Genomic DNA, 144,179 nt, shown 5'->3' on the forward strand with positions numbered 1-144,179 from the left:
TACTTCAACAGTGCTTCGATTAAAATATCCTTTATAAACCTAGAACATTGCAACACTGATGAAAACACAATGTACTCTAAAGGCAGACATTTCTACACCTTCATGGCTTCATGGCAAGAAAACTTAAAGACTGGTTTGACAAGAACAATACTCGTTTCACAGAGCCAATTACCACCCCCTCTCCTGGGAACTTCCTTTTAAAATCCATCCCTCATTCTCAGTATTGTTCCTTTCCTCTTTATTTTCCATTGATAAACCCTTTCTGTGCCTCCAGTTATCTTTCCCTCCCCAATGAAGTACATTTTAGGAGTGCTATATCTCATCTTTAACACTCTCATCTGCTATCATTCTTTGCCATCAGCACTCCCTCTTTGTTCTCCACACACTATAGCAACCTCTACATTCCTCTGACATCCATCTCTGTCACTGTACATTCTCTCTCTCCCCCCTCTCTCTTCACACATCATCTCCTTATTTTTAGATCTATCTACAGGTTTGTTACACTGTTGCTCTTTTTAGTATTATTTTGTTTAATCCCTTACTTTAAATTAAACTAACCAACCCAAATATTCTACCTGTTTTATTTTCAAACTCGCCAGATTCTGCCTCTCACACCTATTCTACAATATCATTCTAAAAATAAATAATCACATCTTCGAAATCACAAAGCTACAAGATAATACATAATCAATTTCTAAAAATGTGAATAAATAAGTGTTACATTGACTAAGTAACCTGAATGCTAAAGTGTGTTAATTTTAAGAATGATAAAGTCAGATTAATATAAAGCTGTTTGTGTTTAGCAATAAACTGTGTTATATAAGGGACTACTTTTTGGTTATTATCTGTGTTAGGGGAAATAGCGTTGGTGGTAGTGGATTGATAAAGTAATAAAAAGTTTAAGAAACACTGGTCTACGACATACTTGATATACAAAGAACAATTGTTGTAGTAGTTTGCTACAAAAACTTGATATATAAACAATAAAATGCACTGCTTACATAATATATTTAAGACAGAAATGACAGCAGGAGTAGCAGTTTTCAAGAGATATTCTATAACCATGATACTACTATATTATTGTTGGTCTTAGGAGTTCACAGACGTACTGTACCAAATATTTATTTTAGATTGTTGTGGAAGTTCTATCTCTACCATCTGGAATAGATGCTGCTTTCATTGAAAGAAAAAAGATGGCCTTCTAAACTGAAGAGAATATCACATTGAATCATTTTGATAATATCTATAGGTGAATAAAAGAATACAATCTTTTCACATGAAGAATATCAGTATTTTGTGTTAGACCCAGAGAGAGAACAGAAAATGAAATGTTTACACTGGATAGGATATACAAAAAATCTTGAGAACAGAAGCATTTGTCACATCTATTTTTCAAATATCAAACATTAGATGCACAACAAATTGCTGAAACAACAATATACTAGCTGCTTTGTAATTACCCTCATTAAGTTTCTAGTCTATTTAGTGTATGCCTCTTATTTTTTTTTTTCCTTCGTTTTTTTCTAGTATCAACAAATGAATTACCATAGTTGATGGCATATAGGATGCAATTTAAAAAAAAAAAACACATCTGAACAAAATCGCATTTGATCCTATGTGGGAAGCTGACCCGCCTTTATACTTTAATACACTAAAAACTTTTTTCCCGAGCGTGCGCTGCTGAAACTGGAATGCATCTGATATGCCCATGTGTTTCATTTACCCATGCATCTTTTATGCTATCAAACAGTATCTTGTTCAACATCACTGGCTTTTAGATGCCTTCAGTGGCACACTCCCCATCGCAAGCATTCAGTCTAGGTCCCCAGACTGAAGATAATTTTCCTCATCCCTCTCTCCTTCCAGTTTCAGAGATACTGAGAAATACCATCAGCACTAGCCTTCCTCGTCTGACCAAATCATATAAAAACAAATTACCCCAACTCCCACAACCAAATGCAAAATATGATAATCTACTTGTTGAACATCACAAAGTAAATTTCCAATGGGTCAAGTCTACAACCTGGGCTTAATTCTTGGGCAGAACCATTTCACTTAACTTATTCAAATAATGGGATTCATTTAAAAAGAAAATTATAAACTTTGTCTCCATAAATTCAACTATGATCAATATAACTTAGAAAGAAAGAGCCTCTACCATATTGCCTTGTTCTTGTGCTACATAACAAAAAATTCCTTCAGTATTATCCCAATAACCTAATAGATTATGGAACATTAGTATAGAGTTCAGTAAACAAATCATTATCTATCAGAAGGAAGATGTTCTTTTTTTAATTATTTATTTATTGTATCTTTTTTGCTAATTTCTAGAGTAGTACTTAATGTGTTGTATGTAAAATATATTTAAATCTTGTCTCTATTTAAAAAGACTGAGAACTAAAAGTTCATCTGTTGACATTAGAAGAGAGCCATACCTATCTTAGTTACTGCAAAGAATCTATTGTTAACTATAAAAATATCTGTTTCAAGTAAGACGAATGAATAATTAAATTATCAGTTGTTAATGATGACAATAACAAATGATACAATGGTATTTTCGTTATAACAATTAGCAAGAAATTAAATATTAAAGATAGCAAGAAAAGTAATATTTTGATCGAGATTGCAATAATTATAATAGTCTAATTAATTATTTATCAATTCTTAGAAAGAAATTACACATTTTCTCTCTTTTTTATTATTATTATTTCTGATTAGGCTGTGTGGTTGAGAAGTTTACTTGTCAACCCCATGCTTTCAGGTTCAGTCCTACTGCATAGCATCTTGAGCAAGTATCTTTAATGATATCTTCAGAGTAACCAAAGCCTTGTGGATTGATTTGGTACATGGAAACTGAATATTCTCTCTCTCTCTCTCTATATATATATGTATATATATATATATATATATATATATATAATATATATATATATATATATATATATATATAGATATATATATATATAGAGAGAGAGACAGAAAGACAGACAGAGACAGATATAAAATTAAATAAACAAGAAGAGAGCTAGAATTATTTTAATCAACTTCCTTAGGTTACAGCTATTTCTGCTATTAGATGCAGTGCACTCAAAGCTGTGTGCTTGTGCATCACATTATACCTTCAAGCACTCAGCTCTTAGTAGACTGTATCTTATAACAGAAACAACTGCAAGCTAATGATGCTGACTACGTAATAACTGTTCCCTTGTTATTTATTTAATTTCAAATTATGCTCTGCACTCAACTAATGCTTTATTCTGAAGCATATGTTTATTGAGTTCTGATAGCTTATCAATATCACTGCATCTAAATGATATCTTGAAATATAGATGTGTTTGTGTGCCTCCTTGACTTGACTTCATATGATATTTGTAAACATATGATATTTGTAAATAAGTGTCACTGTCATACAAGAAGTGCTTTTCATTTATAATTTTCCGTAAATCATGGGTAAAAATTACCTGGCTTGGAAACCAGTGAGTTTTTGCAACAGAAAGAATATCTGGCTGTAGAAATTCTATGAATTCTATCTGACCCATGCAAATTTGGAAAAACAGATGTTAAAACGATGATGATAAAGATGATGATGATGATCTACTGGATACTCGGATTACTGTCATAGATTTTTTTTTCTTGAGCCCTAGAACTCATAAGGTTAGTTATCCAGTTTCCATGTATATAACTGATTGAGATCTCAACATTTCCCCTGAAAGAGATATCAGTCCGTGGCAGGGTTTAAGGCTAGCAATTTTTAAGAGGAGGGGAACAAGTCAATTATATTGACCCCAGTACTTCACTAGTACTTTACTTTATCAACCTTGAATGGATGAACATGTTGCATTGCACTATCTTAACTCCAAATACCTGCAACAAAGGATAGGATTTTGTGTGTGCATGTGTGAGTGAGAGAGGTAGGGAGACAACAGAGCACAATATGCCAATGACTGAGTTAACCATGAGCCTCTGAAGCAAATGCGGGTGGTTTTTGCATGGTGGATCAACCTGTTAAATATTATCAACCAAAAATTAATCCCCACTTCTCAAATACTTCCCCTTGCTTAGTTGAGCAATCTTTTTCTTTTTCTGTCTGGCTAGTTACTTGACAACCTCACTAGTGCAGGTAAAATGAGAAAAACATCCCATAAACTCAAAGTGCTTGATATTAAGAAGGACATCCTGTTATAGAAATCCTGCCAGAGCTGAACTGGGGCTCAGTGCAGTCCCGTGGTTCACTAGACCCTGTCAAATTATCCAATGAATGCCAGCATGGGAAATAGGCATTAAGTGATAATGATGATGATGATGGACAAACTACCCTCTATCAGCATATCTGTCTTTAAAAAGAACACATTCGATAATGTAGTCCTAGGTACACCTGTTGCAAAAAACAAAAAAAAAAAAGCAGGATAGTCATGGTTTGGACAACCTTGACCTTGGCAATTGGTTGTTGGATCACAGCTGAACTGGAGCTAAATATTAGAAACATCATCCTTATGAATCATTGTGTCACCATCCAATGAAGCAGTCAAGTGAACATTAGGATTCTATACAAAATATGTAATCTGAATTGTTTACAAGTTTGATGTAAAGTAAAAAATTTGAATTAAACATTTCTATATTTCTTATATATACAAAGAGGACCTAGATTTACAGAGGCACTATAGTATTCTTGCTTCTCTTTATTGAATATTGTGTTGAGGAAAGATTTTCATTTCTAAGATGACATGAATCTTTTAGTGCCTATAATCCCTTCTTGGAAATATGTGAAAATATCATTCACTAGATCTAAGAGATTATACTGCTTAGAAAAAATATTACTTTTTTTTTTCATATTTAATCAATAATCTGACTGGAAATGGCTATTTTTATTTTTTATTTACTATTTCTTTCTTTTTACCAGATCCAGATTGGATTGGATCAGACTGAGCTCAGAATTGACAAGGTTATTGTATCAATTTGTTGGTTCCTAAAATAGGGCAACCAACCATCTCAACTTTAAAAAGTACTTTTACTGGTGAAAATATAGGGACTAATTTAGATATGAAATCATTAACATCTACATCATTTACAGCTTTGGTTCTCAAATTTCTCCATTCACCAATGACACATTGAGAAAGGAAATGTTTCCTCACGTCTAGTCTCACATTTTAGTTAGAAATTTTTATCACATGATCATAAGTGTGAGTAGTAGCACTAATCATGAAAACATTTTGGATTTCAGGTGTAGGTATGGCCGTATGATTAAGAAGTTTATTTCCCAATCACATGATCTTGGGTTTGTCCCACTGTGTGGCAATTTCAGCAAGTATTTTCTTTTATAGCCCTTGGACCATCAAAGTCTTGTGAGTTGATTGGCTGAGAGAAACTAAAATAAGCCTATAATACATTTATATATATATATATATATATATATATATATATATATCAAGAACAATCTTACTTAGAAAGGGATGCGTGCGTTCCGTCATATAATATATTAATAAATAAAACATATGCATATATATATACATATATGTACGTACATACCTCTACATGTATATATACACGCATATATGAGTACAGGACACCAAAAAAACATCGAACACAATGAGAAACGAAAACATAGACACAAACCCAAGGAACTGGACATTTTTCTTAAACAACAAAAAAATAGAGTACAGGACAAATAACACAAGGAAAAAACCCCTTCTTCAGTCGCCATGGTTTCATCTACTCTATGTTTCGAAGGTGAAGGCGAGACGTATCTTCGATAGAAACTTTCCTTCCTGCGAAAAGCAAATCAAATAAAATTTGAGATCTTTTTGCAGAGGGGTAAAAATGGTAACAAAAACAGGACAGTAACGACAGTACAAAATATAAGCAGTAAAAGACAGGACAAGGAAAATAACAAGACAAGAAGGGCTGTTAAGCCGAACGAAAAAAAGTATTACGAACGCTATTTCTGTGACTAGTCAACAGACTGAAATATTCATCATCTGAAAGTCTCCACTCTTTGCTTTCTTTTGTTTTGCATGTATATATTATCATCACCATTTAACGTCTGTTGTCCATGCTGGCATGGGTTGGATGGTTTGACCAGGGTGGCATGTAGGAAGGCTGCACCAGACTCCAATTTGTTGGCAGGTTTGTTTGAGCTGCGAAAACCACAACAACAACAGTTGAAAGAATGACAACAGCAGATACAACTGCAAGAGCAACAACAACAATCAATATTACAGCAACAAATACTGCAATTACTGAAATCATCAAGAAAGCCAGAAAAATGTTCTTGCCAGACTATATTGCAAATTCAATTACTGAATTCAAATATGAACCTGAAGCATACTACAGAAGATATAAGCAAATCTTTGAGAAAGAATGTAACTTGGGACAACAAGATGAAAACTTGCTCAATCCTGAGAAAATTGGTGCCAACAGAACATGAACGATACAATCATTTTGTACTTCCCAAAATAACTTTTGGACATAAACTTTAATGACACAATTGATATATTGTGTAAAATTTTCCGTGATAAAAAGCTTATTGTTCTACACACACTGGAAGTGTTTGAACATAGAGAAAAACAAGAAAGACTTTATCACATTTGATGGTAGAGTAAACACAGAATTTGAGAAGTTTAAGCTGGATAAATTAAGTCCAGATGTTCAAATGCCTCATTTTTATACAGGGACTAACTGCTGAAATGGACGCTGGAGCAAAAGCAGGATATAACCCTGCAAAAGTGGAATAGTCTGAATAGAGATAATGTGTTTACTGAAAATACAACAAACCCATGTTTTGCATATGGTGGTATGCACCTGAGGAAAAATTGTCCATCTAAAAAAGCAGAGTTTTCGTTGTGGTAATATAGGACATATAAAGACATACTGTAGGATGAAGATGATAAAATGTCAGAAAAAAAGTAAAAAAAATAACGTTCTTCATGAGAAAAAAGGGTAATACAATGAACACAAAATTCATACAGGTGAAAATTTAAAATATTTGTGTAAAAATAATGCAGCCAATAAGGTCCAATTAACATCAGTATCACAACTCATTATATTCATTTATCCTATTTTACTATATTTATCAGAGTCACTGTTGTGATAGTCATGTTTGGTTTCTGAAGTACCATATTGATATATATATATATATATATATATATATATATATATGTAAAATAAAGTCTTTAAAAAATCACCCTGAGTCCTATATGCAAAGTTGCTTTAAATATTACATGCTTTAATGCACTAAAAACTTTTTTTCCTGAGTGCTGCTGAAATTGTGGTATGTCTAATATGCTTGTGCATCTTTTATGCCATCAAATATAGTATGTCAATATCATACATCAACAAGCATTTCATCTAATTTGTGCTTCTTGTTTACCAGTTTCTGGTATTCTGTGCTTCCAAGAGTTTTTTTAGCTGTTATTAGTTCATTTTTCCCCAATATTCCAGCACTGTAACAACATATAAAACTGCTTTATATCAAACTATTTAAATATCAAGGAATAATATTCTTCAGCATTTTGTTTTTGTTTTTGTTTTTTTACTCTGGTGCGTTTCTCCTAAATTTTGGTCAAGCAAGAGATTAACATTTTTCATTTCTACATATTCCAGAGCATGCATGATGAAAGATTAGCAGTGAGAAAATAAAAGCATTCTATAGAAATTGTATTTCAAAACAAATAAAATAAATAATATTCACAATGTCAACAGGGTGGTGGTGGAGTAGTTAGATAAAACAGTTCAAGATATTATATAAAATTAATTGTATTTGTTTTGTTAGAATAGAGGTAGAAAAGTTATTGGTGAAAGATAAACAAAATAATAGACATTCTTTAATAGATAAGTTTTTAGACAAATAAAGAAATAATGTTTACGACTCCAAAAAAAGAAATTTGGCTAGCACATCAACATTTAGAGAATGTGTCCCAATTATTGACGAATTGGTGAGTAACAGACGTTTTACACTAATTTGAAAGAAAACTCGTGCTGAAACTGTCAGATCAGCAGAACATGCATTTCATCATCATTTAACATTCACTTTCCATGCTACCAAGGGTTAGACGGTTTGACTGGAACTGGTAACCCAGAGAGTTGTATCAGGTTCCAGTCTAATTTGGCATGGTTTTCTACAGCTGGATGCCCTTCTTAACACCAATCACTCCAAAAGTGTAATGGGTGCTTTTTACATGCAACTGGCATGGGTGCCATTTGCGTGACACAGGCAATCGCTATGGCTATGATTTCATGGGTGCCATTTACATGACACTGACTAGAGCCATGACTATGATTTTATTTGGTTTGATAAATCTTCTCAAGCACAGCATATTGCCAAAAGTCTCAGTCACTTCTCATCATCTCCATGAAGCCCAATGTACAAAGATCATGCTTCACCACCTCACCCCATGTCTTCCCTTTGAAATGATTAAATATTGTAAGTTTTTTGGATAATTTTCGGTTTTTAAAAGTTGGCATTTTGTTATTGCCGGCGAAGGACTGCGTCTGCGCAGTAGATTTTGAAAAAATTAGGATGTCTAAACAAGAGGCACATAGTTGATCGCCTCGTGTTTATATATTTAATCTAAGGTGTTCCTGTTGAAAACGTTTTCACCTCGCGAGTAAAAGTTATTTACTTGCTAAACTAAAATCAGAAACCAATTGGTCCAGGAAATTAGATTAGTAAAATGTTTTTATTTTTTCATTTTGTTCCTGTCGAATTTTATCCCTAATTTTGTGGTTATAGAACCTAGCTGTTCTTTCTAGCATGTTGAGTCCCATGAGTGGATTCCTTATGTGTTTAAATGTACACTGTATTTTATATATATATATCATCATCATCATATATATATATATATATTTGCTAATGTTCTGCGCCGTGAGGATGAAAGACTTGAGGTATTTCGTGTTGCAAGACAGTGTGTGAGAGAGAATCGTGATGTGGTAGGAGAGAAGTGTGTTCGCATGGATGATGGTTCACTTGCGCTAAATGAGGATGCAAAGAGAGAGGTTTGGAGATGCCACTATGAAAGGTTGCTGAATAAAGAAAATGAATGGGATAAAGAGAGTCTGCCGAATGTTGACCCAACAGAGGGACCAGCTATCCGAGTTGATAGTTCCATGGTAGCTAAGGCAATTAGAAGCATGAAGACAGGGAAAGCCCCAGGCCCATCAGGAATTACTGCAAAGATGCTCAAAATATCTGGCAGTGTCGGCTATAACCTAGTCACCCTTATAGTCAACCAGGTGATACATGAAGGAGTCATACCCAATGACTGGTGTAGCAGCGTACTAGTCAACTGCTACAAAGGTAAAGGTGATGCCCTAGATATAAATAATTACAGAGGTATCAAGCTGTTGGATCAGGTAATGAAGGTTACGGAGAGGGTCATAGCCCAACTAATTAGAGAGAGAGTTAGTTTAGATGAGATGCAGTTTGGGTTTGTGCCAGGGAAAAGCACCACTGATGCTATATTCCTGGTAAGGCAGCTGCAGGAGAAATACCTAGCCAAAGATAAGCCCCTGTACCTGGCTTTCGTTGACATGGAGAAAGCCTTTGATAGGGTCCCCCGATCCCTCATCTGGTGGTCAATGAGGAAACTAGGGATAGATGAATGGCTGGTGAGGGCTGTGCAAGCCATGTACAGAGATGCCGTAAGCAAGGTTAGGGTTCAAAGTAGAGGTTGGGGTCCACCAGGGTTCAGTACTCAGCCCCCTCCTATTTATCATAGTCCTCCAGGCAATAACAGAGGAATTCAAGACAGGTTGCCCCTGGGAGCTCCTCTATGCTGACGACCTCGCTCTAATTGCTGAGTCACTATCAGAACTGGAAGGAGGGTTTAGAATCGAGGGGCCTTAGAGTCAACCTAGCTAAAACCAAAGTACTAATAAGTAGAAGGGTAGGCAATCCACAAATGTCCTCAGGAAGATGGCCCTGCTCGATCTGTAGAAAGGGTGTAGGTAGAAACTCTATAAGATGTACCCAGTGTAAGCTATGGACACATAAGAGGTGCAGCAATGTCAAAGGTAGGCTAACTGGGAAGATAGTTTTTATATGTGGCAGATGCTCGGGAGCATTGACCTCCGAAAATCTGCAGAAAACAACTTCCGTCACTTTCCAGGGGGAAAAATTAGAAGTAGTTGATAGCTTCCGTTATCTAGGTGACCAAGTCAGTAGTGGGGGTGGGTGCGCTGAGAGTGTAACTGCTAGAATAAGAATAGCCTGGGCAAAGTTTAGGGAGCTCTTACCTCTGCTGGTGACTAAAGGCCTCTCGCTCAGAGTAAAGGCAGACTGTATGATGCATGTGTTCGAACTGCCATGCTACATGGCAGTGAAACATGGGCTGTGACTGCTGAGGACATGCGTAAGCTCATGAGGAATGAAGCCAGTATGCTCCGATGGATGTGTAATGTCAGTGTACTTACTCGACAGAGCGTTAGTTCCCTGAGAGAAATGTTGTACCTAAGAAGCATCAGTTGTTGCGTGCAAGAGAGACGATTGCGCTGGTATGGTCATGTGGCGAGAATGGATGAAGATAGGTGTGTGAGAAAGTGCCAATCCCTAGCAGTTGAGGGAACCCATGGAAGAGGTAGACCCAGGAAAACCTGGGACGAGGTGGTGAAGCACGACCTTCGAACGTTAGGTGTCACCATGGAAATGACTAGAGACCGAGACCTATGGAAGTATGCTGTGCGTGAGAAGACCCGGCAAGACTAGTGAAGCCATAACCCGTGGCCCCTACCTGGGACGTAGTCAGTCCACCTGTGCATACCTTCCTGCTTGTGACACTTGTGAAGACCTGTTGAGGCAAATCAAATCAAAGTCAAATCGAATCAAGTCAAACCAAATCAAAATAGATGAACATCAATGGAATTTGTATCCTTGTGGTACCAGTGCCGGTGGCACATAAGAAAACCATCCGAACGGGACCGTAGCCAGTACCGCATCGACTGGCCTCCGTGCCGTGGGCACATAACAAACACCATCCGATCGTAGCCGTTCGCCAGCCTCGTCTGGCACCTGTGTCGGTGGCACATAAGAAAAACACCGAAAACACCATATCCGAGCGTGGCCGTCTGCCAGCCTCGTCTGGCACCTGTGTCGGTGGCACATAAAAAACACCATCCGAGCGTGGCCGTCTGCCAGCCTCGTCTGGCACCTGTGTCGGTGGCACATAAAAAAACACCATCCGTGCGTGGCCGTCTGCCAGCCTCGTCTGGCACCTGTGTCGGTGGCACATAAACTCACCCACTACACTCTCGGAGTGGTTGGTGTTAGGAAGGGCATCCAGCTGTAGAAACACTGCCAGATCTGACTGGCCTGGTGTAGCCTTCGGGCTTGCCAGACCCCAGTTGAACCGTCCAACCCATGCTAGCATGGAAAGCGGACGTTAAACGATGATGATGATGATGATACACACATTAATTGATGAGTCAACATAGTTATCCAGATGCTAGAAGAAAACGAAGGATACATTGTACTATGTACTCCTGTATTATGTAAATTTTTCTCCCAGATACTATGCCTGGAAAAAAATGGAATAGTCACAAGTGATCATGGGTCTACCTGATTGGGACTGATCCAGTACTTAGTAATACCCATACCAACAATATACTGCATATAGTTTTTTAACTTATTTAACTGGAAGAAGACCGAGTACCCATGAACCATCCTTACAGATCTTCTGAGACTGATGAGGTTGGCATTATTCATGTTCTGTTTAAACTGTGGCAGGTCAATACCTGCAAGAAAGACATAAAAACAAGGTGATTTCAAAGGGATGGTGTTTGGGGCAGTAATGAGGTATAAGACTTGCTAGCTCTTGGGAAGAAAGAACACAATATTGTAGCTATAGAAAAATTAGAGAGAGAGTGCGTGTGTGGAGACAGCATATTTGTGGATCAAAGGCTGGACTGTGTCTGTTGGTGGTCGAATGCCAATCAGCTGAATGGCCCTTCTCTAAATGCTATTCGGGATGTCTGTGTGTGTGACAGCACCGAGCCAGATGTGGTTGCAGTACTCCTGTCTGTCCCCTCCTATTATCACTGCCTATCTTTCACTTTCTTTTCATATCCTTCATCTTTACACCTTTACTTTTACTTCTCTTGTAATTGTGTATATGTCTGTTTTCAATTTTCCCTATTAGCAAAATCAGGAGAGCATCGAACAAATTCATCTTCTTTGTTTTAAGCCCATTGTTCATACTGCTATAGTTTGGATGCACCTGCTCACCTAGATGAAGTAGAAGAACCTCATCTAATTCATGTTTCATTTTGACTTAGTTTCTATGATTGGATCCTCTTCTTAACACCACCCAGAGCCAGTTTTAAGCCAATTAGGCAAATTTGTTCAAATCGGGCCCCATGCTAAGAGAGGGCCCTGTGCACTTGCTTGAGCAGAAGATGCTGTGATGAACTTTTAGTAAATCATTGTAGCTAATGATGGATCCTCAAACTCTCAATGTTTTTTGGCTGGGACTGGCATACTACATGAAGCATAAAACATCAATCTTCAGCTTTTGTAGAGAGCCCTACTGACAATTCTCTAATTGGGCTCTGCACTTCCTAGCATCAGCCCTGCACCACTCACTATATAGAGTATAATAAGAGTTCTTTTTTTCTCATGCCACCTACGATAAAAAGGTGTCATGTCCTCAACAAAACTAAAGGGTCCTTACAATCTCACACTTTACAGAATGTAGTGGGTGTATTTCTCATGACAAAAGCACTTGAGAGACAGCCATCTCCTTGTTACAACTAAAGGGACTTCACAACCTCATATCTCTGCTCAGCCATCCATTTCTTTATAGAGTGTGAAGCATGGGTGATAGTTATGAGAGGAATGTGTGGTAGTGGATGAAGTGATTGGTGTATTCAGCATTTTCAGCTATGCACCATTATTCAGGAAAAACATCAGTGAGATGGCAAGGTTGTTACAAAAGTGTACATGAATCACAGGACAGTTATGACAGAAGAATAATAGAAACCTGAGAAAAAATGGAATTAGAGCATGCTGGCAGACAAGGTGGTATGGGATAGTGACAGGCAGTATAGAAAGGGAGGATGGCTCTTTATGATCCGAGTTCAAATCCCACTGAGGTCAACTTTGTTCTTCATCATTCCACACTTGATAAAGTGAAATACCTATTTCTTTATTACCCACAAGGGGCTAAACACAAAGGGGACAGACATAGGTATTAAGTCGATTATATCGACCCCAGTGCATAACTGGTACTTAATTTATCGACCCCGAAAGGATGAAGGACAAAGCCGACCTCGGCAGAATTCGAACTCACAACGTAATGCAGACGAAATACCGCTAAGCATTTCGCCCGGCGTGCTAACGTTTCTGCCAGCTCACCGCCTTATAAAGTGAAATACCAGCCATGGACTAGGATCAATTTACTATTCTGATTGGGCTTCATAGATATAAATGCAATTATAAGAAGAAAAAGGGATACTGAGTTTAAATTTAACAACCGTTCATGAATTTATGGTCATCATCACCACTGTTTTTATGTCTACTTTCCTCAAGCTTGTGTGGATTAAACTGAATTCACTGAGGCAGATTTTCTATGGCTAGGTGCCCTTCCTGTTCCCAACCCCCACCTGTTTCCAAGAAAGGTAATATTTTACCATATCTGGATATATGTTCACTGAATACTGGAAATAAAGACACTGCTTGAATGACAATGACACTCGGTTACAACTATTACATGATGTCAGGACAAGGAGACACACACACACAAACACACATGACAGTTCCCATCTACCAAATCCACTCACAAGGCTTTGGTTAACTCTAGACTATAACAAAATACATTTGCCAAAGTGTTATGCAGTGTAACTGAACCCAAAACAATGTGGTTGGGAAGCAAACTTCATAACCACATTGCCACATCTATGCCTGTAAAGTTGTTAAATTTGAACACAATACCATTTGTTTCCTAAAATATATATCATACCTATGTCTTGTAAATTAAATGAAAGATTACTTGTCAAAGCAATTTAAAACTGCAATCGAGCAAGAAGTAGAAAAGACTATGAAACATAGTTAATTGTGAAATTTAACCAATTGGTATGCAAAGTTTTGATTTAACAAGTATAACAATATTGGTTGGGATGCAAACTATTATTTTTTTAATCTTTTATCTTTTACTTATTTCAGTCATTAGACTGCAACCATTCTATAGTACCACCTTGAAAGGTTCAGTTGAACAAATCAACTCCAGTGCTTATTATATCAGTCTATTTTGCTGAACTGCTAAGTTACAGGGATGTAAACAAACTTATAATCAGTTGTTAAGTGATAGTGTGTGTGTGTGTGTGTGTGTATGGGGTGGGGGAAAATACAGACACAAAAACACAGTAAAAAAAGTAGTTATAATTTACTCTGTCTACCAAACTTCAGCACATTATTTGCATACATTTGTAAAGTCCCATGATAAATAAATATCAAGTTACATAAGAATAGAGTTATATTTTTAATTGCTATTTAATGAATTTGTTAATATAAAGCAAGAGACCAGTCACTGAAAGACACTATTGCATATGGAAATAAAAAAGTTTGACAATGTCTGCTGAAACTGTTGAAATTTGTTTGGGAAATACAGGAAATAATGAATTCCCAGAGTAATGTATTGTAAAATAAAAATGTTATATGTGTTATGTCACTACTTGCCTTTGTTACAGAGCATGGTATTTCCGGTAAAATCCAGAAAGAGGTTAGTTTTCTAATATTTCCATACAATGATAGAATGTAGAAGCAACATAGTTGAAAGGATACCAAGTTTTTTGTGTTTATTCTATATGCCTTAAGCCTGGTTGTCAGTAACTCAGTAACTAACATATTAGCCTCTACCTCATAGACATACCATCTCCTCACTCTAATTCTCTTTCTCTCCCTCTTTCTCTCTCTCCCTCTCTCTCTCACACACACACACACACATCATCGTCATCATAATCATTTTTTAACAACAGTTTTCTATGCTGACATGGGTAAGATGATTTGACACGAGCGGGTGAGCCAGAGGACTGTGCCAAGCACCAATATCTGCTTTAATATGGTTTCTATAGCTGCGTACCCTTCCTAATACCAACCATTTTACAGAGTGTACTGATTGCTTTTTATGTAGCACCAGCACTAATGAAGTCACCAAGTAACTTGCAAGACATGATCCACAATTGATGGGGTATACTATTGATGGAGCTGGCTCATTGCAAGAAACTTGAGTAGCAACAGAGTGAATCGTCAACATTGAACAAGTGTCTGTCTTTCAGACGATTTTGGCAGCACTGACTCAAATAATAAGCAAAGCAAGAAATTAACTTCATGAGTTGAACATATAAAAGAGAGGTGCACTGTTTTCATCTTTGCCATAACTGGACAGTTTAATAAAACAACTGTAAAAGCAACCAATATTTTTCCATAGCAGAAATATCCTCTTGAGAGATTGTAAACAAAGATACTATTTGTATGATGATGACACTCATTTACAACTATTGTGTGATGTTGAGACAAGGAGACACAAACATGAGTGCGCACACACACCTATATATATTTGGGGGGGGTGTATATAATGAGTTTCTTTCATTCTGTTTATGAAATCTGCTCATAGGGCTTTAGTTAGCCAAGGGCTATAGTAAAAGACATTTGGCTAAGGTGCCACATTGTGGGCCTGAACCCAAAGCTACATGGTTGGAAGTTTCTTATTCACAGTCATGCCTGCACCTATTAGTTTTGTGATAATTGTGTTTAAAATTATTTTCCCATGTGAAACTTCACATACATTGTTTATATAAGTTGATTGATAGCACTTACTAGTTCCTGTTTCAAATCGTTGACTTAATAGTAACGTTTTATGCAATTATATAGAAAATATAATATGAATACTGCATAAATTACTAATACTACTAGTTGATATAGTGCCATAGCTATCATTCACAAGTGAATATGACCTGGTAGGATGTACTATGTATTCACTAATTGTTTTAAATGTTTATGTAGTTATGTGCTGATATAGAATTCCTCTCAACTCTCCTGCTTTTTTACCTAAGCATCTAACAACTAAAAGGAGAAAGTTCTCTACCTTCACTCCATTTGTACTCATTTTTAGCTGAGTAGTCTAAAGCAGTGCAAAATCCAAGGGTTTTGCTCTTGAATACAATGTACCATCCAGTCCAGGAATCAAACCTATGATCTCATGATCATGAGAACAAAGCCATAACTACTAGGCCACATGCACAAAACTATTTTTGCTAGCCTGCAAAAATTTGCATAGTAGTGCAGTGTTAATTTGTAACCATTGGCAACTTTCTACCACAGACAGATTTTAGAAATGAAATTTCAGATATTAACAACATTCAATTGTTCCCACTCTACTTTTAAGTACAGTGTCTTTTGTCACTTGACACAAAGCCACCATGCTGATTGTACCAATAAAAGACTGGCATTATCTGTCCATTGCCTTTTATTGTAAGCCAATTTCAGTGTGTCTGTATACTACAGATTTTAATACATACCAATTTGTCTTTTCCTGTTGTTTTTTGTGTGATAAGGCTTCTGGGTGGACAGTATTATATAATTGTGTTCTATTTTAAGATGTTTCATGTATTGTTTTCCTATTAGCTTTACTTGGATAATTGGCAAGACTAATTACTGAGTTTTACTGAGCAGTGTTGATGTAAAAACAATTGCTATGATACCACAAACTGAACATTTTATTTGTTTTTGTTTTTTATGAGATTTTGATGGCATTTTGTCCCCAAAATGACTGTGTAGAAAACTTCATAAAAGTGAGTTTGAGTATATTATATCTTTTTTTCTTCTAATAATGACAACTGGATATATGAGTATCAATGATTTTTTTTTTGTGTGTGTGATATATCAAAGTCAACTTTGCATTTCATCCTTTTGGGGTCGATGTAATCAACTTACATCCTCCCCCCAAATTGCTGGCCTAGTGCCAAAATTTGAACCCAATATTTTGTAACATAATTCTGTTTAAGAAACCTGTTCACTACTGTTATTATCATCACAACCACAACAAAAGAAGTGTATCATGGCTTCATCATATCCAGGATAAATCAATAATTGCTACCTGTAAAGCCAATGTTATTTAAATCCAGTTAATTCATATTATAGTACTACACTTATTAAAAAGTTTATTATAGGGCAAATGAGAAACAGTTCTCTAGGCTGTAGGGTTAAAAAGCTCACCTTGCAATCATGTTTTCAGGTTCAGTCCCACTGTGCAGTACCTGAGGCAAGTGTCCTCTACTATAGCCTCATGCCAACCAAGGCCTTGTGAGAGAATTTGGTAGATGGAAATTGTGTGGAAGCTCCTTGTATATATGTGTGTGTGTATATTTGTAACACCACCACCCCACTGCTTGACAACTGGTATTGGTTTGTTTATATTCTCATAACTTAGTGATTTGGAAAAAGGGAGTGATAGAACAAGTATCAAACTTTAAAGAAAAATATGTAAGTACTGGGGTTGATTTGTTTGACTTAAATCCTTCAAGGTGGTACCACAAGAGATCCACAATCCAATGACTGAAAAGAGGCAAATGATAAAAGATATATAATAAAATTATATACATAGACAAGCATATGTCTGAACATGGCTTTGTTGATCAGTTCACATCTGAGAAAAAAAAAAATAAGGTGGTGAGCTGGCAGAAACATTAGCATGCCAGGCGAAATGTTTAGCGGTATTTCGTCTGCCATTACGTTCTGAGTTCAAATTCCGTCAGGGTCGACTTTGCCTTTCATCCTTTCAGGGTCAATAAATTGAGTACCAGTTATGCACTGGGGTCGATGTAATCAACTTAATCCCTTTGTCTGTCCTTGTTTGTCCCCTCTATGTTTAGCCCCTTGTGGGCAATAAAGAAATAAGATATATGATAAAATATACATAAAGCAATTTGTAGTACATTTACAAATTTAACTATTCAAAAATGTTTAAACATTCATTGCAATAAAATCATTCTAATTATATGGAACTTTAACAAATACCATGCCCTGTTTGCACCTATTTGGGGTTGTCTTTATGAATAATATATATATACAAGCTAAGTCAAATCGCTGTCTTCCCCACATACTGGGTTGTCCTTTCAGGTGCTGGTGCTTTGTTAATGCAACCATGCTGATGGCATGTAAAAGCACCCTGCACACTCTGCTAAATGGTTGGCATTAGGAAGGGCATCCAGTTGTAAAAACCATACCACAACAGACAGTTGGAGTTTCGACAGCTTCCTCCTAGCTAACTCCATGTCTAACCATTCGATCCATGCCAGCATGGAGAGCAGACATTAAGTGATGAGGATGGTGGTGGTGGTGGTGGCGGCGGCGGCAGCGGTGGTGGTGGTGATGGTGGCGGTGGTGGTGATGAGGAGGTGGAGGAAACATCTCAAGCATAAACATATGCTCGATACTCCTAATTATATCATTTTATATATGTTGATACTTCCTAGTGCTTTGAACTTGTTAATTTATTATTATTTTCATTTCAGTTGATGGTGATATCTCACAGAAGCACTCTGATTCATTTGGAGTTGCTCTGCAACATCAGCTCAGCACAGTCCAGATCAACCTGGGAAGGATGCAGTTGATCCCTGTCCTTTGCCAGTGAATTGTATATTCACTATAGTAAAAGGAATTCTAAGGTTTTGTGCAATCTTACACTGGCTAAGTTCATCCTTAGACTGACTTACACTATGTCCTCTTTGAAAATGAGATAACTCTCTTGGCAAGGCTATAAACAATTAAAATGCTGTAGTCTGAAATGAAAAATAATAATACACTAACAAGTTTGAAGCACCAACTTGTGTCAGCACAAATAAAGTGATAGAATGAGGAGTATCTATTTACTTTTGACCTCTCTCTCTATGTATGTATGTGTATATATATATATATATATATATATATATATATATATATATATATATATATATATATTTATATATATATATATATATATATATATACACATATATATATAACATACAAAATGGGACAAGAACGCAAAACATCTGGACAACTAGGTGATACAAAAAGGGGACAACAAAACATCCAGAAAGATGATACAAAGAAATCAAGGACGGGCCATTCAAAGTTTTCTATCTACAGTCAAGAACTAGATTATCCTCGCAATTTCGGCTGATTATTCTTGAGATTGCTCCAATCTGGCCAGCCCCAAGGAAAAACTAAGCTAAGAGCATTAGATTCTTTGGAAGAAAGCAGCGAATGTATACAAAAACAAGGACGGAAAAAAACGGACAATGTTACACAAATATAAATACAATAAAAATAATAACATAACAACAGGCATCTTTCGACTAAGGTCGAATTGAATTAAGCTGGTGCGTGTGGAAATGAAGCCTTATGGCAGAGATACAAAATTTTCATAAACACAGGGAAGAATATCAATGTTGCATGGACCACGGTCAGACCAAAAAGGAAGAGCAGGCTGGCCAATCGGTCACGTGGGAAGAGAAGATATACATATATATATATACAACTAATGTAGGATAAAATTATTTTCGAAAAAAATTTTATCAATGGCCAGCATATCAAAAAATACCTTTAAAGGTTAAATTAATAAATAACTTATAAAATAAGGGCAAAAGAAAAATTCTAATGCCAAATATGCCAAAAAAAACACCAAATTGTCAATATTTTGACAATTATTGACAATTTTGTCTTTTTTTCGGCATATTTGGCATTAGAATTTTTCTTTTGCCCTTATTTTATAATATATATATATATATATATATATATATATATATATAAAGAGAGAGAGGTCAGTTTTAGGCAAAACCTGTTCTTCAGCAGTTGGTAGTAGTGTGACATACACAGATGCAAAGACACATACACACACATAGACATGTATACAGGGTGCGATGGGTAAATTGTCATAATTTTATATTTTATTTCGTGCATACACATCGTTTGTTTTTGATTTTGTTGACTACACAGTATAGTAGGGTCAGTTGAGCACCATCTGTGAGAAAAACAGCACCATGATGCAATTCACTCTGCCAGAAATGTGAAAACAACAGGCTGTACTGCTTGGCATTCACACCGGAAGCTCCAGTATGAACATTTCAGAATGTTTGGGTGTCAATCTGAGAATAGTGCAGAGGATTCAGAAAGAGTTGGATGAATCTAATGGTGATTACAAAAGTATGGCAACTCAGAAAATTCACTCTGATCATTCTGATAAGAAAAGAACTCCTGAATTTGTTGGTGAGATCGAGGCCATGATTGACAATGATCTCTCCAAGTGAATCAGGTCCATTGCCAGGGATATGGGAGTGTCTAAGTTTCTTATCAGTTGTCTTGAAGTTGGGGGTGAACCCAATGGCAATTTTAGCAAATAAATTTACTCTTTAGTATTTCAAGATATTTTAATGTGATTTTAGTAAATATATCTGTTAAAATGAGATGTCAGTGTTATTTTGATTTTTGTGTAATTTAGATGACAATTTATTCACTGCACCTCCCTCTTTCTCTCTCTGTACATATATATATATATATATATATATATATATATATAAATTAGAGAAAAGCCACTATTATGCAATTCAAACAATGATAGACATAAACCAAATCATAAAGAAAAAATAAAATATATCATAAAACATATAACTATATCACAAAAAGTACAAAAAGGAATAAACAATATATAATAAATAAAAAGACTTGTAAAATTTGATTTAATACTAATTGGATTTTTGCCTGTAAGTTTGGAGTTATACTCTCTAATATTATATATATATATACTAGCAGTATCACCCGGTGTTGCTTGGGTTTGTTTCGACCCTTTAGAATTGGAATTTTTGAAAAGTAAAAATTTAGCATTATGTAACTTGTTATTCTCTTCAAGTGAACATTTTTCCAGTTGAAATACACCAAAAAATGGTGACACAGCAGTCAAAAATCGTAAAAAATAAGGATTTTCATAGAAAAAAAGCACCTTTTTGATGTAAATAATTTTTGGTGTTAACATGGTCTGATTTGAATTTTATCTTCTACAGAATGAAGAGCAAGCTTTCTATCATAATCTCAATTTTGGTCAACTTGCCCTGTAGGGTCTCAAAGAAGATAGTGTTAGTTGGAGGCTACCAAACCTTCCACACACAGACAACTTCAGCTTTATATATATAGATTTGCTACACACTACTTTCCATTCTTAATAATGAAACTTGGTAGATCCAAAAGTTAAACACACAGTCACACACACAGATACACACACACAGATACACACACAGTCACACACACAGATACACATACACAGATACACACACAGACACACAAGTTGAGTATATATATAGAGTTCTCAACGGGGATTTCAGGGGAGAGTTTCAGGGAGTTGCTGGCGATGTATCGAGATGATCAAAAATCCGGCCTGCTAAAATTTGGTTAAAGTGATTCAAACTGCAGACTCAATGCAAAATGGTCACATTTAATTCAAAGCGTTAAAAATGTTATGAAAACAATTTACGCATGCTTGCACGTGTGGTGAACACAGTTCACGTCAAACAACTGACTGAGTAAAGTTCACTATTCAATGCATGGGATAAGGCCTAAACAAACAAATTATCGATTTTTGCACTTGCAAGATGAATTTCGGAACAGAAATAGCGCAGTTCAAGTTTCATTTGCCTAAACTTTAAGTGACCCATTTTGGGTGGTTCTACGATTTGTTGGCTAGGAGGAGATGTGCCGGGAAGTTAAACACACAGACACACACACAGATACACAAGTTGAGTTTTATGTATATAGATATATACACATATATATGCCTATGTATGTCACATCACCACCAACTGCTTGACACACACAGACCACATACACATATATATGTGTGTCTTTGTGTCTATGTATGTCATATCCTCATCAACTGTACCAACTGTATCTTTTCAATTTTGATAATGCAAGGGCATCAATAATATAAAAATTTGTGTTCAGTTTTGTTATATTCAATACTGAGTAAGGCTTAAAACCAAGTTTTTTTCCCCCCTCACTTATTATGAACTTCAGCTTGTTGAATGCTTGCATGGGTCAGATGGAATTTGTTGAGGCAGATTTTCGACATCATGATGCCCTTTCTGTTACCAACCCTCACTTCTTTCCAAGCAAAGTAATATTTCCTCATGAGAATATACCGTTTCAATGAAAGATTGGAAATGAATGACTGTTTATGTGATAGTGACACTCATTTACACAAGCGCGCGCACACACACACACACACACACACACACACACACACACACACACACACACACACACACACACACACACACACACACACACACACACACACGCACACACACACACGGTGTATCAACATAAACTACTGTCACATCTGGCAATTGAATTTATAACAGTGACCTGAATAGCTGCTCTGAAATTAAAAAAAAACAACTTTATCATATCCATACTGAACAGTAAACTTAGGGAGTTCCTCCTTCACCATCACAGCCTCCTCTTCATCAGCATCATTGTCATTTTAATGCCCATTTTAACATGCTTGCATGGGTCAGATGGAATTTGTTGAGGCAGATTTTCTACATCATGATGCCCTTTCTGTTACCAACTCTCACTTCTTTCCAAGCATAGTAATATTTCCTCATGAGAAGATACTGTTTCTATGAAAGATTGGAAATGAATGACTCTGTTTGTGTGACGGTGATACTCGTTTGCAATTTTTATGCAAGGTAAAGATGAGGAACAACACACATACTTTCATACATACACACCACACACAAATTCACACACACTCACACACATACACACACACAGTGTATCAACATAAACTTTTGTTTTTGCCATTTGCTTTCAAATGTTCTTGGGTCTGAATGCAGTAATTTCTAGCAAAAACTAGATGCCTGTAACTAAATACATTTATTCTACATTAATGAAGATAAATATATTTTTTTCTACATTACTGATATATTGCACTATGTCAAGATCAAAGTTTGCCAACAACTTTAAAACTTCCTTCAAATTCTTTTAAATTTATGGAATGAAGAATTCTGTGGAGAGCATCGTGTAATTTTTTATTTTTCTGATGCAATGTGTGGTTGAAGCTCTATGTTAATGATTCCATTATTTTTCTAAATGATTTATTTGCTTTCTTTTATTAATACAGCACTGTCGGCTCTCTTTCTTTTACATTTTCATAGGCAGGTCCTTCCCTTGAGGGCTTGTGGGTGCTAGTGTCACATAAAAAGAACTTGTGCCAGAGCCACATAAAAGCAGCCATGCTGGAGCAACACAAAAAGCACCTAGTATACTCTATGAAGTTGTTGGTGATAGAAAGGGCATCCAGCCATAGAAACCATGCCAAAATAAACAATTGGAACATGGGCAGCTCCCCAGCTGGCCAGTTCCTGTCAAACCATCCAACCCAGCATGAAAAATAGACATTAAACGACACTGATGCTAAACTTTTCTGGTGCTTTCTGGCATTTCGTGAAAGTATTAAATAATGGAAGCAAAAATTGCTTTCTTCTCTAAAGAATAAACTAGCAATGAGTGTTTGGTATTTTGATGAAAAGTACGTTGTGTAAAGAAATGTTAATTACTTTAAATCTTGTTACAGATACAAATGGTTTTATATCTCTAAATCTTTTTATATTGCTGCTGTGAAATCATGCTTTGGAAAAAAAAATAGTATAACCTTGAATAATATTGTTGAATGAATTCCTGATGGTGTCCCATTTGTAATACATGCAGCATAAGAAGGAAGTGCCAAATGTTTTATGTATTCACTGTGTGGTGCAGCAGCAACATCTTGTTAGAAAACATTTAAGCACAAGTCTTCATTTATTAAGTGTAATAATTAGGGTTATAAAAATAAGATCAAATCAAATGCCAAAAATGATAGTGTTTCAACAGCTGGGCCAGGACAATAATGGGCAATTCATTAAGTGACTGTTACATACAGAAATTTGTTGACTTTCAAAGGGCGAATACTTGATTCATTTTGTACAATCATGTGAGTGTCGCACTGTCTTAGGAAAGAAAATGAGGTCAATCTCTGTCATTAGTTAAAATAAAATGTGACGCATTTTATTTGGCAAGCATTTTAAAGAAATGTAATCAAGTTAATTTGCAGCTTCACAGATCTAATTTATCCAATGCAAAAATATTAATTTTTGTATTTATGGCAAAACTATATCTTTTCTGTCATAATTTTTATGGATGGGAGAATTTCGTTAGTTTAAAGAACTGCCATCAGGGAAGTTTGAAAGGTTAGTCGTTACATCAGTGATCTTAAAATGGATATGGAAAATGATATAATCATATTTTGAACTCGAAGGTACATTACTGGATTGTGAATTCTTTTATTGTAAATGCTAATCAAGTTGGTGTAACATGTCAAGAAAACTATTATAACAAAAATATGGAAAAGGGGCAGATACAATTTCAGTAGGGATAGCTATTTAAAACTCCTTCAGATAACAAAAAATTAATAAGTTCCTTTACACTATAGATCTTTCCTACAATCTGATCAGGACATAATGCATCAATGGCTGTTGACAAGCATACCACTATGTATTTTGGGAGGAAAACTCTTGAATTTACCCTCCACAACAACAACTTTAAGAAGTCTCCTGGTGAATGTGGTATTATTGTCTGAAATGATCTGTATTGGACAAGCCATATTTCTAAAATCATTAGAAAGGCTGAAGGTGTCTTAGCATTACTCAGTAAGAACTTTGTCAGCTTCTTACCAATTATCTGTATAAAGCTGTATGTGGCTATTGTATGCTTTTGGTTTCAGTTTGCATCACTTATCTGGAGCCCCCATCTTGTTCAGAATGTTGATATACTGGAAGTTGTTCAAAGATATGCAACCAGATGAATACCTCTTGTCTGTTGCTACTGTATCTTGAACATCTTGCTTCTCTGAACATCACCACACTAAAATTTCTATGTCTAATAGTAAACATGGTAGAAGGACACAAGATTATCTACAATCTTTCCAACAACAAATTTAGTCACCTATTGGAATTCAGTATCTCTGCCACCCATAGACATGCTTATAGAATAAAAAAAAAATAAATAACAGCTATTACTTTCAGAAACTTTTGTCAAGCTCAGAATTGTCCAACTATGGAATATACTCTCTGTGACTGTTGTTATCTCTCACAACACTGCATCCTTCAAAAATTCCAAATTTGCCAGCACTTCACCTGACATGCTTATGCACTCTTTCCTCTTTATGACTCTTTTACCATTCGTGTTTTTGTCTTTTTCTCTTTTATCTTGTGTTCTATGCATACACTTTTGGCTATCATGGCTGTTTTTCTTTACTTGACTTATTTCATCTTTCTGTTTCCTCTTTTATTTTTCTTTGACAAATTGCAATGCACCTGAGACTATACAATAAGCTCATTATTATTATTGTTACTCCTGTTAGTGTTGTTGTTCCTGCTGATGCTGTTGCTGTTGTTTTTAAGGTAGCAAACTGGCAGAATTGTTAGCATGCCAGACAAAATGCTTAGTGACATTTCATCTGTCTTTACATTCTGAATTCACATTCTACCAAGGTTGATTTTTGCCTTTCATCCTTTCGAAGTTGATACAAAAAAAAAGGTACCATTTGAACATTGGGGTCAATGTAATAAACTTACTGCCTCCCTTGAAATTGCTGGCTTTGTACCAAAATTTGAAACCAATATTATTATTATTATTATTATTGTTAGCATGTCAGGCAAACTGCTTAGCGGCTTTTTGTTTGTCCTTAAGTTCTCAGTTCAAATTCCACAGAGGTTGACTTAGCCTTTCATCCTTTCAGGGTCGATAAATTAAGTCCCTGTTGTGTACCGGGTTGAGCTAATCAACTGGCCACTTCCCCCAAAATTTCAGGCCTTGTGCCTATAGTAGAAAGGATTATTATTATTATTATTATCGTTAAAGCAGCGAGCTGGCAGAATTGTTAGCATGCCAGGGGAAATGCTTAGCGGCATTTCATCTGCCGCTATGTTCTGAGTTCAAGGTCAACTTTGCTTTTCATCCTTTCAAGGTCAATAAATTAAGTACCAGTGATATAATTGACTAGTCCCCTTCCCACTGAATTTCTGGCCTTGTGTAGAAAGGATTATTATTATGATTATTATTATTATTATTATTATAATTTTTATTATTATTGATGAAGTGGCCAGCTGGCAGAATTGTTAGCATGCCAGGTGAAATGCTAAGCAGTATCTTGTCCATCTTCATGTTCTGAGCTCAAATTCTGCTGAGGTCAACTTTGCCTTTCATCCTTTTGGGGTAGATGAATAAAGTACCAGTGAAATACTGGGGTCGATGTAATCGATTAGTCTCCTTCCCCCCAAATTTCAGGCCTTGTGCCTATAGTAGAAAGGATTATAATGATTGTTAAGGCAACAAGCTGGCAGAATTGTTAGCACACTAGGCAGAATTGTTAGCACACTAGGCAAAATGCTTAGCAGTATTTTGTCTGTTGCTATCTGAGTTCAAATTCTTCCATGGTCGACTTTGCCTTTCATCCTTTTGGAGTCAATAAATTAAGTACCTGTTGAGTACTGGGATCAGTGTAATTGACTATCTCCCTCCCCCAAATTTCAGAGCTTGTGCCTGTAATTGAAAGGATTATTATTATTGTTGTTGTACATTTTACTTCTCAGAGCTCTTGATTTCACTTACTCTGGCTAATTCTGTAAGAGTGGACAGCAACCTGTTGCTAAGGGTTTCACAGGGTCTTTATTATTGTCATTATCACTATCATTTATTTATTTTATTATTATTGCATTATATCCAAAGTATGTGGTTAAGAAAGTACTGCTAACTTTCTCAACCACATATCTTGGTGAATCAAGCTTTAATGCTGTAAATATTATCGATACTAAACAAATAAGGTGTCTGAAAATCACTGAAAGAGGGGACATTTATTTATTTCTTACAAAAATTGAATCCAACATATAAAATTTAGTTTCTCTCATCAGGCACCAAAATTTCATTGGATAAAAAGTAATGTCAATAAATTTAGTAATTTTTGGTTTGAGTCAGATGTGGCTTATAGGCACAGGCATGCTGTATGGTAAGAAGTCTTCTTCCCAATTATATGGTTCCAGGTTCAGTATTACTGTGTAGTAGCTTGGGCAAGTGTCTTCTGTTATAGCTTCAGACCAACTAAAGTCTTGTGAGTGGATTTGGTAGATGGAAACTGAAAGCAGCCATCATCATTATCATTATCATCATTTAATGTCTGTCTTCCATATTGGCATGGATTAGATGGTTTGACAGGAGCTGGGGACTGTGCCAATCTCCACTATATGCTTTTGCATGGTTCTTACAACTGGATGCTGTTCCTAATGCCAACCACTTTAGTGAGTGAACTGAGTGCTTTTTTATAAATAAAATAAAAATAATAATGAGATTATTGTAACAGTGCTCAGGTGCACCACAACTTGTTAGAAAGTGCATATAAAGTACATGCAGTAATGTAGAAATGTCTGGAAAGTGAACAGTGTATGAGTCAGATACATGCTTGTGTGTGTATGGAGGGGAGAAAATCAAGTGTAGTGTTGGCGAATCTCAGGAAGCATGGAAGTTTTGAAGGATGCAGTGCTCCGACAACTAACAACCGATGCCGGCAGTTTGTTCCATGCTTCAGCAACTCTCAGCGTGAAAAAATGTTTCCTGAAGTCATGGGAGCTGTGCTGTTTTCTTACTTTGTAAATGTCCACGGCTGTTAGATGGGTGGAGTTTGAAGAGGTGCTCATAGTTATTGTTTGTGCGATGGTTGATAATTTTATGGGTGTCTGCCAAGTCAGCTGCCAGACGTCGGAGTTTCAATGTGTCCATGCCCAGGGAAGTAAGGCGTTCAGGATATGGCAAATGCCTGATGGAGGGTATTCTTTTGGTTGCACGTCGCTGAATGGCTTCCAGACGATTGATGTCCTGGGTATGTGGTACCAGCACCAACAAAGTCTAAATTGACATGGTTTTATGGCTGTATACCCTTTCTAATACCAATCACTTTACAGAGTGGACTGGATGCTTTTTATGTAGTACCAATTACCAGTGAGGTCACCACATAATTTGCAAGACAAAGATCCCTCAACTGAGAGGAGGTGGCTTTATGCAGGTGGTGAAAGGTTAAACTATGACAGAGGGACAGAAACAAGTGTCTTGCAGTAGATTAGATACATGGTTACTCCAGTCAGAGGAAGAGAGAGAATGAGAGAGAGTGAGAGAGAGATGGTGGTGATATGCCTAGGTACACTCTCTATGTGCAAGGATATGAATATAAATGGAATAGTAGAGGGTTGCTCAGTGTGTGTGAGTAGGGGGTTCACAAAGTTGCAAAAGAGGAGAAAAGTGGAGAATCTAGCGAATGATGAAACAGGGGTATATAAAGGAGCTAGAGGATAGCAATGATACAGTCAACAGAGAGAGAACAGGAAAGAGAGATGACAGAACAGATAGAACTCCAGCAGTGGTGAGGAGAGAAATGCATAGTGCATGAAGAAGAGATGTAGCTTGGTTTATTGCAATAAGGTGTGTGAATTAATGTAACACTTAGGTAGAATACACGGCGCTTCCAGAACTCAGTTTCAGTGAGATGGATGGGCCTTCTCAAGGACCCCATATCTCTGTCTGTTGTCATCTCCTCCATGAGATCGGCCTTCAATACTTCATTCCATGTTTTGCTGGGTCTCTCTCTTCCACAGATGCTATCCACTCTAAGCGATGTGTGTGTATGTGTGAGTGTAAATGTTGTGTGTGAGTGTAAATGTGTGTGTACATGCACATGTGCATGCATGTATGCCTGTTGTTGAGAAAGAAATATGAGAGAGAGAGAATGTGGCTGTTGTTACCTTAGTAACTAACAAGATTTGTTTAAAATGCAGGTATTTTAAGTGAAAGTTTGTCAACACAATGCAACATGGATTTCAAAAAATAACTATTTGTATATATATATATATATATATATATATATATATATAATGCATAAAGTTATTTTTTGGGTTGGTTGAGTATGTATTTCTGTGTATGTATGTGTGTGTTTTTGTATGTCTTTAAACATTCAGACAAAGCAGCACAGACTTGAAAAAAAAGACTTTCACTATAATGACAGGTTGTTGTTGTTGAGAGAGAGAGAGAGAATTAAAATTTGTGTCAAAAAGGGAAAAAATAAAGGTTGCTGTTGTGCTTATCAATGTGATCATTATATTATCCTTCTACTGAAGGATCTATTTTATCTTGACTAGGTTGTTACCTGGCAGCATGGTGACAGGTAACAACTAGTATACATTAATTATGGGTGTCATCATTGCAACCATAATCTGTATTAACAAGAACTGAGTAGCCAGCAGAGATATGTCGCAATGTTTCTTTGAATTATCCACCTCATGCTTGATATATTTGAATTAAATCTTTCTGAGAATGACTTACGAGAAATATTGGGTGTAGAGATACTAACCATATCTTGCAGTTAATAACACTCTGTTTTCGATATTCAGATGCTGTTTGCTGACCAAAAACTAGTCAATTGTTTTTATATTTTTCTTATGCTTTTTATTTTCTGATTTATATTATATCTAAACTTGGTTCCAGCTGACTATTTTTAACAGATTGGTAGAAAAATTTTGCATGAAAAAATTAATATATTTTTTTCTGTATGATTATTTTGTGTGTTAAGTTTTAGGGTGTATTAGTATATTAATTTTAGATCCATTTTCATTTATACAAGTATGAGCATAAGAGAATGAGTATTTATAGATATTAACATTTTTATATAATGCATTTAGTCACGGGCTGTTACATCTAGCTCTTAATGATTTTGTGCATCCATGCGTGTTACTGAGTGAACTCTATAAAGGCACTGTAATGAAGTTAGTCTATTAACTTTGGAAGTGAGCTGAGATATATATGGATCACCTGATTATGGCTTTATACTGAACAGCTGCCAACATCTATATTTCAGATCCAGCCATCAAGTGACTATGTTGTAGAAACAGCTCTGCTGTCTTCTTTTACTCAAGTGTGGTCAGGCATGATTTCTCTGTAAATGTTCTGGCAAATGACTTGATATAAGGGATGCTAAAATCACCATCATCATCATCATCATCATCATCAACCCTTGGACATTACTAATTTGAGTTTTAAGCAGGGCTGGATTAAAACCCGTCATGGCCTTAAAAGATTTTGGTGCTCCCATAAAAGATAATGTAATTCAAAATATAAAAAATAACAAACCATAAAATAAATTTTTATTTTTCAAAACGATATAAAACAATAAGAAGGAAAATAATGTTTATTTTTGTATACTTCCACTTATATTTGAAAAGTTTCCTCCTACTTTTTTGAATTGCAAAGTTTTTGCTCAGATCCTCAAAATTAATTTTAGGTAACACATCAGCATCTATACTTAATAGAGATAAAGGCATCCTGAATATTATTTTAGCAAGTTTAAAGTGATTTCTTTTGTGCTGTAAACTATTCACCATTTCTGTGGTGTCCCCTCCTTCCCTTGATGCCCTAAGCAAGTGCTTATTTTGCTTAATGATTAAACCAGCACTAGTTTTAGGACTCAAAAGGCCAATTACCTGGTTTCCATGGTATATTAGTGACTGAGATCACAACTTTCTCCCTGAACAGGATGCCAGTCCATTGCAAGATTACCCATTTACTGTTAAATGAACTGGAGCAATGTTAAATGAAGCATTAAGCTCAAGAACACAAAACATTACTCGGTCCAAGAATCAAAACCTTGATCTTGCAATTGTGAGTACAACACTCTAACCACCAGGCCATATGCCTTCATCCAAGGTTAGCAAAACTGAAGTAAAGTTTCATTCTCTCCAAACAAGTATTGCTTACTTTGAGGGTTTTTCAAGGTGGAAGACATTGTCGGAAACTGGAAGCCTGCTTATAATAGTGACATGCCCTTTACCATAGTTGGTTGCCATTGGCAGAGTATGTTTGGTGTCAGTTTATTGAAAATAGTTGATTTAAAACAGCTGCTTGGAAAAACAAATGATTGAGATAGCACTCACTTAAATCAACAATTTGATCAAATTATAACAAAACTGTGGCCATGCTGGAGCACCACTGTTGGTCAAACAGATCAACCACAGGATTTATTCTTTATAAGCCTAGTACTTATTCTATCAGTGTCTTTTGCCGACCCACTAAGTTATGGGAATGTAAACACAACAACATCAGTTGTCAAGCAATGATGGGGGTACAAACACAGACACACACACATAAATATACACATATATACGACAGTCTTCTTTTAGTTTCCGTGTATGAAATCTACTCACAAAGCTTATATACGCAATCAGTCGAATTCCTCTGCCCGCATGGTATTGATTTTCATAGATGGATTCGATTGGCCTATAGTTTTAAATTTGAATTACAATGGAAATTTTACGGTTAGTTAGCTAGGAAACATACACATGCGCACGCACAATCCCAAATCGTGCGCACATACATACATAGTTATATGTATACACACACACACACACCCACACACATACACACAGACATACCCACATACACAACCAAATCATAAATAAATAATATAAGAGGTACTATCGCAACTATACACATGCAAAACAGAGGAACTCAACCGATTGCACATACATGCATGCAGACATCCACCCGCCCCGGACGGCACCATGGCCGTGGTGATGTCTGCATGCATGTATGTGCAATCGGTTGAGTTCCTCTGTTTTGCATGTGTATAGTTGCGATAGTACCTCTTATATTTTTTATTTATTTATTTATGATTTGGTTGTGTATGTGGGTATATCTGTGTATGTGTGTGGGTGTGTGTGTGTGTGTATACATATAACTATGTATGTATGTGCGTGTGTGTATGTTTCCTAGCTAACTAACCGTAAAATTTCCATTGTAATTCAAATTTAAAACTATAGGCCAATCGAATCCATCTATGAAAATCAATACCATGCAGGCAGAGGAATTTGACTGGTTGTGTATATATGTGGATGTCCGCTGGCATTAGATAGTACAGTCATGGTGTTATTAATATTAATATTAATTTTATTGACTTTTTGTGTAATGACACATTTTAATATATTGGACTGTTCAATATATATGCCTGCTTTGAGTGTGAGTGTACATGTTGTGGTTCCTTGATGTTGGTTATGGAACTGTGGAGTTCAATATGGAACATTATTGTGTTTGTTGATGTATATTGATCTATATTGTTTATATTGTATTATTGTGTATATATATATATGTAAGAATATAAGTGTGTATGCACACATATTTATATTTATATGTAAATTTTTTTCATACTTGCATTAAATTCTCTGAAGAGGCCATGAGATATTCTTGTTAATGTCTCATTTATACCTGCTTTATATGGCTAATAGGTTAAATGGGACATACCTGTCTTCACGGCCGTAACAGCTGTCAGCTACAATGTAAATGTATTTCTATTTCTATTTCTATGATTGTTATATTTGTACTATATTAATGTATATATCATTGCTATTGTGTAATGGTTTAATAAAGTATTGATTGGGTATTATCAGATGGTTGATGATTGATTTAGATATATTTCTCCATTTTCTAATTTTGTATTATTAATTTACGGTAAAAATAATTTTACCTTTGCCCACATAATACAGTAGATGAATTAATTGCATCGCAATTTTTAACATTTATGTATTAGCTTTGTTGGGTACTTCTCTAGCAGTATATTGGATATATGTTATCCCATGGAGGGTTGAATTTACAACCCCTATCTCATTTTATAGACATATACATACATATATATACATACATATATGTATATACATACATATATATATACATGTATATATATATATATATATATATTATTCTTTTACTCTGTTACTTGTTTCAGTCATTTGAGTGTGGCCATGCTGGAGTTCGGCATTTTAGTTATATATAAATAGATGTGTGTATTTTTCTCTTGATAACAATTAACACGGAAAATAATATCAGTGATATCTTCGAAACATGTGTCGGAAGTAAAAGAATTTGAATTACACCTGCATTCAACTCCATTTATATATATATATACATACACACATATGTGGAAATCTGTAGGTGTGTTTGTTTGTGGATTTGTTATCTAACTCCTCCTACATCGTTTTATCGATTTTGATGAAACTTATTATGTGAGTAAAACTCATGTCTGGATAATTAGTGACATACCTAAATTGTTGAAAAAATCGATAATAGGGCCCCTGGAATGGATTCTTATATCTACTACATATAACTAATAATTTATTTTTAAACATCCAAGGGAAATAACCCATTTACTCCTGAAAGAGATCCTTATATATAGTCAAGGGAAGTAACCCATTCATGTTCTTAAATTATTTTGTATAACTCAAATTGAGTATGCTTGTTTCTTAGTATTTGAACTATTTGAATTATTTTCGCCATTTATCCAGTACAACCTTTAAACAAGTAAATAGTACTTTCCTAAACAATACATTCATTTATTTCGGTTAGTGACTTATTCATGAATATACCAACACTAGCGCCACTGAGGGTAATATTCTCTGTGAACGCACAAAAGCTCTTTTCAGAGTTATTTACTTTGAATTGTTATTATCTCATAACTGATTATTCTGTTATTACAAAACATGCTTCACGATATTAGTATACATAACTTATTAGTATTTCCTCCTAAGTTCTATATATATGGGAACATATTAAAGCCCTTTTCAGGGCTACTTTATTTGAATTCTTACTATCAGTTATATATATATAACTGACTTCACAATTTGGGTATTCATAACTTATTCGGAATTCCTAAAAACAAGATCCTGTGTAAGGCAGTTCGGTATTCTCAATAAATGCACAAAAAACATTTTAAGGGCTACATACTTTGTATTATTCTTACTGGATTAGCAAAACAATTATGAGAACTGAACCAAGGGATAAACCCCGCTTTCCCAGGAATTACTGGGTACGTAAGCTACTTTATATATATATATATATATATATATATATATATATATATGAATATATATGTCTTAACATGTCTTCCATGTCTTAACAGTTTTTATTATTTTATATCATCATCATCATCATCATCATCATCGTTTAACGTCTTTCCATGCTAGCATGGGTTGGACGGTTCAACTGGGGTCTGGGGAGCCCGAAGGCTGCACCAGGCCAGTCAGATCTGGCAGTGTTTCTACAGCTGGATGCCCTTCCTAACGCCAACCACTCCGAGAGTGTAGTGGGTGATTTTATGTGCCACCGACACAGGTGCCAGACGAGGCTGGCGAACGGCCACGCTCGGATGGTGTTTTTTATGTGCCACTGACACAGGTGCCAGACGAGGCTGGCAGACGGCCACGCTCGGATGGTGTTTTTTATGTGCCACCGACACAGGTGCCAGACGAGGCTGGCGAACGGCCACGATCGGATGGTGTTTGTTACGTGCCCACAGCACGGAGGCCAGTCGATGAGGTACTGGCTACGGCCACGTTCGGATGGTTTTCTTGTGTGCCACCGGCACTGGTACTACAAAGATACAAATTCCATTGATGTTCATCTATTTTGATTTGGTTTGATTTTCACTTGCCTCAACAGGTCTTCACAAGTGTCACAAGTAGGAAGGTATGCACAGGTGGACTGACTACGTCCCAGGTAGGGGCCACGGGTTATGGCCTCACTAGTCTTGCCGGGTCTTCTCACGCACAGCATACTTCCATAGGTCTCGGTCTCTAGTCATTTTCTTGGTGTGACCTAAAGTTCGAAGGTCGTGCTATATTTTATATACATATTTTTTGTATATTTTTTCATTTTTGTCGTTTTTCAATTGTGTGATTGTATACGCATGTGAGCATATCTATAAGTATATACTAAATGTGTATGTATGTACATGCGTATATATATGTATACATGTGTATATATTATATGAGTGTATGACTGTATCTGGTGTATAAGGGTGACTGCCATGCACATGTCTCCTTCCTCTATGTGTATATCTATATACATACACTTGTATATCTGCTGTTGTGTGTTGATTGATACGAGGTATATATATATATATATATATATATGTATATATATATATATACATATATATATATGAGTGTGTGTGTGTGTATATATATATGTATATATATATATATGTACAGATGATATATATATGTATATGTATATATATATATATATATATATATATACTTTACCCCTATATATATATATATATGTGTGTGTACCTCTATACATATGTACATATATGTATATTCATTTACGCGGTGAGTACGAACATATGCCTGTGCGAGTGTGTATATGTATATGTTTTTGTTATGTATGAGTATTTTATTTGTATAAATATTTAATATAATATATATATTATATATATATATATATATATATCTAATATATATATATATATATATATATATATATATATATATCTATATATGTAGGCATATATCTATGTGAGGATGAAGTTGCATATTCATACATACGTATGTGTGTGTATGATTATGATCTATATATATATGTGCTTATACATGTATATGCATACGCGTATTTGTGTGTAGAGATGTGTATATGAGCATGTAATAATGTATGGGCATATATATATATATATAATATATATATATATACTCACGCAGTGGCTGGCGTTAGGAAGGGCATCCAGCCGTAGAAACACTGCCAGATCAGACTGGGCCTGATGCAGCCTTCTGGCTTCACAGACCCCAGTTGAACCGTCCAACCCATGCTAGCATGGAAAGCGGACGCTAAATGATGATGATGATGATGATGATACATGCCTGTGTGAGTGTGTAAATATGTAGTTTTTACGAATGCAGAAGGTTTCTATCTATGTAGTTGCGTATATTTTTTAATTTTTTATATCTTTTATATTTTTATGCCAATTAGAGTAACTTCCCTTTTATTAAACGGGTTTTTTTGTTTTTTCTTGTAGCGTCTATTGTGAAAAATAGCTGATGAAAATACTCGAAAGCCTTTAGCTTCGGCATTTGAAACTCTGAGCTCTGTTATGACAACTTTCTGATTGTCCTATACTATATATATATATATATATAAATGTGACCGCGTGTGTACCGTTGGCGATTTTTTCCTCTGTCTTCCCTTCTTTGGATCTTTCCTTCTCCTATGTTTCTGATGAAGAACTCCGCTCGAAACTTTAAACCCTCCTTCTTCCCTTCCTTCCGAGACGTCCAATAATACTATATTTGTTCCACGTCCTCGCGTTGTTGTGTTTTCTCTTTGTGTTTTCATGTTTGGATTAACTTTTTTTTTTACATATATTATATATATAGATATATATATATTATATACATGTATATATACATATATATACATGTATATATATATATATATACATGTATATATATATACATGTATATATATATATACATGTATATATAATATACATGATATATATATTATATATATATATACATGTATATATATATATATATATATATATATATATATATATATACATGTATATATATATATACATGTATATATATATATATATATATATATATACATGTATATATATATCTATATATATATATATATATATAACATTATATATATATATATATATATATATATAGGTAAACAATAAAATTAAATACAGACATGGACAAGAACATGAAACACCACAGAGACGACACAAGAACACAGGACGGGACATTCGAAGCCCTCAGTCATCAGTCAAGAACCAGATCATCTTAGCAATTTCGGCTGATTAATCTTGAGATTGCTCCGATATGGCCAGCCCAAAGCTTCGAATGTATACAACGAAAGGACGGAAAACGATCGAAGTACACAAACAAAAATACAGAATACGTGACACCAATAAGAATACAAAAACGTAAACAACATAACGGTAAAAATAAAAAATAAACAACAAAACAAAACCAGGACGTAGGACAAGGGTCTTTCGACAGGACGATTTGAGTAGGGGCTGGCTTGTGAAGTTGTGCCTAAAGGCCACGGGGAGACGAACAAATCCGTGTTGCTTCTGAGGCTGCTGAAAACGAAAAGAGCGCTCAACAGCGGCTGCTGTCACGTGATACACAGAAGACAGGAGAAGGGGGGGGAGGGTGAAAAAGGGAGAGAGGTGGGGGGGGGGGGAGAAGAAAGAGACGATCGAGGGGGCTGGAGGTGAGAGAGATAGAGAAACGTAGAAAGGGGGGGGGGACGGATGGAGAGGAAAGAACGGAAGTGGAATAAGGGAGGAGGGAGAGAGAGGAAAAAGAGACAGATTAAGAGTCGTATCAAAGCTTGAGAAAAAATATACTTATCGTATAAGGACAATGTGGATACGTAGCCGCCGATTATATAGGTAAACAATAAAATTAAATACAGACATGGACAAGAACATGAAAAACACCACAGAGACGACACAAGAACCACAGGACGGGACATTCGAAGCCCTCAGTCATCAGTCAAGAACCAGATCATCTTAGCAATTTCGGCTGATTAATCTTGAGATTGCTCCGATATGGCCAGCCCAAAGCTTCGAATGTATACAACGAAAGGACGGAAAACGATCGAAGTAAACAAACAAAAATACAGAATACGTGACACCAATAAGAATACAAAAACGTAAAAACAATAACGGTAAAAATAAAAAATAAACAACCAAAACAAAACCAGGACGTAGGACAAGGGTCTTTCGACAGGACGATTTGAGTAGGGGCTGGCTTGTGAAGTTGTGGCCTAAAGGCCACGGGGAGACGAACAAATCCGTGTTGCTTCTGAGGCTGCTGAAAACGAAAAGAGCGCTCAACAGCGGCTAGCTGTCACGTGAGAACAAAGACAGGAGAAAGGGACAGATGAAAAGGGAGAGAAGGTGGACGAGGGAGGAGAAGAAAGAGACAGATCGAGGGGGCTGGAGGTGAGAGAGATAGAGAAACGTAGAAAGGGGGGGGGGACGGATGGAGAGGGAAAGAACGGACGGAAGGAATATAGGAGAGGAGGGAGAGAGAGAGAGAGAAAAAGAGACAGATTAAGAGTCGTATCAAAGCTTGAGAAAAAAATATACTTATACATGTATATATATATATATATATATATATATATATACATGTATATATATATATACATGTATATATATATATATATATGTATATTATATATATATACATATACATGTATATATATATATACATATACATGTATATATACATATATATACATATACATATATATACACATATATATACATACATACATACATATATTTTATATATATGTGTGTGTGTACTGTATATACAGAGCTAATGTTGAGCTACCATAAAGGATATTGAAGTTTCATTGCCTTGGCTAGTACTAAGGAGCTTGTGGGCAATATTGCATGACTAAATTCAAAGAAATAATCAGAGCAGAACAAGATCAGAGTGGCAGGATGCTCTAATAATATCTAGGTATCAATTTCTCACTCTTTTGTGAATTTACACTAATTTTCTTGTATATTGGCCAGTGTATGGTAAAAGTAAGAATGTGCTATGCTGCTAGAAATAAATACATGTAACTAGTTACAGCCATTTTGACCAACAAAAAGGGCTAAGTGAGCAATCTAGAGATTGTAGCGTACACTTGAGTGAAATTCCTCTCCCTTTTATTAGAAATACGTGCATTCAAACGTAGCAGATAACAGCTAATCTTTGGCAACTATTTGGACCCCACTGTGTCCACTACTCTGATTGGTTGGTATTGGTGCAATTTGTCTCTTACTCTGTCATGCCAATATGCAGCATATAACCAATCAGAGACCCTAAATAAAATCACGTGAGACAGCCTGTTCTCAATCCCATTTGAGCCTACTGTTCCTTAAAAAAACTCACCTTCTCCTCATCTCGAGGTCTTTGGTTCCAAACCTTTTAAGGTCTAGCCACTGACCACACAAGACACAACCAGTCCCAGCAACAATGCCAGACAACAATACCCACCCAATAGCAACACATCCAGGTTTCAACACAGTACTGTTCATGAATTACTTCATGGGTCAACAGCAAATATACAACCTGCAAGCCAGATGATAACACCCATTCAGCAGCATTACAGCAATCTCCTTCATCGCCATCATAATCTTCTTAACATTGTCAACATCAGCTCTCTACATATACAGCTCAAGCAACACTGCACAGGTTCTAACATAGCACTGTTTGTGAAGTACTTCACCATGGTTAACAGCAAATATACAACCTGTGAAAATTCCTGTACAAGTGACCCAGGCAGCAGCGTTACAGCCACAACTTCACAAACAACATGTATGGCAACAGGCTCAGCATCATTGCCACAACTTCTTGATACAGTACTTCTATTACTGTGTACAGTTGACTATGAACTGGTATTTCTCATTCTTGTGTCTATGAACATTCGTCTAACTTCTCATTATAGACTCTTTCACTGATCTTTTCATTGTTATTCTTATATGTACTTAACACACATGCATACATCCATGCCTATACACACATACACTTTGTTCTCAAAATATACTGCAAAAGGCCATTTGCAGCAGCTGAGATATGGTTGGCAGCATTCTCATAGCTAAGGGGATGCACTGGACAGCACTTCCCTCTCACTATTCAATGGTGCAGCCTCAAATTTTGAAAATACAATTTTGAAAATATTCTGAAGCCCCCTCCCCCCTACTCCAGAGTCTGACCACAAGTCTGGTTATTAGCATGTGGTTGTGAGCGGGGGGTGGGCAAATTGATGGTTTGGGTGGTCTGCTCTAAGGGTTTTAAGTAAACATGTTAGACTTCTGTGTCAGCGTCTTGGCAGACGACTCCTGCAACTAGCAAAACAAAATAATTCCTAGTTCTCTGAGCTGTGGAGTATTGCTCCTGATGGGGACTTGAACAGCGGAGACATTATTTACAATTTCTGTTCCATAATATTCTAAATACAGAGTTTTAGAATTGTGGCCAAGCTAATAGCAAAGAGGTTGGAACCTTTCATGTGATACCGAACAAACTTATTTACAACTACCTCATGTAATACACATAGAGAGGCTGGGTAACAAACTTGGCTTTAATTGGGATCCAATCAATATGGATCAATCAAAAGCTTTTGAAATGGTTCTCTCTTATTATCTGAATGTTGTCCATATATCATTGGGTTTTGTTCCCGTTTTCAGAGTTTGAATTTCTTTAACATGCAGCTGCCCTTGATCACATATAACCATTTCAAATCACATGCTCGCTGGGCCTGTCTTCTGTATATAGTAATTCTTGATTCCCTGCTGTGGAAACTAAAGGTATTGCGAAGCATCCCATTCACAGTGGGATGTAGGAAAGCTGTGTCTCCATATGCGAACATCATCACAATGATGTCAGACGCTTAATTTTCACCTGACTAGATTGGAGCGACTGCTCTTTCACTTGTGGGTACACTGTGGTAGCTAACACACAGACATATGTTGAAGTTTTAATATCTACAAACATTTCTGGACGTTGAACAGACATTTTTTTTTTCCATAACTCATCTTTTTTGATAGACTTGTAGTGAAACCCAAAACTCGGTGCCTGACAAATGGAATGTTGTCATATATTCAATCTCTTTGATCACTTGAGCAATGGGGTCAGTGAAACTTCTACTTTAGCATTCTGTTGAGGGCTAGTGATAGGAAAGAGTGATGATGTTCCTACCACTTAAGAAAAATCTGATTGTCAAGGAAAATTAGTTTGCTATTCCAGAAGACTTGCATCCCAGAGACTAAGGATAACTTGCAGACATTTCTGGCCTGGCAGTTCTATATCAGTGAGGACATTACTTGTTCGAGATAAATTGTACAAGAAGGGGGCATCATCATTTGAGCCTATTCAAGATGCTCATGGAGCAACGAAACAATTCTGCATGCACTTGTTCAGTGTCTGAGTATTACTGACTTCTGGGATTTTGTTGAATAGCTTTCGACACACATAGGACATTTGCAACAACTGGCCAAATCCATCGTGAAAATCTTCCCACCATTTTTCCTTTCGGTAAGGACAGGCTCTTTCCTCCATCTAGTGGTTATAACGTAATAGGCGATTGAAAGAAGGGGGAAAACTCTTTCTTCTTCCTATACCTTGTTGATCTTTACGAGTTCCACTTGGAGATGAAGATAAGAAAAGAGGGAGAAGCTGCCCTCCAGTAAATTTGTTGAAAGTTAAGTGTGAGTGACATGCATTGTCCCATTGAGTGGATATGATTGTAGGCCAAGGAATAGCATTTGGAAGAAGTCACTTGCCTTTGGAGGATCAGGACAATTTTAGATCTGTGGTTTACTTAATTGGTTTCAAGTGGTGGTCCTCCTTGTGGAACTTCAGCATACATGATTGTGAATAAAATTTTCTTCTTTTTCTTGCTCTCATTAATCTGGTTCCTATATAAATGTCTGCACTTTTTATAGACTGTCCTTGTAATGGTCATTATTTTTTTGTTACCCCTGTAACAATAATGTAAGATTATTATCCTTCTGGGATCTTTTCTGTTTGGTTGCCAAGATTTCAAAAATCAAAGTTTATTGAAAATTTTAAAATTTGGTACATTAAAGTAGCTTTCCAAACTGAATTGCTGGAGTTATTTCACTTTTCCAGAAATGATTTTTTTAAAAAAGTTATAGAGGCTTAAAGTTTGATCATTTTCACCCAGCCAGGAAACAAGATTTTGCACATGACTGCACATTTTATCAACATCCTGAAAATGGCACTTGTGTTTTTATATGAAACCATAAACAAATGAATTACGCACAACATATAACCTCTTATATATAACTTTTTTATGTTTTGGAGTTTTCTGAAAATTTTTGCAAATTTGTACTTTACATGCAGGACTTAGTACGATTATGCAAAAAAAAAAAAAAATTGTAGAGGTGCGTGATTTAAGGCCTATTTAGCTGTTATTTTTTAGCACACCTCACAACCACCTCAATGACAAAAATAAGGTAAACAACACATATTTTATAGTTTTAAGCATTTAATATGCATTTAATGCAATAAACAGCATATTACAAATTAAATATTTCTCAAAATAAGAGACTTATAGCACAAACTTAAAAGATTTATCCAAAAACAAAATAGCACATTACAAGTTAGATATTTTTAAAAAACAAACATCACCAACCTTAAGTGGATACCAGAGCAAGTCTTCTGCATGTACCTCCCTAACATAGCTGTTATAATCAGCAGCTGTGCAATGGCTCATCCCCAGTTCTTCAACATAAGACTAGACTGATGTCAGTTCTTTAACCCACGAAAAAAGGAAAAGTACTACAGTCCTAAGAGGAAGGATGCCACCATCAAACCATGTGTCTTTCCTCACTGACACAAACTCCATGCATCCTTGGCGTGTGCATCACCAATACATATTCCCACCATGTTTTCTTGTACTCATAAAATGCGTCTTCATTTTGCATAATTTTCTTTTGGGTATAATACCCTTTTCTTGCAAGTATGAAACTGCATCCTCCTCTGGTGCATGATCTAAGGCCTATTTGGTTGCTATTTTTAGCACATAGGACAGCCATCTCAATGACTGGAATATATTAGTCAACATGTGCCTTCTTGCAGGCAAAAGTGTTCTCATATTTGGCTTGTTACTGTAGAAACAGGTATGAATGTGTCTATGGCTTACGATTAATAAAAATTGCCCCAAATTTTCAAACTTTAATAGCTAATAACTCTTTATTTATTAAATTACTAGCAGTATCGCCCAGCGTTGCTCGGGTTTGTAAGGGAAATAACTATATAAGTATTTTTAGAGAGTTACTTCCCTTATAGATGCCAATTCGGGCTTTCTTAGCCATTTCTGTTTTGGTGTCTTCAAGCCATGAAGTCGTTGTTCTAAAAGAACGCTGGTCTCCTTGACAACGCTTTACGACGTTGATTTCCTTACACTCCCTTCCCCACAGCTTCACGAGGGAGGGAAGAAGGGGGAGAAGCAACACAGGTGCAGATGTGAGCGTGGACGCCAACTCCGCCGCCATCGACACGCGAAAAATTACGCATTAAAATGGAATAAAAAATTATGTTAAATCATTTTTAAAATCGTAGACTCATCGTAGACGCACACTAATACTCAGACGGGCTCGATATGAATCACGACTATAAGATACCCGAATTTGGTTAAACTGCACCGCAAAATGTGGGAGTAGTTAGGAATCTAAATCGAAGGGGACAGACACTCACACAACTACAGTTTTATATATATAGATGACGAAAATGATTTACATAGCATTGATTAACCTATAAACATATTTCAGTACACTGATTGTGGAATTAATTCGAACAGAAATTGACCTTGGCAACCAAACAGAAAAGGCCCTCGTTCTGTACCATTCCCCAGTTTGTCAACCTTTAGAGTTTAATAAAGTAACTACTACTACTACTACTACTACTGGCAGAATCGCTAGCATGCCGAGTAAAATGTTTAGTGGCATTTTCTCTGTTCTAAGTTCAAATTCCACTAGGGTCGACTTTGTTTTCATACTTTCGGTGTTGATAAAAGAAGTACCAGTTGAACACTGAGGTTAATGTAATTTACTTACCCGACCTGACCTCCGAAGATGCTGGCCTTGTGCCAAAAAAATTACATTAATATTGTAACCAGTATTATTATTCTTTTCTACTCTAGGTACCAGGCCCGAAATTTTTAGGGAGGGGAGCCAGTCGATTAGATCGACCCCAGTACGCAACTGGTACTTAATTTATCGACCACGAAAGGGTGAAAGGCAAAGTCGAATTTGAATTTAGAACATAAAGACAGACGGAATACCAACTTCTGCTCCAATTTTTCACTACGCTACTACCGAAGGGAAATAACCCTGTTCAAGCTTTCAAACTGTTCTATTAATGTTTGTCTGCTACAATCAGATGAACAGAGAGCGAAACAGTTTTCTCAATATTACAATCTTTACATTTCAGCAAATTTTTGTAACGCAAAGCAACATAAGAAAGAATAAGACAGTACAGGTAAAAGATTAGAGAAGAACAAAGAAACAAGACAAAATCGATGTATAAGAAAGGCCTACATGACTTAGCACGAATGTGCAATATACCTCTGGTTTCAAAGAGAAAGTCAACAGATATAACAGGAAATTAAGCGCTCATATCTGAGAGAGAAATACGTTCGTAGATAGATGGGTAGATAAATAGATGAAGAGGTAATTAGCTAGATAGATAGGCATGTATGTATGTAGGTATGTATGTATGTATGTATGCATGCATGTATGTACGTATGTATGCAGGTATGTGTGTATGCAAATACACCTGCAGCAAGACAGAAAGTCAGAAATTCCATTGATAACGAGGAAGCACAGAGAGATGGCAATCATCTGTGAAAATGGAGAAATCACTATGCATGCATGCATATATGTAAGTATGTATGCATGAAGGTATGTACAAACGTTTGTATGTATGTATGTATGCATACATGTATGTATGTATGTATGCATGTATATTTGCTTGCAGATATGCAACAAAACCGAAAAGTCATCTGAGTGGTCATGATTGGAAAGTCAGAAATTTTATTGGCAATTAGAAAAATGGGAATCACCTGTGAAGTTCCGCGATCACTATGTAGTAGGTAGGTGGGTAGGTAGGTGTGTAGTTATGTAGGTGGGTAGTTACGTAGGTAGGTTGCTAGGTTGGCAGGTATGCATGTATTTATGTAGTTAAGTAAATAGGATTAAAATGACATATTCTGGGTTCTGCTGGATATTTATTATATTGATACTACACTACAACTATGCTAGCACTATAAGTTATCTAAATCCTACCGTTTCAATAACATCAATCTGTTGTCTCACTAATTATCATAAAAATATTTACCATAATGAAACAATCCAATTAAGATATGTAAATGCATTAAAAATAAGAAAATCTATAAAATGTGGTCTTTCAATAGGTGCCATTAATTGTTGCTGTTGCTACTCGTGTTTGTTGTGGATGCTTGTGTTTCATAAAGCTCTGACTTAAAGCCAAATTCTCCTGGGATTTATTGATAAGAATTTTTGTTTGTTTTCCATTCTGAATTACTGATAAGAGAGCTTTTCTGAATTATTTAATCTTCATCCAATTTTCCTGAGGTATAAAAACAGTTTATCTTGGCATTCTTTGTTCACTATGTGTATTTTTGTCAGATAGCCCAGTAAATTCTCTCTTTTTTTTTTGTTTTCTCTCTCTCACAATTGTGAAATCAACAACAAAAGCAAATTTGGGGCTTCCTCAACATGATCACTGAAACTTGAAAACATATTTCAAAATGAAATCTTCAAAATGACATGACAATTGAACAAATAGATAGAAGCACAGGCTCAACTTTTATAGTCTAGTTGTAAAAAACACAAAGAATAGGACTAAAACCTCTAACGAAAAAGACATTAACAACAACAGCTACAAAAAAGTTCTTGTTTGCTTGTATTATGAATCATTAGGAGTTCATCAATATGAGTCAGATCTAGGAAAAGGATAAATTATGGGTATAGTATGTCGAGACATTGGCATTTGGGTTGATGAGGTAGGGCACCAGAAAGCCGATGGGGTGCCTCTTCTTCCAACACAGTGATACAGAATTTATGAAGTTATGAGCTGGGATTTCCTTATAAAAATGAGTTCACACTGGGGAGAACCCTAACTTCATGGGTGTCCAAATTAGCAAATAGAACCTGATGAAATGGCTGAATAACCCAAATGAGAATAAGAGAAGAGATGGGTAATAATTTTTAGAACAAAATATATGAGAGGTTGTTGGTAACTGCTCCTACACTGAATGTACTGCTAATGAACCAAATTCTCTTAAGGTTGATATGAATAAATTTAAAAAAAAACAGACATATTCTATAGATAACTAAGCAGACCACATAGTGGTACTGCTATCTGTCCAAAATCAAAACACTTAGCATTCATCAACTAAGTTTACTGTATCAAGACTATTTCGCTGAGGAGATCTAATAAGACTAAACAATTTGGAATTTCCATCATACATATCAATCAAAAATCAGGATCAACCCTCACTTCATATCTCCATTAAATTTTTAATCAATTAAAAATTTCGAACTTCTTTCTTTTCTCTCTCTCTCTCTTGCTTTTTGTTTTTTTTAAACTAAAAATCTTATTAATGCTGATGCTTTACATCCTCATTATTGGTGTAATTTCAATTAATTAAAAACTATTTTGTGTTCAATACATTAAGTATGTTTGCCCACACTTGAATAGAAGCATTTCAAGTAGAAGGCATCCTTTGGAAATGCTCTAATCGTTGGTATGATTGATTCACCACGGGAAAGTAGCAATAGCCCTGTGAAATTGTTTGGTGATTCTTGCCTTACGATGTAGAGCTTAGTTTCTTCAGAAGGTGAATTTACCTATGATTGACCAGCAACCTTTCTAAGGGGGTGTTTGGCCTTCATCTATTTGATACTACAGAAACTGGAAATAAGCTTGTGGAAGGAGACTGTCTTTTAATCACTGTCTAAATTATATATCTATCAACAAAAGACAAGATATGGAAAGTTGATATTTTGTATGTTAGGATCCCTAAAAATATTTCAGATTAAGTTTCTGGTTAGAGTTAATTTCTTATTAATAAACTACTACTAAATCAACACACATAAACAAAGATTACAGGGAAAATTTAAATGAGATAAAAATATAAATTCATGTACGTAAGCATATAAAAGATGTTAAAAGAAATGTAGCATCTAAAAAAAAAAAAAGGAACTACAGAGTATTTTAGAGAAAATTAAAATATACAAATAGTTTTTTAAAAAAGTGGGTTTAAACAAATAAAATTATCTTAAGACCATGTCATTTTTTTTCACATGGTTCTGGGTTCAGCCTTACTGTGTGGCACCTTGCAAACCCTTGTGAGTGGATTTTGGTAGACCTAAAATGAAAGAAGCCTGTCGTATATATATGTGTGTATGTACGTATTTATGTATGTCTTTGTGTCTGTGTTTGTCCACCTACCATTGTTTGACAACCGATGTCAGTGTGTTTACGTCCTAGTAACTTAGCAGTTCGGCAAAAAAGACCGATAGAAAAGTACTAGATTTACAAAGAATAAGTCCTGCTGCCGATTTCTTAGACTAAAATTCCTTAAGGCTCTGCTCCAAAATGGCCAGTTAAATGACTGAAACGTATAAAAGAAAAAAAAAGATTAAAAGAATACTCATTTGTTCTTTCTATAGAAGAGGGACGTAACTCTTACATTCACAAAATATATCGTCAGGCTGCCGTTTTTCTATCTGAGCCCTCTAAACCGCTTTCCTATGCAATTATGTTATCGTCATCGTTTAGTTCGTCTCTAACCAAGTAGAACTATTAACTCTGATTAAAGCCCGTGTCCATCCCATTTCGGGGTCATCCAGAGCTACATTATCTCTTTTACTTTTCCCTCATTTAAAATGACAGAGTATGGTTTTATGAATATTTTACTCATAGTCCTAACAACTCAATCGCATAGAGATATTTATTGTCCCATAAGCATATGAATAAATAAAACTGGTTGTGAATATACAAATAAAGCTTATGAATAAATAGAACAGCTTGTGAGAATTTCGTCAGGTGAATAAACAACAAACATGGGTCTATTGATATCAAAATTAAACAAGAATCTAGAGTTACCTCACTTTATTTTTGCTTTTTGTTAACGTCTTAAGGGATCTTTCCCAAACATCTGATGTAATCATTCATTGCCACATCTTTTTCTGGTTTGCGGACGTCAATTTCAAAATACCAGCCTACATTTACCGGCTTGAAGGTAAGGCTTTATTATTAAAGCAAAATATATGTAGCTAATCAATATGTAATAATGCATTAAATATTTAACGAACATCTGTCCATATGTGGACATGTGATTTCACATTTTGTTACCAAATTGCTTAAAATTGATTTAAATAACTGAAAGAGGATTAAAAAGAATTTACTTTCATTTTAAATCATTATAATTCGTCTGCTCAGCAATACGTAGAAAACCAATTTTGTATATTTTCCTCTTCCCTAAAATACATTTTAAGCCAAAACTAAGGAGGCGACAATGAGAAAGCGAATAAAATTGGCTCGATGAAGACACTTTCTGTTCTAACAGTTTATAAATATTTGCAAAAATAAAAGAAATTAAAATAATGCGTTATTCTCATTATATATTTAAGTAGAGAAAGGTCAGGTGATTCATTTTTTAAATAGGTTGGCTCGAATATCCTACACGTACCTGGTAACTTGTACATAAGCCGGTGATGGTCAAGCGCATGGCACACTAAGAAGCAACTTTCAAGTGCCTTTTTAAAACTTTTTTTTTAAAATTTAGATATTAGGAAACAGAATTAAATTTTATGACCCCGATAATATACCTCAAAATGAGAAATGTAAAGTTATTTTATCTAATATGTACAGTAAGTAATAATAGTAACTATATGCATTTTTAAACTTTTTCATTGAAAAAGAAGAGAGAAAACGTGTTTATTCTGTTGTGTTATTTTCTTTTTGTGCCTTATAATTTAACAAACTCACCGGTAAAATTTCCATTTATTCCCGAGTATGTTAAATTATAAGGCACAAAAAGAAAATGACTCCCAAGACACAACAGAATATGCTTCAACACACGAACTCACATAAAGAAACTTGCAAATCAAATCCAAAAACGAAAAACGTGTTTAGTTAATTTATTATTCTGATCATTTTTGCACATACCTATGTTTGTTGTTTATTCATAATCTCTGATTTGATCTCATTCTGACGTGATTCTTCAGTTAAACGTAATTTTTCTGCTGTGTGCTAAGTACCTTGTTTACCAACCACATGGTTCCGAGTTCAGTCTCACTGCGTGGAACCTTGGGCAAGTGTCTTTTACTATAGCCTTGGGCCGAGCAAAGCCTTGTGAGTGAATTCGGTAGACGGAAACTGAAAGTTCTTGTAAAAAAATCACTTCCTGAATTGTTAGTCGATTGTGTTGAGTTTAATAGATTTAATGGTTTCATTTTCATTTTATTCTGTTTTATTATATCCTTCGCATTTTGTTGATACATAGTGTATAAATATTTCAGTCATTTTGACTGGGGTCATGCTGGGGTACCGCCTTTAACCGAACAAATTGACCCCAAGACAGCATTCCATATATTTATATATGTATTTGAGTGTCTGTGTTTGGACCCCCCCCCCACCAACATCGCTTAACAACCGATGTTTAGATAACTTAGTGGTTCAGCAAAAGGTACCGATGGAATAAGTACTAGGCTTACAAAGAATAAAATCTAAGGCATTCTTAAGATTTAGAAAAATGTTTGTATTTTGTTGGGATTTTGTTACTTTTCTGTAGCAATTTGATACTGACCCTTGTGTGTGTCTACATATACATTACACACTCTTCTCTTTTATACATACATACATATATACATACATATATATATATATATATATATATATAGGAAGGGCATCCAGCCGTAGAAACACTGCCAGATCTGACTGGGCCTGATGAAGCCTTCCAGCTTCACAGACCCCAGTTGAACCGTCCAACCCATGCTAGCATGGAGAACGGACGCTAAATGATGATGATGATATATATATATGCGATGGTATGGTCATGTACTGCGGATGGATGAGGAGAGATGTGTGAAGAAGTGCCACTCCCAAACAGTTGAAGGTATCAGGAGGAGAGGTAGACCCAGGAAGACATGGGATGAGGTAGTCAAGCATGACCTCAGAGTGTTGGGCCTCACTGAGGCAATGGCGAAGGACCGAGATCTCTGGAGATATGCTGTGACTGCAAAGACCCGGGCTGCTTCCTGCCCCAGTTCCGCATAGCCCCTGCCCATTCAAAGTACCCTGGATCCCAGAACGTCCTGCTGTGCTTGAGGAGACCTGTTGAGTCAAGTGCATGAACATGAACATCGAAATAAATATCAATGGAAATAGTAGTTGTGATACCTGTGCCGGTGGCACATAAAAAGCACCATCCGAACGTGGCCGTAGCCAGCGCTGACTCGACTGGCTTCCATGCCGGTGGCACGTTAAAAAAGCACCATCCGAATGTGGCCGATGCCAGTGCCGCCCCGACTGGTTTCTGTGCCGGTGGCACATAAAAGTACCATCCGAACGTGGCCGTTGCCAGCGCCGCCTTGGCTGGCTTCCGTGCCGGTGGCACGTTAAAAGCTCCAACTGATCGTGGCCGATGCCGGACCCCCCCCTGGCACCTGTGCAGGTGGCACGTAAAAAGCACCCACTACACTCGCGGAGTGGTTGGCATTAGGAAGGGCATCCAGCCGTAGAAACTCTGCCAGATCAGACTGGAGCCTGGAGCAGCTCCTGGCTTCCCAGACCCCTGTCGAACCGTCCAACCCGTGCTAGCGCAAAAAATGGACGTTAAACGATGATGATGATGATGTATGTATGTATGTGTATATATATATGCACACACACACACACATTTCGTAGTCTACAACTTCAGAAAAAATGCACACAATATAAATGTTAAAATATTAATTCATATAATACCATATAATGATTCTTTCACCTGCACGATTTTCACTAAGAGAAAAAAGAAAAAAAAACTCCTAATATGCTACAAACTCCTTATTTTTGATCGGAAAGAAAGTGGGGGGGATCGCCCCTCCCTCCATATCCCAGAATACTTGGAAATTTTTTTTTTTCGTTGAATGAATTCTGGTGACCTCTTAATATGCTATAAAACTCATTTTGGGGTCCCGAAAATGGGGTGGGATGAAGTGGAAGTCTCGGAAATTTCACCCCCACCTCATTGATCTTTTCACCTGCATGATTTTCACTAAGAAAAAAAACTCGGATTTTTTGCATGGAATCAAGTACCCTGACCTCATAATATTTTGTTCAGAAAAAAATGGGTGGGTGGGACACTGGGCCACACACCCTTCCCATATCCTGGAATCATTGGAATTCTTTTTTTTTCGTTGACTGAATTCTGGTGACTTCGTAATATGCTATAAAACCCTTTTTGGAGTCCGGAAAATGGGGTGGGTGGACTGGAACTCTAAGAAATTTCACCCCATCCCCATGGCAAGACTTCTGCCCGTCCCTCCCAAAACCACCCTCTTTTAAAAAATTTTGGAAAGACTCCCCCCGCCTATTTTCTCCCAAATTTGTTTATTTTTAAAACATTTTTTGCCAAAAATCCCCATTTTCAGATACAGAGGTTCCAGAAAATTATCAAAAATTATCATTGTGAACTTTTTTACCCCTTCCCCTGCCCCAACTTCTTCAATTTTTACTTTTCTCTGCAACACTAACCCTAAAACCCTAACCCTAACTGTAAGTACAGAAATGTTTTGAAATTTTTGTCTATATTTTTCCGCTTATTTATAAAAAAAAATTTTACAAAAACTTTGGGAAAATTTTTTCAGAATTATAATCTCCGTATTTTTCTGCATATTTTGAAAAAAAATTTCTGAAAAAAGTGAAAAATGAAGGAAATGGGGGTGGGGATGGTAATTTAGAAATGTCGATTTTTGCAAATTTTTTGGCAGATTTGTATTCCCCGTAGCTGAAAAGGGGGGGGGGGTTGTGTCAAAAAAAAGAAAATTTTTTTAAGGGTGGTTTGGGAGGGGGACCCTTCATTGTTTTCGAAATTACTTGAAACAAAAACAGTGTATAGCAAGAAAAATATGGTAACAAAAGGGTTTAAATATTCCATTTCATAACATGTAAAACACTTATTTCTTTATTTGTTGTGTTGCTTAGTTCCTGGTCAACCTTGATTGAGCTGACTTATGATCAGAAGCATTGCAATTATAATAATAATGGAATTATTGTATACAGTGCTCAGGTGCACCACAACTTGTCAGAAAGTGCATATAAAGTACATGCAGTAATGTAGAAATGTCTGGAAAGTGAACATGCTTGTGTGTGTATGGAGGGGAGAAAATCAAGTGTAGTGTTGGCGAATCTCAGGAAGCATGGAAGTTTTGAAGGATGCAGTACTCCGACAACTAACAACCGATGCCGGCAGTTTGTTCCACACTTCAGCAACTCTCAGCGTGAAAAAATGTTTCCTGAAGTCATGGGAGCTGTGCTGTTTTCTTACTTTGTAAATATGTCCACGGGTGTTAGATGGGTGGAGTTTGAAGAGGTGCTCAGAGTTATTGTTTGTGCGATGGTTGATAATTTTATGGGCATCTGCCAAGTCAGCTGCCAGACGTCGGAGTTTCAATGTGTCCATGCCCAGGGAAGTAAGGCGTTCAGAATATGGCAAATGCCTGTAGCCTGTCTTTTTCGACGTAATGTAACTACGACTACAGTGTACAATATATCGATGGGGAATGGGGGTTAATGTGGAGTGAAAGTTTAGTGAGTGTGTTTAGGCTGGCTCCCTTGTTTGCTAGATGAATCTCTTAAGTTATTCTTTTGGTGTAGTCGTCTATATTATAATTTGAAGTTTTGGTAATCGTTCTTATCACTAAAGATGTCAGTTTTAATTGATTAAGTATGCCAACACCCACTTTACTAAATTTTCAAGCATTAGGTATCCCTTGTCCTTAAGTAATATCCCTAACGAACACTCTAATTAAGGGGTTCTTAACTGTGTGTGGGACTCGATCTCTACTACTGTTCTCTACATAAATGTAAAAACAAAAATCCTTATGATTTTCTTTCCTGATTGCTCATAAAACCCAGTTATTGATAGCTTTCGAAGTTATACTGGTGCTCATAGGGATGATAAGGGTTTTGTTAACAGTCTGACAAATGGGCTACGAGAACATTAAAGCAAACTTCTCATGGGCTCAGGATCATAGATTTGTTTCGCTGAGGAGTCTGGAATGACCGAAACTTATCTCGATTGTCTCATTAATTCTAATTTATTAAACTTTCAGGCTTATGTTACCTACCCCACTTTTTTTCTTTTACCAGAATTAGTGTCATTTAGATAATGGACCTTAATGATGATGTAATATTTGTCACTGAAGTTAAAATTTTAATTAAAACCTTTTGCTAGCACCTTTTCTCTGAATGGCTTGTACCAAGGGAGACAACACTACTTTGGTTTAATCTGAATGTAAAAATGGAAAGTAAATAGGAAATCAAGTTCATAGAAGAATTTTTTAAAATTAGTGTTGTGACCTTTCAGTGTGTATTCTCTCTCTCTCTCTGTCTCTCACACAATAATAGCAGCAGTGTGTGATGTCCAATATTATAGAAAATATCAGTAAAAAAATCATAGCTTATGAACTAATCTTCAAAAGTGTATCCCTGTGCAAAATTTGAGGTACCTAAGTGTAAAACACCTAGACTACACCTAAAAACATAGAACTGTATGTATAATGTATGTGTATGTGTGTGTATACATATATATATAACATACACCCATTCAGACTGCCTCTGACTACACCTAAAAACATAGAACTGTATGTATAATGTATGTGTGTGTGTGTATACGTAAATGTTGAACAATAAAACGAGTGCTCAACACTGCATTGGCAGATATATAGGTTCTTTATTTGTGAATTAAGGCTACCATTGGTTTCATGTTAAGAAAAGTAGGAAAATATCTTTGTGTTTTAATTTTTCAAACTGATCACATTGAGAAAGGTATTCACCTCCATTTTGGAAAACAGTCTCACCTCATTCACAGAATTTCTCGTAAATTCACTAGAAATCTTATAAATGAAGCGAGATTGTTTTTCAAAATGAAGGCAAGCACCTTTCTCCATGTGATTAGCTTGAGAAATTAAGACACCAGGATATATTCCTACTTTTCCTGGCATGTAACCAATGGTAGCCTTAAATCACAAATAAAGAAAATATCTTGCTTGCCAATCACATGGTTCCAGGTTCAGTCCCACTGCATGGCACCGTAGGCAAGTGTCTTCTACTATAGCCTCAGGCCGATCAAAGCCTTGTGAGTGGATTTGGTAGACAGAAACTGAAAGAAGCCTGTCATATATATATATATGTGCGTGTGTGTGTATGTTTGTGTGTCTGTGTTTGTCCCCCCAGCATCGCTTGACAACCAATGTTGGCATGTTTATATCCCCGTAACTTAGCGATTCAGCAAAAGAGGACAATAAAATAAGTACTAGGCTTATAAAGAATAAGTCCTGGGGTTGATTTGTTCAACTAAAGACTGGTGCTCCAGCATGACACAGTCAAATGACTGAAACAAATGAAAATATATATATATATATATACTCTTTTACTCTTTACTCTTTTACTTGTTTCAGTCATTTGACTGCGGCCATGCTGGAGCACCACCTTTAATCGAGCAACTCAACCCGGGACTTATTTGTAAGCCCAGTACTTATTCTATCGGTCTCTTTTGCCGAACCGCTAAGTGACGGGGACATAAACACACCAGCATCGGTTGTCAAGCAATACTAGGGGGACAAACACAGACACACAAACACACACGCACATATATATATATATATATATATATATATATATACGACAGGCTTCTTTCAGTTTCCGTCTACCAAATCCACTCACAAGGCTCTGGTCGGCCCGAGGCTATAGTAGAAGACACTTGCCCAAGGTGCCACGCAGTGGGACTGAACCCGGAACCATGTGGTTGGTAAGCAAGCTACTTACCACACAGCCACTCCTGCATATATATATATATATATATATATATATGCATACATTCTCCCCACACACACATCAATTCCCAAAAATTCTGCTTGGTGAATATGCTGGCATGGACCTCAAATAAGCTGTTATTTTAATGTGTTGGTGAGTAAATAGTAGCCACTCTGTCAAACATCATAGCAGCAGCAACAACACTGTCTTGGGCATGGGAACAGTACTCAAAAGGCAAAATCAGCTCTGATCCCAAAACATGACAATTTATTACAAAACCACCATTTTAATATTTCTTTAGCTATATTTTGTCAACAACTCAGATCCTGTAACTTTGCAATTTATTATTTTAATACTTTATTTTTTTTTTTTTTTTACAGAATAATTTAGTGACTAATGGATTCCACAAGTATTCTTAGTCCCAGTGAGAAGTTTACTCTCATCTCAAGAAATCTCCAGGTAGGCATATGCCTTTAACCATTTTCCTTTCTTTTTTCCATCTGCTTATATTCACATAATAGTCATATCTATTTCTTTACTACTCACAAGGGGCTAAACACAGAGAGGACAAACAAGGACAGACAAACAGATTAAGTCGATTATATCGACTCCAGTGCGTAACTGGTACTTATTTAATCGATCCCGAAAGGATGAAAGGCAAAGTCAACCTCGGCGGAATTTGAACTCAGAACGTAACGGCAGACGAAATACCGCAAAGTATTTCACCTGGTGTGCTAACGTTTCTGCCAGCTCACCACCTATGACATAATAGTCATACCATCATCATCATCATCATCATTTAACATCTGTTGTTCATGCTGGCATAGGCTGGACAGTTTGACCAAAGCTGGGGTGCTGTACCAGACTCCAGTCTAATTTGGCATAGCTTCCAAGGCTGGATGCCCTTCCTTACATCAACCACTTTACAAAGTGTGCTGGGTGCTTTTATGTGGCACCACATGGGTGCTTTTATATGATGTCAGGTAACCACTTTTACATGGCGCTGCACGGGTGCTTCTACATGGCACCAGTACAGAACTCTTGCAGGTTAATCCTCACTACCAGGGGGACTGGTCTTAACACTTCTGTTGCAGAGTACAACAAGGTGCCAGGCATGTTTGTGTGCTTGTGTGCATGCATGCAAATATCATCATGAGCGATATCCAGGCTTGAAAAGACAAGCCACTGGATTTGATTAAAAAGAGATAATGAGGAATGGCTAGCAGACTACTGAGTGAAGTCTATTAGCCAGTTGATCCAGCAAGTGGGGTCTCATCTCAGTGATGGGGTTCAGTACACATTAATGCCATCAAGAGGAAGGCCCTAAAACTGCACTCTCTCCTGGTGACCCCATAATCCTGCTGGTGTCTAGTATGCAGAGCTTTCAACTTGTAGCATTTGTATCTGCAGGCTGTTTGCAAATAATCTTTATATATATATATTCATTACTTTTTATTTGGGACCCAAAACTCCACTTGTGAAGACTTGTTGAGGCGAGTGGAAATCAGAAATCAGAACCAAAATCGGAGTTGATCAACATCAATGGAAATTGCAGTTGTGATACCAGTGCCGGTGGCATGTAAGTGAACCATCCGATTGTGGCCGTTGCCAGCGCCGCCCCAACTGGCCTCCGTGCCGGTGGCACGTAAAAAGCACCATCCGTCCGTGGCCGTTTGCCAGCCCCGTCTGGCACCTGTGCCAGTGGCACGTAAAAAGCACCCACTACACTCACGGAGTGGTTGGCGTTAGGAAGGGCATCCAGCCGTAGAAACATTGCCAGATCAGATTGGGCCTGGTGCAGCCTTCTGGTTTCCCAGACCCCAGTTGAATCATCCAACCCATGCTAGCATGGAAAGCGGACGCTAAATGATGATGATGATGATATTGGGGCATGAATTTCATTTAGGCAAATGACAACCAAGTGCATGGCATTGACAAGCCTCAACAAAGGTGAAAAGTGTCTGCCATTTTCATGAGTTACTGCAGTGATGATATTCTTCTCACTCTGATAGATATTGTTTTGACACAACAGGTCTATGAAGAGATTTTATCACAGACAATTCCATAGCTTCATAATTTGTAAGAGTGTGTATACATTTAGTTTGATAAAACAGGTGGTGATTTTAATGTGATACTGTTTTACTTGTACATACCACATTTTTCTACAGGTTAACATGCTCCCATAATACCAGTGTATATTCACTGTTTGCTACATATTGAACCACAAATTTCATTTCAGTAGATGACAATTGAGTACATGGCATTGGGTACATGGCCTCACCAAAAGCAAAACACGTTTGTAGTTCTCATGAACCACTGCAGCAACAAGCCAAAATCATTCATGGATAATAGCTACCTTTAGACTAACTACACTATTTTATTTATTTTTCCCTGTTTCAGGAGATTCTAGGTGAAGACCAACTAAAGCTTATGCTTAAAGAAAGAGATATAAAGTTATACTGGGGTACTGCTACCACAGGAAAGCCCCATATTGCATACTTTGTTCCTATGACCAAAATAGCTGACTTTCTTAAAGCAGGCTGCGAGGTAGGTGTTTCCGCTATATGGTACATGTTTCTTTTTCAATGTTTGTCTTTGGAGAAAAAAATTCACATATCATTGTTGTACAACAGAGATTATTACAAACTAGAGGAAAATTTCTCATCATCATTAGCAACATGACAAAAACAAAAGTGGATATATTCAAATTAAACTTATTTAGCCATATTATTGCGTCACTGCTTTTATTCATGGCTTGACTACACTTACTCACATATATGAAATTAAATATTAAACTCTTTTCTTTACATAATATTATTGTTCATGTAATGTTTATAAATTATCCAAGCTCCAGAAGACCATAAACAGTATGGGAGACTGAACATCACTTCAGCTGGATCTGTTTGCTGTTGTCCAATGGACGGAAGAGAACAATATGCTTCTAAATGAAGATAAGTTTAATTTGATCCACATTAGAAATGAAGATATCCTGAAATTGCCATATGCCCTTCCTTCGGGTGACTCCCTAGTGTCATCCAACAACATTAGAGACCTTGGAGTAATTGTTGATAACAATCTAAGCTGGAGTTCCTATGTAAACAGCAAGATTGATTTGGCCTGCAAGATGTGCTCCTGGATTCTAAGAACTTTCTGGTCTAGAGATGTTCACACCATCATCCTTCTCTACTCTACTCTACTTTTGCCTGACCCCACCTTGAATACTGTTTCCCACTGTGGTCTCCCTATACAAAGCAAAGCATTATGTAAGTGGAAGCACTCCAGATATCAAGAACAAGAAAGATAGATGGCATGACAGGCACTGACTACTGGGGACGACGAAAAAAACTCAGTCTCTACTCTCTTCAATGCACCCTTAAACGCTACATCATTTGTGTCATGTGGAAAATATTCCATGAATATTGCACAAATGATGTTGGCATCAATTTTAAAATCCACCCAAGACTTGGTTCCCGTGCTATCCGTCCACTGCAAAAGTCGAACTCAAGACACATGACAACATTATGACACAATTACATTACCTTAACCGGTCCAGCTCTCTTTAATATTATACCAAAACACATCAAAATGGAAACAGATCTCATAAAATTCAACAGTTCTCTGGACAAATTTCTCAAAAAAATCCCATACCAACCTCCTACCCTTGGATATGTCCCCAACAATAATAACTCAAAACCGTCCAACCCATGCCAGCATGGAAAGTGGATGTTAAATGATGGTGATGTTAATCAGCAGCAGCAGCATTGTTTAATTTATTATTTATTTTCAGGTTACCATATTGTTTGCTGATCTCCATGCTTATCTTGATAACATGAAAGCTCCCTGGGAACTGCTGAAGCAGCGGGTGTTGTATTATGAAAACATTATTAAAGCTATGTTGAAATCATTGGGTGTTTCATTGGAGAAACTGAAATTTATTAGAGGTACAGATTATCAACTTAGCAAGTACGTTCCCCTGTTTTTTCTTTTTTCTTTTCTTAAATGAATGAAGAATTTTACTATCCTTCAAAGTTTTATATGGATATTTTCCTGTTTTAGTATAGTTCAGTTTGTGTTTTGCAAATTTGGATATTTAGAAGTTATTAAAGCATTATTTATTTATTTATTCCTTTACTTTTTTGTTGTTAATCACTCATTTGTGACATACAAACAAATTTGCTTTTAGACAAGCATACTGAGACAAACAAATTATATGTACTGCTTGTTTTGATTCCAAGTGAGCACTACATAAACTAAATAGAATTCCTCCAAGACACATCTTGTCCCCTCTGTTAGTCACACTACCATGTGCATTGTCATCAAGTCTGGAAACTTCTTTGTCTTCAATGAAGATTAGTCTTAACAGTGTACTTTCCTTAAGTCTTTTGCTCCCATATTTCTGTAGAAATACACTACTTTTGTTTTAACTAATTTTAAAAATAACAAAGAATTCAATAAAATAATTTTGTAACTATTAGGCTAGTATTTTGAACGTAAAGGGAGGGTTTTTATTTAAAGCACTTTAAAGCAATAAATTTGTATCATAGAACTGAGTGGAATCTCAGGCAGGTCAGTAACAAAACAGTTAATGCTTAAACAGTGCTCTCAAAAGCTAGCTCCTATCTTTACCAAACTCTTCTGACTTCCTTTCTTTATAGGGATCTATTCTAATTTATGAAACACTACTGTGTATCCTTAAAAAGGGCAATCTCTCTAACAACTCCCAGTTAATGAGCAATGTTTGCTGCACTTGACACAAGCAATATCTGTGACCATGTCTTCATATCTACAAGAACCTCTTTGCTAAGTTGGCCACATTTGGGCTCCTCCCCAACCCTATCTCACACACACGTTTTTAGAACATGTCTTTTACTTGTCTTAGTCATCAGACTGCAGCCATACTGGGGCACCACCTTGAATTATTAGTCAAATGAATTGACCCCAGTACTTCTTTTTTTACAAGCCTGTTGGTCTCTTTTGCCGAACTGCTAAGTTACAAGGATGCAAGCACACCAACACCAGTTGTCATGAGATGGCGGACAAACACAGACACAAAGATACACATATAGATATATATACATATACGACAGGCTTCTTTCAGTTTCTGTCTATCAAATCCACTCAAGGTTTTGGTCACTTGCCCAAGGTGTCACACAGTGAGACTGAACCTGGGACTATGTGGTTGGAAAGCAAGCTTCTTACCACACAACCACGCTATGTTTCCTGCATCTTCTTTCTGCACATTAGCAAACTATTTACTGTCATACCTGCACATTGGCAACCTATTTATTGTCATATGTCACCTTGTTCTTCTCCACCCAAGCATGATATACACAGTTTAGACACTTTGCATTGCTTTGTGAAAAAAAATTTTCATTGTAAACATAACAGCCTAATGCTTTTCAATAACACAAGGACACAATCACTATGCGCATATCATGAACAACACACAATTGTTACGAATATCAAATATTACATCATCTCTTAACAAAGGTATCATATAATTCAAATTTACTACAAATCTAGGCCAAACAACTCAGATGATTTCTCATGGTGATTATATATATATATAATATAGGACAATCAGCTAGTTGTCATAATAATACTCAGAGTATCAGATTTCCAAGCTAAAAGCTACTAGGTATTCTCTTCAGTTATAAAGACAAAACATTACCAATATTGCATTCCCCAAAATAAGCTTTTTCATCATGGTCAGAAGATACTTTAACATTGATCAGTTCCTCACTTTTTACAAATCTCAAATGTGACAAAATTGAGGTGTCACTCATGTAGGATGATAATGCTGTTACACTCTCATGCATCCTAGTCTGGATCTGAAAGAAGACTATGTGGCTGATTAGTAAAGATGTACACACAAACAATGTTGCAAACGTTATTCTCCAGATACCTTGTCCCTTGTACTGATGCTGCAATAGTTTCTGCTACTCTGAACATGCAACCATAAACCAGGTTTGTCTGATGCACCTACTCCTGTCACTTCTTACTGTATCTCACAACCCCACACAAAGCACTTCACCCAATCTTTACTCTTCATTTCTGCAATTCTCTTGAAGTCTTTTTCCATGAACATACTTTTACATTAACCTATGGGTTAGTCAATTTAAACATCAACGATATTTCATCAGTCTGAATCAGCCTACAAAGGCTGTGAGCACTTGTCCTCTTTTGACTAGTAAAAACAACTATAAAAAATATTTTTATTGATATAATTCAGTCTTTAAATAATTCTATTTAGCCCTAGACATGGCTGTGTGGTTATGATGTTTGCTTCCTAACCATGTGGTCATGGGTTAAGTCCTACTGTGCAACACCTTGAACAAATGTCTTCTACTATAGCTTCAAGCCAACCAAAGTCTTGAGAGTGGATTTGGTAGATGAATACTGAAAGAAGCCATATGTGTGTGTGAACCCTTGTCTAGACATCACATAATGGTTGTAAATGAGCATTATCATCATACAAGCATAGTGATTAGTTTCCAGTCTTCTGTAAAAAGAAATGTATGGCCACAGGGAAATATTACATTGCTTAGAAACAGGTGAGGGTTAGTGACAGGAAGGGCGTCTGGCTGTAGAAGGTCTGCTTCAACAAATTCTAGTTTACCTGTGCAAGCCTGGAAAAGTGGATGTTGAATGATGGTGAAATCATATAATTTGTACCTGAGACACTGTTCTGGTTTATTTAGCTGTTTTGTCTTTAAAATGTAGAAGTTTTAAATTGAAGTTCTACTTTTACTAATTTGTTATGTTTCTCTTATTTTCAGAGAATATACATTAGATGTCTACAAATTATCATCTATAGTCACAGATCATGATGCCCGTAAAGCAGGAGCTGAGGTTGTCAAACAGGTTGAGCATCCATTGTTGAGTGGGTTGCTTTATCCTGGTCTTCAGGTAAATTTTTTGTTATTCTTACATATTTTTTTTATTGAAGGAGGGCAAGCTTTTGAAATCTTTTTTTGAAAATAATTTCTTAGTTACATGAACACAACTAAATATTTTGATGTCCTTCCTGTCCCCAACCTTCACTTGTTTCCAAGCAAGTAATAATCCTCTTGTTTGTTAAACAAGAAACAGTCCAGTCATGGTTACACCATGAACTAGAAGCAAACACTGTCTGAACGAGCCTTTTGCTTACAGAGGTCATGTAACATGTCAAAAAGCCCATGCATTCTTTTCACAATTGACTGCAAGCAAAGGACATTGCCTGTATTATTGTTTACAGTTAGCGAACACACATGAAGATGAAGAAAGATATGAACTCAAACAAATATAGATGCACACACAAAAAATATCTAAATTTCAGACTTATTAAGACAATGAAGTTATTAGCATTTATTGTATTTATCTCTTCTTTGAAAGGCTTTAGATGAAGAATACTTGAAAGTCGACGCCCAATTTGGAGGAGTTGATCAGCGAAAGATTTTCACCTTTGCTGAGAAGGTTTGTTAGCAATATTTCATTGATTCATTTTAATTTAATCATTTTCTCCAATCTGTTTTAAAATATATTCGCTTTTCAATGGAATAAAATCTAGTCTGCATTTTATATGGTTTTGTTTACCCCTTGTTCTTTCTCAAACCACTCCATTTGCTTGTTTTATTTTCTTCACCCATCTATCTGTCCATCTATTTATCTACTTTTGATTGTATGTTTTGTTCATTTTACTTTCTTGTTATATTTTGATATTTTTTCATATGCATTTTCCTAGCTAGCTCACATGGGAAGATATTTGAAAGTTGGAACAATTTAACCTTAAACAGCACATTTGACCTTATGTAAGATGGCCATTTTTTCCAGAAAATGTCTCAAAAATCACCCCAGATCCTATATGTATAGTTAGACCTACTTTACAAGCTCTGATGCACTAAAACCTTTCCTGAATATGCCCTGCTGAAATTGGGGTACCTGTGTGTCTTTTATGCCATTAAATACAGTACTTTTCACAGTTTCCTTCTGTTAACAATTCATATGTAAGATAAAAGTGAGACCTGTCAATTTAAAGACTAAATAATGTTCTAAGGAGACAAGATAATAACTAACAAGTTTATACTGAAGTCTTAGCAGCTTTACCATTTGCCTCTTATTTTTCCCTATTCATTATATATATGTCGCCCAGGATATTAATCGTCTGGAAGCCGTTCAGCGACGTGCAACCAAAAGAATACCCTCCATCAGGCATTTGCCATATTCTGAATGCCTTACTTCCCTGGGCATGGACACATTGAAACTCCAACGTCTGGCAGCTGACTTGGCAGACACCCATAAAATTATTAACCATCTTACAAACAATAACTCTGAGCACCTTTTCAAACTCCACCCGTCTAACACCCATGGACATATTTACAAAGTCATAAAACAGCACATCTCCCATAACTTTCGGAAACATTTTTCACGCTGAGAGTTGCTGAAGCATGGAACAAACTGCCAGCATCAGTTGTTAGTTGTTGGAGCACGGCATCCTTCAAAACTTCCATGCTTTCTGAGATTCGCCAACACTACACCTGATTTTCTCCCCTCCATACACACACAAGCATGTATCTGACTCATACATTATACGCTTTCCAGACATTTGTACATTACTGCATACACCTTATATGCACTGTCTGACAAGTTGTGGTGCACTTGAGCACTGTATACAATAATTTCATTATATTATATTATATATTATAATACATATCAGGCACTGAGCAAAGTTAATGAACAATGTCTTTGTTGGCCTATTTTTGAGATATACATACATGCATGCACACACACACGCACTGAGAAAGAGAGAGGATTCAGTGAGTTGCATAGCTGTATCAAGCTCCATTGTCAGCTTTGGCATGGTTTCTATGGTTGGATGCCCTTCCTAACACCAAACACATTACAGTATGTACTGGATGCTTTTTCTTTTCTTGCTACAGGCACTAGTGGGGTTGTCAAGTAACTGGCAAGGTGGGAAAAGAGCAAGAACAGTAAAAAGTTCTCTCAGCTAAGTTGGGGAGAGGATTATGCCAAGTGTCAAAAGGTACAGAGAGACAAGTGCCACTGTCTTGCTGTAGAGAAGATACATCACTACCCTGCATTATGTGATGGTGGGTAGAAATAGCTAAGATGAAAATACAATATTACAAAAAATTTTGTCCCTTTCTTTTATCAATCATTGTAAAAAAAAAACCTGTATAATTACAGCACTCAAAATCATAAAAAATTTAGTAATTAAATTTGAAATACAAACCTATTTATATGCTTGAGATTATTGCTGATTATTGACTGGCTTAATTCTTTGTTGTCTTTGCAGTATCTACCACACTTAGGGTATGCAAAAAGAATACATTTGATGAATCCTATGAGTAAGTATGTTGGAAGAGCAAGATGCTATTGTCACTTGAAATTTCAGTATATTTGGTTTTAAAGTAATTGAGTTCAAGACTTCACTACATTTAGAGGTGTTCATTTTTTTTTTATGGTTGTGTAAAGAAATTTACTTCCCAGTCATATGGTTTGGGGTTCAGCCCCACTGCATAACACCTTGGGCAAGTGTCTTCTACTATTGTCTCAAGCCAACCAAAGCCTTTGGCACATGAAAACTGAAAGAAATCCATCTTATATTGATATATACTGGGTGAGCCAAAAGTCATATACAAAAAAGTTCACTATGCTCTGGAATTATCAGAGACCTGCTTCAATTTTTCTAAAATTGAATAAAATAAATAAAATAATTATGAATGCACACATACTTGTACATGATGACAAAAAAATTGATAATGATGATGATAATAAAATGGCAAATGCTTTGGTGCGTGACTTTTGGCCCATCCTCTGTGTGTGTGTATACACATATGTTTGTGTCTCCTTGTCCAGACATCACATGATAGTTGTAAATGAGTGTCACCATCATACAAGCAGTGTCTTTTTGTTTCTAATCTATGAAAACCTGTTTGGCCATGGAAAAATATTACTTTCCTTGGAAACAGAATATTTTAAGATTTGGGGATTCTACTTCATAATTTCTGTTTGCTAAAATCTCTATTGATTTACATTGCCATTTACTTTTAATCACTTCAGCCAGTGAGCTATGGGTATGCTGAAGCTTGCTAAGGAATACAATTTGAAGAATAATTGTTTAGGGGATTTTTTGTAAACTAATATCATATTGCTGTAGTTTAAATTATCATCATCATTATTTCATGTAATTGGCTATAAAACCTGTACATAGAGGAAGTAGCTGTGGGCTGGACAAGGACACGATGATGGTGGAATGAAAGAAATGGTTGGTGAGAGAAGCAAACAGCGCCCACCGATTGTTGCATTCTCGAAAACATTGTTCGCTTTTTTTTTAAAAACACAAAACAAACTGAGGTATTAAACCTCTTACCTTAGATCAATAATAATTGACGTAATCGTCATTACAAATTGAGGCGCTGAGCCTCTTACCAAAGAATACAAACAATATAGACAATGAAAATTGAGGCACTAAGGCCTCTTATCCTTTCTCTCCAATCAGGCCGTATTCCTCCTGCAGGCAATCCTGTAGTTCCAGGTCAATGCCCCAAAAGGCAAACCTATACTGGTCCTTCGGAAAGAAGTCCATTACCCTGAACATTTCAGCATCTGTTAGGACCTCTGCAGTTACCTGACAAGGCCAATCTGGATCTTCAGTCCAGGGCAGGGTCCTCTCTCTCTGGCCCTCTAACTTTTTTACAAAGCTCTGTATCACTCCCTCCTTTATGAAAGAAGATCACAAAATCATCCGTCATCGCACTAGGAGCGGCCACAGTTTCCTCCATCAGTGGCACAATTCCCACTGACAAAGTTTCAGGACATGCCGGCAGTGTACTACTAACCGCCAGCAATGTCCCATTCTTTGTTTTTTTTTTTCTTTTTTTCCTCCCTTGTACTATGGGGGGATGTGGTACCTCTGCTTTATCCGGAGTATCTTCCTTCTCTGCTGCAGCTTCTTTCTCTTTTTTTCCTTTCTTCGAGGTCTCCACCTCCTCGACTGCCTCCATCTCTCCCTCCAAAGGAGGAGTGGGGGGCGCTACTTTTATTAACTGCTCCGGGTCCCTACTTTGGTCCTGGGGACAGTTCTTCTTAATATGGCCTGGTTCCAGGCACAGGTGACACTTGGGGGGGGGGGCGCATCCCTCAAGTATCACTGGGTACCTGCAACTGACCATTTTCAAAAAATCTGGGAATACCAGATCTTTAGCAGCCGATTGGGTCTGCTTTTGACCCCACCCAGTTGGCTGCTGGCAACAATTTCACATTTAGTAGCTTGGATCCGCTGCCATCCAGGCTCCAGTGAATAGTATCCTCTATCCATTCCGGTTCAATGCCTGGTGGCAACCCACAGACCCAAGCTCTTGTTAATTTCTTCCCACAATATGTGAGAAAAAACAGAATCTTTTGCCCTTCTAAGGGCTGGCTCACAAATTTGTGAGCTACCTCAGGGGTGTCAAATAGCAACCACACCATTGCATACCTAACACCCCTGGAAATAGACTTAATAGTTGGCAGATATTCTGCCAACTCTTTTTCAATTTCAGTCTTGGGAAAGACTGTGATGGTGCCGAGTGACTTAGAATAAGTTCTCAACACCACCATTCTCTCATTGAAGTTTTTTAACCATTGCTTGGGTGGGATAATTTCCCACTCCAACACAGTGTTCACCTCCTTCGCCATGCTTGAAGAAAAAAGTCCAATAAACAGTCCAAAACAAAAAGTCTAAACAAAGTCCAAAAATGTAGTTTGAAGGAAGACAAAGAAGAGCAGAAAGACAGAGCAGAGAAAAAGAAAGAAGGAAGACAGTTCAAATCATGGTAACACACAATTCCGGCCACCCGGTAATCCTGGCCAACAGGTACTCCAAAAAGGTACTCCAGGGTCACAGCAGCAGGAACACAAAAGATCCGTGGTAGAATTTTCCAAAATATTTCACAATTTTTCAGAAGCGAGATACACCCCTCAAAACAACAGTTCTCACAATTAAGTAAGACAGCGCAACTATAGGCAGACAAATGCCTCAGAACTCAGTAGGGATTTCTTGTTTGCAAAAAAAAAATGTACAACAAAAAACAAACACCTACTGAATCCCCAAACAACAAATGTCTTACCTTATAGTTGCGCCTTCAAATTTCTTCACGTTAAGAGTGCTGCGAAAGCAACGTCTTGACAATATCAGTGCATACACAACACTTCATCATCATTGTTCTAACACTCACTTTTCCATGTTTGAATGGGTCAGGTGGAATTCACTGTGGCATATTTTCTATTGCCAGATACCCTTCCTGTTGTGAACACCCATCTGTTTCCAAGCAAGGTTGTATAATCCCATAGGTAGATAATGTTTTTCATTAAAGACTGGAGACAAATGATCACCACTTGTATGACAGCTTTTACAACTAACACATAATGCTAAGACAAGGAAACACACACTTACATTCAGACATGTACACATATACGATGGTCTTCTTTTAGCTTTCATCTACCAAATCCAATGACAGGACTTCGGTCAGCTCGGGGCTATAGTAGAAGACACCTGCTCAAGGTGCCATGTGGTTGGGAAGCAAACTTCTCAACTACACAGCCATAATACAGTTGTACATTTAAGAGATGAGGAATTATGTACATTATTTACATTCGACGGATATTTGTCCTCATCTTGTTTGTTGTTAAAACAATGTTTCAGCTGATATACCCTCCAGCCTTCTTCAGGTGTCTTGGGGAAATTTTGAACCTGGGTTCTCATTCCTAAGGTATTTTTCGATGTTGTTGTTCAGGTCACTGCTTGGAATTGAACTCAGAATCTTGGGGATAGTAGCCTGCGCTCTTAACCACAACGCCATATACCCACGGGCCTATAGCGTAATAACAACAACATCGAAAAATACCTTAGGAATGAGAACCCAGGTTCGAAATTTCCCCAAGACACCTGAAGAAGGCTAGAGGGTATATCAGCCAAAACATTGTGTTAACAACAAACAAGATGAGGACAAATATCTGTCAAATGTAAATAAATGTACACAGCCATATCTGTGCATATCTATAAAATGACATAATAGTATTGTTCTTGATTTAGAATTGTGTTTTATGGTCTTTTTTTGTTTTGTTAGCTTGAATTGAATGGCTTTATAATGAATTCATGAAGATTATTAAAAGTAAGATTCTCAAAACTAGATTGCCTTGATGATAACACATACATATATATATGTAATTACTTGTGTTTAATTCAATAGACTGAAGCATGTAAAGCAGTGAATGTTCTTTAGCCAACAGCATTCTGCTACATTTATATTTATATTTGAAGTGATGACTGGTATCTTAGCTATTTGGTTTTTTAATTAATTTGTGACAATTTAATGTATGCGACAATAGATCCTACTACTTCATGTGGGAGATTTGGAAAAAGTGGTTTTAATTACTTTCTATTAGTGAAATTGTAGTTGTAAGTAGTAATTGAGAAGTGAATATTTTAATTGGATATTATTATAGTTCTAACACACTTATTGCATTGATCCAAGAAATACTAATTAATTAAAATGCCATCTGTAGTTAAGGAGAAATAATCATTAAGATGATTAATTTGGTTCAAGAATGGCAGGGGAAACAGTCCCCAATTTTTTTTTATAAAACTACAATGTGGTTAATATAGAGAGTGAGTCTGATCTTGGCATAATTCAGACATATTTCAGGCTTATTGGACCTCCTCAGTGAAACAGAGTCTGTGAAATAAACATGATTCAAGATGTGTGTGCGTGTGTGTGCAGACATGGCTGTGTGGTTGACAAGTTTGCTTCCCAACCATGTTATGTTGGATTCTTTTCCACTGCATAGCACCTTGGGCAAGTGTCTTTTGCTATAGCCCTAGGCTGCCCAAAGCATTATGAGTGGATTTGTTAAACAGAAACTGGAAGAAGCCCTTTGAATATATATATATATATATATATATATAATTGGGGACATTGCTGTCATTTGCCTTGTTAACAAATCTACCTCTGACTTTGCACCTTTAAAGATATGTGGAAGAGATCCCTTACTGAAAAAGCATATAAGGATTGGCAACAGGAAAGGCATATGTCTGTAAAAGAATGTCTCAGTAATATTCTGGCCTGACCCATGTTAGCATATAAAAGTCAAATTTAGAACTACTGAATAGTTTTGTTAAAAGTTTAAATTGGTTTTATACTTGGTATATTTCACAGTTCCAGGATTGACTGGTAGCAAAATGAGTTCATCAGAAGAAGACTCCAAAATTGATCTCATTGATTCTGCTGCTCAACTCAAGAAGAAGTTAAAACGGGCTTTTTGTGAACCTGGAAATATTAAAGACAATGGACTTTTATCATTTTGTAAACATGTACTGTTCCAGTTGCCTGCTGTAAAAGATGGTAAGTTTATTATTGTAGTTTGATGGGATTTATAACTAAGTGAAAACCACAAAAAGGACATGGGTGAGAAGTGAGAGAGGTAAAGTCATATCTTAAGATGTTGGACCTTACAGAAGAAATTATGCTGCATTAGAAGTAATCAGTGGTTTGCTATACTACAAAACCATCCACCTCATAGCAGTTTAGGAAAAAACGGATCTTAGAATATTGTTAATGATAATGATATTAATTTATTTTGTTATTTTAATCACTCCATTATCAAAGACTATGTTGTGTTACTATGTATTCAATGTAAGTTTGTTTAACAGTGTCCCTTCAACACAGTCATATCCACATTATTATTCTTTCACCTGTTTTTGCTGCAAGTGACTATGCTTGACACACAGAAAAGGAGTAGGCAGGAACTCTATACTGTGTACACAATGTAAACTTTGGGAACAAAAGCATTACAGTGGGATCACAAGTTGGAAGAGGTCTTCATATATAGTTGATGTACAAGAGTAGTCAGTAGTAAGAGTACATGGGAAATAGATTCTTTCAATTGCTGGGAGAGCTCTTTAGAAGTAGTTAATGGCTTCAGTTTTCTGCATGCAGTTGAGATGAGATTTGTTTGAAAGCATAGCAGTCAGGGTAAGAATGGAGGGGAAAAAAGTTAAGAAAGCTATTACATGATTCTTTCAATTGCTGGGAGAGCTCTTTAGAAGTAGTTAATGGCTTCAGTTTTCTGCATGCAGTTGAGATGGGATTTGTTTGAAAGCATAGCAGTCAGGGTAAGAATGGAGGGGAAAAAAGTTAAGAAAGCTATTACATCTGCTGGTAACAAAAGTATTCTCTCTCCAGTTAAAGATGTTTGTATACAAAATGGAAATGTTACATGGGAGTGAAACATGAGCATTGAATGTGAAGATTGTGCAAAGGTGGACAGAAATGATGGTATCATGCTCTGATGAATGTATAATGTTTGTGTACATCAGTGGTGGAACATAAATGAACTGAGCAATGAAGTAAATGTAAGGAAGAATCAGATACAGTATTCAAGAGAAACATCTGAGCTGGTATGGCCATGTGATGCATATGGTGTAGGTGGGTAAAAGATTAAAGATTAAAATTAGAGCAAGAAAGAGACAAGTGGAAGGAACTTACAGAAAAGAAAGATATCAGACATGGTGAATATGATCTCAGGATACTGACATGCTCATTATTTAATAAGTGGCTAAACACTGTATTGGAGAAAACTTGTCCAACATAGTGCAAGCATAAATAAAGAGAGATGTGAAATGGTGTTGGTAATTGCAATCGTTGTAAGTCCAACAGTTAACAGCCAATTTGTACTTGAGACAAAAACTACTCAGTACAGAGAGATAACAGGGTGACCCTGTTGTAGGATGGTGAGAGGGGTGCTATGCTAAGAGAAGTAAAGCTAAGCTAGGAGAAAAGAATGAACAGATAGAAGGCAGTGATACTTGGTGGGGTGAGGGATTTATCAATAGGGGAACCAAAGGCTAAGAGTGAAAGATGGTAGAATTGAGCAGTGAAGAGGAAACTGGAGAATGACAAAATGAAAAATATTAAAATCTTTCTTAAAAATTAGAAAATAAAATTAAAATGAAAAGATGACAAGAAGCTGAGATATTAATATAGATATATTATGTGAACAGTGAGGTCTTTGGAAATCCTTGTTTGAAAAAACCCAGAAAGTTTTTTTTTTCTCGAATTTTCAAAGTTCAAAAGTTTAAAAGGTCTAGTGGTTTTTGAGAGAAAGACAGACAGACAGATCAGAAGTAAAAAGGTTTAGTGGTTTTTGAGAGGTAAATAGATGGATGGATAGATAGAAATATAGTGGTGACCTACTGGTGGTCTGTATGTAGTCTTGTGGCTAGTTCTAGGAGTAGTGGGTTAAGTATGTGCTTTTGGATCTATAATCCTTTATCAGACTTTACACTTTGCATGGTTATTACTACTGGCGTTGGTTAGAGATTCCTGAGGCAGTAAATGAATTTCCAACCATCAAGTTCATTCCGGTGGTTGAGGCTGAGTGCCTTCTTCCTGATGAAATGTGCCTCTTTTATTTGAAGGTGCCCCTGGCCAGTATCCAGGTTGAGAATTCCCCATCGCAGTGTTGGTGGTGTTGGAATACGATGCTGGGTGTTGTGGCCTTGTGAAGATGTCCTTTTACTCTGACATAAAGCTGTCATGTAGCCGATTCAATATATTTATCCCCACAAGTACAGGTCATTTCGTATATTACATTCATTTGAAAACAGCCTGGTCTTGTCTGTTGGTTGTTTGGCTTTGATGGGGCATAGGCTCAGACAGCATGTATTTTGTATGATGATGTTGTGGGAGAGATAGTGTCTGAGTGTGTGATTCTGACTACTCGATCTTTACCAATTTGTGGTCACTGATTACACACATTATATCCATTTTTCAAGGTTAGCTAAAGTTTTTGAGTTAGAGAGTTGTGCTCCTTATCAGTTTTTCTCATTAAAGATATCACTAAACAATTCTTCAATAAAATTAAACTATTTCCTGTGCTTTTATAGGTTTTGTGTAAACTTTTATAGATTTTGGTTACTAATTATAAAAGTATTACTAATTTTCAATACTAATGTTTTAGAGATGAAGGGTTTTGTCCCATTTGAATTTCTTCAAAATTTTAAGAAAGAGTGTTGAACACAACAAATATCATGTGCCAGTGATATATTAAAGGCACCTGTGCCAGTAACATGTTACAGGTACCTAATACACTCAGTGGAGTGGTTGGCATTAGGAAGGGCATCCAGCCATAGCAACCAAGCCAAAACAGACTGCAGCCTGGTGCAGCTTTCTGGCTTACCAGTTCTAGTCAAACCATCTAATCCAAAGCTATGAAACAATGCACAATTAATTCAAACCAATGTAATCTGAATGCTTTCTCAGCTCATATGTGTTCCGTCTTACATGTAGCTTAACATTGCATAGCCAATGGATTATGTTTGATACATTCTCTCCAACTTAAAATCTAAGACATTCGGTGCCAATGTCTCACACTTCCATCACACTTCCTATAAATACTTCATTGCGGCTTGTCTTTTTCATGAAGTGATAAATCTTTTGTGCCAATAAAGATAACAGCTCCTTAAGCACATTTGATGTTTTTACTTTGATAAAGCTTTTATACAGTTAACATTTAAACATTATTTTCTCCAACAGGGTTTGCTGTTTCCAGAAAAGAAGAAAATGGTGGGAATGTTGTATATAAAAATTATGATGAACTGGAATCTGCTTTTGCTAAAGAGGTTTGTAAAAAGAAATAGATTCTAGTCACACACACACACACAAATTTGGGAGAGGAAATGAAACAGGTGTCAGAGTATGATTAAGAGTTTTAGTAATAAATGGAATTGGTAGCATATGGTCTTGAACATATAAGTAGTGTCAAGGTACTTTAGACTAAATAATAATAATGCCAATAACATCATCATCATTATCATTTAACATCTGTTGTTCATGGGTTGGATGGTTTGACTTTCATCATTGGAGTGATTGGTGTTAGGAAGGGCATCCAGCCATAGAAACCATGCCAAATTAGACTGTACCAGGTTCCAATCTGATTTGGCATGGTTTCTATGGCTGGATGCCCTTCCTAATGCCAACCACTCTGAGAGTGTAATGGGTATAATAGCCTGACACTTTTTTTTTATTGTGCTTCCTATATGTTGAGCATTTGTAAGGAGATTCGGTCATTAATGTCATTAATAACTTACCTTTGTTTACATAGGAACTCCACCCTGGTGATTTCAAAATTGCCGTTGAATTCTACCTTAATGAATTGTTAGATCCCATTCGCAAGGAATTTGAAACCCCAGAAATGAAGGCATTAATAAAAGCAGCTTATTCACCTGCTCAAAGTAAGTTTCTTCAAAACATTATTATTTGGAAAACAATATTATTATAAACAAAGTAGCTAGTTGTAAAATCTCAAGAAGATATCAGAGTAGTAACTATACTAATCAGCAAAGTTAATCACCACATCAAAATGGTTGTTCCTTGTTACTACTAGTTTAACCCCAAGCAGATCTTTTGCCAGCTGGTTATTGGTGCAGTTTGTCACCCTGTACATACATTTATATTGCTAGCAGGGGAGTGAAACCCTACCATCCTCTAGCAGACAACTCCATCCACTATCCATTTCTATGCCTACTACTCCTGGGAGAGTTGTATGAGTAGAGTTCTCAGGCATCTCCTCCATTGGGTCCTCTCGGAAGCAACAGTCATTACACTTTCCAGTTGGATTTCCCAGTGTCACCAACTGAGACTATGTATATTATCCAACCATCTTGTTCTTGGTGTATCCCTATAGCTGTCAGTTGGTTCAACTTGAAGGATCTATCTTGCAATTCTTTTCTGTGACATTCTAATCAGAAATATGGTAACGAAAAGGTTAATAACCAGTCAATTTCCTAATTTTCTTGTGTTCCAACTATTTCATTTAAGTGATCATCGTCATCATCATCACCATCACCATCAGTCATCTAAACATATTTAGACATCAATTTCTCTTGAATTTTAAAAACAATATTGAGGTTAAACTCCTTTTATTTATTTGTATATTTTATCATTTTGATGAATATTCTTATTTTATAGAAATTCTTAAAACATTTTTGTTACCATTTGTTAATAGAAGCTCCTGCTAAAGAAGAAGAAGTCACACCATCACGCCTTGATTTCAGAGTGGGGCGAATATTATCTGTGGAAAAGGTAGACTATCTATATAACAGCTGTTTATTACACTGAAGTTTATTATTTCTTGATATACACTTAAAGCAAAATTATAAATTCATATTTTATTATTTTTCTCTTTCCTTTTTTTTTATTGTGGCTATTGCTTATATGAATTATTATACATTCCAATTACTAGTTTCATGTGGGAGACTTTTTGTATTGTATTGTAGACTTGTTTGGGGATCAAATCAGTCACTCACTCTATAAGTTATTGCTTACAGAATGAGTGATCAAAGAGAGAATCTCCAAATCTTTTTCAAGCTACACTGTACAATCATAAAAGATAAATACATTGTGGGAATCAATTTTGTAAAAATATGCTTGAAAGAAAGACAAGATGGCTGCTTTTTCTAATCAATGTCTAGGAAGAGTCATGAAAAGGGCTGTTTTTGTATTGATCTTTAAATTATATCTAAAAAAAATCGTTCTTAAAAAATGTTCTCTAGTTATTCAAGGGAGATCCCTAGGAGGACTTTACCATTGCTTTTTAAGGAATATAGCTTAACACTGCACACTAGTACAATATTCATCTGAGTAACCATAAAGTGAATCTCTGCATTGTAACTATTAACTGCTAGGACAGGACCACTGCAAATGATATCCATTTCTTTACTACCCACAAGGGGCTAAATGCAGAGAGGACAAAGAAGGACAGACAAACGGATTAAGTCGATTACATCGACCCCAGTGCGTAACTGGTACTTAATTTATCGACCCTGAAAGGATGAAAGGCAAAGTCGACCTCGGCGGAATTTGAACTCAGAACGTAACAGCAGACGAAATACGGCTACACATTTCGCCTGGCGTGCTAACGTTTCTGCCAGCTCACTGCCTTATGATATCATTAACATCAACACTAGTAATGAGTTAAACATCAGATTGACTTGACCAGCTGTCTCTTAAGTCTACAGCAACAGGATTAATTATGTCCATTCAAGTATTTCATTTGAATTCATCCATTAACTACTTGATGAATACACTCCATCTTTCAACTGGATTTAGAAAGCTTCTAAAATTGAATTTAAAATGAAATAAAAACGAAAATAAATTTTCTTTTGTTTCTTAAATAAAAATAACTGTTTTATATTTATTTTCTAGCATCCGGATGCTGATAGTCTGTACATTGAGAAAGTTGATTTGGGAGAAGACGCTCCTAGAACTGTGGTCAGTGGTTTGGCTGGTCTTATACCTATGGAAGAGTTAAACAATAAATTAGGAGTATTTTTGTGTAATTTGAAATCCCAAAAGATGCGAGGAATTGAATCTCAAGCTATGCTTATGTGTGCTTCTAAGTAAGTTTGAATACCTTGTCATCATTACTCCTCACTATTGTTGTTTGTTTTATTTCTGTTTTATATTTATATTGTATTGAAACTTCATTGAGAGGATCAAATATCATTTTAACATACACTTTCCATGCTTGTGTAAATCATATGGAATTTACTAAGGCAGATTTTCTATGACCAGATACCCTTCCTGTCATCAACCCTCACCTGTTTCCCAGCCAAGCTATGGCCAGACATGTTGTTGCAGAATATAAGAAATAAATGATACTGCTTGTATGACAGTGATACTCATTTACAACTAACATGCAATATCAAGATAAGGAGACACAAGCATAAACACACCCACAGATATATACATATACACACACATATATAGTCAATAGGCTTCTTTCAGTTTCCATCTACCAAATCCAGTCACAAAATTTTAATTGGCTATAGATTTACTATAGAAGATAGTTGCCCAAGGTACCATGCAGTAGGACTGAACCTGGAGCCATGTAATTTGGAAGCAGACTTCTTAACCACACAACCAATAGTAGATTACAAAATTTATTAAATAAAAACTGCTGTAATTTACTGTTTTATAAACACAGCTAGTTAATTCCTATTTGGTTCTTTAGATTAACCCATTCTTATTTCATTTCTATACATTTGCATCCTAATATAACATTCATGACATTAGAAGGAAGAAAATTTTAAAATATTTGAATATTTTCAAATTGACTTTGAAGTAATTTGGAAAAAAATTCTCATATGCTCATGTTGGTTTTACAGGAATGAGCCACGGCAGGTTGAAATGCTTGACCCACCTGAAGGCTCATCCGAGGGTGAAGTTATTTTTATTGAAGGTCACATGGGAACACCAGATAAAGAATTGAAACCAAAAAAGAAAATTTGGGAGAAATTACAGGTAAGTGAATCACTGCTGTTTTCACTGATATTGCTTCCCCTGCTATAATGTCATTGCTGCTGCCATTCACCCTCTTCCCTAAGATCTCCCTAAAACACAACTCTCCATCTTTAAAGAAAGGATAATGATCATCATCATTGTCTTTTTAATGTCCACTATCCCATGTTCGCATCATCAGTCAGATTGAATGTTTTGGAGGCAGGTTTTGGATCTTTAACTTTTGACCTACAGATTTAAAAAATGATTTTTTGTAACTAAGCTCTTTCAAACTTCGGACACTGGTAGAATGTGTCGTATAAAACATCTTTTACTCTTAGCATTTTTGAGAAAAACTTATGTTTACAAAAACTTATGTTTACAAATTTTTGTCTCATTAAGAAGTTTGTTTTCCAACTACAATGTTTCAGGTTCAACCCTACTGCATGATGCTTTGGAGCAAGCATCTTTTATAGCCTCAAGTCAACTAATGCCTTATTAGTGGATTTGGTCGAGAGAAACTAAAAGATGTCCATCGCATATATGTGTGTATATGTATCTGTGTGCGTGCGTGCATGCATATCTTAACTTCTAGTCTTGACATCATGTGATGGTTGTTAACAAGCATCACTGCCAAACAAGCAGTGTACTTCATTTCCAATCTTCCATGTAAATATGTCTGGCCATGGGAAAATATTACTTTACTTGGAAACAGGTGAAGGTTAGCAACAGACCTACAGATTTAAAAAATAATTTTTTGTAACTAAACAGTTTCAAACTTCGGACACTGGTAGAATGTGTCATGTAAAACATCTTTTACTCTTAGCATTTTTGAGAAAAACTTATATTTATGAAGTTATTTCACATTAAAGTTGTCCTATTTCAGTAATTTCAACCAATCAATGACATGTATTCAACTGAATAAAATTACTGCTGTTGTTTGTGTCCCTGTTATTTATGACAACCCTAATCCTAAAACCCTAACCCTAACACCAGTACAAACGCATGAACGCTGTCATAAATAACAGTGACAAACAAAAATACACTGCCGACAGTTGTTATTGACAAACAACGGCAGTGATTTTATTCAGCTGAATAAAATCACTGCCGTTGTTTGTCAATAACAACTGTCGGCAGTGTATTTTTGTTTGTCACTGTTATTTATGACAGCGTTCGTGCGTTTGTACTGGTGTTAGGGTTAGGGTTTTAGGATTAGGGTTGTCATAAATAACAGGGACACAAACAACAGCAGTAATTTTATTCAGTTGAATACATGTCATTGATTGGTTGAAATTACTGAAATAGGACAACTTTAATGTGAAATAACTTCATAAATATAAGTTTTTCTCAAAAATGCTAAGAGTAAAAGATGTTTTACATGACACATTCTACCAGTGTCCGAAGTTTGAAACTGTTTAGTTACAAAAAATTATTTTTTAAATCTGTAGGTCTGTTGCTAACCTTCACCTGTTTCCAAGTAAAGTAATATTTTCCCATGGCCAGACATATTTACATGGAAGATTGGAAATGAAGTACACTGCTTGTTTGGCAGTGATGCTTGTTAACAACCATCACATGATGTCAAGACTAGAAGTTAAGATATGCATGCACGCACGCACACAGATACATATACACACATATATGCGATGGACATCTTTTAGTTTCTCTCGACCAAATCCACTAATAAGGCATTAGTTGACTTGAGGCTATAAAAGATGCTTGCTCCAAAGCATCATGCAGTAGGGTTGAACCTGAAACATTGTAGTTGGAAAACAAACTTCTTAATGAGACAAAAATTATTACAAATATTAAAAATACATAATCCATGCAGGATTATGTATTTTTAATATTTGTAATAATAAAAACTGTATTTTTACTTTTATTTTTTTAATCAGGAGAGATGGCATGACCTTTTATATGGCCTCCAAGACTAATGGGAATGAGGGTGGGAGCTAGGGAAAGAAGAAGATATCTTCAGCCTATTATCATCATCATCATCATCATCATCAAAAACATCACTGATATGTGAACTGAGAGTAACAACTATTTTTAGTTAGACATAACATTAAAACAAAAAATAAAATAAAAACTTGTCATAAGATTTAATTTAGTGACATTTGGATTAAATATTAAAAACATTAATCTTTCAACATTAATTTCTTTAATAATTTCCTGTATATTTTTTTCCAGCCTGAATTTCTGGTCAATACATCTGGCATTGCTGAATGGAATGGATACCAAATGAGAAGTAAACTTGGATTAGTGAAGAGTTCCTCATTAAGAAATGTTCCTATTAAATAAGCAGTTTATTACAATCTTTGGAAGTTTGATCAAAAGATAATGTCGACCATTAATCCTTCCTAATTAAACTACAATCAAAATTCTTTTAGATGATTCACAAAGTTTATAAATCCATTTTAAATAATATCATAACTTACATTTAATGTTATATTTGTATGACTGAAATTATGTAAAATATGAATAATATTTGTAAGATTACTTACAACAAACCAATAATAATGACGATAATAATTACAGCATAGAGGACACATATTGGCCATTCAAAAACACCAAAATTGTAACTTCACTTAAACATTTATTATTGGATGTCAAAGTCTTTGTTTCATCAACTGTAATTTGGTCACTGATGCGATTCTGCTGCATCTCATTTAAAGCAAGTATGTTGGTTAGTGACCAGGTTGCAGTTAGTGCTACAATAATTTTGACACCAAATAAATGTTTGTGAATTTTAGCTTTTTTTTTTCTTTTTTTTTTTGAATGCCTAGTATATAGCTTTCACACTAATTATTTTAATTTCAACACAGGGTTTTAGATCAAATCACTTGCATGGGAAGTACATCTCTGAAATGATGATAATAATAATAATAAAGATTTCTTTTGATGATGATAAAATCTTTGAGCCACTTAATGTAATGTTATATTGTATTTTCTTCTAGATTAAAGTAATATTGAATTTTAACATTGGCTTAAGATTACATATTTTGTTAGGAACACAAGTTGCTTAATTCTGGTATTTTATTTCATCAACATAAAATTATGAAAGTTAAAGTTGACAAATTAGTATTGCATAATAATACAGTAAATAAGGAATATGAGTTATATCTACTTGACGTTACCATCATGCCTTTTTGCTTTCCAAGAACATTATCTTTGAAATAAAATTAATATTAATATTTAACCATTTGTTTTGGATTTCATTTTATTGCTTTTATTTATTATTTAAAATTTTTTAAAATTTATTTTTACTTTTGACACAGTCAGATAGAGGAAATCCTGAGAAATTGTTAATGATAATGAGCTTATTGTATACAGTACTCAGGTGCACTATAATTTGTTTGAAAAAGTTTAAAAGAAGAGATAGAAAACAGACATACATGTCATGTAATGACACAGCAATTAAGGCTAGAGGTACATGAATAATATACAGAATTAAATACAGAAAAGTAAGCATTAAAAGAGTCATAAAGAGGAAATGGTGCATAAGCACATCAATATTTGAAGTTTTGGTGAGTTTCAGGAAGCATGAATGTTCCTTATTCAAAACCTAAAACGGTCCTCGTGGAGCCAAATTTCTCAGTAAAACTAAGTGTATACAGATATGACACAATCATCATTATCATTTTGTCTGCTTTTCCATGTTAGCATGGGTTGGACAGGTTGTCACTGTCAGTGTTATTTCTTATTTGTAGTGCCCACACAAATGGGTCAAAGACCATGTCTCCCAAATTCCATTTTTGGAATGGTTTCTACAACTGGATCCCCTTTTCTTTTGCCAGCCACTTTAAAGAGTGTACTAGATTCATACTTGCACTACGGAGGGAATATTTCACAAATGTAATTAGTAAGGAAACCCAATTACCGTTGTTAGTAATGAGATTAAATAAAAACATGAACAGTGTGGTATAGGAAAGGAGAATGACAGATTGAAAACAGTGTTAGAAGAGGGAGTATTGGAAGTGAGTGAGAGTGATGGAGATTGACAATGTGAGGCAAGATTCAGTGATGGATAGCATGCAGATGGGTGATGGATATCAATAATGAGTGGTAGGGAATGTATTGTGTGAGAAAGTGATGACTGATAAAGAAGGGTGATAGCAAGAAGCAATTGACAATGAGGAGATCCAGTGTGATGCATCTCTTGTTACATAGGCAGTGTGATGGGAGAAGTGCACTGATAGGAGGGAGACCTAAATGTGAATGTTATACATCCCAATCTTCATAAATTTTTAGGTTCATTTTTCCATGATTGTGAAAGCATGTGACCTTAGAGTGTTGCACACATGATCACAGGAGAATCCAACAGGAAAGGAAGATGGAAGGGAAAAATCGCCAACGTCTCTTGGACCTGGATAGTGTATTGTGGTCTTGAGCAAAATACTTCATTTCATATTGTTCCAGTCCACACAGCTGTAAATAAGTAACCCGTAACAGACTGGCTTCCATTTATAACGTGTCAAAGTGCTGTCATCTGCCTGTTGGTCCTTCTCCTACAACTCAACTTGATTTCGAGCTGGGTCGTCTGCTGCTGGAGAGGACCGACCAGGTAAAGGACCTGGGTATCTTGGTGGATTCTTCCTTTTCGCCAACAAAGCACACGGAGTTCTGTTTTTGATTTGACAGTCATTCGGAATGCTCACAGCAGCCATATTCCTACTGCTCTATGTCACGCTGGTGAGACCCATATTGGTGTATGGGATTCAAGCCTCTTCTTATCTCCTCAAAGACATACAGCATCTCGAAAGAGTCCAGAAGCTGGCTACCCGCATGGTTCTTGGTCTCAAGCATTTGTCTTATGAAGAAAGGCTGAAGACGCTCGACCTTTATTCTCTAGAAAAACGCCGCCGCCGTGGTGATCTCATTCTTGCTCACAACATCATAAGTGGAAAGTGTATCCTCTCGAAAGAGCTGTTCTTCACTCCGAAAAGCTCTATCTGCGACGATTTCATCTCAATCGAAGGAGAGGGGCTTTCTCCGTCCGGGTTGCGGATCCGTGGAATAAGCTGCCAGATGAGATAGTGAAGATGCCGACAACCGCTTGGTTCAAAGTCTCTCTTGACCAGAAATGGCCTGAACTCTTTGCATGAACACCCTCCCTGTACATAACTCCATGTCCCCCTACATGACCTTGCTTTTTGCTTTTTGAGCCAAAAACTTAACTTATAAAGAACGTTCAGAAACAGGAGAATCCAATAGGAAAGGAAGATGGAGGGAAAAAATCTCCAACGATTCACATGTGGTTACATTTTGAAATGACTAGAAGGGAATTGGTGAAAAAAAAATCTCTTTCTAAGACAGGAGAGTGTAAGAGATGGAGGTGTGTTGTGTGTGTGGTGTTTGTGTGGTATTGACTGTTTATATGTGTAAGTGTGAGTGAAGTTTGTATCTTTTAATGTTGTAGGTGGTCCTTTGTGTAGTTGTGTCTTTTCACGTGTGTAGAGGAATGGTCAGTGGAAAGGAGTTTGAAGCATGCATATGTGTGTGCATGTACGTATATGTTGTGTGTGTGTGTGTGTTTTCTGTACTGTGTGTGTGTGTGTGTGCACGTGGGATTGCATGTGTGGAGTTATATGTGCATTCCTGTGTGTGTATACATGTGCATGCGTGTGTTTCTGTGCGTGTGTGTGTGTGCCCATGTATGAGTAATTGTTAATGTATGTATGAGTGTGTGTGAGAGGTATGTGTGTGTTCATGAGCGTGTGTGTGTGTATATATATATATGTGTGTATATATATGTGCGAGTATGTGTATGCGTGTGAGTGTGTGTATGTGCATGTAGTTGTGTGTGCATAGGGTTGTGTGAGTTAGGTATGTGTGCATTCCAGTGCACATGCATGTATGTGTGTATGCATGTGCACATGTATATGTGTGTGCATGAGTATGTGAATGTGCATGGGGGTTGTGTATGTGAAGGTATATGTGCATTCATGTGTACGTGCATGCATGTATGTGTGTGCATGTATGTGTTTTGTGTGTATATATGTATGTGGTGTGTGTGGCAGGTATATGTGCATTCATGTGTGTGCTCGTGAGTGTATTTGTGCATGTGTGTGTATATGTACATGTGTGTATGTATGTGTGCATGCATACAGAAATAAAATAAGAATGATAAAAAAGTTGGAAAAGGAGGGGAAGGGTACAAGATGTAGAAATTAAAAAATGAAAAAAATACAAAAAAATAACTGATACAAGATAAAAAAGTAAAAAATAAATTTAAAAAATTAAATTAAAGGGATAAAATAGAAATTAATACAATTAAAAAGTTAAAAAAATTCGACCGAAAAAAAAAAAACCGATATAAAATAAAAAAAAGGTAACAGTGTAAAAAAATAAGTGGGTATAAGAGAGGATAAAATAAGATAAAATAAAATAATAAGTTGCTTTTTTAGGGAGGGTGTAGAGTCAGTTGTTAAGAGGAGGGGGTTGTGTTGAGTCCGAAGGGAGTTTGTGTTTGTAGAGTGAAAATGTAACGCTGTTCCAAGAGGAGTCAGAAGTGTGTGGTTCCATGGTGCAGGGCGAGTCCAAAAATGGAGATATTATAGGTGAAGTGACTGGCCAAGTGGAAATGACAGGCAACGGGGGTGTTCATGTGTAGCTGAACATCTTGTAGATGTTCGGTGAACCGGTTGGCCAGCCGGCAGCCCATCTGACCAACGTAAGAGTTTATTGCAGAGATTACATCTAATGTAATAGATAAGGCTTGAAGAGGTGCAGGAGAAGGAGCTTCAAATGTGGAGAGTGTGCTGGTTGGATCCAGTGAGGGATGTGGTGTTGGTGATGAAAGGACAGGTGTGACAGCGAGATCTAGAGGAAAGGAAGGATCTGGGTTGGGCTGGGGACCAGTAGACTGCATAGGTTACAGGCGCGTTTAAAGGAGGACAAGGGTGGGTTGGAGAAAATGGGGTGGGTGGTGGGATCTAGATATCGCCAAGCTAACATAGCTAGCTAGAGGCTATGGCCTCTTGGAACTAATCAACAGCAGCATTCGTCCTATTTTTCTGGACTGCCATGTTAGCTTGGCAATAACTATTAATACCCAGTACCGCTGCTGTAGTCCCCCTTAGAGAGACTTAGAAATATTAAAATTTCTATTTTTGAAAATCAGTGGATGTATTCCACTGAATTTAGGTAAATAATCCTTCGAACAGATGGTCCGTAGTGACACCTGCCTGGTTCGGCTGGTTTACATTGATAAGGGGCAAATACCCTGAAACTAGTCTGCAGATGCCAGACCTGAAAAGAGAAACGGCTGACCTCCCCTGTTCGATAGTTATAATGGACACAGGTTTGTGTGTCACATAGCTAGCTAGAGGCGATGGCCTCTTGGAGCTAATCAACAGCAGCATTCATCCTATTTTTCTGGACTGCCATGTTAGCTTGGCGATAACTATTAATATATATCATCATCATCATCAACCCTATTTAACGTCTGCTTTCCACGCTAGCATGGGTTGGATGATTTGACTGAGGACTGGCGAACCAGATGGCTGCACCAGGCTCTAATCTGATCTGGCAGAGTTTCTACAGTTGGATGCCCTTATCTCATAAAGTACCTTAATTCGTCTGCCTTTACGTTCTGAGTTCAAATTCTGCCAAAGTCGACTTTGCCTTTCATTCTTTCAGGGTCGATGAATTAAGTACAAGTTGCGTACTGGGGTTGATCTAATCGACTGGTCCCCTCCCAGAAAATTTCGCCCTTGTGCCTAGAGTAGAAAAGAATATCTCATAAGTAACTTCTTTGAATGCAGCACTGTTTTTTCCTTCTCTTCCAGCATATAACTATTGTTGTTGTTTGGCCGATGCCTAGCTGAACGTGGCCAATGCCAGCGCTGCCTAGACTGGCTTCCGTGCCGGTGGCACGTAAAAAGCACCCGCTACACTCACGGAGTGGTTGGCGTTAGGAAGGGCATCCAGCTACTGTAGAAACACTGCCAGATCAGACTGGAGCCTGGTGCAGCCTTCTGGGTTCCCAGATCCCCGGTCGAACCGTCCAACTCATGATAGCATGGAGAACGGACGTTAAACGATGATGATGATGATTTGTAAAAGACCAACACAGTTCAACACTATGTGCAATAATAAAGTTTTCTGTTTGTTCACGGGTGTTGTCAGTTACTTCACCACGTAGCCCAAGAAAAACATTTTCATTCATCAACTCACCCAGTCATTATCTCCGATCAGCTAACAAAACCCACTCACGACAAGTGTAAATGGTGAACGTCAATCAACAATGAGTCTAGAGTTGGCATCAAAAGGGCATCCAGACGTAAAGCACTGCCTCAGAAAGCCTTCAGCCTGTCAGAGTAGAAAGCAGATATGTGAATATTAACCCACACAAAAAATTAATGACAAATGAAATGCTTGTTATAGCTAAAAACTCAAATTTGTCGATTGCAGAGGAACACACGTCAAATATAAGGAACTCTTTTTAAAGGATAACTTAGGGATCTTTTCGGTTTGAACGGCAGTTTTTAAAAATAATTTCCACGTAACTAAACATTTTAAACTGAGTATACTGGTAGAATGTGGTTATAGAACATCTTTTTCTCTTGACTTTATTGTGAAAATTCTATAGTTTGTAAGATATTTGTTGTTTTTTTTTCTTCAATTTCTGCAATTTCAACCAATCAATGACGTCTATTGAGGTGAAAAAATTCTGTGCCGTATCAAAATGTCCATAGTTTAAGAAACAGATTGGGTTTATTTACATTTCTGAAGAAAAAAAAAGATATCCTTCCCCCACCTCTAACCCTAAAATAGATTGAAATGCAATAGATCGATACTAAGGTCATAATTATGGGTGACAATTTCATATGACACCGCCAGAAAAAACTACCGTTCAAACCGAAAAGATCCTAACTTAGTATACTGAGCGAGGCAGAGTAATCGAATAAGTCGCAGCATACTTCGTTTACCAAAAAGGACTTAAATATGAAAGGGATAAAACAACAAATTCATTTATCAGCGGGCAGTCATTTCAGCCAATCAGATCCCTTGTAATATAACAAACACCATCCAATCAAACGATGCGATAGTATGACTTTTAATAGCATGCTTACTGAAAACGTGTTTTAGTAGTCGGGGATTGTAATGGCTTGTCGTCGACTCCCGTTCTCTATGTGGTGTGATAGCTTCTTGAATATTTTGTCATGAGGCGCGTGTACCAAAATATCGACAAGTACAATGATGGGTAAGTGGCATGTTATATATATATATACAAATATAAAATATATGTCTAGAATTGCTTGATAAGTTTAATATCTATCACCTCTAATGTACACATTATACTTTTAATTTTTATGTCCAAATCCCACTCCTTTTCGGTTTACGAAGATATTTTTTCCTTTTCTTTCATTTTATTTTTCGACTGGTTAGTTTGTTTAGACCAGTGATTTTCAACGGGGGGTCTCTATGGCCCTTGTGGGCCCTGTAAGATTTTTTTTGTAAAATTCATCTGCAATAAATTAGTTTTACTTCGACAATACACGAAATATTTTAACAGTTCAGTTTTTTTGTTATATATATAATATATATAATATATAATATATAATATGTATATATATAATACCTAATAATATTTAATTATAAAAATTTAATATGATTTTTTTAAAACATCGAATGGCTATTAGGGACTGAAGGCCACCCGAATAAATAGGAATGAAAAGGGTCCATATGTAAAAAAAAAAAAAAAAGAAAGAAAGAAAAATAATTGAGAAACACTGGTTTGGACAATCCGTTTGACAAACTTCTCGTTTTTAGAAACCATTAGATCACTCTTCTCTTTCCTGCTGTCTTTTTTTCTTTCTGTCTCTGTCCGCCAATATTGATTGCATCAGCGTGTATAACAACAATCATGATCACTACTATATATATATATATGATCATGATCAAATTACTAAATAAACAGAAACAAAAATATATTCGACAAAATTGTCTATTCATTTAATCTTTGTATAAAATTGTAGAAGCTTTGCACTTAACTGAGATTTTAAAAGTATAATTGAAGGACTCGTCACGTCAGCTGGCATTTTAAATTTCACTAATTGTCAAATGACAGAACATTCAAACAATGAGTTTACCTAATAATTTAACCAAGTAAATTTAGTTATTATATAAATAATGACTAGATTTACTTGTTGATAATTTATAAACTGTTTACTAGAATAACAATTTTCGTTTTTACAAGTCATTGGGAAAATGGAAGTTAGTTCTGCTGGATGACTTAAGACTTCGTTATTAATACCTGCTTATTATTAGTACCATAGAAACGTGATTGTTTATTTATTTTTACTCATTGTTCTGTACTCAATAGTTTGAGTAAAGTGTTTGAAGTATTTTAGAACCGAGAGACCATTGTAGCACCTATCATATTGACAATCAGATGACAGTGTATGAATATCTTGGGTGTAGTCTTTATTTGGGAAAGCAGGGGAAATTGAGAATTCTATCATACAAAAATGAACCCACTTAACTGTATAATAACACACGGTAATATAGAATATATCTGTAGATTTTTAGCCAGTCCTATGAATAGAGAGATGTAAACACCTTACCTTATGTAAAATATCTTCGTTGAAAGAAGATATCGTATATCTATGTATAGTCAGAAACACCTTGTCTTCATAAAGACAAGGTGTTTATAGCTGTCTATATATGCACATAGATATACTCAGTAGGACAGGATTGAAAATAAAACCCCTTTGTTGCTCTAGCATAATTTATTAGTTCTGTAATCTGTTATTAGCAGACGAGAAATGAGTTGAGGAGATAGGCCAAATTTTGGACGAAGTTGTCTTGGCAATATTTTGGCGCTTTTTCGTTTCCGCGGCCCTATTGGAAGTAAAACTATCCCTTGTGGGAAGAGATGATGTCTTTTTTTTTTTTTCTATGTGAATAATTGTTCCAAATTCATCATTAGCGGATCTTCACCAACATACTTTCCCCACAACCAGGATAAAGATGAATGCGACGAAGGCCATTATTTAGAAGAGTTATTGCATCTCCTATATTTACTGTTAATAACTCAAACTCTCTTCCATTAACATTTGATACACTTGGATGGTTAAATCATGCTTTGCTCGCATTAATTACACTAGCCAGAAAAAAAAATTCTGCTGTCTTGAAAGTTCTATTCTTTGGTTTATTTGGGGCGCCGATGACAACTATATCATCGGTTTTGCCGCATCAACTGTAGTTCTCGAAATGACGCATGTCCTTATAAATGCAGATGTATGCACATCTTCGTGAAATTAGGGATCCGAGTTACGTCGTGGTGCCTTAAATGTTAGCCCTATATTTGGGGCGTTGAGTCTAAAAATTGTATCGATTTTGCACTATTGGCCCTAATGAATTAATGATATACTCTTTTGATACAAAACAGGAACAATATTACAATTAGATGCAATTAAGACAAAGATGTGCATTGCATCAGAATCCCAGTCATTGTAGCTCAAAATGTCTATAGGCCTGCTTAACCAGGGTTTTAATCTTGGACTAAACAATAAATTGTTTTAAACTGGTTATAAAGTGTGTAAGTCATTCAAAATCATTTTTTAACGTCCGTCTTCCATGGTGGCATGGGTCTGGTGGTTCATTAGGGCCCTACAAGTCTTTTTTGGCAAGATTTCCATAGCTGAATGCCCTTCTCAATGCCAAGCACATTACAAAGTGCACTGGTTGTTTTTTTTTTTTTTTTGTGGTTCCAGCACTAGTGAGGCTGTCATGTAATTTGTATGACTAAGATCTTCATCTGAGTGGGTCTAGAGTAAAGAGGAAGGTGGCTTTATGCTAGGTGATGAGAGGTTTAAGTAGTAAAGAAGGGTTAGAACAGGTTTCTTGCTGTTGAGAAGATACATGGCTTCATGTATTATACAAGAATGGTTAGGGGTAATTGGGGTGGAGGTAGAAAGAAAAGTAAAGATGGTAATAATGGGGCATCAGGATGAGCCCTCTAAATAGTAGGCCAATAATATTCATTGTCAATTTGAGTGGGTGGAGAGGTTTATCAAATTGAATTGTCTTTCTTCAATATATGATTTCTCTCTCACTAGGTGCATGGTCCTCATTCCTGAAGAGGCAGAAGATATGTGGCATGCCTATAACTTAGTAGCTGTTGGAGATGTTCTCAAATCAACAACTATCCGGTAAGTCTTGTCCTATACACACACTTCGAACATTATTGATCTTTTTAGCACCTCTAAACTCAACATATATCAAGCCGTAACTTTCTCTGCACCTCTTGGATTGTCAGCCCATTACCTTGTCACAATAGCTACCACATAACCATGTGATATTCAACATTGCTCCCCTCATCCCTTATACTCTATGGTATTTCAAGTCAGCCGACTGGTTGAAACTTCACCAATTTTGTGCTAATTATCCCTGGCAACGTGTGCTTCACTTTTGATCCATCAAAAATACATAGCTTTCATAAAACCAGAGCTATTGGAGACCTACTCTCTCTTGTCTTTCACCTGTGTCTCTACCCTTAGCTTTTGAAAATTTTGGTCATTAGAGCTGTGGCCTTCAACATCAAAGTTTTTGACTGTGCCTGGTACATTGATCCAGATAATACCAGCCTTCACTCTTCACTCAACTTCCATACCCATGCATCATGCACATGCTACCAAAATATTCCCAGCATTATTGGATATAAATAATTAGCAAAGACAATTTTCCCAGTCATAGCAACAATGAACAACATTGCTCTTGTTGCTGTTGTAATTGTCTATGTGGTTGCTTGACTTGCTAGTAATAGCAGCTATGGCATGCTCACTTACAGCTGACTTGAGGCTAAATAGCAATAGCATCATCATCATCATTTTACATCTCCTTTCCATGCTGCTATGGGTTGGACGGATTGACATGCCTTGTTTGTATATTTCATTTTTGGTTTGGTTTCTATGGCTGGATGCCCTTCCTATCAGCAACCACTTTACTGATTACAATTTGCTTTGGCACCAGCATGAGAGAGGTCATATTCTCATCAAGTGGCAAAGTCCTCAGAAGCAACTTCTCCACTCTTTCAAACAAAGATTTAATTTTTAATTCTGAAATCAATTATTTTTACTTAAAGGATTATTGATCATTAAATTACCTTATTTGTTACAGTTTATCAACCCTTTTTAATGATGGTAAACATATAATCTATAGCACACCTTGATGTTTCTATTTAGAATATTCATTTTTTAAAGCATTTTATAGGTTTGTGTTATAAGTGATGGGTTTATGTTATAAATATAATTGTGCAGCACTACTAAATACAATCACCCCAGTGTTTTGTAAAACTCCAGTTAAAAAACAACAACACATTACTTTAACTATGAAAGTGACTCTTATTGTTATTTGATAATAGTGAAGAATTTCAATATTATTTGCAGAAAGGTTCAGAATGAATCTGCAACTGGTAGTGTCAGTGCCAGTAAAGTACGTACTGTACTTACCATTCGGGTAGAAGCTATTGACTTTGACACTCAGGCTTGTGTGTTGCGGGTGAAAGGCCGAAATATTGCAGAAAACCAATATGTGAAGGTAAGGATGTGTTTATTTCTTTGTTATATCGTTCTGGTATTACAATTCATCTTAAGGATATGTCATTTCGTTTTTCAAACTTTATTCTTCTCTATTTACATGATTTTGCTTAAGTAAAGCTCTATGTGCACAGCCTAGGTTTCTATTTATGGCCATGAAGGTTCATAAACAGATTCCAATAAATTGCCTTCAGTCTATTTCTGAGCTACCTTGGCTGTTTGATAAGCAATACATTTTGACTGTCAGTTTCATTAAATGGGAATCACTTATATTTGAAACAAGATCCCTTCACTTTTGATATTGATTGTTTTGTCAAAATAACTTTTGCAGTGTTTGAAATCTAATTTAGTGAAACCCATTTACTATATTTTTGGCAGATGGGAGCTTACCACACACTTGATTTGGAGCTCAACCGCAAGTTTACACTTGAAAAACATTGGGATTCAATCACATTAGAACGCATTGGTAAGTAAAATAGAAAAGGAGAGAAAAAAAGATACAGTTCATATTGTTATAGAAGACAAATGGCTACTAGCTAGTTTTTGTTGATGTCAATTTTTAGAAACTTTTTTAAAAGATGTTTTATAATCTGTATTCGTGGTACTCCATTGGTTATGACAACATGGGTTCCAGTTGATCTGATCAATGGAACAGCCTACTCGTGAAATTAATATGCAAGTGGCTAAGCACTCCACAGACACATGTACCCTTAATGTAGTTCTCGGGGAGATTCAGCGTGACACAGAGTGTGATATGGCTGGCCCTTTAAAATACAGATACAATGGAAACAAGAAAAAAGAGTGAGAGAAAGTTGTGGTGAAAGTGTACAGCAGGGTTCGCTACGACCCTCTGCTGGAGCCTCATGGAGATTTAGGTGTTTTCAATCAATAAACATGCACAACGCCTAGTCTGGGAATCGAAACCACAATCCTACATCTGCAAGTGTGCTGCCCTAACCACTAGGCCATTGCGCCTCCACATAATCTATATTAATCTCTTTATTAAGGGTTCTAACCACTTGCCTAAGGTCAATGAAAGCCTTGTGAGTGAATATGGTAGACAGAAACTGAAAGAGGTCCATCATATGTGTGTGTTTTACTGTCCCTTTCCCATGATATTGCATGATAGTTGTAAGCTAGTGTCACAGTCTGTGAAAGTGTGACTACTTATGGTGAAAAATTACCTCACTTGGAAATGGGTGAGGATTGGTGACTGGATGGGTATCCAGCTGTAGAAAATCTGCCTCAACATAAATTTCGTATATATCACCATTATCATTTAACATCTGCTTTTCCATGTATGGATTGGACAGAATTTGTTGGGACAGATTTTTTACTGTTGTATGTCCTTCCTGTCACTTGTTTCTAAGCAATGAAATATTTTCCCATAACTAGATATGTTTTTTTTTTCATGGAAGACTGGAAATGAACAGCCTTGCTTGTATTCTAAGGATACGCTTGCATATACAAATACATGTGAAGGCATATGAGTAGTTGGGCTGCACTCATGATCACAAGATCATTGTTTTGATTCCCAGACCAGTGGTGTGTTGTGTTCTTGAGCAAAATACTTCATTTTCTGCTGCTCTGGTTCACTCTGCTATAAATGGGTAAACCTGTGATAGACTAACATTTTGTTAGAGGAAATGTTGACTTAATACCCAGTCAGCAGTATGACATTTAACTGCTACTACAATGCTAGGAAGTTTTTTCTGATCATTGGTGTATAACAACATTCTGATGGACTGGGCAATGCAGTGGTATGTATACAGGATGTTCAAGCTAAATTTGACTACTTTTTTTATGTCTCCTTTTTCAAGAACAGCTTGATGTATTGGTAGACAATCAACAGTATTGGAGAGCAGAAAGATTTAAGTTGTAGTTTAGAAAAAGTTAGCTGGCATGGAGGGCTGGAAGCCATCTGAATATTGGAAAAGAGTTGTATCACGATGATTTACACCAGGTATCAAAATACCGACTCCATGACTGCTCTTCAAAGCTGTGAACACTGTAAAGACTATAAGACATGACATGGACAGCTGCAACAGAGCTATTCATGTCGTCTGTTGAAACTATAGCCAGTAGGATGGGACACAGCAGGTATTCTGACTGCATTCACATGTCAGAGTTCATTCAGCAACTACAGGTCTTAGGTCCAATTCGCACAACCATTTGAAGCTGCTGAGGCCATGAATGTGACAACAGGATTTGGCTTCTTGCCATACATCTGGAAAGAGTCGGAAGTAGTTGTTGGAGAATTTCTACAACTTCACCAGCCCCAATTTCTGGCCTCTTAATTCTCCTGACTAAAATCCAGTGGATTACAATGAGTTAAGCATGAATGAAAAACACCAACTGTTCTGCCTGCAACACCAAGGCTGAGCTTGAAGTAAAGATTGAGGAGGTGTTCTAAGATCTTCGTAGGGACACAGTGAGGAACACCAGGTTCTGGAGCTGTCTTGATACTGGTGGATTTGAGGGCAGCTACCTTGAGTAAACTGCTATCTCCCAGCTTTAGTCTAGTTGATATATTTTGATTTTTTTTTTTAAATACTTTTATTTTTGGATGGGATATTGTTTTTGTCACTTTTTGTGCCAACTGTAAAATTTAGCCTGGACACTCTGTACACACAAAATTTGGTAGACAGAAACTATGGAAGCCTGTTGTGTATGTGTGTGTGTGTGTGTGTGCTTGCTTCTCCCCCACCACCACTTGACAACTGGTGTTGGTTTCTTGTAAGTCCTCCATAACTTAGTAGTTCAGTAAACGAGATTAATAGAATAAGTACCAGACTTTAATAAATGTAATTACTTGGATTGATTTGTTTCACTAAATCCTTCTAGACAGTGTCCTGGCATGGCTGCAGTCCAGTGACTGAAACCTGTAACAAAAAAAAATAAACTTAATATAATGCTTTTAACTATGTTTACTAGATTTCATATTTAAATACTTCTCTAATATATTTTTCTAATATATTTTACAGACACAGCTTGTGATCCAGCTCAAAATGCTGATTTAGCTGCCATTGTGATGCAAGAAGGTCTTGGTCATCTCTGCCTTGTAACATCCAGTATGACTTTAGTAAAGGCCAAGATCGAAACAAACATTCCACGAAAGAGGAAAGGAATGTGTGCCCAACATGACAAGGTTAGCATTCAATATAATTGGGGAAAAAGGGATAGATAGAGATGTGACCTCCACAAGTCCATGGTAGATATCCTGAGAGAACAGTAACTCTGTATAAAATTGCTGATACAGGATAGAAAGGATGCATTACTCCTGCTGCAGACATAATCTCCAGTGTTGGTGGTACAATAAAATGTGCATGTTCCACACAGGGAAATAATTGGTGATAGGAAGGGCATCAAATCATGACATCCTATTTAATGATAAAGGACCTAGATGCTGTGGGACCTTGTCCAGTTCAGGAGAGTATGAAAAAGCAAGTAAAAAATAATAATGATGAGTATATTCTTGGACTACATTATCTAATGTGTCCGTTTAGATATGATTTGAGTGACATTTGGCTGCTATTTTAGGTGGTTGAGTGATTGTATACAGGCCACTTGATTGGCTCATGATTGGTGTGGACACAATATAATGGTGTGAAATTACCTCAGTATTAGAGTGAGCTATGAGCAGTGGATTGACAGATTACTTAGAGCTTAAGACAAAATGCCTTGCAGTATTTAGATATGGCCCTTCGTGGGTTTGATTGAATGGACTATACTCTTCTCCAAATTTGAGGCTTTGTGTCATCATTATTTAATATCCAGAGTTTCTATAACCAGATACTCTTCCTGTTGCCCACCCTCACCTGTTTCCTAGCAAGGTAATATTTTCCCATGGCCAGACATGTTTTTCATAGAAGGTAGAAATGAATATCACTTGTATGACACTGGTGCTTGTTAACCACATGATGTTAAGACAAGATACAAACATGCATGTGTGTGTATATGTGTACAGTAGGCTTCTTCTAGATTCTGTCTATCAAATACATCCTCAAGGCTTTGACTAGCCTCAAGTTATAGTAGAAGATACTTAAGGTGTCACACAGTGAGATTGAACCTGAGACTAGGTGGTTAGGAAGCAAGTTTCTTTAACCACACAGTCACTTCTGAGCTTATCTTTCAAGGGTTTGATGCTGGGAAATCTGACTGCTTTAGAAGTTTTAGAAACATTCACTCACAGTTTCAAAGATACTTGAGATTAACTTGAAGCCGTTAACAAGTATTCCACTCATCGTTTTAAGTCTGTTTTCCCATACTGGCAAGAGTTGGATGGCTTGACAGAATCTGTTTGGTTGGAGGATTACATCTTGTTCCAGTGTTTCAGTTTTGGTACGGTTTCTATAACTAGCTAGCCTTTCTAATACCAATCACTTTACGATGTGTACAGGATGCATTTTTTCTTCACTGATTAATTTTTAATCATATGTGGCACATCTTTGAATAATTAACATTTGATAATTCATTTCAAGATTTTCTGTCTATCCAATCATCTTTGCCTACTATTTCTGGTAGGGTTGAGTTCTGAAGCACCTCCTCCATAGGGTTCTATCAGAAGAAACCATCATTAGCATTTCTGGCTGGATTCCCAAACATGACCAACTGAGACTATGGATATTATCCAAAGTCTCACCTCATTCTTGGTCTACCCATTGATTTCCTGTGGGTTGGCTTGGCTTGAAGAATCTGTCTTGTGATTCTTGAGACATTCTAATTACATGCCCATAGTACTTGAGCTGTAACCATTCAATGTAAAGAAGTAGCTACTCAACCTAGAGAGACTTCCTGATCTCTGATAATTTGTTTCAAAACTTTTGTATTGTTATTTTTGTTTTCATTAGGGTCTTATGAAATTTTATGACCAAATGATCCAGGCTGTTAGAAGACATGTCAACTTTGAAAGTAAGTATTTTGTGTATTTTAGTTTCATAAAGACAAATTTATTTGGTTGTCATCTATGTCAATCATTTGGCTATTTTGTTAGGTTCCTTGCTGAGGATGGTAGTGGTGGTGGGCAATACATGTCTGTTCTAAAACCAGAGCTTATGACTATTGTGATATATTAATTTTAATTTGTATATTTTTCTTATTTGTCTCATAACATTTAGATTGTAGACTTGCTGTTTCCATAGGAAGAAAGGTTTCATAGTCTTTTGGTAGAGGAAACTAGTTATTGATTGTTGTGAAGAGATTGATAGAAGTGAAGTATATCCTTCCATCCATTTTCTCTGCCCACTATTACTGGGAGGGCTGTGGAGAGTAGAGTCAAGCAACTGTCATTACATGCTCTTGCTAGATTCTCAAGTCTGACCAGCTGAGACTGTATATTATCCATCCATCCATCTTCTTGGTCTAATCCTAGTCTCCTGCTGGTTGGCTTAGCTTGAAGATGCCATCTTATAATCCTTTCCTGCAACATGCGAATCGCATGTCTGTATTGCTGGAATTGTGACCTCTCAATGCAGAGTTGATTCTTCTGTTAAATAAAGATATTTAATTCTTTTCAAATGCTACAAAATATATTTTCCAAACCTCTACTTTCCATAGAGAGAAAAAATTAAATGTCTTTTGGTAAAGATTTCTTCAGAATATATGAGCATCATCATCATGTTTGACATTATGCTTGTAAGAATGTTTGAATTATAAATGAAGCATGCTTGTTAGTGCACAGCAGTAACAGGGTAGCTGGTATGGCAGTTTCATTAGCTAGTGAATGAATCCAATTGTTGTAGGGATGAAAGAAAAAGATACTAGCTGCTGTCAACCTGCAACCAATAGTTGAGTGCTGTACTAGAGAAGATCCGCCCACCACAACAAAATCGAGATCTTAAAACCAAGGTACCATGCAAAAAAATTGATGTGCGTGCTGGTGCTATGTAAAAAGGACCCAGTACAATCTGTAAAGTGGTTGGTGTTAAACCAAGCCAAAACAAACAATGGAACCTGGTGCAGCACCTGGCCTTGCCAGTTCCTGTCAAGCCGTCCAACTCATGCCAGTATGGAAAACGGACATTAAATGTTGATGATGATGATCTCTTTGTTGATGTGTATCTCTATCAAAAACCTTTGGATTATCCCTCATTGTCTGGTTTTATAACTAAAGTTAATAGAATGAGTGATTCTAGTTGAGGGTTGCAAAAGTTTGAGCTGATACATATGATTGAAAAATGGTCCAAAGCTACAAAACAAGACAGATTTTCTTGCTTGTATGTTTAAGAACACATGCTGAAAATGCTGTAATTTACTCTAAGTGAACAAAGAGTTTAAGTTTTTAGCTAGTTTTTTATTATAATCTGATAGTTCTGTTTTGTGAGGTACTTGGTGATCTCACTAATGCCAATGGCATGGAAAAAGCATCTAGTACAAACTGTAAAGTGATTAGCATTAGTGAGGGCATCTAGCAGTAAGAACCATGCCAAAGCTAGAGATTGTTGCAGCTCACTAGATCCTGTCAAACCATCCAACTCATGCTGACATGCAAAACGGATGTTAAATGCTGCTGCTGATGACGATGATAATAGTTTTCAAACTTATTACTTTACTTAATTAGGTGGTCTGTTGGTAGAATCATTAAAGCATCAGAAAAACGCTTTGTGGCAATTGTTCATGTTGCTGAGATCAACTTTGCCTTTCATCCTTTTGAAGTTGATGAAATAAAGAACCTGTCGAGTGCTGAGGTCAGTGGCATGAAGTAAGCCCCTTCCCCAAATTTCAGGCCTTGTGCTTAAATTAGAGACCGTTATTATTATTATTATTAGTGGTGAACTGGCAGAATTGTTACCATGCTAGGCAAAATGCTTAGTAGTGTTCCTTCCAGTTTTTCTGAGTTCATATGCCACTGAGATTGACTAGGTTAATTAATAGTTGTGGAAAATTTGTATTTTAATCAAGTATATTATAGTTAATTATTTAATAATTTTTGTGATGTAGTACATGACTTTAATAGCAATCAGTAAATGTTTAATAACTTTCTCTCTCTTTTCACTTTATCCCTCAGTTGTGAAGTGTTTGCTAATTGCAAGTCCTGGCTTTGTGAAGGTAAGGGCTCACTCAGTTCCTTTCTTTACTATTCCAATTAACAAATTGTTTCAAAATAAAGTAACCACAGCACTTTCAAGCCAATTTTATACAAAGTTAAATATTTGATATTGTCCACTCTGTTGGGTGATTGGTGTTAGGAAGGGCATCCAGCTGTAAAAACTGTGCCAAAACAGGCACAGAAGTCTGGTGCACCTCCTACCTGACCAGCATGGAAGGTGCACGTTAAACGATGATGATGATTGCTTATGTGTTTTTACATCTGTTTTTCCATGCTTGCCCGGGTTAAACAAATGCATAATATTGAAGCTTTGTTTTATGACCAGATGCCCTTTCAGCTGCTAACTTTTACCAGTTTTTCATTCTACTCGTCTTTGAAAGCATGGAGCTACTGGACCATTTGTGGATGAAGAAATACCAGTATAGGACACTGACCATAGCTCATGCAATCACAGAATGTAAACATATAGGGACACACACACACATTTGATGGGCTTTGTCTGGTTTGGGTTCAGTCTCATTGTGTGGCCCTTTAAGCAAGTGTCTGCTACTATTGCCCTGGGCCTTGTGAGTGAAATTGTTAGACAGGGATTGTATAGAAGCCTGTGCTAACATGAAAAATGGACATTAAATGATTAAGATCAGTGTTTGCGTTACCCCCCCCCTTCCTGCTTGATACCTGGTGTTGTTTGTTTACATTCCTGTACAAGTGCTTGATAGAAGCACTGGGGTGAATTTATTGAGCTAAACCTTTCAAGGTTGTATTCTTCAAACAAGTAAAAGATAATACACATACATTCTAGCATGCTGTCGGGTATGATGTTGAGGGTTCTAGTTGATTCAATCAACAGAACTTCCTGCTTTTGAAATTAATGTACAAGTGGCTAAGCACTCCACAGACACACGTACCCCTAATGTAGTTCCCAGGGAGATTCAGCACGACAGTGTTACAATGCTGACCCTTTGAATTAGATGTACAACTCAATTTTGCCAGCTGAGTGGACTGGGGCAACATGAAATAAAGTGTCTTGCTTAAGGACTCAATGCACTGCTGGTAACCAAGTGCATGACCTTACCATCATGAGCTGAATATCGTAACCACTAAGCCATGCACCTTTACACACACACTCTACAGAGGGGCACAGGCATTACAAAAGATCAAATAAATTTTGTTACTTTTGTTATTGTAGGATCAATTTTTCTCCTACATGTTGGATCAGGCTGTGAAAAATGACTGGAAGGATATTCTGGAGAATAAGTCACGATGTGTTTTGGCACATTCTTCGTCTGGTTTTAAACATTCTCTCAAAGGTAACTCTTTTTCTTTTTTTTCCTTCCAAGTTTTCTCCTCCTACATATATCAATTAAAATACTAAAATTGGGAGATGATGTATGACTAGATAGTTCATCATCCATCACTGAATGTCAGTCTTCTGGTTTGTAAGCTGCTGTCAAACCATCCAACCCATGCCTGCAAGGAAAATGGATGTTGAATGGTGATGATGATGACTTCCGTACTGGCATGGGTTGGATAGTTTGAATAGATGTAGCAGTTTTATGTAGGAAGTCACTATTAACAAGACTTCATACTAAAAATTGTCATCTTGATATTGGTTTGAATTAGAGACAGATGCTGTAAATCACTGGTTGCCTTCCAGTGAACTGAATTTCTTGTCTTAAATCCTAGTTATAGCCATTTTGCTTCACTGTATGTCACTGTTTTTGGGAACATCAAATTTCTTCTCTGATGACTTGTCCCAATCCCTTCTGATTTTCTGTTCTCACATTCTCTTCTGTTCAACTTATTTTACCTTGAAGATATGCTCCAACACTTTTTCACCACAATTTTTATCTCTCTTTTCAGCTTCACTCCAATTATTCCTCTCTTCCCTAATGTAATTCAGGGTTGCTATGTATCTCCTCTACCTCAAACGACCTGTTCTTGTCTCTTCTATCATACATCTAACATAAAGCTGCTTTCCTCTTTATGCTCCCATAGAGGCAAGTGGGGCTTTTAAGTCTTGTGAGTAACATGGCAAACTCAGTAGTGCTACACAAAAAGCACCCAGTTTACTCTGTTAAGTGATTGGCATTGGAAAGGCATCTAGCTTAGAAACTATCCTGGAACTGAGACAGTGGAGCAAGACATATTCCTTTGACTCATAGGATGCTGCTGAATTTTCCAACCCATGCCAGAATAGGAAGCAGACACGAAGTGAGAATGGTATAATAATTATTCTTACATCTGCTTTTTCATGTTAGCAAGGATTGGAAAGGTTCTCTCCAATATAGTGCCTCACCATTTGTAGCAATCTTTTAGCAACTTATGAAATTCAACATAGTAGACGAGCTTTTATCACTTCTACCCATGTCTACCTTGGTTGTCTTATTCAATAATTTCCTTCCACTTGGACCTCCTGGCATTTCCCTATCATTATCTTTCATTATCCATATGAACTAAGTTTGTACCAATGCAGTTGTTTTCTTTCTACTCTACCTCTGATTCCTCTTACACTCAGTTTTTCTCTCAGCCCTTCTCTATCACATTGTCCATGATCAATAGCATTACACAACCTCTGCCCATGTCTTGTTAGCACACAGAATCACATTTTGTACAGAAGCAAAAATACAGTCTACTTTTTTGCTTGAAGAAAGAATTTCCTTGTTAATAAGTAGGGGTAATAGCTTCCTGAACCTTTTCCACCTTGTTTTAGTCTGGCTTCTGTACTTTTGGAGCACACTCGGAGCTGATTAGGTTGCCTAGGTAACAGAAGCTATCAACTACTTCTTGCAGACTTCTGAGCATTTAAAAGAATTTATTCTACTAATGCTCTGACTGTTAACCACTCCTGTACATCTGGCACATACCAAGTCTTTTTTTTTCACTCTTAACCTGCTTGTGATCCTAGTACACTTCTTGTGTACCTAATGTTCACACTAGGTATACCATATGGAGTTCTTGCCTATTTCCGTTCTGCATATCTAGCAGTCATTTCCCTGTTAGCAGCAGAATCCGGTCTTCTCCTACTTTAATAAAATTTTAGTTTTTGTCAAGTTTACCTCAAGCCTCTTGATCCTTAAGTTTGGTTTCTATGTTTGGAATTTCTTCTACAAGTCTTCTATGAAGTATGCTATAAGGTCTTAATTCACTGGCATATAGAAGTTCCCACCTACGGCCAGTCTTTAACTCTTATGTTATGGTTTGGGAAAACTATAATAAATAAATGTGAAATGTTAACACTTATGCAAGTGTGTGCACATGCACAGAGAGTGGGAGAGAGAGAGTTTCTGCCACCAAATTCACTGGAAAGGCATTGTTCAACCTAGGACTGTACGTGAAACTATGTGGTTGTTAGATTTGTTGCTTGGCCTAGGGACATAACTATTGATGGTAGAATAATAAGTGGGGAATTATCCTCCTTACTTATAGTGACTAAATGGTCAATTGGAGCAAAAACTATGAAAGCAGGGTAAATGGATTTTTTTTTTGTAACAGAAGTACTGCAAGATCCTTCCATGGCAAACCGGTTGGCAGATACCAAAGCTCTTGGAGAGGTGAAAGCATTGGATGATTTTTACAATATGTTAGTAAACGATCCAGATCGTGCTGTTTATGGGTAAGTAATTTCATGGAAAATCTCATAAACTCATAAAGCGTGTCTCATAAAGAAATGAGACACACTTTATGACTTGGTAATAATTGTAAATGAGTTGGGATGCAGTGCAGATTTGTGCACTTGGCTGTAGTTCTTAACATTCTGAGTTCATATTCAACCAGAGCTGACTTTGCCTGTCATCTTTCTAGGTAAAGGAAATAAGTACATGTCAAAATTGAACCTGTATGTATATAAAGAAATACTTTTTTTCACTCTTTTCTTGGGCCCTGGGTTTCAAAGTCACTGGTTACCTGGTTTCTCCCCCGAATGAAACACTGATCTGTTGCAGAGTTTTTAGGGGAAGGGACTAAGAGACCGAGACCTTTGGAAGCATGCTGTGCATGAGAAGACCCGGCAGGACAAGTGAGGCCATAACCCGTGACCTCTACCTGGAATGTAGCCAGCCCACTTATGCATTCCTTTCCTTCTTGGGACACAAAACTCTACTTGTGAAGACCTGTTGAGGCAAGTGAAAATCAAAATCGTAGTCGATCAACATCAATGGAATTTGTAGCTGTGATACCAGTGCTGGTGGCACGTAAGAGAACCATCCGAACGTGGGCGTAGCCAGCACCGCCCTGACTGGCCTCCGTGCCGGTAGCACGTAAAAAGCACCATCCAATCGTGGCCGTTGCCAGCCTCGTCTGGTATCCGTGCCGGTGGCACGTGAAAAGCACCCACTACACTCACGGAGTGGTTGGCGTTAGGAAGGGCATCCAGCTGTAGAAACACTGCCAGATCAGACTGGGCCTGGTGCAGCCTTCTGCCTTCCCAGACCCCAGTTGAACTGTCCAACCCATGCTAGCATGGAAAGCAGACATTAAACGATGATGATATATATATATATATTCGTATACAGCATCGCCTGGCCCCGTGCCGGTGACACGTAAAAGCACCATCCGTTCGTGGCCGTTTGCCAGCTCTGTCTGGCACCTGTGCAGGTGGCACATAAAAAACACCCACTACACTCGCGGAGTGGTTAGCGTTAGGAAGGGCATCCAGCCGTAGAAACACTGCCAGATCTGACTGGGCCTGACGAAGCCTTCCAGCTTCACAGACCCCAGTTGACCCGTCCAACCCATGCTAGCATGGAAAGCGGACGCTAAATGATGATGATGATACAAGTAACAATTTCCACCCAATAGCGAAATGCGCTGATTTTGAAAGTACTTGGTTAGTTGTGGCCTGGACATTGTATGAACAACTGTGATTACTTTCAAGTACCACTGTTTGGATTTTCCGTTTTCATCATGAAGACTTGTGGTTTAAACAGCATTAATGATTATCACTATGTGCTGAAACATTATTCTGGTTTTATAACCAGCATGAAGATTTCGTTGATTTGCCAGCACTCACAACCCTTGTAAATATATCTGAAAAAAATGTTATTTTGGTTATTATAACATATTCAGAAACTTGACAATGTAGAAGGCTTTAGCAGCTCTTTCAATATAAATACAGAAATGTTATTCCAGTCCTTATAACCAGTTTGAAGATAGTGCTTCTTTAACAGTCCTAGCATCCTTATCATATTCCTGCTATGCAGCTTAAACAGTGTTTGTATTCAACGCCATGCAACTTTTTTGCTGTGTTAGTCAGTATTTATTCTACAGCATATAACCTTACACAGTTAAAATATATAGTAAGAGATGTCAAATTAATTTATGTCTTATTGTATACTTTCTCCTGCAAATGTTTAAAATTAATTAGCACTCACAACAGCAACATATTCCTTTGTACACACTTTGTTCAGCATTCTTTTAAAATTTGTAAAATAATACATTTTCTTTTTGTATGAAAGAATGAATTATGCCTTCTGAACTTTCTTGGGGCTTGACTTTCTTCACTGTGACATTCAATCCTGAATTTTACAACATTTAGTGCATGTTATAAATAAATGTTGAATTTCTGTACTTTGTTACATTGGTGACCCATAGTAATCTTTTGCTAAACATTCATACAATTGTGTGTGTGTGTGTGTATATATATATATATATATACACACACACTTATGCATGCTCACATGCACATGTGGAAACAGATAAAGGTTGGCAACAGGAAGAGCATCTGGCCATAGAAAATCTGCATCAACAAATTCTGCCTGGGAAAGTGGATATTAAAACGATTATTTATGTTTATATTATCATTATTATCATCGTTTAACATTACAGATGAATCAAAGTTACTGCCCCTATTTGCTCTGTTGTAAAGATCTTTATTCCTATCTGCAGAAACAGATGAGGAAACTAGTTCAGTAACATTCATCCTGGGGACACTATAGCATAATGACAAGCTGGGGGAGCTTCTATATAGTCGCTCAGTCTGCTAGCAATAGCAACAAAATTCTTTCTAATCACATCCTGCTGTCTTAAATTAAGAGCACTGAACAATTTTAATTAACCTGTCCGGTAATCTCTCCTACCCCTAAAAAATGGCATGGTCACAATTGGAACACTTGATCATCCGTCTACTCAATCAAAATTGACCTGGAAATTAGATTAGTGAAAGAAAAAGAGTGAAAATTACATAAAATATGCTAATTTTCCACAGCTTCTCGTATTACTCTAATGTTACTCATTGCTCTCTTTACCTCTACATGGGCAACTGCGGTGAAGTCTTTGCTCTAGTGTGATCTGATAGTTAGAGTTGTCTCCCATACTTCCTGAAATAATTCAAGTATTACTGTTAAGCATATTTCTCCTCTCCTTTCTTTACTGGTTTTGGTCATTGGACTGCGGCCATACTGGGGCACAACCTTGAAGAATTTTATGGGTCAAATTTTTGATTTATTGTTAGTGTTGCTTAATATGTTTTGCTAAAATGGCTGTTTCTTTTTGGATATCATCAGAAAAAGGTATCAGACTTTCAAAGAGATCAAATTGTTGGTGCTTGTATGGCAGGCGCTAGCGTAATGAAAATAGCCGAAATGTTTGGTATATCAAGAAGCACTGTCTCGAAAGTAATGACAGCCTTTGAGAAAAAGGGAAAAACCTCCTCGTTGAAACAAAACTCTGGAAGAAGACCAAAGCTTTCAGATAGGGACTGTCGGACTCTTATGTGAATTGTTAGAAAGGATCACAAAAGTACAGCTCCTAAAATTACTGCAGAGCTGAATGACCACCTTAAGAACCTAGTTTCCACGAAAACTGTTTGCCAGGAGCTGCACAAAGCCAGATTTCACAAGAAGTCTGCAATCTGAAAACCACGACTTTCAAAAACAAACATTGCAAAGCGTTTAGAGTGGAGTAAAAACCTACAGAATTGATCTCTAGAGCAGTGGAAGAATGTTATTTTCTCGGATGAGTAATCCTTTACCTTATTTCCGACCACTGGAGACAGCCAAAAGAAGCATTTGACCCAGACTGCTTTCTTCCATCTGTTAAACATGGAGGAGGATCTGTGATGATGGGGAAGGGGGGGGGGCTATATCTTGGAAATCTGCTGGCCCAGTGGTTTCCCTTCATGGAAGAATTAATAGTGAAGACTATTTAAGCATTTTATCTGATCAAATTCACCCTATGGTTGTGGAACTGTTTCTGAATGGAAACTCAATCTTTCAAGATGATAATGCACCAATTCACACTGCTAGATTTGTTACTGAATGACATGAGGAACATTCTAGTGAAGTTGAACATCTTATCTGTCCATCACAGTCCCCAGATCTCAATATTATTGAACATTTATGGTGCATTTTAGAAAAACAAGTGAGGGGTTGATATCCTCCACCATCATCACTACAAGAACTGGAGACTGTTTTAGCTGAAGAATGGACAAAAATTCCTTTGGAAACAAGTCAAACTTTGTACAAGTCCATAGCTCGTAGAATTCAAGCTGTAATTACTGCTAAGGGAGGTCCTACCCCATATTAAAATAAATTTGTTTGAAATTTTAAGGTGTTTCCATTATTTTGTCCAACTCCTGTATATATATATATATATATATACACATACACATACACACATACACACACACACACATATACATATACGCACACATAGATGTGGCAGGGTGGTAAGAAGCTTGTTTCCCAACCATATGGCTCTGGATTCAATCCCACTGCATGGCACCTTGGGCAAGTGTCTTCTACTATATATTTCTTTACTGCCCAGAAGGGGCTAAACATAGAGGGGACAAACAAGGACAGACGAAGGGATTGAGTCGATTATATCGCCTCCAGTGCGAAACTGGTACTTTATTTATCGACCCCGAAAGGATGAAAGGCAAAGTTGACCTCGGCAGAATTTGAACGTAACGACAGACGAAATACCACTAAGCATTTTGCCCGGCGCGCTAATTTGTCTACTATAGCCTCGGGCCAACCAAAGCTTTGTGAGTGGACTTGGTAGATGGAAACTGAAAGAAGCCTGTCATAGATATATATATATATATGTATGTATGTATTTGTGTGTCAGTGTTTGTCCTCCCCTACTGTTGCTTGACAACCAATGTTGGTGTGTTTATGTCCCCACAACTTAGCATTATTGGCATGGGATAAGTACCAAGCTTAAAAAGAGTACTGGGAGTTGATTCATTTGACTAATAATTCTTCAGGGTGGTGCCTCATCCTGGTTGCAGTCTAATGACTGAAACAAGTAAAAGATAAAATATATATATATATATATATATATATATATAAATGTGTGTGTGAATGTGTCAAACTTCCAGAGTTTCCACCAGTCAAATTTGCTCACAAGGCATTGATTGGCCCAGGGCTAGAATGTGTGATCAAAGAGGTTGGTGTTGGCAAGAAATATTAATTAATAAAATTGATAAAAAGAGTACAGTAAACACTTTTATCAATTTTACTAATTAATATAAGACCTGTTGATGTAGACCTACCACAGCCTCTTTGGAGTCTGTTTGGTCATATAGTAGAAGACACTTACTCAAGGTGCCATACAGTGGAATTGAACCTGAAATGACGTGGTTGCAAAGTGAGATTTTTAACCACATGGCCACACTGAAACCTTTACATTAATGTTTATAATTAGTTTCTTTTTTTTTTATACTCTGTATTGCTTAACTATATTTCTTATACTAACTTGACATAAAGTGTATAAGATATAGATATTTCTATCTTTTATCCATCTCCTCTGTACATCATCAATGTAATAGTCATGTTTCTATAGTTATTTCCTCAATGTCATCTGTCTTCCTGGTAGCATTTCATGATTTATTATTTCTACTGTTTGACATGTAGCTGTAATAACTCTATCACATACAGCAACATTATTTTTATCTATTTCTTTTTTCAGTATAAAGCCTGTTGAAAAGGCATCCGATCTCTTAGCCATAGAAACTCTAATGGTTTCAGATGAGTTGTTCAGGTAAGATCATTTTCTATTTTGCTGGTTATAAACCTAATTTTATTTTTGTCTTTTTAGTTACAAAACTGTGCTATTCATATCTAGAAAGCACCTGCTTCTCTCCATTAATCAAACTTTAGCCTCTCATTACTTGGCATAAAATCACCTCTCTGAATACTGCTCCCTCCTCAGGTGAAAGGTATTGTTTTACAAGTTATTTGGTGACCTCACTAATGTTGGTGCCACATAAGAAGTATCTAGTATATGCTGTAAAGTGGTAGGTATTATGAAGGGCATCCAGTTGTAGGAGCCATACCAAATTAGACATTGGAGTTTGGTGCAGTCCTTTTGGTCACCAGTTCCTGTTGAACTCGTGCCTATGTGGAAAATTGACCTTAAATGATGATAGTGGGTGTTTTTTTTTTATCTACAATGTCAAGTCCAATGTAAACTTCTTGTGATTCAGTTAGTTATGACTCCAGAATGTGTGAAACTGATACAAGTTGTAATCTAACATGTCTTCTCACAAATAATGCATTTAAGTATAGGTTCAGGAAAGGTTGTGTGATTAAGAAGCTTGCATGTCCCAGTAACTTAACATTTCAGCTAAAGAGACCTATAGAGCAAGTATCAGACTTCAAAAAAAAGTAGCAAGTACTGGGTTTGATTTGCTCAGTTTAAATGCTTCAAAGCAGTACTCCAGCATGGCCACAGCCCAATCACTGAAACAAGTAAAGAAACTAAACATTGGAGCAGATATGGCTGTGTGTTTAAGAAGTTCACTTTGCAACCATGATTTTGGGCTCAGTCTTACTTTATGTCCGGATGAGTGTCTTCCGCTGTAGCTCTTGACTGATCAATATATATCAGCAGAAATAAACAGACATTAGAAATGATAATGTTAATTTTGACCAGTGTCATTGCAGGGGTTGTATTCATAACTCAAAGGGCTGGAATAGACACTATGGGACATCTTTCCCAACACTCAAACAGTTAGCCAATCCACCACACTCGATGGATGATTTTTTTTTATTGACATGGGATAGCCATATGTCTTCTCTATAGCAAAACACCTGCTCCTCTCCAGCTGTCATACTCTTGCTTCACAGCATCTGGCACAAAGTCACTGCCCCAAATACTACAGCCTCACTCATTTGAGGGGATCTTGTCCTGTGAGTTACTTGGTGACCTCACTACTGTCAGTATCATGAAAGAAAGGCAACCAGTACACCCTGTGAAGTGGTTGGCATTAGGAAAAGTATGCAGCCGTGGAAACTTTGCCAAAGCAGACATTGGAGCTCAACGCAAATCTCAGTCTTGTTGGTTTCTGTCAAACCATCCATCCTGTGCCAGTATGGAACAAGGACATTAAATGATGAAAAGCAAAGTTTGCTTTGGTAGGATTTAAACTCAGAATGTAGAGTCTCAGAACATTACTGTGGGACATTTTATTCTGTGCTCTAATAACTGGCAATTTGTTGTCAAAAACAGTAGGAATACTGTATAATAATTAACTGAGACCAAAATGTGATTTTACAAAAAAATACCTTATGTTCAGATTATATACCCCCCCAAAAAATAATGATCAAACAATCTATGAAATAGGTAAAATAAGATGTGTGTGGTGTGAAGGGAGGAATTTTGATATAAGTAGGGTACATTTTGGAAAAAATGTGAAATGTGTACTAGAAACTGCAAAAGAAGTTCATAAAACTCACCTTTACTTGTGCTTTACATTGTTCTTTGTAATTGACCTGTATTCTTTAAGCTTCATTTTTGGTTTAAAATCTTTACCAGGAGCAAAATATCCTAACTTAAAAATGTTCATTCCTATAACTGTTACAGAGTCAAAATATAGGAAATAAAATTTTAAGTTGTATTAAGATTGTCTCCCTTCCTTCCTTTAGATCCAGGGATATTCCAAAGCGACAGCGCTATGTTGCTTTGGTGGATAAAGTAAAAGAAAATGGAGCAGAGGTTAAGATCTTTTCTAGTCTACACGTCTCAGGAGAACGTAAGTGTTGCTTTAAAGCTTTTATATTCTCTCTCCACACTTTTGCCCTTGATATCAACAAAGTTTTTGACGGCCTGGTACACAAACCTGGCAAACTTGCTCATCTGTGTGATCCCTCTGTCTTGCTTTTGGATTAATGGTTTCTTGTTTAGATCACACCATTATTGTGATTACTTATGAAGCTCCCTCTGATTCATACCCTAACAATCCTGGTGCCTCCTAGAGCTCAGTTATGTGCCTACGCTCTTTCTCTTTCATACATATCAGTGACCTATTTGCTGTCATTTCAAAAGACACATTTTTATGCTGATAATCCCTTCATTCCTCTCCATCTGCAGCTTAGTGCCATCCACATGCAACCTAGACACCCTTACACCTAATCTACCCTAACTCCATGATCACAGAGACCTCAACATCATCATTCAATGGGATTATGTCAGTCTTGTCACTTTGAACACTTGCAAAGACACAATTACTGCACATATCAAGAAAACACCATTGATTCCGCCACTGATCCCAACAAGGACAGCGCATAACTACAGCCTTTGTGATTGCCACCAATGCTGGACTTTATCATCACATAAAATGCACTCATGCAAATGCACTTGTACTAGTGCCACATAACTGTACCCATGCCGATAACATGTACAAAGTATGCAGCACACTCTGTAAAGTGGTTGGCATTAGGAAGGGTATCCAGCCATAGAAACCATGCCCAAACAGACAAATGGAGCCTGGACAGCTATCTTGGCTGGCCAACTCCTATCAAAGCGTCCGACCCATGCCAGCATGGAAAATGGATGTTAAATGAGATGATGGTGAGGAAGTCTTCCAACAGAAACACATCCTTGGTAGAGCCAAAGATTGCATCACAAAGATTAACCTCCTTCTTTAGAGCTAGAAAATGCTTCAGCTCCCAACAATAACTCTTTACAAAAATTGGTTATACCCACCCACCATGGGATACCTCCCCACATTTGGGACAGTGTTGCTACAACAAGAAACAGACATCCAAGGCTGCACTCCAAGAAAGGCCATTTCACTGATTGGTTTGAAGTTGCTGCCAAACAGTATATATTCTCAAACCTCTGGGCCATAGATATGCTGTGTCTTGTTTTTTCCTTATCTACTTCAGTGGCCTCACTTCTCAGAACTGCCTGCTCTTGTACTGCCTCTACTGAAGCACTCTGAACTCATTTTTTCACTTGTCACCCATATGTTCCTATCACCATTACTACCACACATTGTCCAGTTGTACTTTCTTAGGAAGTCAGCCTTCTAGATTTTCACCCTCCTGCAACTGCTCACCTGAGACTGTAACCATGACTGCCTCATGGATATTGAAAGATTTGTAGAGGCCATGAGCATGACCTTTCCTTCATATAAAACTAATGATAAAAAAGTATGTACAAAACAGAGAAAGAGTTCTCAATAGATTTGGTAGATTTGTGTCTCTGTAGGTATTTGTGTGTGTATATATATATATATATATACAAGCATTTGGATTTACAAATGAGAGAAATGCATTTAATAGAACTGATTCAGTTATTCAAACCATAACCCAGTGAAACCATGCAGTCCTCAGGCCCTTCGAATCCTGTCAAACCATCAAACCCATAGTAGCATGGGACATGGAAGTTATATGACGATGGTGGTGGTAGTAATAGTAGTGGTATGTGTGTGTGTGTGTGTATGTATCTGGGTGTGTATGGTTATAAAGTTTGCTTTCCAGCCACGTTTTGGGTACCATCCCATTGCACAACACCTTGGGTTGACCAAAATCTAATAAGTAGATTTGGAAGATGGAAACTGAAAGAAATTCATATATGCATCTGTGTGTGTCTATGTTTGTGTTTCCATGTCTTGACATGACATAATAGCTATAAAGGAGTGTCACCATCATACAAGCAGTGTCATTCATTTCCAATCTTCTGTGAAAGTATGCCTAACTTGGGCAGGAAGGTTCATCTGGGTGTAGAAAACCTGCCTTGATAAACTCCATCTGGCATGTTCAAGTGTAGACAAGTGGACAGAAAAACGATGGTAAACTTGTTAAAAAAAAATCAATGTTTGTGCAATGTCCTTGTTGGTATTTCCCAGTCTATAAAATTTTCTTTCATTCCATGCCTCTGAAGCTTGGAACAAGAGATTCCTTACATGAAAAACAAGGGTTAGTGACCAGAATATCTAGCTGTAAAACGATGCCTAAATATCATAGAAAAAAACAAAAGTAAAACAAATGAAGGCACATACAAACCTAAATTTTCATATGTGTGTGTGTGTGTGTACACCCACACACATGTATACACACAAACTTATATTTATATATACACATATGCACATGTATTTTTGTAATAATGCAGTTCTATTTTTTCTTGTAGAGCTTGGCCAACTCACCGGTGTAGCTGCCCTCTTGCGCTACCCCATACCTGAAGAAGATGAGGTTGATGGGGTATCGGACAGTGAAGATTGATGGCAGTCAGCTTATACCAAACAGTGCTTCATTATTGCGAATCAGTGGCTGGGATTTGTTTCCATATTGTATGGATCTTCAAATGTCATTGTTAACATTGGACTAAATGCAATGTAAATTCCCTGTATTTTTCCTCAATAATGTTATTGTTCTTTCATTGTTGTGAACTTGTTCTTTTTTTCTACTGCTCCAGTTCAGGGTCAGCTTTTATGAAAACATCATAGGAGGTAATTTTGTCAAGTAGTTCTTTCAGGAAAGTATATTGAACATGTTCCTAATTTTAAACAAGTCACAGGCATTGCTATGTGGTTAGAAGTTTGCATGGTTCCGAGTTTAGTCCCACTGAATGGCAAGTGTCTTTTACTTTAGCCCATGCTGACCAAAGCCTTGTGAGAGGATTTGGTAGGGAGAAACCAAAAGAAGCCCTTTGTTTTGTGTGTGTGTTACTGGCTCCTTTCCTAACATCATGTGATAGTTGTGTCACTGACATACAAGCAGTGTCATTCATTTTCAACCTAACGCCGCTGCTGTGGTGATCTCATTCTTGCTCACAACATCATAAGCGGAAAGTGTAACCTCTCGAAAGAGCTGTTCTTCACTCCTGCTCCAGAGCGTCGGCTGTGGGGTCACTCCGAAAAGCTCTATCTGCGACGATTTCATCTCAATCGAAGGAGAGGGGCTTTCTCTGTCCGGGTTGCGGATCCGTGGAATAAGCTGCCGGATGAGATAGTGAAGATGCCGACGACCGCTTGGTTCAAGGTCTCTTGACCAGAAATGGCCTGAACTCTTTGCACGAACACCACCCTGTACATAACTCCACGGCCTTGCTTTTTGCTTTTTGAGCCAAAAAATTAACTTATGTCTGATTACTTGGAAACAGGTGAGAGTTGGTGACAGGAAGGACATCTAACTATAGAAAATTTGCCTCCATAAACTTCATCTGATCCATGCAAGTATGGAATAGTGGATATTAAAATGATGATACACACACTTGCACAAAAGGCACAGGCATAGCTGTGTGGCTAAGAAGCTTGCCTTCCAGCCATGTGCTTCTGAGATTGAACTCACTGCATAACACCCTGGGCAAGTGTCTTCTACTATAGCTCCAGGCTGACTAAAACCTTGTGAGTAGATTTGGTTGATGGAAACTGAAAGAAGTCTGCCATATAAGTGTGTGTGTGTGTGTGTACCCTTGTCCTGACATCACATGATGTTTGTAAATAAGCATCACTGTTATTACAAGTGATGTTTGTTTTCTATTTTATGTGTAAAACATGTCGGGACATGAGAGATATTAACTCGATTGAAAACAGGTGAGTGTTGATAATAGGGGCAGCAACCAGCCACAGAAAATCTGCCTCAACAAATTTCATCCGATTCATGCAAGCATGAGAAAATGGATGTTAAACGATAATGACAGACAGACAGACACAAACACACATATATATATATATATGATTGCTATCAATGGTTGTGTGGTTAAGAAATTTGCTTTGCAAGCATATTTCAGGTTCCATCCTACTGCATGTACAATAACAACCTAATTGTGTCGCAATCAGTTATATACTTTTTTTTTTTTTTATTTGTTTCAGTCTATTGACTGCGGCCATGCTGGAGCACCACCTTTAGTCGAGCAAATCGACCCCGGGACTTATTCTTTGTAAGCCCAGTACTTATTCTATCGGTCTCTCTTTTGCCGAACTGCTAAGTGACGGGGACGTAAACACACCAGCATTAGTTGTCAAGCAATGCTAGGGGGACAAACACACATATACATACATATATATATATATATATATATATACACATATATACGACAGGCTTCTTTCAGTTTCCGTCTACCAAATCCACTCACAAGGCATTGGTCGGCCCAGGGCTATAGCAGAAGACACTTGCCCAAGATGCCACGCAGTAGAACTGAACCCGGAACCATGTGGTTGGTTAGCAAGCTACTTACCACTCAGCCACTCCTGCGCCTATAAAGGTTTCAGATTTTGAGGGGAAGGGATTAATTGATTAAATTGATCCCAATGTTCAACTACTATTTCATCAACCCTGACAGAATGAAAGCAAATTTGATTTCAGCAGCCTTTGAACTCAAAGCAAAGTGCTGGAAGAAATGCTAAGTATTCTGTCCAATGTGCTAATGATTCTGCCAGTTCGCTACCTTAAACACAATAATAATAATTATTTCTAATATAGGACCTGAAATATGGGAGGCGACTAGTTCATTACAATGACCCAAATATTTGACTGGTACTTCATTTTGATTCCTAAAGGATGAAAGACAAAGTTGACCTCTGTGGGGCTCTGTGCTAACAATTCTGCCAGATTGCCACCTTAAACATCAATATAATAATAATAATGACATGAAACTAACAAGACTTTTGTTTTTGTTTTATTTCTCTCCAAAGAATTCAAGACAAAAAGAAAATTAAAAAAAACTAACAAAAGTGTGAGAAGAATCAGTAGAAAAAAGTATAAAGAAGTTCAGATCTTTGTTGGTATAAAATAGACTTTTACCTTTCTACCTGTTAAATCATCTGTAAGTTGAGATTTGATGATAGAATGAGAGGCTGTGACAATTTCTTTGACAAATGAAACATTAAACTCCCACTTCTGACAAGGAATGAAGGGAGATTTAAAAAATCAAAAAAAATCCATAAAAACATTGGATTTTTAAAAAAAAATTTTAGCAGTTTTATTTTGAGGAAATAAGAATGAACTGAAATTTTAATGGTTGTTATGCTGAATTATATGTTTATTTCCAAATACACTGACTAAAGAGGTGTTGTAATATGTATGGACTAGGCGAGATTTTATAGGAAATTATTGCTGCTGTTGCTTCCTGGTAGTTCTGGGTTTTTTTTTTCTTTTTTCTTAAAACCATGTTAAACAAAAGAATTGTTTTGAAATAATAGCGATTATATTGAGTATATAGGTAACTACTCTTATAAATACTAAAGATTGGGACAGGAAGACGGGGATGTTTTGTTGGGATGAAGATATATATTTATATATAAAACAGATAACTTATTTTCATGCTATAATGCTTTCCATCCCCTCCTCTTTGAAAAAAGGAAAAACAAAGCAAAACAAAAATGAAGCACACAAGCTATAAATATGAAAAAAAAAAAAAGAATTTCTAAAGAAAATCTGCAAAATGACGCTTGTTAGTAAATTTAGTAAGTAAAATTAACAATTTTGTCATACACTGCTGCCAATCTGTAGCCAGTGTATTTAGGGGTAAGCAATGTATTAAAGTTAGACATTTCCAGTATCTTTGTTTGCATTAGTGGTGTAACTATATCGGCTCATTAGAACCAATTCTCTGTTTTAGAATTAGAGAAGGGAGATGATGTCTGTCTTTTTTTTTTTTTTTTTTTTTTTTACTTTAATGCATATATCATCCCATTTCGTTCTCGTAATAGTCAACCTCTTTCCTTTTTGTGAAAGAAAAAAATTCTCTCTTTTAGAAAGTCATTTTCAACTTGAAGATCTGTGCTAAGATCCGTTCTCCTTTACTGTGGGATATCTATTTGTTACATGCATGATATATATGACATAACACCCATATTACACAGCTCTAACAATGGAAAAGGGTTGGGGAAATATAATTATTCACTTCTTATTCTAAAGGGTTGGCTGGGATTGAGGTGGTGTGCACTATATATATAACCAGATGATATACACTAGACCACAAAATGAGAAGGTAGGACTAGATAACAAAATCTTAATAACTATTATATGAATTCCTGTATGTATCACACAAAGATACTCTAAAACAATTGGGTGCAAAACAGGGGAGTTAAAAGTTGACCTTTAACCTATAAATGTGTATGTATGCGTATATATATATATATAATTTCAACTGAAGCCCACTTAATTCATTTTGTGTGTATTTTGGGAACTTTTTATAAACTGAAATTGGAAATGAAAAGTTAAAAAAACACATTAAACTTCAATAAAAAATGTAATGTAAAGAAAGATTTAAATTGGATCCCCCCCCTCTTTTTTTTTTAAATACAGGAAGTTAAAGTTTTAATTCCAGCTTTTGTGCTTCCTTTGAATTTAGTTTATAAAATTACATCAGTTTTATCAATTTCAAACTTCAGTACAATGAATTGTATTGAAAGACTGAAAAATAAAATGTAAAAACAGAAATTAAGAGAAAAAAAGACTTGAAAATGAAAATTTCCATTATTTATGTGTATAATTATTTTCTTTCATTAGCTTCAGTTGCTGGACTGTAGGCACATTAGCATGCTATATATATTATATATATATATATATGCATGTGTGTGTATTATATATATATATTGTATGTATTGTTACAATTGAACTTCACTTGCTAGTTTACTTCTGTGAAGGGTCTCTACCAAAATTTACATTGATCACATAGCAGTTATGACTTATTTCACCACTAATATATTCAACAATCTGATTCCCAATGGGAGATTTAACTTGAATTGAAAATGTGTAAGAACTATAGAACTAGGAAATTAAGGGAAGGGGGATAAAGTTTGTAAAAAATGAAAACAGAAAAAGAAAAACTTCTCTTTATCTTAAAACAAAGAGCAATGATGTGTACCTACTAAATGCTTATCTGGAGTGGAATAACTAGAAAAAGTTAAGTTTCTATTGGAGTAAGACTCTTAAAACTTGAATCTTCCATCTAATGTTTTCCTTCTCCAAATAAAGAATATTTCGGCAACCAAAGTATTTCACATGACATTTTTTTTTTTATTTCCATGCAATTAATTTGTAAGATTAAATTAATAGTTATAATTGTAATTGTTTTTGACAAAAATGACAATACTTGAAACTCATCTCAGAGAGAGAAAAAGAGATGAACAAATAAAATAAGTAAATAAATTAGAAAATTCTAGAATATCTAAACCTTACTCTGTTGACAAACTAATTTCAGAACATCATCACAGAACCGCTTTTGCAAATAAAGCAAGCATCAGACAAAAGCTTTTGTTGTTTAGCTCCAGTCTGCATCTTGTTTGAACAGGCCTCTGATCAAAGGCATTCCAACATAACTATCCTGGATTATTCGTAATGAGCAACATTATCCAATATGTCCTTCTCTGTTGGTATTTTGAGCCAGTTAGTCGCAAGTTGAGGGAGATTTGGTTACTATTTCTAACAGACTGAAGCTGTCTTATTGGTCATATCTTATGAATTATCTGATTTCTTTACAGAGATAAAAGAGTAAATTATATATTTATTATTGAAAGATAAGGTAGGATCAGGTTGTTAAACTGTATATATAAAAAAATATAAATACACAAAGTTGCATAGAATATATCAGGTATTAACCTCATTTTTTACCTTGCTAGCCTAACTAATGAAAACTAAAAACTATGGTCAAAAGCATTCCATTTATGTTTTATATATATATATCATTGTCCTACCTGTCATTCTTTATTTAAAATGGCAGGGTATAGTTTGAGAGATTAGGCTCTTATTTCTTGCAGGTCTGAATTGCTTGCATAAAGGTTCCCTCACTGAGATAAGAGTATGATGATGATAAAGGTGTTTGTAATAGAGTAAGTGTTATCCTCCTTTATTTACAAACCAACAATATAGATAGTAATAATAACACCATTTAAACCTATCTAATAGAACTACTACCTGCACAGATTAATTCATAGATAACAAAACTACCTGCCTAGTTAGGAAGACTACCTGTATTGAATATTTAGGAAATTTTAATACATTTCTGGGGGACACTGAATTTTTTTTCAATTTTTTTTTACCATAATAGATTTAAAAAAAAAAAATCAAAAAATACAATGTAAAAACTAAAACCCCATTCCAATCATTGTAAAATGTGCTGTCCTTAGTAAAGTTGGACAAGCATAACATTCTGCTGCATTGAATTCTATTGTAGAAAATATTAATGTTACTTTATAGTGTTTTGTTGTATTTTTTTAAAACACCATATTGGTAAGTGGTGGTCATGGGAGGTGTCATTTGGACCCAAATACTTAACACGAAAACAAGAACCTCCTATTTCCCACCCTCCAATAAACATATGGACTGGACTGAACTGAACAACAACATAGTAATATAACGTGAATATTAATACTCAGAACACATCAAGTATTTTAAGTTTGAAATCCCTTTTAATATGAAAATAAACCAAAGGCTTTAATACTCATTTTCAGATGCTCTTGAGCCATGTTCTGACCACTAGTCATTGCACCGGTCATGAGATGTTGGTTTTTAAGTTGTCACCTCCATTTAGGGAGCATAACGAAAAGTAAGATTCACCTGAGACCAGGTATACACGTATTACACTAAAAATGAAATGCACAAAGTTTTATACATTGTGTGGTGAGTGGATGGTTAAAATGCTGGTCTGTAGAGACACAGGTCATGAGTTCAAACCTGGTCATCAGCATTTTTGTTGCCTCTCAGAAAAGCATACTGTACTTAGTCGAAACTAAGATGATGAATTAGGCATCACTCAAACTGGTTAACATTAAGGAAGGGCATTTAACCATAAGATAATCTGTTCCAAATAGAAAAGTTTAAATTTACAGAACCATTCAATCCATGATAGCATGAAAGAAACCATGTTAAAAAGAAAAAGACAATTGAAGAAAAAGTACATAATTTTGAAGTCTGAGCACCATTAATTTATTTAATACATGCCACAATCATGCACACAGATATGCATCAGCATGCACAAGTTCAATCCTCCTGTAATCCAGGCACATTACATAGAAATTGAGATTCGAAAACACTAACACAGATATGAACTTAAGTGGCCATTAATCGAAAAGTGATGTCCCATACAGTTTATCCCTTATATATAATAAAGGGGACCTACAAATCCAAGCTGTATCCTCATTCATTACACCTGTGAGTATTAGCTAACAGAGTGTCTAGCAATGAAAGGTTTTCTTTAAAGGAAACCATTCATACAAACTGAAATTCCAGGGTTGATTCATTAATCAAAGATCATAAATTCATTAAGTACAAGAATGGAAGGCTTAGAATTACATTTATTCCATCATTATTATTATTGTTTCAACAATAGATGGTTCAGATACATCATGAACAATATTGCTCTATTGGCCATTACCTGATGAGATGAACATGGCTCACATGTTATATATTGTAACATTGTACAAACATATATTCATGATGTACCTAAATTATGTATTATTGAAACAATTGGAATAAAGAAATAAATGCAATACCATAACCATTCTTGGACTGAGTGTGTGCATGTATATAAATATATATATATATATATTATATGAGCTCACAAAGCAAAGAATAGAGGTGTGGAAAGGGTATACAACAGCTCTGCCTCCAACTTTTCACAAGATAAAAAGAGGGCAGTGATGAGCCATGAATAACCATGCTCCAAAAAACCTACAAAGCCATCTGTCTCAGGTTATATTGCAGTTCACAAAGTGAGAAACTGTCATAAATTTGCTTATGTAAAAATACCTTTGTTCACTTGTATTCAAACATACATTGATATAAATGAACTAATACTGAGATGATATCTAGTTCTAATATTACACTCTGTAGACTGTATTGGGATAACAAATCACACATTTAATACCTGGTGCAAGTGGAACCTTCCACTTCATATTGGTCATTATAATCAACATAACTACATTCTCAAACAGCAGTAGGGAGATGACAAGTGGGACATCACAAAGTGAAATGAACACATGCCACAGTAGCAGTAATTATAAGAAAGGAAGGTTTCTTAGACAGGTAGAAACTTAAGGGAAAGTCTTTTCAGTAATTGCTGAGCTAAAAAAAGTTGCTCAGCCAAAGTTAGCACATACAATTCATGAAAGTGCTGAAAAGTGATACAAGCTGAACTTCAAATTACAGAGATTACAGGACAATACTCAAGAGCCCAGGAAGGGTTGAAGATAAAGAGAGTAGTAACCCCTTATTTAAGTAACAGCAGACTACTCAGTAGAGATAAGTGGGGTTACATTATCACTGTGTTGGAAACATGAACTCATTAGATGTCATTTCATAAGCAAAGACTAATGTCAGTAACCTGTTGCCCATGATACAGCAATAAAGGGTTTACTCTGTTTTTGAGAGTAAATCAGTCGTCAGGTGAGGAGAGAAATTGAGCTTCACAAATTTGAGACAAAAGGGATAGTGAATTTCTCTGACTGAGGTAGTTATGCTGCTGTTATTTACCATAAACAGCCACTATAGAAATGAGAGAAGACTGTTCTGATACAAATATGGGATGTGTATGGAAGATGACAGGTGAATAAAGAAGTACAAAGTGATCTGACTGGAAGGAACCTGTGGAAGAGGAAGACTGAGGAAGAAGTGGTGAAGGTTAACCTCAGGATGCTGAACCTCGTGAAGATGATAAGCAAAAGCAACGAGTGGTAAGACACTGTACCGGAGGAAAACCATGCAGTCCATGCAAGCGTGAAAAGAAAAAGGTGATGATAATATCCATTAGAAATCATGGCAGGATGCTTAACTCAGCTAATAGGTATTTTCTTAGAGAAGCTCCTTAAGAACCATATCAAGGGCATGTTTACTCCAGCAAATCTAGTATCATAGAATCAACCATATTCAATCAAGAAGTACTGCCAAACACTTTTGAGTAGACATTCATTCATCTTAAATTGTGAAGTATTTATACCAGTGAAGAATCCCCTTCCTACTCTAATGAAGTATCTTGTATTTTAGAGCATTTAATCACTGCTGTCATACTATCCTGCCTTACCTCCTGGTAGATCTGCTTGACCAAGTATGGGCAAGATCAGGAGAATGGCAAATATGTAAATATATCCAGAAGCTGGAGTAGATTATCTTGATTCGGGAAAAAATTTATAAATTTCTTCATTCTCACGAACAACTACAGAGAATGGAAACATCCTCCAAGACAAACATTACTTTAGATTTAATGATGCATACACACATGCATATGTATTTAGACATACACTCACACACATATATACACATGCACACACATAGATTTACAAAGTACTCAATATATGTAGCAGAGTTCATTTATTTAAAGTTAAAGGCTTCCTTCAGCCATTACTCTGAATTTTTGGTATCTATGTTTCACAAGAAACTTAGAATAGTGATAGACAAAATCCTCAACTTGCAAATAAATGAATATATATATATATGTGTGTGTGTGTGGTGTGCGTGTGCATGTGTGTTTATACATATGTCATAGCTTTTTCTTATTTTTTTCTTTTTTTTAAATGAATTTAGAATTAATAAACATTTCTAAAACTGATAGGTATCATAGCAAAAAAAAAATGGTGAGACTATTTTTTGGGGTTTTCTTTCTTTTTTTTTGTGTTTGGCACGTAACTTTTCTGCAAATATTTGGAATGACTTAACAGCTAAAAATCTCAGGTACAAAAGACTATTTCTAAAAATTTTATCATTCTTTTTTTTGGGGGGGTTATTTTTGTTGATTCTGAAGGCATTTCTAGTGTAAAAGTTGAATCTTTTTATTTTCAATTAAAAAAAAAAATTTTTTTATAGTACTTGAACTTATATGAAGTTCTGAAGTAGTTAAAAATAACTGATTTCATTGGTGAAATTCTGGGGAGATGACAAATTAATGACAGATGCAATATTGGAATTAAAAAAAAGTATAATAATAATAATAATAATAATAAAAAAACTTTTTTTTTACAATGCTACTTTCCAATCAACAACAGGAACAAAAATGATTTACATATACACAATTTCAAAATTCTTTGTAGCAAAACCGTTTTGGGATGTAGGTGGGGAAATTGATAAAAAAAACAAACCAGTTTTGATTTATGCTTTTTTTTCTTTTTATGAAGAAAAAAAAAAGACAACTCATATCTAAAGTAAGATTAAAGTTTAAAACTATCTAAAAAAAAATAAAAACTTTTTAAAATGTAAATTTTCTAAGAATATAATTCAGCTTTCTCAAAGTAATTTTTTTTGCTCAATTTATTAATATTAATTAATATTATAATTTTTTTGTTTCATTTCTGTTGCTTTTTTTTTTTTTTAATTTTTTTTGTTTGTTTTGTAATAAGAAGTATAAAAGTAGAAAACTTTGGTACAGCAGGCAAATTCTATGAAATAATTGATTAAAATAAGGCTGGATCTGGGAACAGCAAATCCTGTGGTTAGTAAACTCCAAAGATGCCAGGAAATCATTCTGCTTAAATTTGAATTATAATATAATATGTTGGATTCAGTTAATTCATGATAATTTATATACCGAAACCGCTAAAAATCCACAGATTTTCAGTCAATTCTTTTCTTAATTAGAAAGTTTTGCTGTGCAAATGATCGAAATATTCGAAAAAAAAAGATAAGCAAAATATGACAGATCTTGTGGTTAATCAGCATATATAAATTTACATCCTTCCTGACTTCATAAAAAGAACCCATTATTATTTATTATTAGTATTAACATGCTCTCTTTCTCTCTCCCCTATTTCTCCTTTGTTTATTTTTTTAAAACATTTTTTAAAAAATTATGGTTAATGGGATCAGGATGGGGCAGGAGGGGGGTGTTTATATTGACTTTTTTTATTTATTTTTTTTTTTTGACGGGGCCTGAAACAAAAGTTCAAAGTATGAGAAATGAATAAATAAATGACCAAAAAGCAAAATTTAAATATTATACACACGCATACACGTGTATGTATGTGTATATGTATACACACACACACATGTATGTGTGTGTATGTATATATACATATATATATATATATATATATATATATATATATACACACACACATACATATATATTTATATACAAACAAATATATATTATGAATATTTATATATATTCTAAAACATACACAAACATATGCATACACGTTTTTACATACATATATTTATATATACTTACATACAAATATATATACGTATTTGTGTGCGTATGTGTTTGCATACATGATGTGTGTGATTGAGCCATGTTAGCACATGGCTGAATATATTGCTGCCCTCATTAGAAAAATCTTCATAAAGAAAATGCAACGATGTTATTATGATTCACAGCAAGAGTCACTCAGAGATAAGGTACTTGCAGAAATTGCATCTTCAGGAGAGTCAAGAGAGTCACCTGAACAATTACCTAAGAGTTCAATAGCAGTCACTCGTGCTAGACTGCCACGAGAAGAACTATCTGTTTGTTTCCATACTTTCTTTGATAACAGCTGTGACCTCTTTGAATCATAGAACTTATTGGGAGCAGTTGGAGAAATATCTGTTGATTTAGAAGAGTGAGATACTGGACTTAGTTCTGTAAGTAAATCCTCTGAGTTATTGTCTGGCATTATGGTTTCAGAATTGGTACTTGATGTTGAAAACTGATCCAGAAAATCAAATGCAGACACAGCTTCTTTTTCTTGGTGGCCAAACCTTGTAAAGAGGTTGTGGAAGTTAGTTTGTGCATTTGCTCTTGATACAAGTTTTTGTCGTCCTAAAAAAGAAAATAGGAAAATATATAAATATGTTAAATTGAGGTTAATATTTTAAAGCAAGTTTAACTCCTTAGCACTGAAACCAACCATATCTGGCCCAAATATTCTGTTTTATGTTAAATCTGGCCAGATCTGGCCTCCCATACCTAGCCTACCATGTCATTCTAAAAATAAACAATCACATCATCAAACTATCAAAGCTACAAGGAAATGCCTGATTAATTCAAAACAATGTGAAAAAATAAGCATTACATTTGATAGAGCAATCTTAATGCTAAAGGGTTAAAAATAACAACAGACCATTTACTTATAGTGGAGAACTTAATATTGAAAGTAGAATGCTTGTAATGGGACAAGAGTCAACACTTATAGAAATATATATTTACTGAGTAAGTATCTTCTACTACAGCTCAGAGCTAACCAAAGCCATGTGAGTGGATTTCTTAAATAGAAACTGAAAGAAGCCTGCCGTATAACATTGTGCAATGCTTGAAATGAATACCACTGTCATTCATTTCCAGTATCCTGAGTAAACATATCTGGTCATGGAAATATTACCTTACTTAGAAACAGGTGAGGGCTGGCAACAGGAAGGACATCCAACTAGAAAATCTACTTCAGTAAACTCCGTTTGACTCATGCAAGCACGGAAAAGTGAACACTAAAGCAATATTGAATAACTTTACTTTGTAACTCAATTTGCAAACACATACATACAAAATAGCTTATGGTATAACTGAGAGGAATAATACTCAATCCTAGAATGCATTTAATCTAGTAGTCTCTAGATAGAGTCCCCTCCTCTATCTTTGAGGTTTCTTTAATAACTACTGTTAGATTTCTAAATTAGAAGCATACTGACCTTTCTTATGTTTAAACATGGGAACTGATAACTGTTCATCACTGCTGCTGTCTTCACTTTCGTTGGCTGTATTTATGTCAATCATAGAGTCCAACATGTCAGCACGAGTCTGTAGGAATAAAGAACATAACATTAACATATACTATTTATAGTATTCCATTAACATAAAATATTCTCAATATTTTTTAACATAATATACTATTAACATACAATACCATTAAACAGTGTATACCTGTAATATAATATGTCATTAACGACAAAACACTGACTCGAAAAATGACCAGCTAAGCGAATTTAACTTACAACCTGTCATTCATATTCATTTTTTAAGCGTTGATTCGTAACCCTAAATCCCGTTTCTCTATTATTTGTTTCGCCATCTTGTATGCATGGCTTCCTGTCTGTCATGCATTTTAAATTCCTCCTTTAATTTCAGTGTCATCCCGTTGTTATTCCATCCCCAGAATTCACTACAATATTCTCCCTCTCTCCTATTTATATGTGTTTAATCGAACCCCGAAGTTTCTAGATGTTCAGTAATTTCTGTCGCAGAAAATTCCCTACGTATTAACTTAAAACCTGTTGTTCCTTCGTCGTTATTCCTTTCCCCAAAGATACCCTAAATTCCCTACGAAATATTTTCTCTCTCTCTTATTTATATTACGTTCTCCTCGAACCCCGAAGTTCCTAGATGTTCAGTAATTTCTGTCGCAGAAAATTCCCTACGTATTAACTTAAAACCTGTTGTTTTCCTCCGTCGTTATTCCTTTCCCCAAAGATATCCTAAATTCCCTACGAATATTTTCTCTCTCTCTATTTATATTACATTCTTCTCGAACCCCGAAGTTTCTAGATGTTCAGTAATTTCTGTCGCAGAAAATTCCCTACGTATTAACTTAAAACCTGTTGTTCCTTCGTCGTTATTCCTTCCCCAAAGATATCCTAAATTCCCTACGAATATTTTCTCTCTCTCTTATTTATATACGTTCTCCTCGAACCCCGAAGTTCCTAGATGTTCAATTTCTGTCGCAGAAAATTCCCTACGTATTAACTTAAAACCTGTTGTTCCTCCGTCGTTATTCCTTTCCCCAAAGATATCCTAAATCCCTACGAAATATTTTCTCTCTCTCTTATTTATATTACATTCTTCTCGAACCCCGTTTCTAGATGTTCAGTAATTCTGTCGCAGAAAATTCCCTACACGTATTAACTTAAAACCTGTTGTTCCTTGGAGGTGACCCCGCCCTCCCACCCCTCTACCAGAACCGAAGTTTCTGTTTTCTATCTTTCTTGACCCCCCCCCCCCCCCACCCCTATGTAGGGTTTATTGTGATCATATAGCGCAAAAACTTTGAAATTTATGCAGGTTGTAGTCTAGAGTCTCAGTATGATATCTGGCAAATGCAAGCTTTCTTTTCAGGTACAGAACACTGCGGCCCCTCATCCCAGGGTCTCAGAGGCCCCACCTCCACACCCTCAGGGTAGGCACCCTCAACGTTGGCACATTGAAAGGTAGGTCTGGCGAGATAGTCGAGATGCTTGAACGGAGACGTGTTGATGTATGTTGTATGCAAGAAATAAGGTGGAGAGGAGGATCTGCTAGGGTCCTCACAGGCAAGGGACACAGGTACAAGATTTTCTGGGCAGGGAACACTGACGGGGTTGGTGGCGTGGGTATAATTATCGCTGAGAAATGGATAGATAGAGTAATTGAGGTAATCAGAGTAAGTGACAGAATACTTAAGATTAGAATAGTGCTTCATAATAGATTAGCAACCATTATATCGGCCTATGCCCCTCAGCCAGGGCTACCCGATGGACAGAAAGACAGTTTCTATGACACCCTACTGCAGACCACTCATCGACGAACGACAGGGACCTTCTCTTTGTGGCTGGTGATTTCAATGGGCATGTTGGACGACATGCTGGGGGCTTCCATGGCGTACATGGAGGCTACGGTTATGGTTCCCGCAACGAGGAGGGAACCAGGCTGCTGGAGTTCTGCGATGCGAATAGTCTTATGGTCTGCAACACTAACTTCAGGAAACCTACCAGCCACCTGGTCACCTACCGATCGGGCCGGCATACTAGCCAAATCGACTACATCCTTGCCAGAAAAAGGGAAAGATGGCTGCTTAAAAATGCCAAAACCTTCCCAGGCGAAGAATGCACCCCACAACATAGACTGGTAGTTAGTGACTTTAGGATCAGGACTAAGAGGGCGACTAAAGACGACCAACACATGGAGAAGAAGGGTCTGGAAGCTTAAAGCCCCTGCGAATGGACAGAGATTTAGAGATGTTACTTGAAGCCTTTGACGAAGTGGAAGGGGGTATAGCTACACATGGGGTAGAAGACAACTGGACGTTTCTGAGGGACAACCTGCTGAAAGCCACTGACCAGATCTGTGGCTGGTGCAAAGTCCCCTTAAGACCCAAAAGTGGTGGTGGAACAATATTGTTGACAGGGCTATTAGACAAAAGAAACAGGCTTGGAAGGCCTGGAAGAACGGTGGTAGCAGGGAAGGGTATCAGACTGCCAGAAGGGAAGCTAGGAGACAGGTCTATCTAGCCAGAGGGGAAGCAGATAAGAGAAAATTTGCCAATGTCCTGCGCCGTGAGGATGAAAGACTTGAGGTATTTCGTGTTGCAAGACAGTGTGTGAGAGAGAATCGTGATGTGGTAGGAGAGAAATGTGTTCGCATGGAGGATGGTTCACTTGCGCTAAATGAGGATGCAAAGAGAGAAGCTTGGAGACGCCTATGAAAGGTTACTGAATGAGGAAAATGAATGGGATAAAGAGAGTCTGCCGAATGTTGACCCTACAGAGGGACCAGCTATCCGAGTTGATAGCTCCGTGGTAGCTAAGGCAATTAGAAGCATGAAGACAGGGAAAGCCCCAGGCCCATCAGGAATTACTGCAGGATGCTCAAAATATCTGGCAGTGTCGGCTATAACCTAGTCACCCGTATAGTCAACCAGGTGATACACGAAGGAGTCATACCCAATGACTGGTGCAGCAGCATACTAGTCAACTGCTACAAAGGTAAAGGTGAAGCCCTAGATACAAATAATTACAGAGGTATCAAGCTGTTGGATCAAGTAATGAAGGTTACGGAGAGGGTCATAGCCCAACTAATTAGAGAGAGAGTTAGTTTAGATGAGATGCAGTTTGGGTTCGTGCCAGGAAAAAGTACCACTGATGCTATATTCCTGGTAAGGCAGCTGCAGGAGAAACCTAGCCAAAGATAAGCCCCTGTACCTGGCTTTCGTTGACATGGAGAAAGCTTTTGATAGGGTCCCCCGATCCCTTATCTGGTGGTCAATGAGGAAACTAGGGATAGATGAATGGCTGGTGAGGACTGTGCAAGCCATGTACAGAGATGCCGTAAGTAAGGTTAGGGTTGGCAACATGTACACAGAAGAATTCAAAGTAGAGGTTGGGGTCCACCAGGGTTCAGTACTCAGCCCCCTCCTATTTATATCATAGTACTCCAGGCAATTACGGAGGAATTCAAGACAGGCTGTCCCTGGGAGCTCCTCTACGCTGACGACCTTGCTCTTATTGCTGAGTCACTATCAGAACTGGAGGAGAAGTTCCAGGTGTGGAAGGAGGGTTTAGAATCAAGGGGCCTTAGAGTCAACCAGCTAAAACCAAAGTACTAAAAGTAGAAAGGTAGACAATCCACAAATATCTTCAGGAAGATGGCCCTGCTCGATCTGTAGAAAAGGTGTAGGTAGAAACTCTATAAGATGTACCCAGTGTAAGCTATGGACACATAAGAGGTGCAGCAATGTCAAAGGTAGGCTAACTGGGAAGATAGTTTTTGTATGTGGCAGATGCTCGGGAGCATTAACCTCCGAAAATCTGCAGAAAACAACTTCCGTCACTTTCCAGGGGGAAAAACTAGAAGTAGTTGATAGCTTCCGTTATCTAGGTGACCAAGTCAGTAGTGGGGGTGGGTGCACTGAAAGTGTAACTGCTAGAATAAGAATAGCCTGGGCAAAGTTTAGGGAGCTCTTACCTCTGCTGGTGACTAAAGGCCTCTCGCTCAGAGTAAAAGGCAGACTGTATGATGCGTGTGTACGAACAGCCATGCTACATGGCAGCGAAACATGGGCTGTGACTGCTGAGGACATGCGTAAGCTCGTGAGGAATGAAGCCAGTATGCTCCGATGGATGTGTAATGTCAGTGTACATACTCGACAGAGCGTTAGCACCTTGAGAGAAATGTTGTACCTAAGAAGCATCAGTTGTGGTGTGCAAGAGAGACGATTGCGCTGGTATGGTCATGTGGCGAGAATGGATGAAGATAGGTGTGTGAGAAAGTGCCAATCCCTAGCAGTTGAGGGAACCCGTGGAAGAGGTAGACCCAGGAAAACCTGGGACGAGGTGGTGAAGCACGACCTTCGAACTTTAGGCCTCACTGAGGAAATGACCAGAGACCGAGACCTTTGGAAATATTCTGTACGTGAGAAGACCAGGCAGGACAAGTGAGCCCAGCCCACTTATGAATGCCTTTCCTCCCTTGGACACAAAGACCGGTTGAGGCAAGCGAAGTCGATATAGAACCTCATCCGACGACAGACACCCATCCCAACCCCCCATGCTTGCGAAGACATGTTGGGGCAAGCGAAATCGAAATCGAAATCGAAACCGAATTGAACCAGCCAGGATCCCTGGCCTGGTGGTACGTAAAAAGCACTATCCGACTCGGGGCCGTGGCACGTAAAATACTCCAATGCGACCGTACGACAGGCCCCATGCCAACCCCCTTTGCTTGTGAAGACATGTTGGGGCAAGCGAAATCGAAATCGAATTGACCAGCCAGGATCCCTGGTCTGGTGGTACGTAAAAAGCACTATCCGACTCGTGGCCGTGGCACGTAAAATACTCCAATGCGACCGTACGACAGGCACCCTTGCCAACCCCCTTTGCTTGTGAAGACATGTTGGGGCAAGCGAAATCGAAATCGAATTGAACCAGCCAGGATCCCTGGTCTGGTGGTACGTAAAAAGCACTATCCGACTCGTGGCCGATGCCAGCACACCGCCTCGACTGGCTTCCGTGCCGGTGGCACATATAAATACACCAATCTGACCGTGGCCGTTGCCAGCCCCGCCTGGCACTGTGCAGGTGGCACGTAAAAAGCACCACATACACTCACGGAGTGGTTGGCGTTAGGAAGGGCATCCAGCTGTAGAAACATTGCCAAATTAGACTGGAGCCTGGTGCAGCCTTCTGGCTTCCCAGAACCCCGGTCGAACCGTCCAACCCATGCTAGCATGGAGAACGGACGTTAAACGACGATGATGATAATCATAGTTTGCTACCAAGAATGGTGTGTGGGTTTTATGCTTCCTGGCTATAAATTAGGCACTTCAAGATAAGCTGAACATACCAGTCTGACTGTCTACTATACATCAATTAACATCAGAACTGTCCTAAGATCAAATCCTGGGATGGTTAAGGCAGTTTTGGTTTTTAATTGACTTAAAAATGATTGGTACTGTCTTATAAAATGACTAAAGAAATACTTCCTTTAAAGTGCCATAAATATGTCCCACCACTAAATATTGTGAGAAGATGGAAACTGTACTTGAAGTCCATTAGATGGACTGTACCTGTAAGTCAAAGATCCAGCTTTGTCACATTGACTCTACCTGTTAAAGGTACTTGTATCTGTAAGGGTTCATAAATACTCAGCCATTTTGCACACTAATTTAACAAGCAGGTTTTAATAAGACATTCATACATCAAAATCAACATAAGGGACCATCTTGTAGTAGGCCTAAACACACTCAACCAAGTGTCACTTGACCCCTTAGCTGGATTCATTCACCTGTGTAAATATTTAATGTTATTTTCTTACTAACAGTAACTTGGCACAGCTATATCAATCTCACCAATCCAAAAACCTTGCATAGATCATAGACTCGACTCCCACCATCCCTATGGTGCAGCACCTTGAGCAAGTGTCTTTCACTACAGTCACAAGTTGATGTAGGCATTTTTTGAGTGAATTTGGAAGACAGAAGCTGTATGAAAGCCTGTCATGTGTATGCATGCTTCTATCTGTTCCCCCCACCAGCACTTGACAACCAGTGTTGGTTTGTTTATATCTCTGTAATTTAGCTGTTTGGCAAAAGAGACCAATAAAATAAGTACCAGACTTATAAAAAAAGGACTGGCGTTGACTTGCTCAGCTGAAACCCTTTAGGGCAGTGCCCCAGTATGGCCACAGTCCAATGACTGAAATAAGTAAAAGATAAAAGAACAGATATATTTTCACAGTCTAGCAGTTTGGTTTGCAAAATTCTGTTCAAGTATATCTGTAGAGCAATGCATTTTTGTTATTTGTAATTTCTTGCTATACTAACCTCTGGGTTCATCACCAACATGTCACTGATATCTTTCTCTGGAGTTGATAACTTCTCAGCGCCACCATGTACTTTACTTGAGTCAACATTAAGGTTGGCTACAGCACACAGCTTCTGCAGAAACTGCTGGTCTTCTTCACAAGAATCTTTTAATTCAAATGCTTCTGAACTGTCGTCAGCATATTCATTCATCCAGTCACACGATGCTGAAGATTCATTTGAGGGACAGCTAGTAAAAATGATATCCCCACTGGAAGGCGTTAAATAAAATTCATCTTCTACCCAATGATAACCTTCAACACTGCTACTGTGACCACTGGGATTGAATATATCACTATCAATGTCAGAGTTACACTCAATACTGTTCAGACTAGAGAAACTTGATTGTAATTCTTTTACAGTTTTAGAAAGGTTGTCAATCTTCAGAGAAACATTGTCAAATTCTGCTAGGTTCGACTGGCAGTGTTCATGACATGTCTCATTATTGGAGTGGAGATTTTTCAAAGTTTGAGTTTGGTTTTCTCCATCACATTCATTGTTGCTACCAGAGAAAAGACTTCGGTTGGAATCCACACAGCAGAGGCTATAAAACTCCTGTCGGAATTTCTTTTGCTCTTCAATTTCTTTTGGACTCATTAAGTTATTAACATCAATATCTTCAGTTTCAAATTGCTCCTGACAAATGTTTGTCACTGGTAGAGTCATATAACGACCAGCCTGTACACCGTGTGTGGGTTGGCGGTGTTGTAGAGTCTGCCAACAAAGCATGTTGGGGCTGTTGGTATTTTGCTGCCATGGAGTAGAATGATGTCTGGATGCTTTCTGACGATTTTTGTAATAACTTAGATTCTTTTCAATATCTTCTTTGGAAAATTGCAGTAACCATTCTTCAGCACTTTGAGTCACATCAGACTGTTGTGGTCGTCGTGGAAGCTGAAGTTTTTCCTGTAATCAAGTAACAAAAGATAATTTCATATTCAGCAATTGACATTTACATGTATATTATACATACACACACACACACACATATATATACATATGTAAGAAAGACACTTACACATTTGCAAAAACACATGCACATGTAATATATATATAATATTTATATACATATTCACATTATACATAAAGTTTATAAATATACACACATATATATCCCTGTCTTTACGCACACAAATAGTGAGAGAGAGAAAGAGAGAGGGGGGAGAGAGAGAGGGGGGGAGAAAGAAACAGAGAAATCTAACAGTTGTAGGAGAAAATGTAAAGGAAATCTTATAGAAAGTAAAAATGCAGAGAAGGAAAAGTAGCCAGAGAAAAAATGGAAATATAAAGAAATTGATATTTATGATGCACATCTACCAATTCTCTTACATAATTGGAAGACTTACTTGATCCAATTTTAACAAGATAATATCAAATAAAAACATAAGGATATATTTCTCTATATATGAGATCACTAACTGTATAATGTTTTTTTTCTACTAATCAAGCACAGGCAAAGAAACTAGCTTTGCAACCACATAGTTTCAGGTTCAGTCCCACTGCACAGCATCTTGGGCAAGTGTCTTCCTTGGGTTGACAAATGCCTTGTGAATAAATTTAGTTGATGGAAACTGGAAGCCAGTCATAAATGTTGTGTGGATGTGCGTGTTTATGTATGTCCCCTCTTCACTGCTTGACAACTAGTATTGGTTTGTTTACATTCCCATGACTTCACAGCTTTGGCAAAAGAGACTAATACAGTAAGTACCAGACTTAAAAAAATAAGTACTGGAGTCAATTTGTTTGACTAAATACTTCAAGATGGTGCCCCAGCATGGCCACAGTCCAATGACTGAAACAGGTAAAAGATAAATGATAGTTACTAAAGCAATGCAATTTTTGAAAGATTTTTTTTATTGTTATGTACCAATCATTATCATCATCATCATTTACCATCTGTTTTCCATGCTGGCATGGATTGGATGGTTCGACTGGGGTCTGGGAAGTCAGGAGGCTGCACCAGGCCCCAATCTGACCTGGCAGTGTTTCTACAGCTGGATGCTCTTCCTAATACCAACCACTCTGAGAGTGTAGCGGGTGCTTTTTACGTGCCACCGGCACAGGGGCCAGAGGAGCTGGCATCGACCATGATCAAATGGTGCTTTTTACATGCCACCAGCATGGAAGCCAGTCAAAGCAGCACTGGCATCGGCCATGTTCGGATGGTGCTTTTTAAATGCTACCAGTACGAAGGTCACAACTACAATTTCGATTTGATTGTAATTTGATTGGATTTGATTTTGGTATTGATGCTGATGTTGATGTACTTGACTCAATAGGTCTCCTCAAGCACAGCATGTCGCCCTATGATCCAAGGTACTTTTGAGTGGGCTGGTGTAGGTTACAGCTGTAAACTCACTTTATTTGCTGGGTCTTCTCAGTTACAGCATACCTCCAGAGGTCTCAGTCTTTTGTCATTGCCTCTGTGAGGCCCAACGTTCGAAGGTCATGCTTCACCACCTCATATGGAATTACACCAATGAAGATATAGAATTGCACCTAGAAAGTAACCCTTCTAGGCACAAGTCCAGGTAAAGTTGTTTATGGAAGACCAGCAGTCACCCATGCATACCATCTCTGCTCTCCATGCCACTGATGTTATTCAAGGGAAAGGCAAAGGCTGATACAGCTTGGCACTAGTGATGTTGCAACTCATTTCTACAGATAAGTGAACTGGAGCAATGTGAAATAAAGTGTCTTGCTCAAGAACACAATACACAGCCCAGCCTGGGAGTTGAACTCATGTATATGAATATATTTATTATTATTATTATTATTATTATTATTATTATTGAGTGAGAGAGTAGCACATGCTATCAAAGTGATACCAGGGTACAAATATACAAAATCCAATAAACCAATCATGACTACTTGTCTGATAAGGGTACACCAGGCACATGCATCACAACCATATGTATGTGACAGGGTGATCTCATATCAAGATAAATTGTGCATGACCTTGCAAGAGGGGCCCACTTAGAATTTTCTTCAAGTTGAGTACCCCATCCTGCTCAAAAGTTCCCTGAATAAGGGTTGTTTAAGGATAACGAATGAAACACCCTTATTTCTAGGGGTGAATTATTCAAACCACTAAGGAACAACTAGTTAAGGTCAAGCAACTGATAAGCAAATCTGTGGTATTGAGCAGAATATTTGCTACAGCCCATCTTTTACACCAACACAAACATGTACATCTTAACACGTTTAATCAGTTAAAATCAGGAGCCATGAGAGTTACTGTCTGGCATTGCATCATCACCATCACCATCATCATCATCATCATCATCATCATTAAGGTGGTGAGCTGGCAGAATCATTAGCACACAGGGCAGAATGCTTAGCATTTATCCATCTTTATGTTCTGAGTTCAAATTCTGCTGAGGTCAATTTTTGCCTTTTATCTGTTAGGGGTTGATAAAATAAGTACCAGTTGAATACTGTAGTCAATGTAATGGACTAAACCCCTACCCCAAGCTTACTGGCCTTGTGCCAAAATTTGAAGTCACTATTATTAAGGCAGCGAGCTGGCAGAATCATTAGCACTTCAGGTAAACTGCCACTAAGCATTTTGTTCATTTTACATTCTGGGTTCAAATTCCACTGTGGTTGACTTTGCCTTTTTGGTGTTGATAAATTAAGTACCAGTGAAACACTGAGCTTGATATAATCAACTAGTCTCCTCCCCCAAAAGTTCAGGCCTTGTGCCTTTAGTAGAAAGGATTACTATTATTATAATTATTATTATTAGTGAATTGACAGAATCACTAGGGTATCGGACAAAATATCTTGTGTTTCTTTTGACTTTTTATGTTCTGGGCTCAAATCCTGACAAGGTCAACTCTGTCTTTCATCCTTTCAGGGTCAATAACCCTTTAGCATTCAAATTATTCTGTCAAATGTATTTATTCACATTGTTTTGAATTTATTCACATGTGTTTATCTCATAGCTTTGAAATTTTTATGGCATGATTTTTTATTTTTAGAGTGGCATTGTAAGATAGGTGTGAGAGGCTGGATCTGGCCAGTTTGAACATAATACAGGGAGAATACTTGGGCCAGATATGGCCAGTTTAAATGCTAAAGAGATAATGTCAAATTTTGGGGTTGATGATACTGATTAGCCCCCTCACCTCAAAACCACTGACCTTGTGGCCAATTCAAAAAAACTTTTTACAACCAATGTCTGAACAATGATAGTATGTTACTATGTAACTATGTCTATGAATATATTTTTATGCATATGCTGTCAATATATTAAGAATTTTACATATAATTATTGGATATAACCCAGGAAACTAGAATGTATATTTGTACCTAAATCCTCTTTGCCCATGTTATTTCAATTCAATCCCCTAACCAGCAAATTTTTTCTGTCTTTCTCTCTCTTCTATTATTCTCTATTATATCAGCCCTTGGTTTTATCGCTCCAGTTCTTTTCTATTACTCACTTCTGTCATTTCCTCTTCCTTCATTCAAGTCATCTTACATAACAAGACAAAACAATGCATGTTGGCCACTTTATTAACCAGTTAGCCAATTTGTCCCACCCATTTTAACTACATGGATCCAGAAGACATTGGTCTGTTAATTTGGATGTCAACATAATAAGTCCATCCCCATTTCTTTATCTAAAACTCCTCCTTGATGGCATGGAGACTATCAATATGCTACTAATGACTTTATATTCATTTGTTATTACACTTGCGACAAAGGCTGACACATTGTAGATTGGACATCCTTGGTCTTGGCAGACTGTCTGGGACAGCCATCTGCTGATTTGCTATTACATCACAACAAAGGTTATCTCTGATAAACTAAATACAATAAAGAGGGGATACTAGGCTCCCTTTAAAAAAATCCCTATCATACTGTATAGTCTGATGGAGACACTATTACTTTCTGGTCACCTCTAAAGACTAGTTTAGAGGCAACCTTTAAACCCAGCAGTCTTCATTGCTCTTATTAACCTCCTGGTAACTAAAGCCCTGATAATCTATACAAGATATTAGAGGAAATAATCTAATATCTATAAACACTTTGTCACAGATCATACAGTCATGGAAACCTCAACACTCTTTGGTTTTGCCTAAGGACAAATACAGAGGTAACTTTTATAATTCGCAATCTGCATTGCCTTTTTTACAGAAGTCATCTGCCCTATAGTATATGCAGTTACTCTATCTGTTAGAAATAATGACCAAATCTCTTCCAAATTACATGCTTTACAAGTCAAACAACATCATAAAGAAATAATTGATAAACAAAATTGCAAGATTTAAAAAAAAAAATCTACATTCATGTTTAATTTCTTTTAAATGGGGGATGAAAAATTACTAAAATCAATTACTCTTACCTTTTCAACAGAATTCCGTTCAGAAGGAACTGATGCTACCTTTTTAAATTTAATATTATGGTCATCATTGGTATCTTGATGTTCGTTGTCATGTGGATGTTCCTTCTTGAAGACCTGCATGAATCATTAACAAAAAAAAAAAAAAAGTAGAAGAGGGAAGATAGATAATTATTTATAATACATATAGACATATGAACAGGAGCTTTCTTGAAGTGTTCCCTAGGTCCATAAGAGAATCTGAAGTCATTAAAGCTAGATAGCAAAAATACTCATTAATCAAATAGTTCTGTTTCTTATGGTAGCCAGCTGTACTTCAATTATATCTTTTTAGAACTTAATGAACTAAGTCAATGAGGGTTAAGTATCTTGACTAGAAACCTAGTACAGTGTGTAGTTAAGAATTTGTTCTGAACATCAAACAGAAGTGGTTCTCAGCCTTTTCTAGTTCAGTGCCACCTTTCACGAGATGGCATTTTGCAAACCATCCCCCATGTTTAAAAAAAAATGATATTTTTAATTAAACAGAAGTTAATTTTGTGTAGTGGTTTATTAGTTTATTATCCGTATTTTCTTATATTAGTATTCCACCCAACAGTATGTGCCACATTTTAAATATCTGTGTGGACTAATGCTAAATTTTTATAGGAATTATTAAAGCAGGCAAGGACTTTTATCTTTTATCTGTGTTAGTCAGTGTACTGCAGCCATGCTGGGGCACCAACATGAAGGATTTTAGCTGAACAGATCAACCCCACAACTTATTCTAATAGTCTCATTTGCTGAACTGCTGTTACAGGGACATAAACAAACCAACACTGACTGTCAATCAGTGGTGGGAGGATAAACAGTCATACACACATACACATACATGCACAGACACACACACACATGACTTGCGTAAGTACTCAAAAGGCATTGTTCAGCCTGAGGCTATAGTAGAAGATACTTGCCAACACCCATATTGTTGCAAAGCAAGCTTCTCAACAATATGGCCATGCCTGTGCCTATGTAACAAAATTATATTAGCCCTTGGAGCATTATCAGTCTTGTTTTCTGCTCACTATTAACACAGTGTCCCATTCATATTTTAACCTTCACAAAGAATTTTTGAATAGAAGTATTGTATCTGGTTTAAATATTTTATTCATAAAAAAAGTAAAAACCCCATTTATAGTGCCCTCTTGACATTTTCTGTCCCTTTATGAGTTCACAACACCTCCAAAGATGTGCTGTCACTCAGGTATAGAGCCACTGGTCTACAGGAGGTAAGAGTAATGACAGCATAGTTTCCAATATTGCAGTAATTGGTGATGTACAGCCTACAAGATTTGAACTCAAAAGCACAAGCTGACAAGACACTTATCACCTATACAATGTCTTCTCTGTTTGCAACGGTGAACTTTACCTCCACATGGTACCTATATATATAATATATATATAGCTCAGTGAAAACAGCCATGGAAATGAACTGTTCTACACTGAGATACAGTGCAGTATCAGTGCAAAGATACCAGCTATCGACTCTCTGGGTCAGGAAGCTGCCACCATGTTGCCTACTAAACATTCATACATACACACATACATACATCCTGAACCAGCCAGGATCCCTGGTCTGGTGGTACGTAAAAAGCACCATCCGACTCGTGGCCGATGCCAGCACCGCCTCATCTGGCTTCTGTGCCGGTGGCACATAAAATACACCAATCCGACCGTGGCCGTTGCCAGCCTCGCCTGGCACCTGTGCAGGTGGCACGTAAAAAGCACCCACTACACTCACGGAGTGGTTGGCGTTAGGAAGGGCATCCAGCTGTAGAAACACTGCCAGATAAGACTGGAGCCTGGTGCAGCCTTCTGGCTTCCCAGATCCCCGGTCGAACCGTCCAACCCATGCTAGCATGGAGAACGGACGTTAAACGATGAATAATAATAATAATAATAATAATAATAATAATTGGTTTTGTGAGTAAATGCTTAAGTCACAATGTGGATAACTACGGTTTTCAGAAAGAAATCAACCAGATAACATGCACATTATAAATACAATCTGTAAGCAGAACTGTAAAAACATGCAAGACTTTTATAGAGACCAAAATATGAATTTATTTTTATCTTCTTCCAATGATGGAGCTTTGTATCTTTGTTAGACACCAGTTCCTTCTTTACATGAATAATTAAAAATAGAAGAGAACATACATATGTATATAATTTTATGCACTTTAACCTTTCATTACCAACCCGGCTGAAACCGACTCTGGTTCTGTAGTACAAATGTCTTGTTTTCATAAGATTTGAATTAAAATCTTCTACCAAACCTTAGTCACAATTTATGTTCCTAACACTAGTTGAATGATAATTAAGTGATTTTACTAAATACTTTGTTATATTCAAAGTAATTGAAAGAAACACAGAGCATCTCAAAATAAATACAGTAACAAAAGGGTTAATACAGTTTTTGTATACCAATTCCATTCACATGGCATTGGCAAGCTCAAAGAAACAGTAGAAAATACTTGTCCAAGCTGTGTGTGTGTGTGTAACACAGACAATACAGTTGAAAAGAAAATTCAAACAAGTGACTTACAATAAACAAATATTGAAAACAAAACAAGTAAGCAATTAAAAGATAAATTTGCTAATAAAACAAAATGAAAATGTGAAACTTGATAGCTTACACTTGTTTTGTAGGACCAACTTGTTTCTGATGATAAAATATTATTCTGTTCATTTGTTGGTAGCACCAATGGTTGCCATGGAGACCTGTGTAGGGAGCCTGATAACATTTGGTAAGACTGGGCAGCCTGTGATGAACTGAGGTCAGACATTGATATAGTACAATCACTCAAACTGTTATTGAAGTTATTGGAGAAAATTGAGTCCAGGCGTAGTTTAGGTGTATTAGTGATCAGAAGCCTTGAGTCTGAAACTGACCGTTTCAGATGTTGAGGATGAATTTGACTTTGTGATAATGTTAAACGGTGATCTGGTTGTGTAACTTGAACTGTTGAATTATTATTAACATTAAGGTTTTGTTCTGTAACTATGTGCTTTGTAAGGGTTGTATTTTCTCTACTGGGAACATTTAGATGTGCTAACTTAGAATGTTGACAATGAATTGTAGAATTTCCAGCTGAATATGAAGATTTTCCAATTTGTTTTGGCAAAGAAGCACATGAGAAATTCCCCTTTGTTGATAGGTAATGACACTTAGGGAAGGTATTAGTACACATATTAACCAGAACATTGTTATCATTATTATCATCCTTCTTTTCAATGTGCGCTTTAGCATTGTTGAAGTATTGGAAAGAATTTTCCGGCACATGTTGTTCCTTTTCAGGCAACTGTTTTGAGGAAAATAATTTAGAAGAATGGAAGTTGTTAGCTGTCAGAGTTGAACCTTCAACACTATTATCAGAATTAGTTGAACTGCTGATACAGTTGTCTGAAGATGTTCTTTCAGCTTCAACCAGCTTCGATAAAATTGGTCCGCAACAGTTAGAATTCATCTCAGCCATGCTGTTCCTATTTACCCGATCACGTTTCAGCACAGCTGAGTCACTAAACTTTTCAAGCATTTCTGGTTGCATATCACTTGACATGGTTGAGTAGCCATCATCTCTATTGCCGGAATGTTCAGCTTTGATACTCTCAGAGCTGGAATCAGATGACAAACTGTACATTTCTCGAAGTTCAGAACTCATATCATTTTCTTTCATACTTTTTGCAACATTTTTCTGCCATTCATTGCAAGCTAAATAAATTTCAGGAAGTGTTCTCTTATTGAGTAAAGTTGGCATTAATACATTCCAGTCTTTTTCTTGTTCAAAATTATTCTGACATATTTTGCTATTCCTGTTATGTATATGGTGACTTTTGGAATGGTTTGAAGAATATAAAGGCAGCATTTCTGTATTAGATTGAGATTGGCAGTCATTGTGGAATGGAGCTAAAGAATTCATGTAAGATGATGTTGAAAGTTGAGCATCTAAAGAGAAATAATCTGAATTCAAAGATGACCGTTTTTCATCAAAAAGATCTTTTTCATCCTCTGTTGAATCTAAGTATGAGCTTGAGACAAGGTTATGGTGGTCAAACGTTGCAGATGCTGACATACCTGGAGAATTTTCAGAATCTGTTGATTGGTTCATCATGGAGCTATCATTTTTGTTCATTAGATAAGGAGACAGGGGAGAAGTTTGAGAATCTTCCTGAGATGGTGAGTCTGTTGGAGAAATGATATCAAGTGAACTTGGTCTTGCAATAGTTGGAATGGTGTTAGAAGGCACAGGCTCTTCAACAAACCGTTTAGATAAAGTTTGGTGACTAGGTTGGCAGGCAGTGGCTTCCGGGATTTTTTCTACGGATGAAGACGACTTCTCTTGAGTGTTGCTTTGCTTACGTTTAAGCGATTCGGCCCTAAATATTGGAAATGTTGGCTGCACACAAGGCTCATCTGTTGGTGTTGGTAGACCATCTAAACTGTTTTCAAGAATGTCACTAGGAGACATCTGAGCAAAGTAATTTGAATGCAGAATAGAGTCTGTTTGTCTTCTGTTACAGCTTTCCCTGCATGGCTTTATACCAACTAGATGATTCTTGTATGAGCAATAGTTGTTGGCTTTAACTAGATTTCTTTTCCAGCTGTTGTGGTCATGAAGTAAACATGTAGTTGCAGCTCTGTTGGCCTCTGTTACTGTTATAGAAGGCAAAGTCTTGTGGCAATTCAGTGGACGCACAGTAGCATAGAGCTTAGACTTGAAATTGTCACATGACTGATTTGCCTTCCAAATCTTAGCATTTGAATCATACTGATAAGATTTCAAACATGAGTTTAAAAAAGCCTGACGAACAGGAGAAGATGAAGGGGATAAGAGGTCAGTATTTGCAAGGCCCTCAGCACTATAAGCTTTCAGCTGAGCTTCCAAAACATGATCAGATAAAATACTGAGCCGATCTGAAAAAGCATTGATTCTGTCTGAATGTTCATTAAGTTGCTCTTTCAGCCATGGTGTTGGGGAATTAATCCTTGGAATACCATCTTCATAGCTCTGCAAGTAAAAAAATGAATTTGTACATCAATGCATGATATAAAATTGGGTAATGCTGCATCTTAAAAACTGATTTTAAAAGTAAAAAATTTAGAGTAAATGATATATTACAGAGAAGTGATGGTTAGGATATCTGTGAGTGTGTGTGTGTGTGTGTGTGTGTGTGTGTGTGTGTGCATAAATGCATGTATGTCTATATCAGTCATGAAGATGATCATAGCCCGACTAATTAGGGAGAGAATCTAGATGAGATGCAGTTTGGTTTTGTGCCAGGAAGAAGCACCACTGTTGTTATATTTCCAGTAATGTAGCTGCAGGAGAATACCTAGCCAAAAATAAACCTCTGTACTTGGCTTTTGTTGACATGGAGAAAGCCTTTGACAAGGTCCCCCACTCCCTGGCAATGAATGTAGTGATGGATTCAGGATAGATGTAGGGGTTCACCAAGGATCAGTCCTCAGCTCCCCCTTATTCATCATAGTCCTCCAGGCAATAACCGCAGAATTTAAGACAGGCTGCCCCTGGGAGCTCCTCTATGCTGATGACCTTGTTTTTATAGCTGAATCACTACTAGAGCTATAGAAGAAATTTCAGGTGCGGAAGCAAGTTTTGGAATTGAAGGGTCTTGGAGTTAACTTAGCAAAAACCAAAATCTTAGTAAGTAGGAAAGCAGACAAATCTCAAATCCCTTCAGGTAGATGGCCCTGCTCAATCTGTAGGAAAGGTGTAGGTAGAAACCCCATAAAATGTACCTAGTGTAAGCTATAGACACATAAGATATTCAGCAATATCAGAGGAAGATTAGCTGAGAAAATAGTTTTTGTGTTGAAGGAGCACAGGTACAATAAACACTGAAAATTTACAGAAAATAAATTCCATTGACTGCCAGTGGGGTAAGCTAGAGCTAGTTGATGGCTTCTGTTATTTAGGTGACCAAGTCAGTAGCGGAGGTGGAAGCTTCAAAAGTGTAGCTGTAAGAATAGTTCAGAGAGCAAGAGGGCTGTGTTGGTCTCCAGTATCTATATATGTGTGTGTCTATATGTGTGTGTAAATACTGGAGACCAACACAGCCCTCTTGCTAGATAGATCCTGTTGAACCACCCATCACATACCAGCATGGGACAGTCATTAAATGATGCTGATGATGATGATCATGATCATGATATTATATATATGTGTGTGTGTGTGTATACATATATAAATGTCCCACCCATGCAGGCATGGGAGGCGAACATTAAACAATGATGATGACACACACGCACAAACAAACACACATGTACAGAATGACAATTGAATGTACATAGTAGACTTTATGCTAGCATATAATAAAACCAAAACTGGAATCCATGAAAGGGTGCAAAAACATAACTAATTAAACAGAATGGTTACAGATTATAAATATTAAATTAGGGAAATATAGAAGAAGATTGTAGTAAGAAAAACATGTAAAGATCATAGAATATAAATCTAATCACATGAACACACTAATTAATGATGAGATAAAATTATATTAAAACAATAATAATAGGTATTTTATTGATTGCTTTAGTGACAAACATGGACAAGATTTCTGTTAAAAATATTTTTGCAAAGATGAATGTTTTGATCTGAATAAATTTCCTAATGTCTTCAGTTTTTCTGGAATATGGCAATAATATTTCTTTAATCAGATGTAGCAACATACAATTCTATAGAGGCATCATGTATGATTGGTTTTAGTTTTTTTATTGGGTACTGTTGCAGTAGAATGTTGGGCAGGGAAAAAAAGGCTATGCAAAAATACATTCATATATATATGTGTGTGTATATGGATTTATATATACATGTGCATGTATGTGGATGTATATGTTTAAATATATGAACATGCATTCAAAAACACACATGTGTATATACACATCTAGTTTCTTGCAGGTAACACACAAATACATGCATATACACTGAGTTTCATTTCTAATGGATTATAAGGCTGATAAATTAAAATATTTTGTTTTTGTTTATAAAATGCAAATACGTTCAGAAAAGCTTCATATAAAACAATACTGCTCATGAGAGAAAATTTTGTTAGCCTTCCAGAATTTTTTCATTCCTCATATTCACAACACCTGCCTAGTTTTATGGTTTCTTCTCCTTCTTTAAGAAGGCACTATATATAGGTTGGATAAAATTTAGGTCACAATATGAACAACTTAAAAATCTAAGTGGTTTCTATTATTTCTGTCTTAAATTTTTCTATCCATACCCTTCCTAAACCATGACAGCAAGTATATACTTGGTTGCTTCCACTATAAGAAGCAACTGCCTTGAAACCTGCTACTTCGTCAGCATGACTAAATTTCATCATATATAAGTGTTCAAAGTATTCCAGTGAAATAGACAAACCAAAACGACAGATATAGACAAATATTATTTGTGTTTTTTTTTATGTGGTTTGTTATTAAAGAAATACAAAATAAGCATTAATTTTTTTTGGTTTTTCACACATTAAAAATAAAAAAAAACTTTTACATTCTTTTATATCACAAAAGATTTTACCTCAAAATTTTTATGCTTTTGAGAAGTGGGGAAAACATTTTCTTTTTTTTTTTTATGCCATTAAATTATAATTAAAGCAATTAAATTCAAATTTGTTATTGATGGCTTTAATGAGAGCTGTAACCAGTTTTGAACTCCAGCCTCTGGTTTTCACCACAGCTCCTCCAAAAATAAGAGTAAATTTCATTTCTTTTTTTGAATAGCTTTTAAAATTATTTTTCGTCTTATTTGAGAAGTAATTATTTAAAATTCCTTTAGGGAAAGAAACTGGACTTCTTATTTGCTGGCTGAAATTAAACACTTCCAATTTAAGAGAGAGGGAAAGAGAAAGAAAAGAGGAAAGAGAGAAGGAAAAGAGGAGAGAGAGAAAAAGAAAAGATATGAGAGAGAAAAGGAAAAGAGACGAGAGAGAGAATGAGAGACAGAAAGCGGTAGATAGAGAAAAGTAAGAAAGAGACCCACTGCTCAGAATATTTCATTTCCTTAGAAGAAATTAAACTTAGCTTTGGTTATATGCTACATAGTTGGCATGGCAATGATTCCTTTTCCACTGGGATAGCAACATTCAACAGTTAGTTATTATACAGTATTGAGGTAACAACTACAACAGCAACAATAAGATATTGTTCCCATTGCTTTATTGTACCAGACACCAGGATTAAACTCTTATGAAAGGAACAAATCAAATAAATATATTATTGGAACATGCTGTGACCTTGAGGCTTAATCTAACACTTGCATAAAGGCCAATAATAATAATAATAATAATAATAATAATAATAATAATAATATTACTTTGTAAGATAGACACAAGTCCTCAAACTTGGGAGATAGGCTTAGTCAATAATATCAACCCCAATAATTCACTGGTACATTGTTTTTATTAAGTCAGGAAGGAAGGACAAAAAGCGAAGTTGAACTTAGCAAGATTAAAAATTAGGACATAAAAGACTGGCAGAATCGTTAGCACACCAGGCAAAATGCTTAGTGCTATTTTGTCTGTCTTTACATTCTGTGATCAAATTCCACGAGGTCAACTTCACCTTTCATTCTTTTGGGGTCAATTAAATAAGTACCAGTTGATCACTGGGGCTGATGCAATCAACTTAACCCCCTCCCCCAAATTTCAGGCCTCGTGTCTATAGTAGAAAGGATTATTATTATTATTATTATTAAGGTGGCGAGTTGGCAGAAACTTTAGCACGCCGGGCGAAATGCGTAGCTGTATTTCGTCTGCCGTTACGTTCTGAGTTCAAATTCCGCCGAGGTCGACTTTGCCTTTCATCCTTTCAGGGTCAATAAATTAAGTACCAGTTACAAACTGGGGTTGATGTAATCGACTTAATCTGTTTGTCTGTCCTTGTTTGTCCTCTCTGTGTTTAGCCCCTTGTGGGTAGTAAAGAAATAGGTATTTTATCTGTCTTTACATTCTGAGTTCAAATTCCGCCGAGGTCGACGTAGTCTTTCATCCTTTTGGGATCAATAAATTAAGTACCAGTTGCATACTGGTGTCAATCTAATCGACTACCACCCCCCCACTTCCCAAAAATTTTGGGCCTTGTACCTAGAGTAGAAAAGATTATTTATTATTATTATTATTATTATTTTTAACTCAGGATTTGTTGGAATTCCTGGAGTCTTGCATGTGAAGCAGGTTTGCTGCATGCAGTCTATGTTTCCATGCTATCTGTTCTTTTCAACTATCTAATACCTTCCTGATTGTTCTGGCTGTGTCAAGGGGGCAAATCCTTTGTAACAGTTTTACTGGGCACTCTATTCCAATTTCCTTATATTCTGCTAGATGCCTTCTGATACTGTCCCCAATGACCTAACAATAATTGGCACAATTATTATTATTATTATTATTATTATTATTATTATTGAGTGAGAGAGCAGTGCATGCCATCAAAGTGACACTGGGGTAAAATATACGAAGCCCAATACACCCATCATGACTACCCGTCTGATAAGGGTACATGCATCACAAACTATATGTGCGCGACATGGTGATCTCATATCAAGATAAACAGCACATGACCTTGCAGGTGGGGGCCTAGTTAGAATTTTCTTCAGGTCAAGTAGCCAATCCCACTCAAAAGGTCCCTGAATAAGGGTTGTTTCTGGATGTTGAACAAAACATCTATGTTTTCAAAGGTGAATTATTCAAACCCCCCAAAATTCCTTTCACCACATGACTATGATGCTTCCCCACTACTTCTGCTCACGATCAGAGATGCACATATTGTCAGCCACCAAGGGATATGCTCAACTGGTTAAGGTCAAACAACTGACAAGCAAATTTGTGAGATTAAGCAGAGCATTTGCTGTAGCCCATCTTTTATACCAAGACAAAGCATGTACACGATTATTATTATTATTATTATTATTATTATATTAATTTCTGTCTTCCATGTTGGCATGGGCTGGACAGTGTGATGGTATCTAGTGAACAGCAGGGCTGCATTGAGCTCCAGTGTCAGCTTTGCCATAGATTCTATGGATGGATGCCCTCTCCCAAATGCACCCAATACACACTTTACAGTGTGTACTAGGTGCTTTTCTAATGAGTTTGCAAAGTAACTTGCAAGACAGGAAAAAGAAAAGCTCTCTTGACTAAGTAAGGGGAA

The 144,179-nt window shown here is 36.6% G+C and overlaps 3 protein-coding genes and 1 long non-coding RNA gene across 6 annotated transcripts in view; 3 read left to right on the plus strand and 1 right to left on the minus strand.

The window, feature by feature from the left end:
• LOC115228914 overlaps positions 1-5,445 on the plus strand; it is a 12,315-nt gene extending 6,870 nt beyond the window's left edge. Inside the window, exon 4 of one of the 2 annotated variants that reach the window (XR_005004126.1) lies at positions 5,222-5,445. This is a non-coding gene — a long non-coding RNA (uncharacterized LOC115228914). Of the gene's footprint in view, positions 1-4,900; positions 5,191-5,221 lie in introns of those variants that run through there. The other variant, XR_005004124.1, reaches the window with a different exon arrangement.
• A 42,155-nt stretch (positions 5,446-47,600) lies between these two features.
• On the plus strand, positions 47,601-78,822 carry LOC115232423 (tyrosine--tRNA ligase, cytoplasmic). Its single transcript, XM_029802287.2, has 14 exons — positions 47,601-47,740; positions 54,900-54,978; positions 56,920-57,066; positions 58,307-58,482; positions 61,299-61,428; positions 61,897-61,977; positions 63,818-63,869; positions 68,721-68,906; positions 72,099-72,184; positions 72,667-72,796; positions 73,570-73,646; positions 74,769-74,962; positions 75,731-75,866; positions 78,033-78,822. The coding sequence occupies exons 2-14, from the start codon at positions 54,916-54,918 to the stop codon at positions 78,141-78,143; spliced, it is 1,569 nt and encodes a 522-aa protein (XP_029658147.1). The 5' UTR covers positions 47,601-47,740; positions 54,900-54,915; the 3' UTR covers positions 78,144-78,822.
• A 6,071-nt stretch (positions 78,823-84,893) lies between these two features.
• LOC115231643 (protein pelota homolog) lies at positions 84,894-110,042 on the plus strand. The gene is made up of 12 exons (XM_029801620.2): positions 84,894-85,050; positions 87,911-88,003; positions 89,240-89,390; positions 89,768-89,855; positions 92,374-92,537; positions 94,240-94,300; positions 96,396-96,436; positions 97,627-97,747; positions 99,933-100,053; positions 105,348-105,419; positions 107,306-107,412; positions 109,794-110,042. The coding sequence occupies exons 1-12, from the start codon at positions 85,010-85,012 to the stop codon at positions 109,883-109,885; spliced, it is 1,152 nt and encodes a 383-aa protein (XP_029657480.1). The 5' UTR covers positions 84,894-85,009; the 3' UTR covers positions 109,886-110,042.
• A 10,654-nt stretch (positions 110,043-120,696) lies between these two features.
• The window catches only part of LOC115232532, a 277,962-nt gene continuing 254,479 nt past the window's right edge, over positions 120,697-144,179 (minus strand). For both annotated transcript variants that reach the window (XM_029802460.2, XM_029802461.2), the window contains 5 exons: positions 136,648-139,020; positions 133,976-134,089; positions 128,584-129,528; positions 122,204-122,312; positions 120,697-121,340 (listed from right to left, as the gene is read on the minus strand). In XM_029802460.2, the coding sequence (XP_029658320.1) occupies positions 120,904-121,340; positions 122,204-122,312; positions 128,584-129,528; positions 133,976-134,089; positions 136,648-139,020 (3,978 nt within the window). In that variant the 3' untranslated portion in view covers positions 120,697-120,903. The remainder of the gene's footprint in view (positions 121,341-122,203; positions 122,313-128,583; positions 129,529-133,975; positions 134,090-136,647; positions 139,021-144,179) is intronic.

Source organism: Octopus sinensis, linkage group LG2 (genome assembly GCF_006345805.1).
Source record: "Octopus sinensis linkage group LG2, ASM634580v1, whole genome shotgun sequence".
In the NCBI taxonomy this organism is placed as follows: Eukaryota; Metazoa; Mollusca; class Cephalopoda; order Octopoda; family Octopodidae; genus Octopus; species Octopus sinensis.

Excerpts from the sequence above, each read along its gene's own strand:
- LOC115232423 (XM_029802287.2), top strand. The coding sequence starts at position 54,916 with ATGGATTCCACAAGTATTCTTAGTCCCAGTGAGAAGTTTACTCTCATC. Across the intron at positions 54,979-56,919 it reads TCATCTCAAGAAATCTCCAG|GAGATTCTAGGTGAAGACCA; the intron begins GTAGGCATATGC and ends TCCCTGTTTCAG. Across the intron at positions 63,870-68,720 it reads ACATTTGATGAATCCTATGA|TTCCAGGATTGACTGGTAGC; the intron begins GTAAGTATGTTG and ends TATATTTCACAG.
- LOC115231643 (XM_029801620.2), top strand. The coding sequence starts at position 85,010 with ATGAGGCGCGTGTACCAAAATATCGACAAGTACAATGATGG. Across the intron at positions 85,051-87,910 it reads ATCGACAAGTACAATGATGG|GTGCATGGTCCTCATTCCTG; the intron begins GTAAGTGGCATG and ends CTCTCTCACTAG. Across the intron at positions 100,054-105,347 it reads CCAGATCGTGCTGTTTATGG|TATAAAGCCTGTTGAAAAGG; the intron begins GTAAGTAATTTC and ends TTCTTTTTTCAG.